The following is a 138,896-nucleotide window of genomic DNA, read 5'->3' on the forward strand; positions in this document are numbered from 1 at the left end:
CTTCAGTGAAGAGCTACTAGCTAGCACAAGAGGGCTGCATTGTAGTAACTGATTTGGACTGTACCACTGATGGTGTCTTGCTGGTCCTTGGTCTCTCATTTTTAACCAGCTGCGTTGAGCATCAAAACTAGCAGTCCTTTAGTGGTTTGTGAGCGTTTGGCCCAAAATCCTTCTCCTGGAAGTGCTATAATATGGGAGGGATCAGCCAAGATTTAAAAGCTATACTGAGCCTAATGAATGGGAAGAAAAGGGGCATAATTCATTAGTAGTGGTTTATATGCAGAAGGCCTGAGGATCAATGCCCAAATCACCAGTTAAAGCAATCAAGTAAGGAAGTGATGGGAAGGATCTTAGCCTGAGTCTTCAGAAGCTACTGCTGTTCAGCATAGATAATACAAGCCTAGGTGGACCACTGGTCTCACTCAGTATGGTTGTCTTCAAGACTTCCGCACTATATTATGAATAAAATTTTCTGATTAAAGTGTGTTTCTTCTAATAAATGGGTTAATGGATTCAGTCTGCTTGCACAGACTCTGCTCTTGTGCAAAGAGGTTGTTGTGGTTATTCATTTCTATACTGCTTTATATTTTTAAGCAGAAAAATCTCAAAGTGGTTTATGTCTACATTAACACATCAGATAAAACAATCCAGAATAAAACATTACCAAGTAAGTTCAAGAATACAGTCAAAGCAACACAATTAACAGGAAACTAAAATATTATCTTAAAGATTTCAAAAGAAAAATTACTAAAGAAAATTAAATATAAAATACACATTTTAATTAGCCGTTTTAAATTTGAAGAGCTAAAGCAAGCAAGCTGATGTTGAACAAGCATCAGAAAGAACTGAAATTGAGAAACTAATAGCTGAGTTTCAAAACAGTGATTCTTTTTCTTTTTATATAGGTCAGTGACCCGGTAGCAGCTGAATTCAGTCTAAACACCCAAATGTTCCTGTTGTCAAAGAAGGACCTCTGGCTGTCTGATGGCTCCATGGGATTTGGAGAAGGAACAGATGTTGCATTCACAGAAGGCAAAAAATAGCTTTACTCTTTACATATAGATGCTGGCATGCTACTTTTAGCATCGTGTTAGGATCAATTAATGTTCTTTCTTCTTAATATTATTCTCCACCTTTGACTAATGCTATGATTTCATAGCTGAGAATGTGAAAAGGGAATAGAAAAAGGTGCATTTTGAAGGAAGGAAGATGCTTTAATAAAAGTTACCAGGAAAAATAACTGGTTAGGCCTCAAGGGTGTTTTAAAGGGTGGTTGTATTTAAGAACAATTTCTTGAGATTGAAAGTTATTGAACAAAGTGTCCCTGAATGAAATTGCTATTAGAAAGTAGGATTCATAGTGTTCATAATGTGTTGCGTACTCAAACTGTTGCTAGGAAAATAAAACCATCTGTTTGATCAGTACTTAATTAACATCTATTATGCAGAACCCCATGGGCTTGTGTGGTTGGATATGGGCTGCCCCCTGGTGAGGAAAAGTGGGGTTGCACTCAACAAGTCTTGACAAGATGGTTGTATCTCTGAGAAATGCAGAGAACACTTAACTAGGATTGATGTGAAGTCATTTAGCAAGATAAGCTTGTGCAAATTCACTTTAAAATTAGTCAGCACAGTAAGTGAAAGCCTGATTCTACCACCCTGATTGCAAAGTTACTTTACTAACCAAGTAAGGTTAGCACCATTGTGTACATCATGCAAATTGAGCACAATTGCTTTACAGTGCTACTTCGGGTTGCATACCCTTCAGGTTACATACGCTTCAGGTTACATACGCTTCAGGTTACATACTCCACTAACCCAGAAATAGTGTTTCAGGTTAAGAACTTTGCTTCAGGTTGAGAACAGAAATCATGCTCCGGCGGCGCAGCAGCAGCAGGAGGCCCCATTAGCTAAAGTGGTGCTTCAGGTTAAGAACAGTTTCAGGTTAAGTACGGACCTCCGGAACAAATTAAGTACTTAACCCGAGGTACCACTGTACACATTTTATTTTATGTTTTTAATTACATTTATTGTAACACAAATAATGTTAATTATTTTCTATATTGTATATTATTACTTTTCTATTTGCTGTATGGGGTCTGATTGCGTTTGAAGGTAAGGGGTATCAATGGTATTCCTAAATAACTTTTTCTAAAAATATTTCTAGGCTCTGAAATCTATGGTCGTGTCATGGTGGATCCTGTCCAGAATTTAGGAGATTCTTTCATCTGTAACATCGAGAAGGTGTTTTTGTGCACTGGGGCTGACGGGTATGTCCCCAAGTACAGTCCAGATAACAAGGAATATGGTTGCCTAGCAGACTCCCCTTCCCTCTTATACAGATTCAAGATACTGGTATGTACCATGGTACACTACAGCACAGTCCTAATACAATAAGTTTGAAATCCTGAATGTAATAATGTACCAGTGTTGGTTTCTTTGTCTTCTAGGATAAAGCTCAGCCTGATACCCAGGCAAAAGTGTTTGGAAATATGGCCTTCAATGCAAAACTCGCTGTTGATCACATAGATGGTTATCCTTTGGTAAAGCAGCCAGGGTCTGATGGATTCAGCATGTTGTCGACTCCGCTATTCCAGGTAACCTCTGAGAGCAATACTGTTCCAGAACTTTTGTATGTTGGAAACTAACTAACTTCCTATCTAGCAAGCAAGGTATTTTTCGAAACACAGCCTTATGCATAACAGTGATTTTTTTTTTTTAAGTGTTCTGGGAATTTTGTCAAAAACGTTTTTTGCTTTCTTTGTTGTCATATAAATTTACATGAAAGACAATTTTTGACACCATCAATCCAAACCTATTTATGATGAAATCTTTTTTTTTCATGTCAGTGGAACTAAATAAATAAAACAGTTAAATGTTATTGATCAAGGGATACAAAATCCTCACCTTCAAATACTCCCTGGAATAGATTGTAAACATTCCATCTTAAATCAAGGGACTGTATACAAAACAGGTTTTAGGTTTGCATACTGTGTTGTTAAACTCTGCCCCCCTCCCATGCAAAATAGCATTGTCATGTTATTTTTATGTCAGGAGCAGTACTCTAGGAGACAGTCATATTTGAAATCTTGAGCCCCAGAGAGATTAGGAGGCATTTAGGAACTTAATTTTGCTTAAAGTTGTCATGTGTGTTTTTAATTTAACAGGTAGCAGCAGGTCGAGAATGGTACATCCACACTATCTACATGGTTCGGTCACGTGAGAATGCCCACAGAGGCCTTGGAAAGAGAAGTGTCGAGTACCATCACTTTTTATCTTCAGCCAGTGGAATCCCAGGTGCTACACATTCTGGGCGCGGTCGGAGAGCCATCTCAGATGCTCCGACGCTTGCGCAAGATATCAGTGCAGATAAGAATAGAGGCACCAACATCCAGCACATAGCTCTTGACCGGTCTAACAAAATTGTTATTGAGCAGAAAGATTGGTCCCCGCCAGGTAAACCATATGAGAAGCCGGTCCTGGAAATTACTGGAAGCGACATGGAAGACAGGATTGTACCTATTGTCGGAGGAGCAGCTGGGCTGCTGCTTCTGATCAGCACAGTTTTGATTATCATCTTCCTATTGAAGAGAAAGGGACGTTCTACTAATGGGAAAGCAAATTCCTGCACTGGCTATTCCAGCAGTAATGAAACTGTGACCACGCGGCACAGCAGCAGTGATAGCTCTGAAGTCTAAATTACATCACAAAGGTGAGGGTTGTCGTTTGAAGATATTTCATTTCATCATAAAAACTGGTAGTGGGGGGCTGTGTTTGCACAGACTTGGGAGCTGCCGTGTTGGTGCTAGGTTGTGTGAGATTCCAGCATACAAAAAGTGTAGCAAACAAGATGAAGTGTGTAGAAGTGTGAGTGCTTTATTTATAACTTAACTTCCTTCCCACCTACCCAGGAAAACAGGATGGATTCCTGGAATAAACTTAGCTTTTCCCCTTTCTTCAAATGGTGCTAAAAAAGATAAATCATCAGCTAGCAGCTATTAATGTGCCTTACCTACCATCATGAAAGCCTGGTGCTCCTCAAAGGGATATTGATTTCCTTTTTGTTTAACTTGTATGATGTCTAGTTATACCCGTCTTGTATATGGAAAGGGGTGGTGTGAGGGAGAATGAGAGAAGGGGTCAGATTTTAATGAGAAGAGGGTTGAAGAAAAGTATCTGTAATTAAATCTCAGAGCAGAATTGTGTTGCCCGAGTGGCAAAAATGGAAAGCTAATTTAAAGAGTATTCCAAATGGTTTTACCAACAGGTATTACAAATACACCTTAATACAAGACCCTAAAGCTGACGTGTCCTTAGTATTTTATCATGCCTTTTAGGATAACCCTAAATCATTACTAAATGGCCCTTCCTTTTGTCTGCCTGCAGTTAGTAAAATGTCAATTAGCTTGGCAAATTTTGTAAGATATTGTGAATAACTTAAGACATTTATATCCTATAATTAGTTGTCAGATTCATTGAGCAAAATAACTAATCCAGCTATGTAATCTCTAAACCATCAAATGCAGCCACTGCAGTAAAGGAGCTTGGAATCATTACCACCAAATGTTTTGGTAAAGGGTTGTGCGAAGCATGTTTTCTAATGCTGTAACAGTGGTATGAGGAAGCTATTTGTGTGAAGCAGCACCATGTGGTTCAGGCTGTTCTGTTCCATGTCCTTTACCTTTGCCCACATTTTTGAAACAATATTTGGCACTGGTCAGCATCTGACAGACTCAATGATGAAGACAGTCACAATCCATGACAACTAAATACAGCAACCATCTCAGTTTGCCAGTGAGTATATATAACACTAAAAAATGTAGTTAAAGATTCATTCATTCTACATGCAGCTTTTGTAAATTTCAAGTATGAATCTTCTGCTGAGCATTGCCTACAGCTAAGATAATGGGTTTAGACAAGGTCTGTTCACAGAAAATTCAAATATGCAGAATTTTATGCATGTTTACTCAAAAGCAAGTCATAATTTTTATGAGACATTTTCACTAAGTTTTATTTTGCTTAATTGGTCAGATTTTTTAACAGATAGGTGGTGCCTATTTTAGAAGTATTTGCTTTTTCATTCAGGAGGTACTTTGTGCCCTGATACTTGTTTGCAGCACAAAAGAAACAAACATATATGCAATTAATTAAAAATTCCTTAATGACTTTAAAACCCCCCAAAGCACATAACTGTAAATAGTGTTGTTAAGAAAAAAATCTAAGTGATAAAACTGAAATGGGAAAGCTGTCAATTGATAAATCTCCCTTCTGCAGCCTAGAGAGCATATACAATATGGCCCAGTAGACTGCAGCAACCTTTGACAAAGGAGAACAGTTACTATGTGCTTAAAAGCCCGCAATCCTATACCTGTTATGTAAGATGTAAACTCCATTGAACTCAGGACTTACAGTGCAATCCTCTAAGCTTGCTTGGAAGTAATTGATGCTATGCATTTTAAACTAAGGTAGAGGGGCTGCTCCTCCTGCCTACCTGGGACCTGTTTCTTCCAGAGTGCAAGGGAGGGCAAAGCAAATTAATCCAGCCAGTCCCACCAACCCAGTCTCTGTATTGTTGAAACATCTGCTTCAGCATCCCAAGTTACTGAAAGGGACTAAAATGCAAGTATTCCTTCATTACCTCACCTTCTGTGTGATCTAGCTGTTACTGACCAGCTCCTTTCTTGCTGTTTATGGAATCAGAGATATAAGCATTAAAACATGCATTTGACACTGTTGTATATTTCTGCAATATGCTTATGCTACTTGTTTTCCAGATATGAGCATAGCTGGTTCAGGCAAGCACTGAAACATTATCATTGAATTGTCCTGTCGCTTATACGTTCTTATAATTGTGACCTTATGCTTTTCATTGTGAAATTGCCAAAACGTTTTATAAAGGTTTTTTTCTTTCATACTATTTTGTGTGAATTACTTGTCTCCTTACTATTCTTATGCTGTATTACCCCTGAATATTAAGCTGGTCAGTTCAAACTAAGTTAAGAAAGCCTAGTTTGTACAACAATCATGAAGGAATCAGTACCAACCACTGCAAAAGATGTTTGCATGTAAGTGAATACAACAGACCTCTCATGAACTGGACTTACCTTTGAGATTTTCCTTTGCCTATTTCTTACATCCAGTATAGCTCAATTTGAATAACTTATCTCTGTCACTGTTAAAATAGACAACTGTAAAAGCCACTTTGTGTTGCTACTTCTGAACCCAATAAATCTTGAGCCATGAGTTTCAACACTATTCATGCAGAAAGAAAGGGACAACATATAAAAAAGTTAGTGACCAGTAAATGAAGCCTATTTTTTATTTCAAGTGTTAATGGTAAAAAAAAGTTCAGCACAGCTGTTTTATTTAAAAAAGTGAAACTACATTACTATTCTTCTAGTTCAGTAAGTAAACACATGAACCCAATGTCCTTTAATGACATAATAGTTGAGAATTGTACAGTACATCTTATGAAGACCCGTAAAATTAAAGAACTACTTTAAAGTTAGTGATAAGAACTTAGAATTCACAGCTTTAACTTCTTTTTCCTCCCTCTACCATCAGGAGTACCGTCCAGCTTACGTTTCTGCACCTGGATAGGGAGTGAGAGAAAGATTAGATTTTGGCCATGATCCAAAGGACCAGAGAACTACACTGAATAAACAGACAAATACTTTTGATCAGCGGAGTTTGAAAGCACCTTTTTAAATGGCATAGTCTGTTAAAAAGAAAGTTAAAATTCCAGTGGCACAAACCCCCAGAGAGAGCCTTTGGAAGCAGCTACAGAGGCCAGAGTACACATGTTCCTTCAGGGGATGATTTGGTCAAGGATTCAGATACAGAAAGCGACTGTTTTCAAATTATGTGCCAAATTCAACAGGTTCTCTTCACATAAATCACTTGTAACAAATTCATATTTTACACTCACCAAAGATGGCTTTGGGCCCCGTTTTTTCTTCTCTGCCTTCTCTTTTTCTTCTAATTCCATGTTTTCTCTTTCAATCAAAGTGATCAAGGTGTTGCATCGTCTTTGCAGCTCCTGAGTTATGAACAAGGAAACAGACCCAATTATAGTCACAACACACAAAAAGTTCACACAACTACATCCTATTCCCAGTAGTCTCTGAATCAATCTGTGCTGTAGAAAAGAGCAGCTTGAAAAAGCCAACATTACATAAGTAGAGGGAAGAATGAATATGATCAAAATACAGCCCACTAGTACAGTGCTGTGGGCATTAAGTGAACTCTTAACAAGGAGGGTGTATATATCATTTTTGAAAAATCAGTCATAGGTTTGATTTCTGCAAGTGGTGCATATCATATACAAAAGTGACTAAGAAGCTTCCCAGTTTGGGGGATGGGAAGAAAAGAGATAGGAAGGGGGCCATGTAAGTCCCTGAACCAACACCACCACTGGACTTTAATAAATAACCACATTGCTGAATACAGCATGTGAGTAGACATGTGACACCTTGACTTATAGCCATGTAAGGTTACTTCATCGGTGTGCATGTTTTTAGAGTGAGCCTACAAAAGACCCCCACGGTAAACTTGCCAAAAATAGGGGCAAACGCTGTAAGTACACAGGAGATAAGGCCCTAGTTGAAACAGTTTGTTCATTTTGGCCTGCTAACTCCAAAGCAGGTTCCAGTGTGGAAGATAACAGCTCTAGTTCTCTGAAACACAGTTTCTGAAGAGGTTCCCTTCAGAAGACATTGATACATTCAAACTAATACATACCATTGCAGTTCTAGACTTGAGGAACCAATCAAATCTGAATTGGGGAGAGTTGCGAATACATTGCCTCAACTCATCGTAAACATTTTCTTTGTCAAATCCTAGCTTGTGAAGCATGCAGATTAAAAAGCGATCTTCCTCTTCCGTATAATTTTTTCCTTTGTTAGTGCCATACGATATCCTCAGCTGGTGAAAAGGTGCTTTGTACCTGCCAATCTAAGCAGAAATAATTTCATGCACAGAACTAGACAAGCATCAGTGTACTGCAGGTTAGAGACATGACCCACAGCTCCGTATCACTTTGAAACATGATTTTAAGTTATATATAACTCTACTTTTCTAGCAACACTGAAAACATCATTTGTAGAAAATCAGCATGTATAACTCAACCCACTTTTTAATGGGCTATATTTTCTTTCCAATTGCAGATAATAGACTGTTTTCAAATTCAAAGAGGAGTAAACTATTCAGACAGTAATAGGGAATTACACCAAGAGCACTTCACGGTTTCATGACTTAAGGCATGTCAAGCTTAACTTCTGAAATACGGAAAAAGTACCGTATTTTTCGCCCTATAGGACGCACTGAAGCAGAGCGCCCCGCGCGCCGGGCAGACATCGGCCAGCCCCACAAGCTTGGGGGACAGCAGGGAGGCGCAGCGTCGCCATCCCGCTGTTCCTCAACCTGGTTCGGTTTCCCCGACCTGGTTTTGGGGGGGAAATAAAGGAAGAAAAAAATTTCCTTTATTTCCCCCCCCCAAAAAGCTAGGTGCGTCCTATGGGACAGAGCGTCCTATGGGACGAAAAATACGGTAACTTGAAGAGAATAGGAAAGACAACATTTAAATGAAATTAAGTAGTATAATATATCATTACTCTGAAATGTCAGTGTAATTAAAAAGAATATATAATTACCTTTGTGTCAAGTGCCTTTTTAATACTGATCCGCCTTTGAATTCGAGCTTCACCTCTTTCAATCTGTGCCATTATCTTTTCTATATCCTGGAGTTCATTACATCGTTCCCAGAAAACAGCTGGGGGGGGAATTATTTGCTAGTTACATCTTGTGAAAAGTTCATCTGTTTCATAATCTTAATTAGGTTAAATAAATATGGGCAATACCTGGTTTTCAAAAGCTAAATAGCGCAATGTGCGATATATCACAATGTCTGGGGTGGTTAATCCTTTTGGCCTGGCAGGCCAGCTCAAATGTCTTCCTCTGCTGACTGCCAGGTGTTTGGGAAGTGCTGCACACAGAAAAGAGCAAGCTTTGCAATCCTTGTGCTTGAGAGGCACAGAGCACAGAGATTGCAAAGCTCCTTGGCACAGTGCATCCAAAGCACCTGACAACCAGTGGGTTATCAGGCACTTATGAAGTACTTTGAAAGGGGCTTTGCAGGCACCGTCAACTGGCCTTTTTGAGAAAGCCCCACATTTACCTTCACCACAAACACTATAAATGATGTCAGGTGTAGGTAGGGCAGGACATTGGCTTGCCAGTAGCAGCTTTGCAGGCCAAATGGGGAAAGCCAACCAGCTATTATTTCCCATGCCCTTTATTTAGGCAAATATTCACTTTAAAATATCCTGTTGATAGAAAACTGGCATTTTAATCCATTTTACACTGAATAAATCTCAAAACAGATTTAAGGCTGACTCAGTTGTTTTTAAGATTTCATAGAAAAAAACTTCCCAAAAAACTCAAAAGTGTTATCAAAAGTACTCACTTGCCTAGGAGTAAGCTCCATTGAACTCAGTGGAGCTAGACATGTATACACATGCATGTCTATTCAGACATAAAATCATTCACAGAACTTCTCACAAGAAAACATAAGTTACCAGAATATTCAATGACTTCCTCTGGAGTTTTTCCTTCTACTTCCCGGGCTATATTTTCAATGTCATCACGACCCCATTTTTCATTAGCTTTGATGAACTGATTGAAGTCTCTCTTATTCCAATTTGTGAACCCCTTAAAAAAAGAGCAAGATAGGTATTTAGGATTTTCATGTTTCTTTCAAAGACATAGCTTAATTGGGTCATCAGCTGCCTTGAGAACTTTCTGGCTAACTTAAGGGAGTTAAAACTTTGAAAACAGTGTTCTCTCTAAGTGACCCAGATTAAGCTTTATTTATCATTTAAATTTGTATCCTACCACCTTTAGTGTAAAACAATTCCAGGGCAGTTTACTACAAGATAAGAACTAAGAACAGTATCAGGAGAACACATGAAAACAGTTTAACCGGAGATTAAAATCTGAAGGAGAAAACAAAAACTAAACCTGTCTAGCATCAAAAACAGAAGGCACCAAGAACCCTGCATGGGGACAATGGGTTTGATTATTATTTATTAAAATATATACACCACTTGATTGTAAAAAAAAAACCCTCAAAGTGGTTTACAAAAGAAAAAAACAGTACTTTGAGTGCTTCTCAAAAACAAGTTTTAAAGAAAACAAATCAGTTTTCTCTTTGCAGTATTAACAGAAATGAAATGAAATGTAGACTTAGCCAGAATATGTCATAGAAGGATGACCATACCTGGGTTAGTAACTTTTCTTTTTCTTCCAACTCTTCTTCATTAAGGGGCTCAGCTTCATCAATTTTAATTTGCTCTTCCTTTTGTGCCTGGGATGCATTGGGTAAGTCAGGATTACGAGGTACCTAAAATTTACCAGACATCACCAAATACTTAAACTAAGCTTTCTATATGAAAAATTATTTGACTTTGCTAAGATTAAAATAAGATAAACCAGTGGCAAATTATATATCATCAAAACAAAATATAAATTTATTGGAATTAAAATGAAAAACAAAACATTGGTTATAATTTACCTTGTACCCAATGGTTTTTCTGTAATAAAGAATCTCTTTTTCCAACAGTTCAAACAAACGTGGTGGAAAGAACTGGAAATCCTGAACATTAGGCTGTTTTGGAGGGCGTGGCGCCTTAAAAAAAGAGACACACAAATCAAAGAAAAGAAATCAAGGCTCTTACACCATCAGGCCCACTAATACAGTAGGCAAATATTAGCAACTACAACCTCCCCAGAACAAGAACTACACAAGATACAAACTACAAATCATGCCAAAGGAAACAGCAACAGAATAAATGTTTCTCATATAATAGGACCTTCTATGACAGTCTGTCAAGAGTAGTAGACTTGTGTAGTATGCTTAATTTTACACAAAATGGGTATTTTGGAAAATAAAGGCTTTAACAAACTGATTCCACCCCACCCTCCCCATAGCAAATAAGCTAGCTTTTTTCTATTTATGTTCTGGTTTATGAATTAGCTTACTTTTGGTGCTTTTGGTTCACTGACACGAAGAGCTTCCCTGAAATAAGCATCAACAGCATAGTTTGCTTTTCTCTCACGCTTAGGTGGTTCAATCCACTCTGTGAATGCCATCTGCAATAAGCAATATTGTTGGATAATGAAATATTAACCACTCTACAGATCCCAACAACACTGCGTGAAATTCTGGTCACTAAAAGCCCCTCATTACCTTTTGCTTCTCTCTATAATCTTCTCCTTCAAAGTTATAGACACTTGACTCTGTATCCACCGTAAAATTTCTGAGTGAGCTTTCACCCATGTTGGAGAGTTTCTCATTCATTTCTGCAGTCTAAAAATACAAGAACCATTTTTTTCAATAAAACTTAATGCTTCATAACAAAATGAGAATTGCATGCAGTCAAGACAAAGCATCATTAGTGGTATTCAAATTTCGACCTGGAAAAAACGAAGCTCACATCTTATTCTGGTATTTCATAACATGTTAACTTACTTTCTTTGCCCCTCTTTCCAAAATACCATCAATATCTTCATCGGTAATTTCACTCTCCTTGGAAGCAAAGACATGGGTAGCTCCATGCCTAATCATCTGCAACATCTCATCTTTCCCCAGTTTGTTCAGATTTTGATCCACTAGTCTTCCTGAATATGAAAAATGTTGTTAAGAAACAGAATGCAACACTAAAAGTCAAATACTTTGAAATATGCTGTCATAAGAATGATTTTAATTTTCTTTTTTGAAATCTGGTCAGCCATAGAAGCAGTGCTATTATTTGAAATGTCATTTCTATTGTATTCCCTACAATGCTAAGCAAACACTTTTGATTAAATTAGTATGAGTGTACTCAATCTTTAAACACTCTACTTTTGCCTGTACAGTGCAGTTTACATTATTTTTTCATACAAAAAAGATTTTCTGAAAAAATACACAATACTTGAGACAACAGGTGAACTTTACTATAACCTATAGAAAACAAGCAATATTTAAACACTTGGATTTCTTTTTTTCTGCCTGGCAACATGTAATGTCTGATAATGGCTTCATAATAATTACAGACCATACTTTCTGAAACCACTTTCAGTAAAGATATTTTTCTAGACTTCCTGGTTTTTGTGCAACTGAAATAATATTGGTCACTAAAACAATATATTCTATGTAAATAAAAGTTATTTAATAGTACTGATTTAGGCCATGGAAGTTATACATCTACTTAAACATTTTTCCTTTTTTTCTGGATTTAAAAAAGTCAAAAGTAATTCTTCACACAGTGCATAGTTTAAAACTGTAGTATTTATTGCTAAAATCTGGACAGCTTCAAAAGGGGATTAGATAAATTCATGGAAGAAATGGCTATCAATTTCTACTAGTAATGAAGGTTATATTTTAGCTTCAGTATGTGATGTAGTGTATCCTGAATACCAGTTGCCAGGAAACAGAGCAGGAGAGACATTGCACCAATGCCATGAGGCTCCAATAGGCATTTGATTGGCAACTTTGGAAAATAATGCTGAGCTAAATGGCCCTTTGGTCTGATCCAGTAGGGCTTTTCTTATGTTATGTCCACACACTACTACAAAATGTGCATCATAAAACAGCTTAACTTACTAAAAACACCCAATATCAACCAATATCACTGTGCACACTTGTTGAAAGAAAAGCCAAGTTCAATTTACCTTGTTGAATAACTATGGAATCCAAGCGAAGTTTCATTTCTGCTCTTTCAACTATTCTTTCTTCTACAGTGTTGTCTGTAATAAACCTGAATACTCTAACAGTCTTTGTTTGACCAATTCTATGTGCTCGATCCTACAAAGAAAAGAACTCAGTATTTAAGTTATCCACAATAAAGCACTAGGCATTATATTGAACTATATTCATGCAACTCTGCATAACTTAAAATTTATTCATATGAAAGTAGAACCCAACATCTTGAACAGAAATGATAACACTGAGAAAAACTTTCTTTTATTTATAAAAGTACTTGTATACTGCAATTCATAAAAAAACAATGAAACAATTTACAAAAATTGAACATAACCCATACAATTAAAACAATAAAAAATGTTAAGACATCAGTCAGCTACTGCCAACTTGGGGAATAATTAATGATACTCCTACAGATGACCTCAGTGTCTGAGCTGGGATGTAAGTGTTCAGGGAATCCCTGAGTTACCCTGGACCTAAGTTGTTCAAGGCTTTGTAAATTAATACAAGAACATTGAACCTGGATCAACAGTAGATAGTACAATTTTAAAATAGGCTCTTGCAGAGTCAACAAGTGTATAGCATGAAAATGTGTTCAAAAACAAAGCAGAAGTGAGATTCAAGTTCATGCTTTCTAAGGTACTCTTATGAACCTTACCATAGCTTGTAGATCTACTTGAGGATTCCAGTCTGAATCATAAATGATTACAACATCAGCTGTAGCCAGATTGATTCCCAAACCACCAGCTCGTGTGCTCAGCATGAACACAAACTTTGAGCTTCCAGGTTCATTGTACGCATTAATGGAGGCCTATATAAAAAAAATGAGTCAGTCAGTACATTAATATTGGTTCATAAATTTTCAAAGAGAAAAAATATTAAGCTTAATTCTTCTGAGCACCTACTTGTCTCTCATCATGAGGCGTCTGCCCATCAAGCCTACAATATTCATAGTTTCTCCACATGCAATAATCTTCTAAGATATCTAGGACTCTGGTCATCTGACTGAAGATTAGGACGCGTGAATCTGTTCAAGATTTTAGAAGATAGTTCAAAGTAAACCGCACTCTCAAACCAATTAGTGATCTCAAGAATTTTAAGAAACAACTGCAAAAATTATGGCAATCCAGAAGTATACATCAAATACATAACTAAAAACATTAATTGCACAATCACATACTGTCAGAGCTGCCCGAGGTCCCAGCTCACAAAGGACCAACACCAGTTCGTTGTTATATACAAAAGTCTTTATTGAAGTTCATTTTCGTTTTCACAGCCGTAGCGTGCAGCTCTACGTCTGAAACTCTAGACCGCTGAAGCTCCGTCTGAATCTCCTCCCCCCAGACACCAGTTTAAGACTCTAGCCTTGCTCCACCTCTTCCTTTGCTCTTCCCTCCTCTGGGTCCTCCTGTCAGCTGGGGTCTCGCCCTTCCTAGACTCTTCTGACGCTGAGTCCCCTGAGTCCTCCCCCTGCCTCCGGCGGGCTTTAGGACCTGGTTCCCAATCCGGGTTTTCTGCTGTCCCACGCGCCTGTACATTCGAACTTGGCGCGCGCGCCCAGCCGGCAACCTTCCTCCTGACCGTTACACTGCTCCTGTCACTGCTTTCCCCTTCGGGGAGGCTAGCTGGACCTGACCTCCCCTCCGTTCCCCCACTCTCCGATAGAGGCGTGGTCAGCCCTGACTCATCTTCTCCCCCTGCTGGAGAAGACGCTGGCCCTGACACATGGGACTCTTCCCCCCCACTACGCTCTGGTGGGGAAGCTGGTCCTGATCTCCCGCTGCTGCTTTGGGAGTCCCCCCTGGCCCCTTGTTTCTGGTGTGTCCCCCCTGGGACCCCCCTTGCCCTGACCATCTGCGCCTCCTTCTGGGAATCTTCTGATTCACTGGAGAAGCTCATGGAATCTCTCGGGTCACTGCCATACTCCCCTACGCTGCCCTCTGATTCTTCCCCTTCGCTCTCCATTTCCTCTCTCCCCTGTGCCTTTGTTCCTGAGCCCCTGACACATACTATTTTTATGCATAAAGCAACTATGAAAGCAATTAAGATCAGCTGTTCATCAGTGTTTGCAGAGGTGACATCATATGACTAACAGGTGAACCATCCATCAGGATTGAGGGAGGAAGACACATCCCTGGTCCACACCAACAGGCCAAATATTTGAACAGGTTCTATGATTTTAAAATATTGTACACAACTTCTCCAGGAAGAAGGGCTGCCAGAAAGGGTTAACTCCAGCACCTTGCACCTAAAGGAATATTTGCAACTAGTCAATTGTTTGAATAATGTTCAGGGTACAGAAAAGGCTTCTTCAGGAATAGTCTCACTGCTATAATAAAGCTTAAGATTCCAAGATTTCACTAACAGGCAGACCCTATACGTTGTGTATAGTACTGTCTAGGATCTCAATACACCAATCTTGTTCCATTTAGCAGTAAAGACTGAAGATCACTAATATATTCCTACAAGGCACTACAAAAAGCCCAAACTGGGCAAATGCTACCTTATCAAATAAGAAAAGAAGCAGTTTCCCACCTGCATTTACCAGTAAGATAAACATGTTACCTTGTTCTTTCAGTTTTGGCAACAGTTTGTCCAAGACAACCATTTTGCCACTGTTCGTAACCAAGTGCATATCTGTTGTGTAAGGTGGGCCAGGCTCTGCTCCATCAAACAGGTATGGATGATTACAGCATTTTCGCAACTGCATAAGAATGTTCAGTAATCTCATTTTGTCCAGTTTTCCAGCAGAATTCAATATATCAATGTCCTTCATTAAGATTCTTGTATACCTGTATTGAAAGAGTAAGGCAACTGAGAATCATGTCACACAAAGAGTTTTCATACACAACCATCAAGATTAAATATTTTGTTCATTAATTTCATATTAATTTCAATTACTTACCATTCTCTCTGCATTTTGCTGAGACCTACATATATTTTAACTTCCTTTTTTGGAGGCAAACTTTTCTCTACTTCAGCTTTAATACGACGCAAGAGAAATGGTCGTAGTACCTACCAAAAACACAAAAAGCAGCACATGACTTCAAATTGCAGCACTACACACGAACTTGTTCATATTACCGATACTTCAGAACTATATTGCTTTCCACCCCCCTTTCAATTTGATAGGCTGCACGTGCTGTAGGCATTCCATACATATGTACGATACAAAAAGATGCAAATAATTCCATCTGCATACAAGGGTATGCCTGATTTCTGGTTCCAAATACAGTGCCATACTTCCCAACGATATTAAGTGGCAATTGAACGCAATCTCTTATTAGCCCCAATATCTACAGTACATCAATTTTTGTAACATATCAACTGAAGCTTGCAAGCAGAAAATTATTCACCTCCCAAGTACAATGCATATAGAAAATTGATTGTGTTACATAGAATAGTAGAAACATTCCTGTGAAGTTCAATGGATTAAACTAACTGATAGTATAATTAAAATCTCACCATATGGAGCCGTTCCACTAGTTTTTGATCCCCAAGACAGTTGTTTGTATCAAACCATGAATCAAAATCCTGTATTGAAATATTAAAAAGTTTAATCAGTCACCTTTCAGAATAAGATTACCCATTATTTGTCTAAGAACAAAAATTGCAATTTATTGTTGTTATGTAGTTCTGCAAAGGCTAAATCAAAGTTTTCAGGAAGCATACATAACTCTTCTAGTTCAAGCTTTCCTTGCAAAATTGTAAGAATGTTATGGCTCTGTTCCAGATGAATTAAGAGACAGAATATGCTGCAGATTCCCTTCAGATAAATATCTGAAAATTAGGTGCTAGGCACTCATTAACCCAGATCTCCTACCTTTCTTGCACTAACCATGACTTCACATAACACATGCACTGACACAAGCAATGGATACTACAATCCAACTTCCTGCCCAGAAATGCTTTGCAAACCTACTTTATGCCAGTTTCACAGCTGACATTGGTTCACATATAATGCAAAAAACCAGAACCAAAGTAAAGACTGCATTGGGAGGAGGAAAAGTTACACTGGAAAGTAATGTTCACAAGGCTCCTATTTGCAAACCATAGTATTGTAAAAAGTCAAAATTACACCTGCCACTAGCCAGTCAATTTCGATGTTCAAATACAAGGTAGCCCAATCAGCATCAATAAGGGATTATTTCTGCCTTATGTGCATTTGAAGATTCTAGAGACCTGCATTGGTTTGCTCATTAGCATAAATACATAAGTTATTCTCTCAAATAGAAAGTCTTCCCACTTTTTCAAATTATTTACATAGCATAGAATGTATTTAAAAAAAATAAAATTCTGGCTAAATATGCTTTCACTAATTCTTCCTTTTGTTTTATCAACTATAATCTTCCTGGAAAAGTAATCTTATATTTCTGAATAGTCCCAAGGAATTCAGTGGGGTTTACATCAAGGCAAGATGATAAAGTTTACTTCGTGGAATACTAAGGATGCCTATTGCCATTACTCTGACAATTATAAGTACATTTGAGAAGTTTTGTGGCTAACAAAACTTCACCTACACCACCTTCCCCCAACCTGCTGCCCTCCAGACAGGTAAGAGATCTCATGAATGTGCACACCAAATATAAGTAATCAGTATTTGATAGGCAAGATTAAAGTGAATTTTAAAAGTTGCAAACCCTTACATCAGCTGAATTAAAGACGTCTGGCAGTAAAAAGTTAAGAAGTGCCCAAAGTTCATGCAAGTTGTTCTGTAATGGTGTTCCAGTTAACAGTAGTCTATTTGTAGTCTTGAACTCTCTCACAATTTCTGACAACTGAAAGAAAAATACATATATATATATATATTAAACTCAAAGAAATATTTTTTGCATGATTTAAATATTTACATCCACTGGGTGCTTCAAAATACCTTTGATTTTTCATTTTTGATCCTGTGAGCTTCATCAATAACAAGGTATCTCCAGTTAAATTTTTTGAACACCGATTTCTCTTTAATGAGCATTTCATATGATGTTACACAGACATCCCATTCACCAGGCAACAATACATCTCGCACAAATGCAGCCTATTAATAAGAGGGAGGAAAATGATTTGAAAAACTGTAAAAATACAACTATTATTTCACATATTTCACAAAGTACCTTGGTCACCTCAGGTTTGATGCTGGTTCTTAAAAGTATTTCTCTAGACCAGGGCAGTCCAACTTTCCATACCAAGTGGGCTGCAAGAGTACTTCAACATAGAACCTGCAGGCCACACACAGAATTAAATTTCCAAATCATAAATTAAAAGTGTTTGTAATATATTTATTATAATATACACAATAATGTATGCACTTTCATTAACAATGCATGACACAAAAACTTTTTTTTAAGGCTTTAAGATGATTTTTATTGAATGTTGCCAAAGTCCCCATGGGCGAAATGTAGCCTGTGGGCCGTACGTTGGACCACCCTACTCTAGATCATCTTAAAATGTTCTGCAAATTCAGGATGATATAGAATTAAAGCCTGTGGGATGCGGAGAATATGGGGTTCTGGGTGGTATCTTTCCTGATTCAGCACACCTATCCTTTCCCCCCATCCTACCACATCAGAACTTAAAAGAAAGCTGGTGCATTAGAATCCAAGAACCTGAGTCACGGTCTCTGGAAATCTGTTTGTTAATAACACATAGTTTGTTGCCTAGCTTAGCTGTTGTTTGTTTTAAACTAAGAGCCCTGGTTTGTATATTCTGCTAAACAAAGATGCTTTGAAAGGAAACTAAACTTAGCAAATGTCCTTTTCTTGGGAACACAAAATGAGAAATGGGAGGAGGAGCACAAAAGCATATTTCACTCAAGGTAATCCACATGGTACTAAATCTTGGTTTAGCATTATGTGCCAACTACACCAGAAAATTTGAGGGAAACACTGAGGTGGTTCATACTCACTCGCTGGTCTTTGTCACCTATCAGACATACTGCCCGAAGAGTTGGCACCCATCTCTTAAACTCACTCATCCAATTATGTAAAGTTGATTTGGGAACTAATACCATATGAGGACCAGGAATATTTCTGTAGTGTTTCATATACCCAAGGAGAGAAATTGTTTGCAGTGTCTTTCCCAGACCCTATTAACAGAACATGTATCAAGTTAACTTGAGAAGTTTCCAGTCACCAAGATAAAATAACTAATATATACATAGGTAGGGGGTTAGACTAGATTACCTTCAGGATCCCTTCCAATTCTATGAGTTATATGTCTATGAGTTAAATATTCTTATTAGCCAAAAAGACACAATGAACAACAAAAATGTGCTCTACTCAAGACAGAACATGTATAAAGAAGACATCCAAACACAGCTAATTCCCTAAAACAAACATTTTTGAAGCTATCTATGTTTGCAAAACTTTCAATCAGTGCACAGGCATATCTCATTTCTCCTTCAGCTCTGCTAGACAGGATTTGTCCATTATCCAAATTATCAGGTGCACATTTTTCTTAATCATCATCTCCAACTACATGCTGCATTTCTCAATATAACCTGTCACATGCCTTAGAAACTGTATCACTTAAACTGAATTTGGAAGCAACTTAGTCCAGAAGCAACTTTCAGCTGCTTGCCAGAAGCAGGAACAATAAGCGGTGAGTACATGTTGATGCCAGTTTCTCAAGCTTCTTGAATGCTAATTATCCAACAGATGGAAACATCTTCCTACAATCTCAGAATATTGGTCTTTCTAAATGTGAAACACTCTTAACCAGAAAAGCAGCAATTTGAGAGCCTACATTGTTCCACAGAACAAAAAAGATATTCTCTAGTTGGATTTTACTGAGGCAAATCAGCATATGAACGTCATTATGTACTGTAAAGTGAACTGTTGTTATTTGCATTTGCTGTTATGCATCTGGTTTAAACCAATGTCAGATTTAGCCACAATGTAGTACAAAGACTCTGACAAAAAGAATGTAGTAACTATTTTAGTTTAGTATGATTACACCCGCGGGACGCGGGTGGCGCTGTGGGTAAAACCTCAGCGCCTAGGACTTGACGATCGCATGGTCGGTGGTTCAAATCCCCGCGGCGGGGTGCGCTACGGTTGCCCGGTCCCAGCACCTGCCAACCTAGCAGTTCGAAAGCACCCTTGGGTGCAAGTAGATAAATAGGGACCGCTTACTAGCGGGAAGGTAAACGGCATTTCCGTGTGCGGCTCTGGCTCGCCAGAGCAGCTTCATCACGCTGGCCACGTGACCTGGAAGTGTCTGCGGACAGCGCTGGCTCCCGGCCTCTAGAGTGAGATGAGCACACAACCCTAGAGTCTGTCAAGACTGGCCCGTACGGGCAGGGGTACCTTTACCTTTTTATGATTACATCTAATTTAAATTTGATAATCTCAGACAAAATCAGTTGTTGCACATACCATTTCATCTGCTAAGATACCATTGATGCCATTTTCATACAAAGAAATGAGCCAATTCAACCCTCGGACTTGATAATCACGCAGTTTTCCCCATTTTACATCTGCAACAAAAACAGTATACAGTATGAAATAAAGTCTCCATTAATACTTCCAATGACCAAGAAGAAAACCTAAGAGGATATCAGAATACTTTAGTATATATCCTAACAGTGAGCATGGAAATCCTTGGGGACACCAGGACCAGAGATCCCTCAGCTGCAACAGCAACTAGGGTACCCAGAAGAGTTTCTCTCAGTTCTACCTGCAGATTTGCCGAACCTCAAGTTTTGGTCAAATGTCCTAACATCTTGTTAGGCATAGCACAATACTTCCACAGGTAAGCCAATCAACACAGATGAGGGAGAAAGCTATCCTGATTGTCTACTTTTAAAAAACAACAACACACAGTTTAGATGGTGCACTGTAATGACAGCAAATTCCTCTTGGCAACAAGCATGAAACACACCAGGGGAATAAACCAAGTACTATAAAGCAGTGTTTCCCAACCTTTTTTGGGCAAAGGCACACTTGTTTCATGAAAAAAATTTCGAGGCACACCACCATTACAGCCCCGTGACGTCAGCGCGCAGCGTCACGCCGGGAGGGACGCACGAAAGTGTAAGTTTCAATTTCCCCCCTCCCCCTTGCCTTCCTTCTGTGCCAACCGCCAAAAAGCCAAGAAAAAAGCCAAGACTTTAGGGCAGCAGGTCGACACGGAAGAAGCTCCTACCTAAGGACAGGTGCGACGGCCGTGTCCTCTTCTGCCACACTTGGCAGCCCTACCTCACGGTCGTGACTCCCACCCTGATTTCTCCCCGCAGGTCGAGCGGCACAGGCAGCCCAATGTGTCCAGCCCAGACACAAGCCCCGCTTCCCCACTCTAGATCCTGAATGCGACCAAGTGCTCTGGACTCCCGAGCAGGGTGGGAAAGAGGACTCGCATCTGGTAGCCTCCGGGCTCCTCGCCTGCTCGAGGGATGGCATTGCAGGCAAGCTGCCGGCCGTCGCCATCGCCGCCCCCTCATGCGAGTGGACCTGCCCGGAGTGGTGGGCCGGGGGAGGCTCGCTCTCTGTGGGGATGTGGCCCGCACGAGCGGCCCCGCTTCCTCCTGCCCAGGGCTGAGCTCCTTACCCGCGATCTCGGTCTCGCGCACGCGGATCCCACTTATTCCGAAGCTCGCGCCACTAGCCGGGGCTCTCACACCGTGCCAGGGCGAGGCGGCGCGGCCCACTGACATCATCGCGGCTCGCCGCCGCCCTCGACTTCCCTGTTCCCTCCCCTCCCTCGGGTCGCCGTGGTTACCGAGGACTGCAAGCTGCTCGGGCGAGCGTGGGGCATTAAGTGGGAGAAGGAAAATTAAAATTAAAACTCGCCTAAAGGCCGCCACTCCGGATATGAAGCTATCTTTCGAATTTTTTAATTTTTCCCGCGACACACCAGGCAACATCTCGCGGCACACTAGTGTGCCGCGGAACAGTGGTTGGGAAACACTGCTATAAAGGATCCAAACAGACTATGCACACACTGCCCAAACAAATCACTACATTTTTATTAACTGCAATTACTTTTTGTTGGTTGATATTTGGCAAATGTAAGGGTTTCTGTAAAATTTGGCAGAAAGCATTCTCTATTTTAGTTTTAAAATACCGTATTTTTCCATGTATAAGACTAGGTTTTTCCCCTAAAAAATAATGTCAAAAATTAGGGGGCATTTTATACTCTGGGCCATCTCCCCTCATTTTCTTAAATCTGAGTCCCCCAAAATAGGGAGCGTCTTATACATGGGGGCATCTTATAGATGCAAAAATATGGTAAGTAATTGATATTGTACCACAAAGAGCAAAAGCCACTACATACATGATGGAGAGTCTTCAAAGCGGGTGCAGACATTAGTGGTCTTTGAGCTTTCTGTTAACAGCTCCTCATCCTCTTCCTGTTCAGTTCTGCGATGGCGATAGCTAAAAACAATGCATCAGTCTAAGTATGGAGCAACTACCATGTATACCAAAACACTCAAAGAAGCATATTGCCCGAGAAGCATAACACCAGTACAAGGAAGACCCTTGCCACTCTTTCCATTTCCATGTCCCAACTGGAGAGGAAAATGGTAGTAAATGACAGGTTGCAGAAGTGAACTCTCATTCCCTTCTCCAATCCCAAAGTGAAAAGAGCAGCAAGAGACTGTCCCAGAATTCGTGGAGTCGCAAGCACAAGGTCGGGAACAACAGCCTGCTCCTCTCACAGGCAGTATCTGGTAGCCATCAATTTTGAGCTGGCTACAAGCCAGGCAATATCTGTGAACCCCTGCAATACCTAAATACCCTGATCTATGAATTCCTGTATTTAAAAGATTATTTCCCCAGTCATGTGATGCTAATAAATATTGACTTTGTTTTTAGGAAGTTGTCTATGCTATGGAATAAACTTAAAAGAAAAACAGTTTACAGACAAGTGGCTTTCTTTAGAATTGTGCTTATACATTGGAGTTAATTTTTTTAAAAAAACTACCTCACCACTTTTTATGCTCTAGATTGACACTTGTCTGTAAAAAGGATAATAATTTCAGTGATAATCAACAGATTGGGTAGCACTCACTCGCCAACTGATAGGAGATTTTGTTTTTCATCCTTCTTTAATCGTGGCCGTCCTGGTTTCATTTTCAAGGGTGAAGTTGGAGTCTTTTGAGCAGCAGGCTGAATGAAATGAGCAAACAATTCTGTTTGCTTCAACAGATACTCAAATCTGTTTGCTCTGTCTGTTTGCTGGAATAAGAATGGAAAATATAAGCAAAGATGCAAGCAGGATTCTAGGATTACATTAGCTTTCAGCATGTCAGAATCAACTACATATTGCCCCATCTAAAAACATCCTTCCTGTTTAGGCTAAGAACATCTAAAGATGTACACACACTGAACATTCAACCCTAGTTCTGAAGACAACTCTTTTGACATTGTCAATGTTTCTACTGGGGGGGGGGGGAGATGCAAATTTTATCTTTAATTAACCCTCTAAAGTTGAAGAGTAGCTGAGCAAAGTTCAGAGGTTTGTTTTTTAAAAAAACACTAATATCTACTGAGTACTCACATGCACCATTAACTGAAAAGATGTAAATGAACATTTAATCTAACTGCTGAAGGCTTGAGATGCTATGTGTGTTCCTTCCTGTAGTTAAAAATGTGCAACCACACTGCTAGTAGGAATGCTAGTCATTATCTGAAATATTTCACTTCATTTCATAAATAATTATTTTACTTCATTTCTGTGCCAGGTACATTATATGTATGCATTTTATAATTCTTGTTCCAAAGAAAGAATGCCTCCTCCAGTCAGGAGAAAGCAGGTAGCAGATATTTCCACACAGCAAATATTAACTGCTTAGACCATGAGATGTAACAGGTATGCAAATAGAAAACATAGCAACTGGTTCTTTAAGACTAGAAGACTACATACTTTCTTCTTTTCTGACTCTCTGCTGGCAGAATAATAGAGAAGGATAACATGAAAGCTGTCTGGATGTCCTACAATGTTTGCAAGTTTAGAAACATGGCAGGATACTCAAGTGTCTGGCTGTTACTTCTCTGTTTCTCAGGCAGATAAGCACAGAAGACAGCAAATATCGGAAATATCCCCTGTCATGCAAGTTGTCTTTCAACCCTTCTGACAAGACAGGGTGGGAGGACAGGAGAAAGCAGAGAGCAGCAGGAAAGGATGTCCAAGGCTGACATATAAGCAGCTATTTAGTCTCTAAGCATCAGTAGTGGTCCCACCTGGCTCTCTCCATTCTTTCAGAGCCTTTTATTCTTAAGGTAATAGGTATTGAGAAACCCAGGTGGAGACATCACTGCCCTTCAAAAACGATCACCTACCTAACTGCCAAGTCACATGTTTCACAACTGTCCTTTGCCCCTTATGAACTAATTCCTCGTTCATAAGAAGGGGGACCAGGATGTAATTGCACTCGACTTGTGGAAGCATCTCTTGTTATTACCACAACTGTCCCTACCACATTGAGTCTATGAATGGTGCAAGGTGGGGGAGGCCATGGAGAAGGAAGAGGTACAAATGAGAAACAGAAGAGGTCTGTAGCACACAAGGCAAGTGAGCAGAATAAAGAATATTTTCTGCACTCTTATTTGCATTGTGATGTGAAATCTCAGACAAGAAGAGATTAACATCTTTATCAATCTTCTAAACCATCTAAACAATACTTATTAGTATAAAACTACAAACCATTTTCTCTTCATATGTAGGATCTGGTTCTTGGTTCTCTTTTTGTATTCCTGGAGATTCGTCATCAACCACATCCTGGAACATAAAAATTAAAAAGAGATACTTTGTTTTCTTTCTGCACTTCAAAACTTCACAAATGTATCAAGTATTTAAGAAGCAGGTAACCCAAGGTGGTGTTTCTCATGACAAGCTGCATATATCCACTATTTTGTCTTTTTGGCATGGTTATACAGTTATGATATCACTTCTGATCTATTTTTTTAACAGCCTACCCAATCTAATAACAGAGACGACAAACTACCATATTTTTCCATCTATAAGACGCCCCCATGAATAAGACAACATTTTGGGAACAACAACCAATCGCCAGTCCACCCTCTGCACTATCCGTGTATAAGACGCCCACTGATTTTTGACATTATTTTTTGAGGGGGGGCTAGTCTTATACACAGAAAAATATGGTATATTAACATTTGTTGTCTTGATCTCATGTACCTTTTAATAATGTTGACTGTCCAATGTTTATTCCTTTCTCCCAATTATATAACCATCAAATTGCTGATCATACTGGGTCTTCTACTGAAAATTGTTAATCTTAATATTTTTTCCATTACAGTAATTTTATAATGTATTATTTATTCATTGCAGAAAGTTTCAGTAGACATTTTGTAACTTTTAAATTGATAGATGAAGAATATTGCAGATAGTACGTTTCAGCATTTAATTCTCCACTCAATACAGGTACTATAGTAACATGGTAACAAGTATGATGGGAAAGAAAGGCAGTAAGGGAGCTTTATAACACAATGTATTTCCAGTGCAATGTGAAATTTATTATATAGCTATCGGAAACTATATAAACATTTTCTTTCCCTATGGCCTATTTAGTGAATGCAAATTATAACTTGGGGGTGGGGGGGAGAAGGAAGGCAGAAAAGAAAACAATACATATCACTTTAAGAGGGAAATTTATCAGGTCACAAGGAAATTTTAGTCAAACAAAATAATGAGTTCATTTTATTCAAAAGCTAATTTACTGACTTCCAGTTCTCCAGTGTATTTGTTTTTAAATTGGCCGATGTAGTTTCAATGAAGTCTTCAAATACAGTCCTGCATGAAGCACTTTATGGTAATCCAATTGGACTATCATCACACATGAATTGCCAGGGCCAGAAAAGGACCCAGTGGGGAAATCCAAGTCTGTACAGTAATAAGAATGCTATTGGTCACTGCTGTTACACCAGCCATGAACCTGAGTTTTTAGGGGCAGTGTAAACCCATCCAACACAGATTGCACACTAACTATACTAAGTAGGTTTACTCCTGCTGGCAACAGCCCTCTGGGTGCTCTGTGCGTGTTTACGTGCACATGTGTGTGTCTTCACAGCTCTGCTACCTGCATTCCCCCGACTGATGCCAAAGATTGGATCTGGGACATCTAGCATGCAAGGCAATGCATTTTCCACTGAGCTGTGGCCCCAGTCAATTTTTTAAAAAAGTAATATTGAGGAGGTAAGATGTAGCAATGGATTTAGCTTGAATAATGCCTCCCTTTTAAAGCATTTAAGTTACAAAGAATCTTAAAATTCCTTATCTTGTAAACTGTCCCGTCTGTCATCTTCAGATGAAGGATAGCATTATAAACAAACAAACAAACTGTTCCAGATCCTGTCAGATTAAGTTTCAGTTTGTTCACCCAATCTTTAATTGCATTCCCAGGATTAAACAATGACAGCTAGAGTTGAGTACTAGCAGCATACTGATATCACTGTACCCAAGGTCTCCAAGCCATATCACCCAACAATTTCATGTTTTGTAGCACAGGAAATAAAAAGGAAAATTTGCACAAGCCAGCAACCATGGGGTAGAACCCAGCACTACCTCTTGCTCCAATCACTTTAAGACCTCCCCTGGCTCCAACCTGGAAAAGTTATCATGGTTGTATATTTGAAGAAGAAAAAAGACACTGAGGAGATCTGTTAAGAGTCAACAGGGATGACTTTTCCCATCCATTTCTCCTATAAAACCAGATCTAGTTCAGTATCGTGTAAGGAAACCCTGGCATTTGAGAGCAACTACACATTCCACTATCTAAAGGAAGAATTCTGAGATTATTAAAATCAGTTGGATCTACTGAGGATTACCTTTAGGAGCAGACAGGGTACAAGTGATAGACCACAGGGACTGTAGGGACCAGTCTCTCATCAAGGAGGCATATAGCAGCATCTCCATTATGCAGCATACTATCTTCCTATGACATATGTATTTTTCAATTTGTACAGCCCAATGATGTGGACAGGATTATTGGCAATGTGAGAGCTAATCCTTGGCCTTCCTGGCTCATTAAAAAGGCCAGTGGGGGAATGGCTGAGTGGGTACAGAGAAGGGGCAATGCCTCCTTACAACAAGGAAGGGTTTCAGCATGCCCAAAGGAGGCAGTTATAAAACCTCTATGGAAAAAGCCCTCCCTGAATCCCACCATACTGGATAATTAGCTGCCTGTTTTCAATATTCCCTTTTAGGGCAAGATACTGGAGTGTGTTGTGGTATCTGAACTCTAGCGGTTCTGGGATTCAACAGATTATCTTGGAGCATTTCAAACTGGTTTCAGGCCTGGTTATGGGACAGAAACAGCTTTGGTCGCCTTCATAGATGACATGCAAGAAACTGTACAGGAGTATGTCCCTGTTGGTTCTGCTGGACTTTTCAGTGGCTTTTACACCATCAATCATGGTATCCTTCTGAGTCACCTTTCTGAGATGGGACTTGGGGGCACTATTTTACAATGGCTCTGTTCCTTTCTGGAGGGGCAAACCTAGAAGGTGGTCTGAGGGATTCCTGTTTGAACCTTGGCCATTAGCTAGTGATGTTCCTTAGGGTTCTGTCCTATTCCCATGGCTATGGAACTTAAGACAAATTCCTGAGCCGCAGCAGGTGAAGGACCCTAAGCATTAACACTAACATCCCCACTTGGCCCCTCAACACGTTAACAAAGGTAAAATGATCAGCTTCACAACACAATGGTGTGTGAAACCATACAAGGCACCCACTACCTATTGTTATTATCCCCCCTTGTTTAAATCAGGTGGTTCAACAACTTGCAGCCTTTGTGTTTGTCTGTATGAGTAGAACTTTTAGTGTATTAGTTGTTGCTGTATATTAACCACCAATATAGTTATATAAGGCAAGATTACACAACAGAACAGAAAAACACCAAACTATAAGGCTGCAAGTACCAGGAAGTAAGTCCTTTTGAAAACAGTAGGATCAGGTTTTTAACAGCCCATTTCCCCATATTAGGAAAATGTATATAAACTAGAAACAGGTGCACAAATGATAATACAACATGGTACCAAACAAAAGAAAATGTATGCAACATCACCATCAGTGGTGGGGTAAATGCATACAATTGACTTTTCACAAATGACTTTTTATTCTTTTCGTGGGCACAAAATATCTATCTTTATCCATTCCACCTTAGAACATCTGACCGGGGCAGGATGGGCCACTTGTTATATCAAAGTATCCTAATGGAAGGCCAACCACTCTAGCCCTTGTACCAGACACACAAAGCACGAAAGACCTATAACAACCAAAAAAAATCAAGCAGGCCTTTTGTGTCGTAACCTCACCGCAGAACCAAAACAAGCCTTCAAACTGCGCGCACGCATTGGCAGGAACGAATTCACTAATCGACCCAGTTTGCGAGTAGGGTAACTTTCGTGCGTAGTCCATCCTGATTTCACTTGTTTGAGACTCGCTTCCGACAAAAAAAACCACCTTTAAGGATTGGGCCGTTTGAGGGGATCGCGGTGTGTGCGGAGAGGGAGGCTGCTTCCCTCGGAGGGATCTGTGCGCCCCCTTCCTCCTCCTCCTCCCCCCTCCAGTTAACGCTCAGTTGCTTGCTTCGTCGGGCCGCTTGCTACGGCAAAGAAGAAGCAGAGGATCCCGCCTCCGGGAGAAAGGAAGGAAGGAAGGAAGGAGTCTCGTCGCTGGAGGTGCCAGCCAACGCGCCCGCCTTCCTCAGAGGGGGAAAGCGAGGGCGGGACGCGCGCCCGGGGCTCCTGACGCGAACACCCAACGCACGTTGGCGGGGCTTCCCGAGGCGCTTCAGAGAGGAGCCGCTCCTCCTCCTCCGCCTCCTCGCTATTGTCTCAGCCCCACGCGGCTCGGCTGGGGCCCAACCCGGCCGCTCTGAGGCACCGCCGACGAGAGAGACGCCAAACCGACGCTTCCGTCGAAGGAGAAGCGCGCTGAGGGGGCGCCACTGGATCGGCGCAGCGACCTCTGCCCCCCCCCCCGCCGCCGCCGCCGGAGCGGGCGAGCGAGCGAAGAGCCTCCCCACCGACCGGGCAAGAGCCGGCGACGAGGAGCTTCACACCTTCGCCGCCGCTGCCCCCCTCCCCCCCCCTCATCCCTTTTTGTTTCCTCACCGCTCCTTCGGCGTCTCCTCCGGGCGGCCCCTCCGCGGCGCCCGCCCCCGCGTTCTCCGCCACGGGAACCGAAGCGCCGGCAGGCAGGGAGCCGGCGTTCTCGTTCTCCTGCCCCGCCGCAGACATAATGGATACCCCCGTCCACGCACGGGCGGCGGCGGCCTGGCTCGAAAACTCCGCCGCTTCGATATAGATCTGAGGACGGGTCTCGCCGCTCGTTTCGCTCCGCGCGACTCGGGCCGGTCCTTCTTCTTTTATTCTTCTAGTAGTTCTCCTCCTCCCACGGCCCCCTCTCGCCGCTGCCGCCCCGGCTTTCTCAGCGCGATCCCACCAACCAGGAACAGAGCCGGCTCTCGAGTCTCGCGAGACAGCCTCTCGAGGGCGGGCAGGCGGAGGAGGAGAGGAAGGGGAGCCGAGACGCCGGCGCTCGCAGCGCGCGGATTCTGATTGGCTAAGAGGAGAGAGAGGAGGCGGCACGGGACGCTGCCTCCGCGATTATTTTGGCGTGAGGGCGGAGGAGGAGGAGGGAGTTGGGGCCGCGCGCGCGTGTGTGTGAGCGCGATTCCGGAATCAACGAGGGAAGGGCGGGGACTGTGTTTGCGTCATTTGAGTAGCTGGGAGGGCCCGGGTTCGTTCTTTTCGCGCGTTGGGAGCGGGGCGGAAGGCGGGATCAGCCTTGGACACGCACATTGGGACGTTTTCACACATGATGTTGAAGGCACGTGCCAGGGTCTGTTTGGGTGCCTGCCATTTTTTTCCTTTTTCTTAGTAAAATGCTTGCACAGTATTGCTTTATTTTATTTGCGAACCTCCGGCCTGCTTCTGTAGCGCATCTCTCAGATAACTAAAATATAACAACTTGAGAATGAGAAACAACCATATAAAACAACGACCCGATGTGAAAGCGAAACGGGGACAGCAGATACATCAAGTGCGCCACATTAAAAATATTACCCGCAAAAGAAAGCGAAAGCCTGCCGGAGTCTGTTCGTTTTTAAAGACAGGAAGCGTGGGGAGGCAATGCATTTCTTATTTCGATAAAGGGGTTTGTCAGCTTTTGTGGGATTCCAGCTCCCATCAGCCTGGCCAATGGTCATGGGTAAGGGGAGCTGGAGTCCCAAAAAATCTGGGTAGCCTCCGCCTTAAAACAATATAATTCTGATCATACATTTAACTACAGTTTGCAACATGGGATGCGATTTGGGGTTTTTATAAAATTGCGTCCATTTTTTTGTTTTCTCTAGTCATGCAATGGTGGGGAAAGCAGGACAAGATGAAATTCCCTTTTGTAAATTATTAAAGTTACATATCACCTGTCCTTATTTGGGTCAAGTAGGCACCTTGCTAAACGAAACAAAAGTAACGCCACTTTCATGACCCACTTTAGAGAAAGATGTAACCGACAGTGAGCCCCACATCACCAGTTAAAGACCAGTGCTTTAAACAATTGAAGCTGATCATTTCATGTGTTTTCCAATGCATAGGAGCATAGAAAGCTGCCAAATTATCAAGAGGGCCATTTTTGCTAATTTTAACACCCCAGAGTCTCTGTATGGAAAGAGGTGGCCTTTCAAATATTTGGGGCCTGAGCCATTTGGGGCACCTTGAATTGGACCTGGAAATGAACTGGGAACTAGTGTAACTGTTTTAAAACAGCTTATATGAAATCTAAATAGGATCCCAGCCAGTAATATGGCCACTGCATTTTGGATCAGTTGGAAGTTTCCAAGTCGTCTTCAAAGGTAGCCTCCTATAGAGCACATTGCAACTATCCAGTCTCGAAGTTACCAAAGGATGGAGTATAGCTGTTGGGGTCCGCTAACCAGGCCCAAGCTGCCTTGGTCTCCCATAATCACTCGTTTATTCAGCTGAGTGTGATGGGGAAGCCGCCCCAAATAGCCTTTGTTCATACTTTTTATAAGCATCTCCCGTTCCTTTCCCTCTTTCGAGATTCCTTGCGCTGATCAAAACAGGACACATTGCCTGGAGACCTTGAAGGGGAGAGATGCCTGGCAGAGGGAGGTTTTCCTGAAAATCGCCTAGCAACATTATCTGGTCTTCACATATTTGTGGCTCACCCTCCTAAATTCTAAAGCAGGCAGTTTTTTACAGAAGCAAAATGACATCAGGGGAACAAAAAAACAGGACAAGAACAGGCCTCTGTGGCTTTTCCTGAGTTCCCACATAGCAGCCAAGTAATTTCTGTCCAAAATAGGCTGCAGCTGGCAGACCAGTTGGAGCTGGGAAAAGGCACTCCTAGCCGTTCAGGCCACCTGAGCCTCCAGGGACAGTGTTGAATCAAAGTAGTGGATTTGTACCCACCTCCCAGGCATGAGAACTTGGGATACATAGGATCTCATCTTTTCAGGATTCAGCTTCTGTTTACTGACCTTCATCCAACCCATCACTGCTTCCAAGCATTGGTCTAACACCTCTAAATACTGCTGTTTTCTCTATGGCAGCTGTAAAGCCTACATTGGCTAGAATGCACAGTCACAGAAATGCAGACACTTCAAGTCTCTCTTATTTTCCAGGGATGTCCTTGATTTAGAGAAGCCACCACGGTTTCTGATTTGATCCTGGAATGTCCCTATAGTCACTGGAGAAATGTTGGAGGGTATAGAGTTATCCAACACCCAAGCCATCTGAAGGCAATCCTGTACTGTATAAGGAAGGTTTTTTAAAAAAATGTTTAATGTTTTATTATGTTTTTACATTTGTTGGAAGCTGCCCAGAATGATGGGGCAACCCAATAAGATGTGCGGGATATAAATAGTAAAATTATCATTACGGAATGGGATGTCCCTATTTTCATTGGAGAAATGTTGGAGGGTATTGTTGGAGGGTTTGGTTTACCGCCAACAGATTTTAAATGTTTTCATTATGGTTTGTTTGTAATTGTACTTTGTATCCGTTGGAAAAGAAGATTTCTCTGATGAAAATAGGGACGTCCTAAGGTAAAGTGGGACATTCCAGGATCAAATCAGAAACCAGGACGACTTCTCTAAATCAGGACCTGACCCTGGAAAATCGGGACACTTGGAGGGTCTGCCCTACATGCGCAACCCCCATTTTCCCTTATCACCATTTGCATTGCTGGGTGTGAATGGAGATAAATTACAATGTTAACTGCAGTGTGGAACCGTTGCTTTAATTCCACTTAGAGCTTAAAACGGAAGAGAGAATATTTAGTAATGCTGAGAAAACCTAGACTGTGCACACACTCTCTGTTACTCTGCATCCTGTGTGCTGCCACTGCTGGTTTGGGAAGTGGTGTTCACATAACTTTAGCGACCCGCCAGATCTATCCTGTCGTTTCTAATGAAATACTGTATTTTAACACATTTTCCCCAAACCAGCTTTGATAAAAAGAAAGACTAGTTTCCTTTTAAGCTGGTAACATGTAGGCAGCCTTTGGCTTTGTATACACCATTCATTTAAATCACATTATTCCCTTCAAAAACCATTTCCTGGAAAGCATAGTTTACCTTTCACAGTACCACAACTCCCAGCACATTTAACAAACTACAGTTCCCAGGATTCTTTGGAGGAAGTCATGTGCTTTAAATGTATGGTGTGTTCACAGTCTTAGCGTAGAACCAACCTAAATTAGAATTGATGTCAGCAACTTTCAACAAAGTGTTGGTCACAGCAGGCCTCCAAGGATTCTTTCTTGGTTCAGATACGATAAGCTCCTAACCACTCAAAAAAGCTTTGCTGGCTGGTGCTGCGCTGACTCTGTGGTGGCAGAGAAGTAAGATTTATTTGCTGCCAACCTCGCAACAGAGTAGCCTCTAAAATTAGCTGCATCCTGTGAGGCAGATGTTCACTATGCTGGAAAATAAAATAAGTTTTAAAAGTAATTGCTTTTGCCAAACATATCAAACTGTACTTTCAAGTTAAATAATTTTAATTACATTCAGTAAGTCATGGGAAATCAAAGAATGACCTAGAGAGAAATTGAAGACTCTGAAGTAAAACTTAATAAGCAACTTGCAGACTGTGAATACCAGAGAAACAGAATCCAAGGTCAGCGAGCATCAGAAGGTAATTGAGAATGATGTCAAAACAACCCAGGTATCTCCAACTCCCTTGTTAGCCCTGCTGGGAATAATAGATGAATCAGATCAACATTTATCTCCTCAGGAGATGCTGACATTTTTGCTGGTAGTTGTTAGAAATAGCTAAATGTTGGCATTCTGCAATAGAATCATAGTATGCTCAGATGTGGTCCACTGCCTTGGCTGAGAAATTGATATGCCCGATCAGAGTGACCAGAGGCAAGATGCGTCCTTTATCCTTCTACATCACTGCCCAGACCCATCAAAACATCTGGAGAGACCTGTTGGATTCGAGTTTCTAATAGACATTATAAATGGGTTCTAACTGTTACTCCTTTTTTCCAATAAATGACAGATTAGCTGCTATTGTTTATTGTATTTTAAATTATGTTTGTTACATGTGAAAAAGCAACAGAATAGGTACAATTGCTGTTGTTTTTTGTTGTTGAAGTCTTGCAAAGAGTGGTTTATTTGGGGAATTTGAGTTTGATATAATAGGCAGGGTGGGCTTGGCTACTGGATGGTTCCTTGATTTTTATACTGCTGCAGTCAGGATGTGCTATTTTAACTTTTACTCTGGCTCAAAATAGTCTAATGGGCTGCTTAATTCTGATGACATTCCACCCCCTGCCAACCCACTTTACCCCTAAATTGTGCCTCCCACACTTCCCTCGGCCCTGCCAAATCATTACAGTTTGTAGAAATCATCCAGCCATAATTGAGGCCCCCAACCTGTTCTGTGCTACCACTGCTTGAATACCTATGCCTTCAAATTTAGTTAGGGAAGGGATATTTGCACACCTGTTAACATTCTTTCAGGTTCAGAAATTTGCAAGATGCTTGGTTAATCAAGGGCCTTGCAAGTTTTTGTACCTAAAAGCATTGTTGTTGTTGTTTAGTCGTGTCTGACTCTTCGTGACCCCATGGACCAGAGCACACCAGGCACTCCTGTCTTCCACTGCCTCCCAGAGTTTGGTCAAACTCATGCTGGTAGCTTCGAGAACACTGTCCAACCATCTCATCCTCTGTCATCCCCTTCTCCTTGTGCTCTCTTTTCCAGGGAGTCTTCTCATGAGATGGCCAAAGTATTGGAGCCTCAGCTTCACAATTTGTCCTTCCAGTGAGCACTCAGGGCTGATTTCTTTAAGAATGGATAGGTCATACCAGCCAGTTAACCCTCAAGGCAGCATGAAGCCTAACTTTTGTGATGGGCTGAACCCTCTTGGAAGATCTCATAACCTATACATTATGTTTCATTGGCTAAATTGCTGATATTATCCATTTCAAGAATGGATGATCCACAAAGGAGAGGAGATACTGGTTGACATGGGAGCCAACTCCTAGGGGCCATGGGATCTTTGGCTCACACAGAATATTTGAGGGGATTGGGCCCCCACAAAGTTGATGGGCATTCCCATTCAAAGGGAGTGTGTGTACTGTGTCATGTGTGTCACAAACATGAAAAGTGTGGAAAGCTCTGATCCAGTGTTTCCCAACCACTGTTGCCTGGTGTGCCGCGAGATGTTGCCTGGAGGGAGGCGGGCGAGTCGGGCGGCGAGAGGCGGGGCGGCGGCGGCGAGAAGAGGCCGCCCAGCGCGGGGCTCTCGCCATCTGCCTGCCTGGCTGCCTGCGAGCTCGGCGGGCAGCGCCTCCGTCCGCAGCGCCCGCTTCGCGGCTCTCATTCCCTGCCCCTGCCAAAGCTCACCCAGCCAAGCCGTGTTCTCCTTCCTGCCTCGCTTTGCTGCCTCCCCCCCCCCCAAAGCTTGGAGGTTCCCCGGCAAGGGGGAGGGGAAAAATTTGAAACTTACACTTTCGTGCGTCCCTCCCGGCGTGACGCTGCGCGCTGACGTCACGGGGCTGTAATGGTGGTGTGCCTCGAGATTTTTTTCATCAAACAAGTGTGCCTTTGCCCCAAAAAAGTTGGGAAACACTGCTCTGATCTACAGGGATGTTGGAGGAGGCCTCCTTCCACTGCCATACACAAGAGGGAGCTCACCACCAATCATGGCTTTGTGGATGTATTTGGAATATCTCTTCAGGGACCGACTGAAGTAAGAACTAAAGAGTAGGCTGTTAGGTCTTGCCAAGAGAAATTACTAGGATCTCATATTTCAACAACAATGTCGCAGATCCAAATGTGTAGTATTTGCAAATCTAATTCGTTTTGATCTATGTTCTTGGCTTTACATAATCTGCTACCCATTTTCTCCATTTTGAGAGCAGCCACCAGGCTAGCCATGTAACGTATTCAGTTTCATCGGTAAAGTTGTAAACAACTGGTTGGGCTCAATGAAGTATATAATCTGATAGAATTACTATTTCTGTTTTGCTACCTCCTTATAAGACAGCTTGATAAATGCTAACCAGAACACGCTACTGTAATACAATGGGCAGTAGTGGTATGGCTTAGCGAAAACAAGCAAGTGTGCAGGTCCCCAGGGAGAAAATCAGAGCCACTTTGCTGCTTCTCTCTGTCCTGCTGCTACCATGCTAACCCATTGCTTGGTTTAGTGTTACAGTGGTACCTCGGGTTACATACGCTTCAGGTTACATACACTTCGAGCTACAGACTCCGCTAACCCAGAAATAGTGCTTCAGGTTAAGAACTTTGCTTCAGGATGAGAACAGAAATCATGCTTCGGTGGTGCGGCGGCAGCGGGAGGCCCCATTAGCTAAAGTGGTGCTTCAGGTTAAGAACAGTTTCAGGTTAAGAATGGACCTCTTGAACGAATTAAGTACTTAACCTGAGGTACCACTGTACATGTATTATAGGTTCTGAATATGCAGAATATTAAAAAGAACTCTCATTGCATTTACCTAACTAAGGGCTTGTACATACCTTGATTCATAGCTGTCAACCTTCCCTTTTTTTGTGGGAAATTCCCTTATTCCAGCGCCGTTTCCCGCTGCTATCCCGGATTGTTAGATATCCCATAGATTGTCCCCAGGACAGGTGAGGCTGCTGATCCCTTATTTTCAAATCTGAAAGTTGACAGCTATGCCTTGATTTGATGTGGACTGTGAAGCCCTACACTTTGAAAATCTGAATAGGAGAGCTACATTAACTGCATATGGATTCCTCAGATTTTGGGAGGATAGAGTGTGGGATGGCAGTAGACAGAGAACACTGCATGGATTCAAGAAGAAATAATGGCTTCATAATCCACATTAAGCCAAGGTACGGGCAAGCCTTGTTTAAAAATGGGCTCTCCCTGGCAGCAAAACGGAAGTGCTGTTGTTGTTTCCTCAATTCAATCTTTCCTTCTCCACTTGGTTATCTCATACCCACCTAATCAGTAAGAAAAACGAGGTGGTGGCCTATCCAAGTGATGAATGGGCTTGTCTTTTTAAAGCTGTAAAGATTGCTGAGAAAATGGAGACAAAGTAGAAAATAACAGAAAATAATGCTAGCAGGACAAGAAGACTGGATAAAATGCTGCCATGGTTGCTATCATCTTTTTGAAATGGTTCACAACTTCTAGGCTGGGTTAATAATCTACATTCAAAGGCACCGGAAATTGGCAACTCAAGAGCTTTGTAAATACATTGCTGTTTTGTGAGTTTCAGACAACAACTGCACGCATATTAACCAGAACAACTTGAATTTATTTAAAATTCATCTCAGAATGAAACATGTTTAGTTTTTATTTTACAAAAAAAATAAAATTGAAAACATCAAAATATTTCTAATTTAAAAAGAAACCATGTTAGGAATAAAGACAATTTACATACTATTGAGGGGGTGACAACAGGAAATTAGGCACAGTATTAAGGCCAGCATTCATTAAAACAATACTAATGTATTTCTATGTTCATTTGTAACTCAAGAGGTATGGAGAAGAATTTTCTTTAATGCATCTGTGTGAGAATGAATTAGTAATTTACCATTATAACAAGATTAATGGATTGATTAAGGTGTACATTTTCTTCCTTGCAACTAAATCTGGTTTCTAATTTAGGGGAGGCTGCTATTTGAAGGAGGGGTAGAGAATTAATAGAACAAAGTACTCAATATGGACTCTGTACCTGGGGAAAGAACTTTATAAAAAAAGGAGAGAGGGAATGAGATCACTTCAACATGCCACCTTTCTTTAAAAACAACAACACAAAATGTTAAGAGATATCAATTGCATAGGAATTTAAATATAAGGCCAAGCAGGAAACTAGGCATAATAAGGATCATTAAAAGAGCACTATGGTGTCAAGACCTAGGATTACATTCTACCAAGTCAGAGTTGAACCACTGAGCTCACTGGACATTAAGTCCATTGATTTCAACAGGTCTACAGTGAATATGGTGAATAACGCTCATAGTATTTCCATCTGAATTCTACTTTAAAAAAAAAATCACAGTATTTTCTAGTACTACAAACTGAATGTCAAACTGTCTCTTTAATTTTCATACTGAAAACCAATATTAAGGCTTGGTAGAAGTAGAAAACTTAAAACTCATTTAAACCTGATAAGTGTGTTAGCACCACAGTGCTATGTACGTACCTGATCTCAAGAGATCCTACCTTCTGTAAATAATGTAAAAGTAATGGTTTGCAAATGAAGTGTAAGGTTACTCATTGCTGCACCCCATCAGTGATTTGCAGGACTATGCGAAGTTTAATTCTTCAGTACAAAAGATCCCTCCCTGCAGAATCTTTGCTCACTGAATATGAACACTGTCACAAATGAAACTACAATAGGAGCTCCAGTATTGGTGTGATATTGCATAAGACAGAAGGGTAGATCCTAAAACCAATAATGACTATTATTAAGTCACAGCCATGTCTGTTAGGAAGGTAACCTGTAGCCTTCCAAATATTCTTCGCATGTATTAAATATAAAACATAGGTATTTAACAAATCATCTCTTGACATTTCAAGTAGATTAAAATTGTGAAACTATTTCTTATTAATTCATTTTTGAGCTGTTAAAACGCACTTCAGACCTTGATTTCTATATCATAAGTAGCTTACTTTCTAGAATGCTATAAAATATAGTAGTGTTGGGAGAAAAAGGTGTTAGAAGTACATTAGCCGGGGAAAGCTGAACCAACATTTTAACGGGGGGGAAAAGTGCATAAGACATTGTAATACTACAAATGTGTTAACTTCAGGCCAAAACCTCTCTGGGAACTAAGCAATACTATTTTACACATTATTTTACATTGTATGATCTACCCAGATGCCACAGGTTACTGTTTTATCTCATGGTATCACCTTGATTTTCATATAACTGGGGGTGGGGGGTGGGGAGATCATTCAAGAATTGTCCAGTACTCTTCCATCAGTTAATGGCATAACTGCAGCTCTTTTTATAAATTTGAGGAGGATGACAAGAGGATTCTCTTTTTTTTTTCATTTTACAATTTTAGTTAGCGTTTCAGATTCTGTGGATTGCCTCCCGTCTGTCCAAGCTTCTCGCGTACTCTTCAGCGCTAGTGTTTTCTGCTGGTCAACTACAACATAATCCACTCTTTCATCCGCCACACTGCTGCCTGAACCGCTGCTCTTTTTCTGGAGACAAAATGAAGAAAAGGGTAAGAACAAGATAAGCTAATACAAGTCTACGGGTTGGCTTCAGAGCATCCTTTTCATGAAAAGATAAGACTTCTTTGCAGAAGGGACTAAGATTCAGCAGGGTCTCCCAGCAAGGGAAGGAGGGGGCAGTTTTGGTCAATCCACCCCCCTGCCCTGGCAAATCCTCAAACCATCAACTACACTGTTCCAGGAAGACCCACAGCTGTTGAGAACAGCTTTTCAGGGGGCTGCAGGGGTAAGGAAGAATCTGCACACATTTCCTTCCCCCACTTTTTCAAGTGAGAGTGTCCAATGGGCAACTCATTGAAACTCGGGTCCCCCCAAAATGTAAGACAAATGTATCAGTGAATAGAATTATTTGCACTGTACCATTTTTATTAAAACAACACCTATACATCTCACCTATCCTCAAAACATGGTACAGTATGTAGAAAACTGGCTGCAAGAAAAGCCTAAGTGTAGCAATATACAGTGGTGCCCCGCAAGACGAATGCCTCGCAAGATGGAAAACTCGCTAGACGAAAGAGTTTTCCGTTTTGGAGGTGCTTCGCAAAACGAATTTCCTATGGGCTTGCTTCGCAAGACGACAATGTCTTGCGAGTTCCTGCGGGGTTTTTTTCCTCCCCCCCCTTTTCTAAGCTGCTAAGCTGCTTATCAGCTGATCCAATCAGCAGATAAGCCGCTAAAAGCCGCTAATAGCGCTAATCCGCTAATCCTTCAATGGGGTTGCTTCGCAAGACGAAAAAACCGCTAGACGAAGAGAATCAAAGAACGGATTCTTTTCGTCTTGCGAGGCACCACTGTAATGGCAGGTGACATTAAAGATTCCATGGTTTTTCACAGGGTTTCCCAAAACTGAGTCTCCAGCTGTTTCTGGACTACAACTCCCATCATCCCTAGCTAGCAGGACCAGTGGTCAGGGATGATGGGAACGGTAGTCCAAAAACAGCTTGAGACCTAAATTTCGGAAATCCTGTGCTAGATTACTGGTGGCAAGTTTTAATAGATGTTTTGATAGATGAAGCTGGTTTAGTATTAATAGGCAGAAACCAATTTTAATTAGTGAGGCTGATGATAAAAGTCATTTAGTTTTTAAAGCTGTATTAATTGTGATGTGGTAATGAGGAATGAAAAAGCAAATATTAAATACAGCATTTTCTCCTAAAAATAAGTAGTTGTCCTGTACAATTTAATAAAGAAAAATTTACCTGTATCTTGATGGAGAAAGAAAATTCCCTGACACAATGACTGCCAGATTCATTGCCCAGCTGAGAAGAGGAGTTTTTCACTCCCACTAGCTATAATGGGAGGTAACGAACTATAGTAGCCCGTTTCACTGATTCGTTGTAGTCTGCCAGTTCTGAAGGCTGTGTTATGTGGTGTATGCACAACCATACTCCATGTGCCTCATTTTCCCCTGTTCTGACAGTCTGACAATGCTGGAACAAAATCTATACTGGTGAAACATTTCTGCCAGTATGCCAGTGAACCTCTAGCAACATGTCTTGTTAACCCCAGAAAGGCACCTATATTGTCACTAATAAACCACTCAATTTTGTTTACCTTGCGAGGTGGGGTAGATTTTCCAGAATCTAAATCCAGATCTAAATATTCCACTTGCTTATCTTTAGGTTTTACCATAGGACTGCTTCCCCCATCGAGACTGCTGCTCCCAAACAGAACCTGAAATTATATTTAAAATGTTTAAGTCAGCAATGGTGACAACTTTAATGGAATGTAGTGCTCACTCCACAGCATATGAGAAACTGACTAGACACACCACATTTTGCAACGTGCCGTGTAACATAGCCCTGAATATAAGCAAATCTGAAAATGAGGTAAGAAAAATGTCATTCTTGAACTGTTTAACTACCTGTGTCCCATACTAACAAAGCTCTATCTGTGCTATATATTTTACAGCAGTATCATACCTCAGAAGGTCATGGATTCATCTCGAAAAGTTATGGGAACTGTAGTTTGCCAAGGGTGTAGAGAGTTATTACTATAACTACAATTTATTACCCGTGCCCCTAAGGTCCCAGGGCAGGTTACAACAATTAAAATACAACACTAATATTAATGTAATATTACACAATATTTAAAACCGTTTAAAACAACTAATAATTACAGAACTAAGGTGGGTCCATATCTCTATCTATCTATCTATCTATCTATCTATCTATCTATCTATCTACAGTGGTACCTCGGGTTAAGTACTTAATTCATTCCGGAGATCTGTTCTTAACCTGAAACGGTTCTTAACCTGAAGCACCACTTTAGCTAATGGGGCTTCCTGCTGCTGCTGCGCCGCCGCTGCACGATTTCTGTTCTCATTCTGAAGCAAGGTAATATTTCTGGGTTAGTGGAGTCTGTAACCTGAAGCACCTGTAACCTGAAGCGTATGTAACCCGAGGTACCAATCTATCATCTATCTATCTATCTATCTATCTATCTATCTATCTATCTATCTCTTCTATCTAGTTAGCTAGCTCAGGCGTCAAATGTCAGGGTAAAGAAGTGCATCTTCAGCATTTGCCAAAAGCTATATAAGGAAGGTGCCAGACGCACTTCTGTGGAAAGGGAGTTCCACAACTTAGGGGCTGCCACAGAGAATGTCCTCTCCTGGGCCACCCCCTACTCTGCGCTTCTGAGGGCAGTGGAACAACCAAGAGGACACCCTCTGCCGATCTTACCTCCCAAGATGGCATGTAGGGGAGGAGAGGGTCTTTCAGGCATTTGGGCCCTGAATCATTTAGGACTTTAAACACTAACATGAGCACCTTGAATTGGACCCAGAAATGAACCAGCAAACAAAGCTGTTGTTTTAAAACATGGGATATATGAAATCTGAGAAGAACCCAAGCCAGTAATCTGGCCACTTCATTTTGGACCAATTGAAGTTTCTGAGTCATCTTCAAGGGCGGCCCAATGTAGAGTGCATTAGAATAATCCAATCTGGAAGTTATCAGAGCATGTAGTATAGTATGCCTCCTCCCCCCCCCCCCAAAAAAAAAGTTGTGATGAGTGGTATGATACCACTTCAAATGTATAGTGCAGATGAGGTCTGTGACATCCTTTTAGAAAGAGCTGCCCAGTAAAGAGAGTACTTAAAATGAAAACTACATACTGGATCATCACTGGACTGATTTGGATTCATGGGTACATAATTCTCTTCACTGTCATGTGAATCACTGCTGGAAGTTGTGCTATGGACTGAATCTGGTCGGGGAGACAAAGGAAACCTGGAGGAACTGAAATAAAGAGACATTGGTTTTAAAAAGTAAAACTGGAACCATCTTATGTATGCTTTGTAGCTGTATTATTATATTTGTTTAAATAATATTTATACTCCCCCACCACACCTTTTTAAAAAAGAAATAAAAGTTCAATGAAGCTTACATAAAATACAATAAAAACCTCAGTAATAACCAAACAGAGGAACAGATTGAGAGATGATAATCATTACAGCAGTATCGAAATGTAATTAAAAAATCCCACTGTTGACAATGTGACATATATTTGTGTGTCTTAGGTTGTGAGACAGGATGCCAAGACACCAAGAAAATGTGGACCTTGGTATGAAAACTGGTTCTCCATCGCTGCACTAGGGTATATGCTGCATTGAACATGTGAAGTAATTCTGAATGAACATGTGTAATCTTACGCTGCAAAAACACACCAACGCAAAACACACAATCTCAACACTGTGAGACTTGTTTATAAGTAATCATATATAGAACTGGGGTGAAATGTTTCTTTTCACACCAAAGGTTTACTTGTACAATACACACACATCCACAAAAGCAAATATTTAATTTCTTAAAAGGGTGAGAAGACTTACTCTCGTGTAAAACTTCTGGTGATCGGAGATCTAACTGGAGCTGGCAATTCTTCCCATTCAGGGAGAGGTTTTATTTCTAGTGGTGCTGGTTTTACTATATAAAGAAGCAAACAAGTTTTTAAAATAATGTACTAGGAAAGAACTACAGTTCCTCAAAAGGAATTCTTACAATATTATTGCAATTCCCATTATTTTAAGGTCAGTGAGGAAATAATTCGGAATAGGAATGTGTTAAAATTAGAGAGCTTCTTCAAATACTTGAGTTTTATATATATACTTTCAGTTTACTATCAAACACTAACTAATGGATACTGCTAATTGAATGATGTAACTGCTAACAATTACTACATTTAGAAACGTTAATGTACGAATCTACTCTATGAAGTGCCTCCAAATTTCACCTTTTTAGGCTCTTGTGACCACTGAGTCAAACTCTCACATAAACAGCATGGTTGCTGTACACACACTGCTTTGCTACAGAAACTAGGAAGAAAAGGGCTTTTCTTTGCACCAATGTAAGCTCTTCAGGTCCGTTTGTCTTCTCTTACACATGCAGAATTTAATAGGTTTCATTAATGCGCATTAATAGGAAGAAGTAGCTTTGAGACTTGAATGCTCCCCCTTCCACTCTTGTGTAGCAGAAGTTCAGTAGAATTTAGTTTTACTTTCCATGAATCCAGACTTACGATCCAGAGATCATGGTTTAAAATAAACTCTTATTTATTTAATGGTTTATTTTAAACCATTTAAAACTTTTGTCAATTTCAAAACAACCCAACTTCAAAACATCTTGTTTTGAAACACACTAGAAGTTGTTTCAAACCATGATCTCTGTTTCATAAGGTACAACAAGCCAGGATTCTAAATGCTGCCAAAGTCCTTCACCCAAGCATGCAGGAAGAGAAAGAGATGGGGAATGTACAAGCCTGAGATTTATAGCAGATCCTTCCTGCTCATGTATATAGGGCTAAGCCATGGTTTAAAATGAAATGTCAATGCAAACACTGCCTTTCTGCATATTTATTTACTTTACAAATTTACACACCATTTCATGGCCTGAGATCTTCAAGGGTGGGGTCACTGGAGTGTATAACCAAGCAGAGTTATATCTTGATGCAGCATGATTATGTAGTTATCTTAAGGCTCTGCTAGTTTGGGGAACGGGGCAATGCTTCTTAGCAATTGAAAACAGTCCATATTAAAATTGCATAACTGCTATTTTACAAAATGAATAGCTATGGGTAATATTCAATGTTTGTCAGTGTGTACTCTGAGCATGTTAGTTGCACATCACCCTATACCCCCAGCCTTATCCTGCAATAAGCCCCCCTCCCAGAAATTGATCCCACCTTTCTAGGACTCATTGCAGTGTGCCTGCAGGCTACTTTATTTAGGATTAAAGAACAGTTTTAAGCACTTAGGTCAGTCACATACAGTAAATTATCTGCATATGGTGTTTCTGACAGACCTAATAAGTATGTACTCATAAGTACACTGTCCTGTTTAGAGAAGTTTTAAAGGACTGATGTTTTTATTATATTTTTAGATATGTTGTATGCCACCCAGAGTGGCTGGGGTATAAATAATAAAATTATTATTATTACAGTCGTACCTTGGTTTTTGAACAGCTTAGTTTTTGAACGTTGGCTCACGAATGCTGCAAACCCGGAAGTGACTGTTCCAGTTTGCGAACTATTTTTGGAAGCCAAACATCCAATGGGGCTTCTGCGGCTTCTGATTAGCTGCAGGAACTTCCTGCAGTCAATAAGAAGCCACTCTTTGGTTTCTGAATGTCTTGGAAGTCAAACGGACTTCTGAAACGAATTCTGTTCAACTTCCAAGGTACAACTGTATTATAAGTAAGAACCACTGACTTCAATGGGACTTATTCGTAAGTACAGTCATACCTTATGTTACGTTTGCTTCATGTTACGTTCTTTCAGGTTACATCCTGTGGCGACCCAGAAGTACCAGAAAGGGTTACTTCTGGGTTTCACCGCTCGTGCATGCACAGAAGAGCAAAATGACATCACGTGAATGTGCAGAAGCGGCGAATTGCAACCCGGGTTGAGCTCTTTTCATGTTGCGAATGGGACTCCGGAACGGATCCCGTTTGCAACCAGAGGTACCACTGTATGTTTATGTAGCAGTACAGCCTTAAGCACTTTTCAGTATTTATGAGACTAGATAACAGGGGTCTGTTTTGCAAATGCCCAAACAGAGTAGGGGACTGCACCATTCACAAGCTTTCAAGGCACTTGGTTTTCAGAGCAGTCTGAAGTAGCAGATCATATTTAAAAGCGTTTTAAACCCTCAGACAGATTCTAAAGTGTTTGTGTGGTGATGGGGAACATCATTACTGTGAAGCACTTTTAACAAGTCCTCTGAATCATTTAAAAGTATAAACATGCAAATGTATACTTCATATTTTGACATCAATGAACTTCACAGGAATTTTAAATAATTGTGCCTACACAAACATACGTAGGAGTAAGTCCATGGAAATGTAAGTGCTATGACATATACATTGTAAGTAATGGTCTACATTCTGCATATACCTAAAGGGACTGTTCTTTGTCACATATTCCAGATTCTGGGGCTGTAGGAACATTGCCTATCTCAAATGGAGCTCCACACAGCTGCAAAGTCTCCAAAGGCACCAATATTTTTTGAAAGCAATATGAGCAGCAACTTGTCCGCTGATTGATGGCAGCGACAGTTGACAGCTGAAGACCTTTAGCAGTAGATACATACTAGGAGCAGAAAAACTGCTTCATTCAAATGACAGTGAGATCCACAGCTAAGGTATGTGCTAAATGGTGATTTGGCCATTATAAAACACTACTTTTCTAGCATTATTTAAAACCTCCCTCTCCAATGGGGCAATGCAGTAAACACTAGCCTATCTCAAATTTTCAGTGCGCATTGTATATAGTTCGGGGTTGTTGTTTTTTTAAAAAAGTATTGTAATACTAAAGTAGTCCTATAAAGATCCCAATAGCTGCATCCCAAGAGTCACATTATCTGCACCTTCAAGCATTTCACATTAGAAAACGTTAGTTAAAATAACCTGCAGGCTGGAAATATATTTGAAAACAAACAGTTATACAATCATTAAGCAGGCAGGGCTAATTGCTGACTGAAGGAAATATGCTTTTATGTACAGCATATTCCATTTTCTGTGTGCTAAGAATGCAATTTCTTAAGCAGGAAATATTGCGGCTAACAAATAAGCGGACCAATAAATTGAGATAAGAGTAGCGACGACCATGTTTTTATAAGAGTTTCCCTTTTAGAAAACATTTTCATACACAGCCCCAGATACCATGCAGTGCTGAAGTACATACCCTTTCTTCTTGTAGTAAATTCACCTATGGTTTGGGAATCTGTTCGCTCTAAACCATGTGGCTTAGGTCTTAAAATTTTAGGGCTCTGACCTAATTGGTAAAAAGAAGAGTCTCTCTTAATATAGTTTTTTATTAAAAAAAAATAACTGGAAAAAATGGAACCCTATAAACAAATTGCCAAGCCCCTTGCAGAAAGGTGATGCTTAGAAGCAAAAGCAAGCAGCTGGTGGAAAGAGTCCTGCAGTGTGGCAAAAGCACATGCTAGTGCATAAGCACGACATTCAGAATGCATGATGGAAACATGCATGAAAGAGACAATGTAAGAAGAGATGGTAGAATGCCATCAACTGATGGGTCTCCTTAATTACAGGAAGGAGGTTCACAGGTGGTGTTGGCATAACCCCTGAAAGGCCTGCACACAGTTTGAGAGTGCTCCTAGATTTGGAGCTGACTGAGGAAGTGCAGGGGGCATCGGTGACCAGGACCACTTTTCACCACCTTCTGCTGGTATGCCAAGTGCACCTCTATCTGGAGGAGCTGACCTTACAGCAGTAGTCCACGCTCTGGTCACATCCGGACTGCTGCAATGCACTCTACATGGCACCGCCTTCAAAGATGGTTCAGAAACTTCAGCTGGTCCAGAACTGGCCAAAAATGCACATCCAAAATGTATGTGAAGGGTTATTGTGGGTCACAATCTGTAATGGCCAAGTTCATGCTAATTCCTGTAGGAAAGTATCTTCTCTGTGTTGCCTTAAATACTGCTCTTTATGCCATAAAGCAGATTTTGGGGTAGTGGGGAAAGTTTTCAAAGAGCAATAATCACACGTCGGATTAACCCTATTGGCTACAATACTGTGCTGCACTGGATACTGATGCATTTCTGGGATCAGTTTAGTTTTTTGACCCTGAAAACCCGCAATGATTTGAGCCCATGTTGTTTGTTGGACTGCCTGTACCAATGTTATCCTGCTCACATTTTAAGAACTGCTTTTGAGGCTTACCCTGGCATGTCTGTCTCCTAGGTTGGTAAGATGGGTGGCCACAAGGGAGATGCCCTTCTCTGTGGTGGCCCCATGGACTTCCTTCCCCTTGGATTATGTCAGATTTCTATATTGTAGGCTTTTTGCAAGGCCTATAGATCTGGACTACCATCATGTGCTGGACTACCACCAAGTGGATGTCTCCACTGTCTTGTAGGAGAAAGATGATTAGATCATTATAAAGATCATTATATTGGAAAAGACTTTCCAGCAAAATCAGTCTTCAAATACAAATGAAGCTGTTCCCCAGCTGCAGCAGCCAATGGGACCTCATATGTTCATGTTCTTCACCACAGGCCATCTCCTTAGCATGCTAAGCTTAGAATCACTTTATGAAACAAAATTCCACGTAGAAAAATGCATGAAAACAGTATGTGATGATCAGACATGCATTACTACTAGATGTGCAGTGCACATGCTCAACCGATGGTGGTGGAAACCTCCTGGTGAATGCATATCACATGTTCTGTGCACAGGTACTGATTCTGCCTCCGTGGGATGACTGCCAGTGTCAGGGTGAAACAGAGCAACTGTGCAAAGAATTTAATTTTGCCCCAAATGAGTGGATGTCTGCCACTAAAGATTGGGGGTAGGGATGAACTCTGGGGAGAGTGAACTCCGCTATATACCAATGGTATGGAGCTAAACCTGCCTCCTGTTCCTACTCCTGACACCCCCCCCCCAATTTTTAACATTAATATGCTGTAAAAAAACCAGAACACCTGTTTCTGTTGCATTGGCCTGGCTCACTCATCACTAAGACAAACTATGGCCTTCTGGGACCATGCAAATGTATGGGCTCCTAGAGAGGAGAGGAGTTCACAGCCACTTTGCTCCCCTCTGGCCTTTTTTTACTCCTGTGCTGCCCTGCCATTAGCAAAGCCATTATTTGTCATCTGAACGTCAGTTTCTGGTTAAGTTTTCTCCTTGCTAATTACGAATAAAACTTGTTTTGGAGCAAGAAAGTAACTGTGCCAATCGTTTTTTCTTTAAATAGGTATCTGTAAAACTGTGGATTACTGCAATTTAAAACCAAACAAAACCAAATCCAGGCATAATTTCTAATCCCCAAGATGCAGCATTGGTTTACAGAGGACATCCCATTTTAGCTGTTAACAATAGACATGACTTCCTTTTGGTGAAGACACATTCACAAACTTGTGCTTGTCTTAGTGTACTTACTGTATCTTATTGTGCTGAACTGTATCAAACCATAGCTTTTAATGCATTCATTGTTGATTGATTATATGCATTGCCATTTTAATTTCCTTCTTAACAGCCTTGCAGATCATTATTATTTGAAATGCAACCATAAATAAAATAAAAGTTAAAAAAAATGTAGAAGACTTTGTTAGCTCTTCTTTATATCCCTTATATTGTCTTGAGGTCACAAGTCATTCAAGTGGGGAACAGTCCATTAGTCATACTGAACCATGTTAATATCCATGTATATCTGGCTTAAACAGTTTGTGGGTTACAATCTATTCTAGTCTACTCTACCACAGTAACCTAAAATTGTCAGTCATCTTGAGGGCTACAGAACTGAATATAAATTTTAAATAAATAAAACAAAACCTTATCAAAGAGACTTTCAACTTAGTTACCTACTATTAGATTATTTAATACACAGAAAAAGCAATGCTGTTTACCAGTCACAGGGAAAGGTTATTTATAAACAGGGTAAATTAAAATTTAGTCAGGAGTTAACCTATAGTATTGGACCCTAAGGTAAGTTGACATAAAGAAAGTCATGGAAGGAAAGTTCTGTTCTCTCTCTCTCTCCCTCTGTCTCTCACTCACACTCACACACACACAAAACATATTTCCCACTGCTGAGGATAACTCCCAGTCATCCACAGAGGCCTTTCAGGGGTGCAGGTTGATGCAAGAAGGAGAATGAGAAAGGAGCTTTCCTTCCACGAACTTCCTTAATTAAGCTTCTCTTGATATCCAAGCAAGAGGCACTTTAAAGATCCAACCTAGATATCTCTAGGGCAGAATACTAGACAGCTGTCATTAGTTAAGCAAGTTAAAAGTTTCCTAGCAGTGCTCACCATGTATCACTGCATATGAAATGCTATGTTACTATCTTGAAAGAGACAGGTATATAAACTAAAAAACAGCAATGTTACATCCTTGTTTTAACACAGCTTCAAAGACAGGAGCACAGGACAAACCCAAGAACCAAACTTGAATGTGAAATTTATTTTCTGTTTTGCCTTATATAAAGGCGGGGACATATATGCATGTATATTCATATATAAAGTTATAGAACTGCCGTTATCTTTTCCAAGCCGGCACGCAACAACTGTCTTTTCTCTATATGTTCAATTTATAAATGTAAAAGTATCAAATTCGGTGGGTGGGGGGAAGACCTCATTCTTCCACCTCCAGCATCAGAGGCCCTATACCTCTGAATACCAGCTGCTGAGGAACATGAATGGGGAAATGGTACTGTGCTCATGTCCTTCTTGTGGACTTCCCCAAAGGCATCTGACAGCCCCCTAAGAGAACAGAATGCCTGTCTAGATGAGCTTCCTTCATCCATATGTACTAACAAACGCATTCTCAGTTTTAGATTATATTCCAAGTTCAAAGCATGGTGTTTTTTAACCTGCATTTTGCCATCAAATAGTTTTCTGTACTATTGGCTTACAGCTTAACAGTGATCAATATTGCAGCATCTCAATATACCTCTACTGAAAGAAAAGGCCGATAGCAGGATAGACGGCAACAATGCTGAGCAAGAAAGGAAATGCACATTTCAAACAAGATCTTTCTGAGAACTTTGATCTCACCCATCCCTTTAACTGCAAGCACTGTTCTTTTTCATTCTTTATTACCAACCAATTCAATACGGTTTGTTTTTGGTTTTGTTCCATTTAACTAATAGATTTTAGATGAATGCCACCCAGTAGTGCTGAGAGGTAACAGGGATTTTTCCAAGCTGGAATCCATTTTGCTAGCAATGCTGCTTGCAACATACCATCACCAACACATGCAAGCTTTGAGAGGTTTAAGCGGCAGAAAGCATAATTACCCCAAATGCATAATTCAATAGACACAGTGCTGTCAAAAACATTCTTGAAATGACATTTATTTCTGACACATATATGCTTAAACATTTGGTGCCTTTTAGTTTTTTTAAATTAAAACTTGCTTGTCCCCGTATGACCATTTCCCCTGTGAATGAGCCACAGTGAGCCTTGGGTTCATATACTTCCCTTAATCATTTCCCTCAACATGCAGGTCAGGAGTTGGTGTTTAGAAGCTTCTGCTTAGGCTTTTACTTTAATCACAGTTTGCCATGTTAGCTGAATGTTGCTGTTACCAGTAAATATGATTAGTTATAAAAACCCAATTTCAATCAATTATGGCGTGAATAGAAACTAGCCATACAGTTAAGGTTCATCACAGTTTGTTGGTCTGGATGTGATTAAGCAAAAGTAGAAGCCTCTGCACTGCCGCTTCCAGCCACATGGAGAAAGGTGAGAGGGTGCAAGCCAGACGCTGCATACAACACATTCCTCCTGGTCCACATTATGCTAAAGTAGTGTGATGTGTGAATGCAGCCATTATTTCACAATACATTACACTGGCCAGTGCTGCTAGGTTAGGTAGCTTCTGGTACAGCCTTCCAGAGGGCTCTTCCCCATTTATGGAAATAGCTGTTAACTGGGAGAGGAAGATTCATGATGCCAAACGCAAACAGCTAAGTATTCGACCCTTCAGAAAGGCATATGCGCATAGAAACTCATACATTTAAATAGACAGTACAGAAAATCTGACGGTCAGCTGCCCCCAGGTTGTTTGTAATTGTGAATTTTATGTGAATGAAAAAGAATGCAAAACTGCTAATACTTAACATATGCCTACCTGCTAAGGCAGGCTTCCTCAACCTCGGCCCTCCAGATGTTTTTGGCCTACAACTCCCATGATCCCTAGCTAGCAGGACCAGTAGTCAGGGATGATGGGAATTATCTCAAAACACCTGGAGGGCCGAGTTACAGGAAGCCTGTACTAAGGTTTTTGTAAATGCTATTTTTAAAGCAGCAGCATCTGTATTATGTATGGAATGTAAGAACCGCAGCTATTATATATCCATATCATCTGAATGTGCACTTTTGCTAGCCTTACCAAAAAATAAAAATAAAAGTATAAGTCAGGCTTCCTCAACCTCGACCCTCCAGATGTTTTGAGACTACAATTCCCATCATCCCTGACTACCAGTCCTGCTAGCTAGGGATCATGGGAGTTGTAGGGCCGAGTTTGAAGAAGCCTGGTTTAAGTGGATTCTAAACACAAATGAAAATGCAGGTTCTGATCCAGTCACAGTTTTTTCCACGTATGATGAGAAGTAGCAGTACAATCTAGTGATGAATCAAAACAACCGTAAATATATTCAGTGTCGAGGTCTGTGTGTTTTAAAGGAAACTGTAAACTGTTAATATTGCTGCTTCAATTTCAAGCAGGATTTTATTCTGTGGAACAAGATGGGTGGGTGGAAGGACAAAACGAGGATCATGAAACACTCAAGAGTGGTTGGCAGTGCATGCCCCTTCCTTACCTTTCCTGTCTGGCTTGAGGTTCCTATCCACTGGTGGTGGTTCACATTCAGCAACAGGCACAGGCCGCCTGGGAGGGGTCTTGGGACTCGACCTAAACCCCATGTGTGCTGGCGGAGGGACTTGCATTCCAAACAGGGAAAAGTCAAAAGTGCCAGGAGTCATCGGCACATAGTTCGTCATTTCCTGGAAAGGTTCAGTAAAACTGCTAGAATGCTGCCGCGGGGGAGAGTTTGGGTTCATGGGGACATAGTTTTCATCCAATTCTTCACTTGAAACGCTTCCCACAGTCAATAGGCTTTTGTTTTTCTGGGAAATAAAAATGATTCCGACAGCAAGAAATTAAACAACATTCTGAACAGGTGAACATAAATTTAGCGTACATATATTGCACAACACCTGACAAGTCTCAAAACATTTGTGTGTCTTTTTTTCCCCTTTTGCAGGTTCTATGGAATCGCTTCGCCCCATTTGCATTGTACAAGCTCCAGCCAGGATCTACATTTTGTCTCTATCTTGTAACTGACTGCCACACTCTACATGTTTTTAGGCAGGTGTGGTGTGTGTGTGTGTGATGTGAGCTTTGCAGCTTCCCATGTTCTTAACCGCTATCCCCATCACTTACCTCCCCTCCCTCCCAAGACTCAATTGCCTCCCCTGTTGTCTCACACAACACTATGAGCTAGCCCACTTATCATATTAAGAACAAAGCATTCTGTGTAGAAGGATTTCACAGCCCTGCCTCCATCCGTATCAGAGTATACATAAGCAGATATGCCTTATGCTAATGTTGAAAATCAAAACATACTTACAAAGTGGTTATGAAAACCTTCCAATGAGCTTGATCTGTCATTCGGAAATGTCCGTGGAATAAAATAGCAATCTTGAGAACCCATATCTAAAGAAAGGGGAAGAAAGAAAGCATTGTTTTCCCCTCCTTTTTACACCTGGTGGCATAGCACACACCATTAGCTGCAAATAGCACAAGGGGGGAAATTTATTGGATGTTATTTTGCTGCTGTCTATGTCTGGTTATGCAGTCTGAATGCAAGCCACTACCAATCCTAAAATCTGGAAGTAACGAAAGCACCCAGACCACATGAAGGAGAAGAAAGTGAGGAGAAACTTTAAAAAGAGGGAGATCTTACAATAGAGTATGTATTAAAAAACCCCTAGAAAGCAAATAACTGTTGTAGTATTGCTACATTTCTTACCACCATTCACCGCAGATTACAGTAGGCTTTTTAAAATAAATAAATAAATAAATAAATATAGAAATACCAGGATAGGCAACATTTCACACACAACCATTCTGAAATGCACAGCCCAGCCCAGCCCAAAGTGATACAAAACTGAACATCTTCATTATGAAAAACCATGTTGACTAGTAATTGGTCAATACATGTGTGTCTTATTGGACAACATATGGAAACCTCCCCTTACTCTCTCCTGGCCCCATTTCTTCACAGGTGACTCTGCCTGCCTCCCACCCACCTCACTTTACATTGCTAACAATTGTTCTATGTGCCGCCTTCTGGATTTCCCCTTGTTCCCCTTCTTAATTCTTTAAATTCACTTTTCATCCCTGGCATTCTTAGCCCCATACCACTCCCCCAGTTTGGCCTTGTGCATTGTCTGAATATTTATCCAGAATTTGAATTTTACACAAAAACCACACCAAGTAAATTTTAATTAAAATCTTAATTGCTTCAGAAAGCCAGGCCATCGCCAAAGCTCTCAAGCGCCTTTATAGAGCCGGGAAATGGTTGAGGGCATCCATATGTGTTATTTATAAGGTGCGATCCTTGCACATGGTACTTTGCAGATCACACAGTAAACTCTTTGGAGTAGATTATTAAACTGGATAAAGAAAAGAAAAATGCAAGGCAAGCAGAAAAGAAGGGAAAATGTAAGAGCTATATATAATGAGTTCGGGTGTGCCATTAGACAACTTCAGTTTATATAAGGTTGGGAAAGTTTATTTTAAAATTGTGGAGGCCATCTTATTAGGTACCTGTGATTGATTCCAGACCTCCAAAAAGCATAATGTCAACATCCACTAACTTCTGCAAACTCAGTAAATATTGTTTTAAAAAATCTGTTCAGGTTAAGTACAAAGTAGGTCAAGAGTTTTTGAGGTCTATCACATCCACCATTTTTTTTTGAAACAGATCCTTAAAAAACAACAACAGAGAGCGATAACAATAATCACAGTCTATATATCTTGAAATTCTTATAGAGTGTATCTTAGCAGTTCATGTAGCACATCTTTTATTTTTTATTTGTTTGTTGCATTTACATACCACCGTTCCTTCCAAGGAGCTCAAGATGCTGTACATCAGTGTTCGCCAACCTTGGGCCTCCAGCTGTTTTTGGACTACAACTCCCATCATCCCTCGCTAGCAAGACCAGTGGTCAAGGATGATGGGAATTGTAGTCCAAAAACAGCTGGAGGCCCAAGGTTGGCGAACACTGCTGTACATGGTTCTCCTTCTTCCCATTTCACCCTCACAACAACCCTGTGGTGTAGGTTAGGCTGAGAGACTGTGACTGGCCCAAGGTCACTCTGTGAGCTTCATTGGCTGAGTGGGGATTCGAACCTTAGTCTCAGAGCTCAAAGTCCAAAACTCGAACCATTACACCACACAGGCACATCATACATCAGTATATTTGTAACATGAATTCAGAGTTGCACTGTCTTGATTCTTGCACAAAGAGATTTCTGCTCACAGGTTCCTGCTTCTCAGCTCCCAAACAATCCCCTATATTTAAGATCTTCACTGCTTTACAAGGAAGGTGAAGTAATTACCCATATGAAAAGTTTCCCCTGGCTGGAAATCATCTTTGTAAAAAAATAAAAATGAATTTCTGATGATTCAGATTAAGTAAGAAAGGGAAAGGGAAAGGACACCTGGAGGATTAAGTCCAGTAAAAGATGACCATGGGGTGTGGTGCTCATCTCATTTCAGGCCAAGGGAGTCAGCGCTTGTCCACAGACAGCTTTCCGGGTCACGTGACTAGCAAGACTAAACCGCTTCTGGTGCAACGGAACACCATGACAGAAACCAGAGAGCACAGAAACGCCATTTACCTTACCGCTGTAGCAGTACCTATTTATCTACTTGCACTGGTGTGCTTTCGAACTGCTAGGTTGGCAGAAGCTGGGACAAAGTTACGGGAGCTCACCCCATTGCGCGGATTTGAACGGCCAATCTTCTGATTGGCAAGCCCAAGAGGCTCAATGGTTTAGACCACAGTGCTGCCCGCTCCCTCCAGATTAAGTAAACCAGATTAAGTAAGTGTGGTGTTGTGGTTAGAAAGTTGGGCTAGGAACTGAGAAATTAGGGTTCAAATTCTCACTCAGCCATGAAACTCACGGAGTGACCTTGGGCTAGTCACTGCCTCTCAGCCTCACCTACCTCACAGGGTTGTTGTGGGGATTAAATGAGGAGGGAGAGAACAATGCACACCACCTTGAACTCCTTAGAAAAAAGGTGGGATCTGAATACAAGCAAGCAAAAACTTGGAAGCCAAAATGAGAAGTTGTGAGTCCACTTAACTATCTGCCAAAGGAAAACATAGCCTGAGTCAACAGGCCTCAACCACTGCAAAGCAATCTCAGAGGTAATTTGCAATGGAGAAAAGAAAGGACTGCTAAATCCTGCAAGTAGCTTTTCGCCTAGAATATCCCTGCTTCCAGCTGTTTTTATCCCTGCAGATTTCAAAGCCCGTATTTTCAAGATAAACCCAGGTTTGGAACACTGCAAAGTGTATAAGCAGCTTGGGAAGCGCCATTGAGAAAGCAACTAGGAATAGAAAAGTTAAATACACCTTTCCTGCCCCTCTCCTCAATGCAAATTTCCCTCTCTCAAGAGAATATTGAGAATCAGTCTGTGGGAACTGAGGCGTGATTTCTCACACCTGAAGTGTAATGTGTAGTTTCCCCCCAAGAACCAAGATTTCCAGGGCAGATCTTGCTCTTTTTTTAGAGAGGCTGAATTTTGGGAGCACCTCAAGGAACATTTGTGTTAAAGCATAGCCAGATGAAAGAACACTAACCTTTACGAAATATATTCAAATCCATGGTGGAAATTGTGTTGCTGCGCGATGGGGGCATTCCGCCAGTAGGGATGCAGTAGCTGCTATCAGTGTCTGAGGAAGTGCGGGAGATATTGCACACCTCCACAGGTGAGCGGTCCGAAGGATGGTGAGGTTTTGGTGGCCGAGGTGGAGGGACATCTGGAATAGTCTCTAGCTTCGAACTCTGAGCCAATGTTCCTTCTGGGAAAGTTCGTGGAATCTGGTACGTACTTCCAGGTGTTGGAGGAATGTCATAACTAATGGAGAAAGCCTTCAGTTGTGCATCGAGAGAAGATGCTGCAGATGGAACACTGAAAACATGTTGCTCTCCATCTGCATCAGTCCCAGAAGGAGATGGCTTCGGTAAAACATCATGCGAATAACTCCTTGGCAAATTATAAAGGCTGCCATCCACAGATACGGAGGCAGCTCTCGGCGGGGGAGAGTCATAGACACTTTGCTGTTGAAAAAACCCATTCACTGCATGCTTGTTTAGCGACTGTACAGATGTTTTATGGGAAGGCACATTATCATTGCAGTCTGTTTCTGAAGAGGCAGCTTTTGCTGTGTCAGACTGTGACCTAAATGCAAGATTTTTTAAAAAAAGAAAGTAATTTATTGGCATATCCCAAGTTTATTACAGGAACTTTTGCACATTTTGCAAAATAATCAGCTGAAAACAGTGAATCACAACTGTAAACTATAACTAATAGTTTGATTTTATGTGAATCACATTCATGCACCTATAACATATGGACTCTTTATACTAGAAGGGGAAGTTTCTTATTGTGTTAAAAAGGGTGAAATCACAAAGGCTGCATATGCATACATGTCACTCTCATTCTAATGCCTGGATCCAAAGAATAGCTACACAATGATCCTCTATATTTCTGCACTGTACACTGCTAAAGTCTCAGTTCCTATCTGTCTTGTAGATTTCGGGTGGGAAGGGTATTACAAGGGTAGTTGGGGTGGAGGGCCAAAAACCACATAAGTTGAAAATAAATCAGGTGACCATTTCCTAAATTAATATTTGCAAAGCTGGTTACAGTCAAAATGTGAGAATTTGGAACATGTTGGCTAAGTCTTAAATTCACCACCCTGGGCTCCTTTGGGATAAAGGGCGGGATATAAATTGAATAGATAAATAAATGTTAGGTACTATGTTTAGTCACAATATACACCCTAAATAACTAAACAAGATTATTATTTTGCAATTTTGAAGTATAGACATCAGTCATTTCAACTGTGAGATTTTCGATTTCAGATTGAGAGCTTTAGTTTCATCCTTTTTATTTAAATACTTTTTGTTTTTTAAAGCAAGCAAGCTTCATGCTATAATAAGGGGAAACCCTGTTAAGATGAGACAGGAACTGAGACGATTTGCAAATTGTAACCTGTTGCTATATGCAGTATTGATTGCATTTTGTGGCCATTCATAAAACCACTATATAACACACAGAGAGAAGATGTTTATGTTCTAAAATCAGCAAACCTATCTTGCTCACATAGCAGGGAATTAAAAGTGAAAAAGCCTGTATACTTAAAGGAGGCTGAGGCATGAAATGCTTGAATTTGTTAACACAGGGCTGCATTGGCACATCATAGGGATGCTAACTCTTGGCACTCCAAGTGTTGGTGGACTGCAACTTACACGATCCTTTAATGAGGCCATGCTGGATGGAGCTGATAAGAGCTAGGAGTCCAATGACATCAGGAGGGTCACAGGTTAGCCAGCCATGCAGTATACCATACTTAATGTTTCCCCTCAAACATGTGGCTGGGCTCCTGCTTCACTCCTCCCCTAGTATGATGAGCATCACCTCTTCCCTGGAGCTCAACAATGCCCCCTGGGTTAGTGTTACTTTCAAACTAGGAATTATGATTTGCTTCATTCCAAAGGAACCGGGATGTGGAGCCAAGGCTTTTTATCAGCTTAGCAATCATAATTGGTTTGGCACAGAAGAACCACAGTCCCCATGTGGAAGTCACATTAAGCCAGGGGTCTTGTTTCTCCGACATGCTAATGGGGAGGAGCAATATGCAAGCCACCTCAAAGCCCACAGTGGAGCATTAACTACGGCTTACTATGACATGCTAACTGGCACGGTATGAATAACACGGCTACCTGTCATTTGGGGCTGGGCTGGGAAGACAACTGTTGGATTTTTGTCGGGGGAAAGAAAAAAGAGCAGAATACAAAGAATGCAGGGCAGCCACAGCATTCTTCAGTTATGCGTAGTAATAAAATGATAATGATAATAATAATAATAATAATAATAATAATAATAATAATAATAATAATAATAATAATACCCTGCTCATCTGACTGGGTTGCCCCAGCCACTCTGAGCAGTTTCCAACATAATATACAAAAACACCTCCAAGGATTCTTCTCTGAATCATTTTAAAAAGCACCCCCCCCCCAAAAAAAAATGCCCACAAAAGCACAAACAGCTTCACACACCGAAACACAACCCTTTTTGTATGCTTGGATCCTCCAGGTGGTTATTATTTGCATTGCTTATTAAAATTTCACAGCACAACGTGCAACACACACACACTGAAATTGATTCAAGCAAGTTATAGCTTTGAGGTTAAAGTCTAAACACCAGATCCCAAACAATTCACATTACACTCACTGCAAGGGAATCTTTTTACTTTCAAAATCCTCCAGCAGTAAATACTCCTCCCCTTCTTCCGAGATTATGTATGAGCTGGTTTACAAGTGCATGATAAAAATTGAGAGAGGTCAGCAACACAAACTATTTTGAACAAAAAGCAGCCTAGTTCTTGGAAAAATCATGGATAAAATTTCTTGTTTTTTTCCCAAAAAGTGTACTGACGTTAAGATAGGCAAGTAATCTGAAGGTTTATAGCACCTTGACCATGGTGTGCCATAGGGAGTAGATTAAGTGTACAATAAACCCATGAAATAAAAGGGTATACATATGCACTTATCCATTTGTCAGACAGGAGCCATGTTTTGTGAGGGGTTTTTAAAGGACCAAATAATATAGTGAAATCAATACATTGTCACTGTCAGTGGTTAGATGGCAACACTAAGTCTGTCCAAGACTGATGAGCATCAAATGCCATTGCAAGTGGAGGAGATAGGCTTTTGCAAGACGTGTTCAAACTGCAACAGCAGCAGCCAATGTCGGATTTGTCACCATAAGCACTTTTATGAGGGAGGAAGTTAACATTTACCTTGTGGGTTCAGGCTTCTTGCTCTGACAGTTAATTAGTAACAGGTAGTCTTGTGGATCTTCTTGACTTGAGGCAGACTCTGATGGTGGGATGTTAATTAGCTGGTATGGAGGAGGTAGGGATGGTTCTGCTTGCACAGATGGCAGGGAAGTGTTGACAGCCGAGGGCAATTCGGCAGGCGCCTGTAGAGAACTGCCAGGGAGCTTCACAGCATCTACAAATGCAAAAAGCATGCAGCAGCGTTCAATCCTTGCTTAATTGCATTTAAGTCTCTTTAAATCAGAGCCAAGCCCAACTGAAGCCTTTGAAAAATCAATTAATCATGAGATGCTCAGCCAATTAATGTGATTTGCATTTGAATAAATGCTACATTACTAACGGGGGGCAAATGACATTACAAGCCTGTAATGTAGCCTGCTGTTAATATCCCCATATTGGGGTGGATGCAACAAGTGCCCTATGTTGGAAGGAGTGGTGGCCTGTTCCTTGAAACACCCCTTTTCCTGCCAGTGGGTTGATCATAGAATCATATAATCATAGAATCATAGAGTTGAAAGAGACCACAAGGGCCATCAAGTCCAACCCCCTGCCAAGCAGGAAACACCATCAGAGCACTCCTGACATATGGTTGTCAAGCCTCTGCTTAAAGACCTCCAAAGAAGGAGACTCCACCACACTCCTTGGCAGCAAATTCCACTGTCGAACAGCTCTTACTGTCAGGAAGTTCCAAATGGAACTCCAATGGAGTTCCAAAACTCCATTCAAAGCAAGAGCATGGCATGGCTAGCAAAGCCATGTAAGCACCCCACTTTCAATGGTCTCTCCCGTCAAATATTCAGCCCAGTTGGGGGAAATGTGTATGCCCTACTCATCATCTTGCCAGCTTCACTAGGCCGCTGCTTCTTTCTTCCACTCTTCTTCTTGCCAATTGGGAGAAGGGTCTAATCCTGTTTTAAAGCAGTGTAAGTTGGTGGCCATCAGCACATCTTGTGGTAATGAATTCCATAGTTTAACTACTTGCCTTGCACTGGGGGATACAGATTACCTGTCTTGAGGTGAGAACAGCTAGACCCAACCACTATCATGGGTCAAGAGTTGTGTCTGACTGCTTACTGTTTCAAATGTGTCCCTTGGTGAATCTGCATGCTATATTCTAACATCAGAAAGCCACAGCAAATGACCCCCAAAGACCTTTCAGAATAGCAAAATATTCATTTCTCTTCCTGTACTTGGTTGCCACAACCAGCAGCATAACATCTGCGTGTTTCTTAAACGCCGCCCCATGTTGGTGTAGCACACTGTACAATACACATAAACTGGATCTTTCCCAATATCCAGCTTTACATATGAGCAGAAAATTACCACCAACCTTTTGAGAAATAATAAATAATTTAAAGGCAGCGTGAACATGTTTTAGATATCGGCTCCACCCCTCCACAATGATAAGACCTTAAGCAATGTCAGATTCAGACACAGAGATGGAGGCACACTTCACAGAACATGGGAAGAGGCAACGGAAAGTGATGAATCAGCTACAAACAAAATTGTCTTGCAGTGATTGTCTTGCACTGCAACTCGTTTTCAGGAATGAGTCACTTAGGACATCTGTACAGAAGCAAAACAATCCGACTGCACTTCAAATTGATACCAAGTAGAAATGTGCAGACACAATGGCAATGGACGTTAAGTGATTAGCTTACAAAGGAGCATGGGACAAAAGGAGTTTTGTCTGCAAGCTGTAAACCATGCAAATTCAGAGCACATCATCCAAAGCAGGGAGTACATCTGAATCACATGCATCTATTTTGATTAAAAGCCCACACATTATTTTGTGAACATTTGTACAGACAACTTCCTACACCTCTTTTATCCTACATTCAATATCACTTTGTATCCTGTAAGTTAATAAAGAGGCAGAGTCTACACACGCAGTGAACTAGGGGTAGGAATGAGGTGGCAGAACGGACTCTACTGCCTCAAGACATGTGTGGATGATGCCAGTTTCAAATGCTCCTCCACAGTGAAAATGTGTGTTCATAGGATCTTTCAAAACAACCACATTAATGCTGTTTGAATCCTTCAGCAAAAGATAGATTGCATGTTCGCTTCTCAGATTTTTAAATGTGCAAATCTATCTCTTGCTGAAGGATTCAAACAGCATTTCTTGCCTTTCCTGCAGAAACCTTACAAAAATCAGGACACAATTTTGAAAAGCCTTCTTCACATTTCAGAATCATACTAGGAAGACTTGGGCTAAAATCTCACCTTAACCACAGTATAGTTGCAAGGTCTTGGGCAAGATGTTGACTTGGTGTGGATGCATGGGCTCCTGGAAATCAGCTGACAGGTGCTCTGCACCTCCCTTTTTGCTGCCTGTGGCCATTTGACCTAAGCCAAGGTTTGACTTAATGTGTTGTACAAAATGGAACTCATGGTTAAGCTCTGTCCTCACTAACCATGAGTTAGCCAAGGACTGTTCCAGGTCACACCTTGTGGTTAGTCTGGAGAGAGCATAACCATAAGTCCCACTTCAGAGACTTGGGGAGCATATGCATTTGTCCTAAGCCAAGGTTTAATGTGACAAGTGAACCAGGAGCCATATCTAACACTGTAGCTCCATACATGCACTGGAGCGTCTTCTTCCTCTCCTCTCCTCCCCCCTCCAGCTCCTCAGTCTTTAAAATTAGCTCCAGAGGACACACCAGAGCAGGTTTTAAGAGAACATAGGAGAAGAAGGGGAAACAGAAGTCCCAGTGCACCAGCAGAACTCTTCTATCTTAGCTTCCAAGCATTAATGGTGAAATGAGGGCAATGCGACATCTTGGAGACATTGATGGTGCGTTAATACAAGTCAGCTAGACGTTCCTCGTGTTAAAAGTGCCATTACATGGTTCAAGACATGCTGGGAAAGTCAGAATAGTCAGTGAATAAATTCATTTTCATGTCTATGAACTAATAGCAGGGAGTAGCTGTTAAGATCCTTGGGGAATTTTTGCAATGGTAGGTAATAAATACTAAGTCAGGTTCCATTAATTATTATTATTTTATTGCTGTGTACTAAAAGATCTGCTTTTCTGTGGCCACTGTTCCACATAACCATAGTCTGGCAAGTCAACCCCAATGCCCAAGCTGCAATCAAGCTTTAGCTGTTCAGCTAGCTTATTACAACCACAAATATATATGTTTAAATCTACAGCCAGACAAATTATAAAAACTCGTTACTAGCCACTATGCAAATACTGTCCTAAAAATATTCAAGCCTATAAAACCAAATACAGAGCCTTTCTCTTTTGCCTCCAAAAAGGCAATGCCTTCTAGAGAAACATACAAAAATGTGGCTCTATATAGTATAAAGAATTCAAAATAAAACTCTTCAGTTGTTGACTGCGTCTACATGATGACCCAATATTTGCAAACTTCCAAACACTGTGCAGTTTTTTAAAACAAGCAAACACAGCACAGCAGACATCTGCACTGCCTTGCAATTGTCTCATAGAGTGCTTTGGTGTTCCTAGGGGGAAAGAATACAAATTAAATGCTGGGGGAGGGGGGACCAAGGGGGGAATCCTACCTTCTTCAGTAGCGTTGAACCCACAGATTTCACAAATACATTGAACCCACTTATTCATCTCCTCTTCACTGTCGGCAACCAAATAGAAGACTCTGTCTATTGTGTTGATGTCAAAAATATAGCTGTTTTCAAATTCTTTTTTGTTAAATGTCAATCCAGCATCCACTTGTTGACACAAGTTCAAGTCAATGATACGAATTGGTTTCTTGGCATGGTCATTTTTGTAGTATTCCAACACATCTGGATCCCCTGTCAGTCGACCACTGCGGAGCACAAACCATCTCCTCTTCCATGCCTAGAGAAGGGAAGGCAGAAAAGATTCAGGCAATTCATATTTTATACCAGTGCATTACTCGGCCAGCGATGGACACAATAAACAGTTTTGTAAAATATTCAAAGCTGTAAAATTGTATCTTAGACCAAAGTTCTGGAAATCTTAAATATCATGAATTATTATTTAGTTCACTAAACCTCCACTAAAAGGGACAGCAGCGGCCTAAGAGGGAAAAGGAGGCACATGGTTGGTCCAGAGTGCAATCTGTTACTAAGAAACTCAGTTCAAATGGAACACTGCACATGCCCAGAGACATTGATCCAGTTCACATGTAATGCTAAGCGAAGCCACAGCTAACCATCAATGAGCAATCATAGGGGTAAGCCAAAAACAACCCATGTCTTGAGCATACAAACCATGGGGGTCAGGTGTGCAGCCAACTCTAAGCCAAATGATGACTTAGCTCTTGATAGCACGGTGTAGATCCAGGCAGGGGCCACAATTTTCCCTCTGTGTTCACTTGTCACGCCAAGCCATAGCTTGGTTGAGCAGTACATGAGTACTGTGAACAATCAGTGCAGTGCCATTGCAAGACAATAAGAGGAAACTGTGGCAGTTCAAGTTTAGTCCCATCATGGGGAGCTCTAGTGGCTTCTACCAAATATCTCTACAGTAGCTGCTGCATAGGAGAATTTCCCTGCAAGAACTGGTATGCACAATCAATCATGAAAGCCTAATTGCTGCCCCCCCCCAAATATCTCAGCAACATAAATTCAAATAACATTAATCACTTCTAGGACACCTTCCAGCAAGCACCTACGTCTGGTAATTGAATTAAGTTGAAATTTACAGTAAGTCTAACTTTGAATGGGAAATGCCTCCACCTCTCCCCACAAAAGTCATCTCAGTCACCAGGTTGGACAAAGACTCTTCGTTCCATCCCTGACACTATGCAGCAGGAAACTTGCATTGATAAGCTTGGTAATGACTCAGCAACTGAGTTAATTAGCTCCCAATGTTCCCCTCCATCTTGCTTTGTCCCTAATGTAACTGTCTTTTGTCTTAAGAGTGACTGCTTCCCTCAGGAAGTCCTGTCCCCTCAGTTCCCACTTTGTTCAGTCTTCTGGCCAGGAGCGTTGCTTCACAAGTTAAGTGTTTCTCCCATGAGACTGCCCATTCACTTCACTTTGCCTAGTCTACTTGCTGTCAAGGATCCCCATGGGAGCAGACCTCCTCCCTGCCTCTTCTCCTTGTCTGGTGGTTTGGGCAGGAACTTTAAGGGAACGCAAGTTTCACATGCTCTCTGGACAACATTTGTACAGTATTTTAAAATCTTATTTGGCTGAGCGTTCCAAGGACATCAGAGTGCATGCTTGGGACCTCAAGGAAGCCTCCCCTTCTTTCTCTGGGACAAATAGTGATTGGCATTTTATTCCTCTCACTTCTCTCCACCTGCTTCATTTCTTAAATCTTGCCATCTTTCTGCCCTCCCATGGTCCAAGCCCAGGTCATTTGCACTTGATAGTTCATCCTCCTGGCATGCCTTGGCCTGCAACATCCCTGACAATGCTTCTCACTTCTTACACGACAGCAGCCATTAGACTCCCTGCCTCTATCTTTTGCTGTCTCTAAGATAGTAGCAACCTAAGTGTCAGCTACTGGTTCAGGCCATGTGGGTTTGGATAGCCTGCATATAGTTTTTCAACAACCAACCCATCTTGCAATTCTGTAATAGTGCATTTGGTGCTTTGGTGCTTCAAACCACAAATCAAATTACTCACTCACCACAATTTTGGCACACAAATAAGTAAATATTATTGTGTTTAACTCCAAACTGGGACTGAGTTGTATTTGCCAATTCCCCCAAGTGATTAAAAGTGTAAGTACAGTGCAATAACCCCTGTGACATATAGCAAACTTTGGAACAAAGATTTCAAATATCATACCTTAATGGTTGCACTTTTAAACACATGTGTTCATGTAACATAAACCAGGACATGTGTAGGCTTGGTAACAATAATCCCAATAGGTAACTGGCAGATCTAAGTAGCATGCTATCTAAACTCACAATTGCAATACAAAGTGCAAAATTCTGAATTCTAAATGAAAACAATAATGAAAATTCTTCCTCTTCTATACTATAATTTACATGACCACATACTATCATTGGAGCTCTCATTGTGCTGCTGCTAGACTAGACTGAGACTCCTGTGTCGCCCCGGCAATTCTTCAGTTTGCTTGGACCAGAGATGGCAACTTGGCACAGCCTCTTTTAAACAGCTTTGAAGAAGAAGTTCCAGTACAACTCATATTTGCACAGTTTATAATCCAAACACTTGTTTAACTTCCAATTATGTGGCTTTTGGGGGGTGGAGAGGAGGGGGGAGATGCCTACAGGCAGAAAAAATATCTGATCTGGGTAGAGAGTACATCCAGGGAGTGGTTGCTGTCTACTGAGACCAAGAAACCAAAACTGCCACTAACAACAGCAAAGGAGGAGGGTCACTCCATCAAACAGCCTTCTGTGAGGATTCCAATGCTGTCCCACTGCAGAAGGAACAGTCCTGTCCCTCCTGCCCCAGAAGTTGTTACCTGTCCCACTCCCAGATCTGATTGGGGAGGTCATTTTTACGTGGAGGGGGCTGAGTTTGCTTTCCCCCTCCACACCCTTCAAATACATGAACAAAACTGTTAATAAGACAGGAGTGATCTAATAAAGAATGTTGTAAGTCCTATGTGGTTGGTATACCCTAAATAATGATCAAGTTCTTTGGGTTGTGTAAAAAATGCTAATGGGGAGGAAGGCGGGAGAAGATACAATACAGAATAAAATGCTGCACAAAACTGAGCTGCAATTTGTTTAATGATGTGGTTGCAACACACCGAATGAAGGTAATTTGGAAGTTTACTTCCTAATTCAGCACATTCATGAGTTGAAATCGCCTCTGTATTTCAGTGCTAACAGAGACCCAATTCAACATAGAGGGTAAAATACAACTCTCACTGGAGCCAGTTTCATAAACTGATAATCCAAACAGACCTTCTTTTTAGCCTGGCAAGCTACAAAGTACCAAGTATCTGAAACAGTGACCATTAACACCTGCTTCTGTGCCCCCTCCCCTTATCTCCCCAGAAGATTTCTTTTTCCACATAGTGAAAATGGGAATGTTTATTTCAGTTGCATAATGAGTCACTCACACTGAAACTGGCACAGACTATCCTCAGAAACAAAAGCAATTCCATAAACTACACACTAATAAGGCAGACACAAAGCTTCTCTGGATTATAGCACAAAAGCACAATTTAGCAGCAGAATAAAGCTTGAAGCTAGACAAGAGAACTGACATCAGCACGCGTGCTAATCATAGTACAAAGGCCCTTCTATGTTTTGTCAAACTGAAAAGGGAGCCCACATAAATCACTCTTTGTTATCTGAAAATATCTGGCATTCTTGAAGCATGTTCTATTTTTAACATTTTAGTGTTGGCTGCCTGGTGGAAGCTCTACATTGCCTTACTGAGAAGTGCTTCAGAAGCCCATGCTACACAACAGAAGTTAAGGAGCGCAGCTTTGGGAGGTACTTTCCAAACCCAAAACATTTGGGTTGTTCCTGAACAGAATTCTTACAAAGTTTATACGTTCATTCGCCCATGAAGAGATACTTCACAAAAATCCACTTACGTTTTGCAACTGGGACACCTGATGTTGGAACTGAAAGAGCATGCTCAGAAAGCCTAAACAGATCTTTGCTTGCAGAAGTGTTACTACAATAAGCAAATGTTAACTTTTCCTCCAAGACAGAGAAACGAAACAGCTTAATCCAGACCATAATTAGTGTTGGTATTGTAGGGATGTTACACCACCAGCCCTAAAACTGAGGATCAGAATGTTGATCAGTGAAGACAAAGGAACAAAAGCTATGAGGAGGAATGGGCTACAAACAAAACAATTTACAGCACAGTAGCATGTTTGACTACTTGAAAGTAAGGCCTCCCTGTACTCAATGCGGCTAACCCCCATGTAAAGGTGTATCGGAATGAGCCTCAATCTCTCGTTTCCTTGCCTTTTAAACAAGCAAACGGTGAGGTTTTCCCTATTTTCCCTTTAATTAAAATAGTTGCTTTGTATCATTTTAAATGTGAAAATTCAATGCAATTTGCTTTAAATATTCTCACATTTGTTTTATGGAGTGCTACTTGACAACAGTATCAAATGTCACAATAAACAGAAGCCTGATTCAGGAATTCAATCATGAGCTTTAACTCCCTACACAGCACAAGACTGGGGCTGCGACCACTGGCCCCACATAACCACCTGACCTCCCTGTGGTATGCATGCAGGATCCTCCCCACTGAAACAACAAGGGTTCCACATCATGTGCAAGAGTGGGAGGCAATGAACATTCAACAAGCTCCTCCTATAGACATCCCCTTGCCAATGTGGGGGCAGAGACAGCCCCATCTTCGACTCCACACAGAACTGTTATTCAAGCATTCAATAGAAAGCTGGTGCCAGGTTGATCTCAGAGAATGGTGAAAATATTATTTGAGATGAATGGAGGTCCATGTCTCTTAATGCCTTTTGCAAAATCTTTCACAAATATGAATGAACTGTGGAAAATATCCAGCACACCTTTACTAAGATATTGACCAAGACATAAAAACACTGTGCACTCACACCTCGTAAGGCTTGTTTTCCAGGAAGCCTCATCTTTTCTAGCAGGGGAAAATAAGGAAAAAACAGTCTCAGTGGAAGTTTCCACTCCACCAGCTATCATCCTTATAATCTGTTCAGAATACACACACACACACGGCCAAAATTTCCTGTTTTCAATCTATTGTCACCATTTGCTAGTTTTGTGTTGGTCAGTTCTAACTTTAGCTTGCTTATACAAACAAAGAAAACATTGAAAACAGAAAAGCAGCATTGAAAAGCTTTGTGCTTAGCAATCTGAAATGGAATTTGTTCAACTACACTGGAAAGAATAATAGGAAAAAAACAGTCAGAAAGGCAAGAAGAACAAAGAGAGAGAGAGAGAGAGAAAGTTTGCTATGCTTTGCAGTTGTTACACGCTTAGTAATTAGTAGTTTTTTATGCAACCCAAAGAACTTTATCACTATTAAGGGTTTACCAACCACATGGTACTTAGCGCTGTTATAGCATTCTTTATTAGAAACACTCCTAGAATGCTACTGTATAATTACAGTTTTGTTCATGTAATAAAAGACTATTCTAAAGGCCACCTCAACCTGTTGTAGCCATGTGGCCAGGGTTATCCAAAGATTGTGTGAGAAGCACAACACACTAAAGTAAGTACAGTGGTGCCTCGACTCTCAAAATTAATCCATTCCAAAACCAAATTGTTCCAAAACCAAGGTGCACTTTCCCATAGAAAGTAATGAAAAATGGATTAATCTGTTCCAGACTTTTAAAAATAACTCCTAAAACAGCAATTTAACATGAATGCTACTATCTAACGAGACCTTTGATCCATAAAATTAAAGCAATAAACAATGTACTGCAGTCACACAATCAACCAATCAGCAGCTGAACGGGGTTGCACACAGTCACAAAAGCAAAACAAAAAAGCCACAAAAACAACAACGCAAAATAAATAGCAAAAATAGACAGACCTCAGCGTAACACTCAAAACAGAGCAAGTTTGGCTTCCCAAAAAAGTTCGCAAACTGGAACACTTCCGGGTTTGCAGTGTTTGGGTTCCAAGTTGTTTGAGTACCAAGGCATTTGAGAACCAAGGCACCACTGTACTCCTTTGCACAGCTAAAAACTTAGGAATCCACTTCCACAATATGTAGTGGTGGCCATCAAATTCGTTTTAAAGAGGCATTAGACAAATTTATGGAGGATAAAGCGTTCAACAGTTACCAGTCATCATAGCTATGTACTACCACCAGAATGAATGTGTCTCTGAATACAAGTGCTTGGGACTGATGGTGGAAGAGCACCATCTCCCTCATGTCCTGCTCTTGGGATTCCCACAGCAATTGTGGAAGCAGGATGCTGGACTAGACGGGCCTTTTGGTGTGATGAGGTATGAAGGCCCTCTTACGTTCATGTATGTGCTAAAATTATTCCATGATTCTAAGGTACAAGTAAGAGTGTTCACAAGCTCAGTTTCCCATCACTGTTAGTATCCACATGGTATGATAAATTATAATGCAATAACTTTAAACTAATCTTCCTATGTACCTACAGTTACTCATTAACCCTATGTTCAAGTTATTAGCCTGAACAGTAGCAAAAATAAGGTTTAACTTTTGTGACACCAGTCAGGATGACTGAGAAAATGTCATCCTGGCCCCATCAGTGGTGCCCAATAGGCTGGAGAGCTGGTGTAGTTTAGTGGCTAAGAAATTGAGCTGTGAATCTTGAAGTCTGTGGTTCAAATCCCACCTCTTCCATAAACTCATTAGATGGTATTTGGCAGGTCACTCACTCTCAGCCTCAATTCCCACACCCCATGCACAATATGGGAGATAATACTAACCTTATAGAGTCGTTCTAAAAATTACAACTAGCTAACACATGTTAAGGACTTGAAAGCACTATATACATCTTAAATATTAATATTAATAAGCTTTGCCATCTTCACTGGTTCCCAATTCACCCCCAGACCTAAATCAAAAGTTTTTAACACCCAACACTAAAGGGAATAGTAAATATGGAAATGATTTGGTTGCATGTCTTCTTCTAAGAAGAAATACAGATATTCCAAGCTGGCCTGGGATTCTCAGTTATTATGGGTTACTCATAGAATCAGACCATTTTTTAATAATGGGAATGATTTCAGAACATTCCTTTGACTTAAAATCACAATATGAATATCACTCCCATGAAATCCCATCTCATTATTGCAAAAACAAGGGTAGGCAAACCTGTGCTTTTGGCCTGGTTCAGATGTAAAAGGAAATCATGGTTTCCTAATATGCCCAAATTGGTCTTACCTGTGACTTTTTTTTTTTAGTTGCATGCTATGCTTCCCTGTGCTCAACAATAGAATACATCTTCAAGTATATTTTCTGTTGTTCAAGAAACATTTTCTGTCTCTTCTACAACTGTTCTCCTAACTAGATGAACACAATGGAAAGATGTATTTTTTGAATTCCTTTCACTGTCTAGCTTTTGTAAAACTCATCTGATATCATGTTCCATTCCACCATATCCTCCAAGTGGTTCATTCTGGTGGCATTGCTGTAACAGCAGTTCAGAAGCCACCATATATCCCGCTGTTTTTGTCCAGTGGTTCCCATTTTTATATTAAGACAACTTGGGGGGGGGGGCTCTTTCAAGTGCCTCCCCTCATTACTCAACTCTTTATTAATGCCCCTGAATAGAATTGCTCCATATATATCCATTTTACCAACAGTGCCAAGTCTTTTTAAGACTCACAGCTATTTACCGTACTTTTCGCACCATAGCACGCACTTTTCCCGTCTTAAAAACTAAGGGGAAAAGTCTGTGCGTCCTATGGAGCGAATGCAGGGGGGAGGCAGGCAGGAAAAGCCCTCAAGAGCCCCACACAAGCGTCGCACGGCTCTTGCGGGCTTTTCCCCGAGAGGGAGAAGGGACTGACACCGCCAGTCAGTCCCTTCTCCCTCCTCTAGAAAAGCCTTGCACAACCTCTCCAGCCGCGGGGGGCTGTGCAAGGCTAAAGAGGAAGCCAGGGCAGCGAGCGCGATCCATCCCGTTCGCTGCCTTGGCTTCCTCTTTAGACTTGCGCGCCCCTGGGGGGGAGGCTTCGCAAGGCTAAAGAGGAAGCCAGGGCAGCGAGCGCGATCCATCCCGTTCGCTGCCTTGGCTTCCTCTTTAGACTTGCGCGCCTCTGGGGGGGGGGGAGGCTTCGCAAGGCTAAAGAGGAATACAAGGCCGCGAGCGCGATCTATCCCGTTCGCTGCGCTGGCTTCCTCTTTAGACTTGCGCGCCTGGGGGGGGGGGAGGCTTCGCAAGGCTAAAGAGGAAGCCAGGGCAGGGAACAAGATCCATCCCGTTCGCTGCCTTGGCTTCCTCTTTAGACTTGCGCGCCTCTGGGGGGGGGGGAGGGGAGAGGAGGCTTCACAAGGCTAAAGAAGAAGCCAGGGCAGGGAGCGAGATCCATCCCACTGCCCTGGCTTCCTCTTTAGCCTTGCGTGCCTCTACCAGAGGTAGATCTTAACCCTTGCCTCACCTGGGAGCTTCTCTGGGCAGGAATTCCCTTAGCTTAAGTGGGGTGGGGGAAGTGTGGCAGGTAGGGGGGTACCTGCCTAGACACTGAAGCCACATGTCTCTCAGATGAAAATTGGGAGTGGGCATTGTGTGAAGTGGTCTGATGGTGGGCATTGTGTGAAGTGCTCTGATGGTGTGGGCATTGTGTGAAGTGCTCTGATGGTGTTTCCTGCTTGGCAGGGGATTGGACTCGATGGCCCTTGTGGTCTATTCCAACTCTATGATTCTATGATTCTAAGTGGCTGTGGATCTCCTGCTGCAGAACTGTAGGACTGTATAGAGTTGGGAGGGCCACCCGAGGGTCATCTAGCCCAGCCCCCTCACAATGTAGGAATCACAGCTAAAGAACGCCAGACAGATGGTCCCCCAACCGCTGCTTAAAAGCCTCCAGTGGTGGAGACCCCAAACACCTTCCGAGGTCATAGAATTGCAGGGTTGGAAGGGAACCCCAGGAGTCATCTAGTCCAGCCCCGGTGGACAGCAGGCACAATCCATCCCGTTGCGCAAGACTAAAGATGCTGCGCAAGGCTAAAGAGGAAGCCAGGGCAGTGAGTGGGATGGATCGCGCTGACTGCCTTGTCTTCTTTAGCCGCGCTGGAGAGGTTTAGCTCCTGGCTGGAGAGGTTGCGCGGCTATGGATCCCGTGCGCTGTCTTGGCTTCTTTGCTCTTTGGGGCTGGTGGGGGAACCCGGGCTTCCCCCGCAGCCCCGAGAAGCTCTGGGAGAAGCAGACAGGCTGCATGCAGCCTGTCCGTTGCTCTTTGGGGCTGGGGGGGAGGGATAATATTTTATTCCTTGATTTTCCCCTGTAAAAACTAGGTGCGTCCTGTGGTCCGGTGCGTCCAATAGAGCGAAAAATACGGTACATTACATTCTTCTAAGTTTCAACCCCTTTCTCTGAATAAAATGTGCAAGCTTTGGTGTAATCTGCTCTCATCAGGACTCATTTTTAAAAAATAACATAAGGAGAAACCAAAATACCCCTCCACCTTAAATGCACAAACTTAGATATGAAGAACAAATGCACTAAAACCAGTCTGTGGTCAGGTTCCGCTTTGAAAACCAACAGCTATCACATAAGCTTCCAACCTCTCAAAGGGATAAAAACTACATTTTAAGAAGTTTAATCCAAGTTTACACCTTTCTGCTTTTCAAAGCTTTTTTTTTATGCACATGCATTAGCAAAATTTGTTATTTATACAGACCACTGCTGTATATTACTCAGAAGCCACACTGTTTTCAATGACACTTAATCCCAGGGTAACTGTATCAGATTGCAGCCTTAATCACTTCATTGGAGCCCCTTTTACTTTCCTGTCAATTTTTTAAATTGTAAACCTCCTGCTAGGATTTGTGTTCATTTGTACTTTCTGTACAGCTCCTAGCAACTTTAAGAACTTTATAAATAATAAGCAGCAGCAACAACAACAGAACAATACAGCAGAGATGGATTGATGAGAAAGACAGACCCTCATATGTTATCTTCTGCCGCTCATTTTTTCTTCCTTTCACATTCCCTTTCAGTACGATGAATGAACATTTACTTTAAAAAGTACAGTAATTTGTTATGAAGCCACACTCTTACATATGAATTCATGACTGGGCAGTTAGAGACCTTGAGAGTAGGCAATTCAACACAACCTCAAGTCACACAACAAAGAACAACTTTCTTGTGGATCAATGAGTATTACAATCTACCGGTTTCATTTTAACAAAGTTACAAGAATCCTCTACTCTGATTTCCACATGTAACATGTCTTAGGCAAGCAGCTGTTTCTCAATAAATGTCATCTAGATTAGCTCTTAAGAACACTGTTTTCAACAACAAACATTAAAAGGTGGACATTACTATACTTTTTGAAAGTGTTCTTTCAGGTTCCAAGGCAGTTGTATTACACACTATCAACAAAGGACTGTTCTTGAAGTCTGAACAGTGACTATTTAAAAAAAACTGAATATATATCATTAAACCAAACAGACTTGCTTAGGAGGAAAAGTTAACCGTAATTTTCTAAAAGTCATTTTTTCTATTAAATAAAGTAACTTTAGAGTTGCTTTTATTTGCCATTGAAACAAGTTTAAAAACAGGACTGTGCATTTGTACAAAAGGACCTTGAAACTGGATAATAAAAGTACCTCATTTTGTTTTCAGCACAGCCACAAAATCCCGACCATTTCAGTAGTTGTGTCTACCCCAAAATAAGCACAGTGTTAAGTCTTCCTGTCAGCTTTCCATCTCGTTATACACCACCCTATTCTACTAACCTTTGACCAACAGGAAGCAGACACAATAGAATGAAAATAACAGCAATTGTATGCATTCAGAATGATTTAATGTAAAGGAAAGAGGTACTTATTTCACTGGTGAACAAACTGCCTAAAGCTGATTTTATCCTTGCATACCAAATACTATTTTTGTGCTGTGAAGAGAGAAAAAAAGGACAGTGAACACGGGCAGTTGTCATGCACAGTAAACCTATAAAGCTTAATGCCAAAACTCTTAATCTGTTGATTTGTATCTTTCTATGGACTCTCTATTATAATTATTGCTTTTTTTAAAAAAACCCTACATTTCTACATGCAGCATATATTTTATATTTCATATGCAGTCCTTCAGGAAAGTTTTAATTGCTTGCAAATGTTGGCAATTATTTCCTGAAAAGAGGATGGTCTGAATGGATGTGGTTCAGTTCAGCTACTGGAGCTAAGTGGGGAAGAGAGTCCACAGAGAACCATATGTAAGCCACTTTGAACTCCCCAACCCGGGGGGGGGGCAGGGTACAATTGTAGTAAGTACATTTCTTGTTTTCCACTTTTCATTTATGTAATCTCACGAGAGAAGGCTGGCGGAATCATGCGTTGCCCTTCCTTTATGTAGCTCAGTTTTAAGATTTCCCAGTGTCAAATTCATTTATTTGACACCCGGCAAAAGAGAAGCTAAGAGCTGCTTCAGTTCTGTGAGCCAAAGTGTGCTTGGAGAAGTTCAGAACACACTTTTCACTTCCATCCTGAGACTGGAGCCTATGCTGCCATAACGCCAAGGAATAACTGAAAAAGGATATCCTGCTCTCCCCCACATGCCTTTAAGGAGACCAACAAAACCAGAGGATACTTAGCCAAGACAAGAGATACCAGGTGCTACTTTAACTGGCAAATAATGTTAACATGAAATAAGGTTCTAGTGTTGGATTAGCACTCACAAAACTGAGTTAAAAATTAATAGTGTACACTGAAAGTTAGGAAGGAAGGCCAGGAACTAATCATGTTGGGTAGAAAAGGGGAAAAAAAGACCACTTACTCACAGCCATTTGCATGTAGAGGGCTTCACAGAAAGAAGGGGCAGTGACTTTGTCACCCCATCGGCCTGACCCCTGATATTATGTAGTTCCCTGGCCTCACACTCCCAACATCTATGCATGAAAGATTGAAGGAAGTTCTATGTGTGTAATCTTCCCCTAAGAAGGCGTCCGTGCACAAAGCAGGGGGTGGGGGGTGGGCAGGGAACCATACACTGCCAGGGGCAAAGGCACAGACTCCCCTTACCTATGGGACCATCATCAAATAAATAATGCCCAAAGGGGGCTGAAGTTGTGCTAACTTCTGCTGGACTCCACAATCTACCAAGAAATTATATGCCTTATAAACTAAATTTACCGTTCCGGGAAGCTTGCAGGTGCCTTGTCATGGATGAAAACGGTTACACAAAAGGCATCTTTGATTAAAATGTGGACCTCCTGACCCAGACTCCAACTCCAGTCCTTGGCTTCTGTTCCAACTGCCTTTCAACATACAGAGCTTTCTGCCATTTGGCAAGAGTAAATCTAAGAGCAGGGAAGTGTACTGCACTTTCCTGTGATATAAAGGACACCTCTGTGCATTAATGCTACTAAAAATAGTAGTGCACATGAGTCCCTCACCAAATATACAAGTATTCCTGAACACTTCTTATTCATCTCCTTTCTCCCGTTCTGCATTAGAGGCCCACGTTTAATTTATGAGCCACAGAAGAACTATGCCTTCATGTTTCCTTTGTTGTTGTCAGTGCTCTGTCACATCATGTTTGGCTGCTTTAGCTTACCCCCATTTGCCTTTACATTTACCTCAGAAGCAACTCCCAATGGCATTTTTTTAAATCTAGCTTTTATTGCTTGGGGACTTCTTGAGGCTAAATGTTTTGGCCCAATGCCAGTTATACACATAGCTTGTCGACTGGGCTTCTTAGGACAAACGCACACATGTGCAAACACAAAAATACAGCAACAAAGTTTGGGTTTTCTTTCTTCACAGTCCTGAACACTGGTAGTTCCCCGGACTCATCTTCAAGATTATCTCGCCAATGTAGAGCTCACAGAACTAGCTGCATAGTTCCCTGGTTCCTGATCGTGATCTGTTTTACTGTCCAGATGTGCATGGAATCCAGTTAGTCAAGAAAACATATTGTGGAACAAGGAAAGACACCTGCAGAACCTTTAAGTGATATGAAGAAGCATGTTACATAAAACACAGCACGAGGAGATGCAACCCTCAAGCCATTTTCACAAGTAACTTTGAATTTATTTTTTTGTACTTCCTGATTCTGTAAGGACAGCAAACAGAAAGGACTCCTGTTCCCTTTCGATCTCATACTAACATCCACATGTTGCATATCGCAAGCAGCCTAAAAGGCCCTTAAAGATATACAAAATGGAATTTGTACCAACATACCTAACATGAGCCTTTTTACTCCACATTTTACATACCGAAACAGTTGCCAGGTGAGGTTAGGAACATCTTGTCCTCCCAACCCCCTGAAAAAGTCCCCATGGTAGTTTATAGAGATGAGTTATTTAAAAAACAAACCATTAGAAAAAAGATAAATGAAACTTTTAGTGGTACCTCGGATGCGAACGGGATCCGTTCCAGAGCCCCATTCGCATCCTGAAGCGAACGCAACCCGCGTCTATGCGTGCGCAGATCACGATTCGCCGCTTCTGTGCATGTGCATGACGTCATTTTGACCATCTGTACATGCGCAAGTGGAGAAACCCGGAAGTAACGCGTTCCATTACTTCCGGGTCGCCGCAGAGCGTAACCTGAAAACGCTCAACCTGAAGCAACTTCAACCCGAGGTATGACTGTATACAAATGTATTTCCCAACACTTAAAAGCCTTAGTATATTACCAGTCAAATGTGGATAACTGGAAGATATACAATAATACCAGGTTCAAATGAGGCAGCAGGGCAGAGTGCCCTCATTCAGCTTCCATGCAGACATGCTCTCTCCAGGATAGTCCAATCCAGTCTCCCCACACACACCTCATTCTCAAATTCCCCCACAACACTAAGTTAGCATTCTGTGATCACTGGGCCTATTTTTAGGTTCCCACCTACCAGTTTTTGCTTTTGTAAACCTTCTGCAAACCTTGGCATTCCCCAAGGCCAGCGTTGGGGGTAAGCACTGTTGGGCACCTGCTAAACTTCACAACACTGCAGGTGGTGACGCCTGACTCCCAGAACCTCCAGGCTCTATTCACCTTTCTTCTCCAGCATGAAATATGGTGGTACAGCAGCATACAATTGTTGCCATGCGCTATCTTTCTGGGTGGTTCTGTGGACTGGGAACAGAAGGAAAGGCCAAACAAAAGGGTTGCGGTTACCAGTGGCAAAGTAGGAGACGGAGCTGCTTAAGGTGGGGACCCACTGAGAGCATCTTGCCCAAGCTCCCCCTTCCCAGCATGCTAGTATTCTTGTGCATGATTTTGATTACAAAAGGATCCACACTGGGAGAATGAATTCTCTGTTAGTATACAGAATTGATACATGAACAAATACATAAACATACAAGCATTCACAACATTGAACGCTTTTGCCAAAGCGAGCATTACACAGCACAAATTTCAGCCCCAAACAAAACAAAGACATATTTTGCCTCAACACTTTTGACTCATTCTGATCATTTATTCTTAAACCGCTGCTCACAACATTTGGCAGATGGTCTCAATCCTGACGCTTGTGAATTTTGGCAAGAAAACCCAGCACTTTCTTCACACTTCTTTAGTTGCATGCTTCTCTGAAAGGAGAAACAGATGCTGCCAGCCTCAGTAAGCTTGCCTTTCCCAGCTAAGGCGCTGCATCTTCTCACAGCAGAACAAAGTTTCAGATCTGGCCAGGCCAAGAGGATCAGAGATATTCCAGATAGCAACACACACACATTTTTAAATTTAAATGCTGGATTCCAAGCTGCATTCCTGTGCTCCCTTTAGCCACAGAAAACCGCTTAGAGGTTAAAATAGATTCTTTGCAGTCCACCCTGGTGAGACAAGTCTTCACTTGCTGCCAACTGTGCTACCTTCTCATTCGCACAGCTCACTTATATGAATTTGACATTACTATTCCGAAGCAACCGATGCCGATCTGTTAAAAGTCATGTCCGCCACTCCTGCCTTTTGCTTCAAATTGCAAACAACCCATCAACAAGGTCTGCTCCTTCAATACAAGTACTATGGAACTATGGAGTGGCAGTGGCTGAACACTGCAACAGCTTCAGTGTCAATAATTTAATTATGCTGCGGGGTTTGGTACAGGCCACCTTCTTCATTTTAGCATAGATTTGACTTGTTTTGCTTATACCACCTTGCCTTAAGGCTGTTTCTGCCCTGTTTGGGAAGCCAACTCAACAATTGACTGCAGTGACAATAGGCGCCTTCAGATATCCTTTTTATTGTGTGTTCATTATTGGTGTTCAAGTTGGCATCAGGCGGTAATACCCCAGCCAGCATTCAATAGTGTTTGCCCACCCAAATGTTTTGGGGCAGACATAATGCTTCGTTTCCAATTAGTTCATGTCCCATAACTTCCTGCTGAAATCCTGAAACTCTTATACCACACATGTTCTGGTTTACGACTATCCCCCTCCATAGTGCAACGACACTGGCGAAGCATTGCAGAATAACTAATAAAACAGGATGAGTTGTGGATGGTCAAGGATAAATCCACCTCTAAAGCAGTAGCGTATCATCAATGGCATGTTGCAGAGTACAACTGCAAAGAAAACCCAGTCTGGAGAGGACCATTTTGATTAGGTATTGCTGAAGCAATTGGCCCATGCCTAGGAATGATTAGTTGAGGTCTGTTTGTCTAGCCAATCTATGAAATCATCTCTTTTTAAAATATGAACTATTATGTAGTACTGTCTCCACTCAAAACAAGATAATTGCAATGAACTAACTGCAAACATACACAACATGGATAAAAGCAATGGGAAGTAAGGTGGGGGGAGGAGAGAGAGAGAGAGAGAGAGAGAGAGAGAGGGAGAGAGAGAGAAGGCAGCATGAGACACCCCCCCCCAAAAAAAATTACTCTCTTACATCACCTTCCTGAAAGCGGGGTCTGAGAGTTCATGTGGCATTCCTGTCTATACGTTGTATCTTGGGGGCAAGTAATAACAGGGAAATACGCTTCTCAAAAGCATTACCATTTGAAGTGCTCTATCTGCAGGTGCTTATTTGCACCTACATGAATTCTGGATCTTTTACACAGGAGCTCAGATCCTTTCAAGTTTGCAAAAAGAGCAACCAGGAAAAAGGAAAAAAACATCACACACAAAACCACAAGTGTAAATCTAACCTCAATACTTAACATTTAATAAACCCCATAGCTGGCATGGTGAGTCTGTGGCCCTCCAGATTCTATTGGGTCACTGGGTCCCCAACCCTGCTTTCAATGAACATAGCATTTATTACTCTCAGAAGTTTGGCCTTTTAGGAATCATTAAGCTTGTACTGTATGTAGATCAAAACCTCACTCTTCAAACAAGCACCTCCACGAAACCGTCTCAACTTGTCACTAGACCTATGCTGTTGTCTTGTAAGAAAACATCTAACAAGCTCATTCCAAGTAAATGAAGCCATCACAATTTTAGTATCTCTTCCTTGCTATAGAGCTCGTGAAATGATCTTGAAACGCTCAAATCAAGGTTTCGATCATCTAATGAGATGAGGTAATTTGTGTGTGTGGTTTCACAGTGCACTCTGAATGGCAACCCATTACACCAGTCCCCTGGCACAGGGCTAATCAGCTTACCATCTAAACACAGCATTGAAACACTGCCCTGCAACATCTAGAAGCAAAGAGAAAGGGGTGGGGAGGGGGGGCGTAATTGATTACATGCCATTTCTAAGCCAGGTCTTCAAGGCAGTTTATGGATTTCACTAATTTTAGCAGAAAAACACACTTGCATGTTCTACTAAAGTTACATAATCAGCATTCCACTATTTACAGCTTATTCACCATTGTAATCATTATAACACTGCCGACTGACGAGTCCACCATATTTCATAGCAGATAATACACATTATTTATTGCACAAGTTAAATTACTGAAACAATCTCCAAATAAGATTCTTTATTTCACAGGACACTCTTGTACAGAATTCTTCCACTAAACATAAGGTCTAATTTGACAGCATTGTTTCATGTCCCCGTGTCCTAATTTGCTTTGCATTCTAATGCATATTTCTTCCTAAGTGCCTTAGAGCTACATAAATCGTCATGGGAAGTAAAGTTTCTGACATTGTTCAAGAAGACTAGTGGCAGCCCAGTAACATCCAGTGGGCCACAGGTCCCTCAACATGTGGCCTGCCAGATGTTGCTGGAATAAAACTCCTATCTGGTCTAACCACTGGACAGAGAGCACGTGAAGGGCCCCAGGCTCTCTACTTCTGCTGTAAATCTATGTTTTCCTTCCAAAGCAGATCCCAAGCCTGATTTTTGTCAGACAAAATTTCAAGTACCTGTACCCTGCAAACACATGTTTCATTTTCCTGACATTCTGAGGCGTCTCTCTGGAGAAAAACTTCAACAAATATTTTTAGACTTCCTGCTGAAACATCCTCCGCACATTGCTCAATATGGTCTACAAACAAACTGATTCAAACTACAAGAAAGAAGATTCCACCTAAAGATTAGGAAGAACTTCCTGATAGTAAGAGCTGTTCGACAGTGGAATTTGCTGCCAAGGAGTGTGGTGGAGTCTCCTTCTTTGGAGGTCTTTAAGCAGAGGCTTGACAACCATATGTCAGGAGTGCTCTGATGGTGTTTCCTGCTTGGCAGGGGGTTGGACTCGATGGCCCTTGAGGTCTCTTCCAACTCTATGATTCTATGATTCTATGATTTAGTTTTGCAGTCATATATCCCAGTTGCTTTGTTCATCATTATAGGTTTCTATAGTAAACTTAACCATGGGTATCATGGTCACTTCTCTGAGGGGAAAAACAACCCTGTTAATCAAGGGGGAAGGGAATCAAAAAAGCAAATGAATTTAAGATGGACTCCCCCTCTGCTCCAGCAACTTGTATCATTTGAAATTACTATAAAATTGCACTTGCCAGAGCATTACATAATGTTGTAATGCCTATTTCTGGCAATTGTTTCTTTTCACAGTCCCCGAGCAAAGATGGCCCAGACACAGATAGCAAACTACGTAATTCCAAGACTAGCAAAAATACAAAGGGCGACGTTGTCATCCAGAATAGCTGATGTAGGGCAAAGAGGTCAGGGATCCTCATGGTCTATTTCTGCATCCATCTTAGCACACAGCAACCAGATTTTGCAATTTTACACCATGGCGGTTTCCATAGAACCCTTGTAGCATCTGCCAGAACCCACAGATATCAAATGCCAGAACGTGAATTCTCCAGTCATTCTTACTTTATCAACATGTCACTAGAGAAGAAATTGATCTGAATTCCATAGGAAGGCCAAGTCACATTGCTTATTCATCAATAAGTTATGTTAAACTTTATTTTTCATATTACAGTTACCTAGATCAGTGTTTCCCAACCGGTGTTCCGCGGCACACTAGTGTGCCGCGAGACGTTGCCTGGTGTGCCGTGGGAGGGAGGCGGGCGAGTCGGGCGACGAGAGGCGGGGCGGCGGTGGCGAGGAGAGGCCACCCAGCGCGGGGCTCTCGCCGTCTGCCTGCCTGGCTGCCTGCGTGGCGCTGACGTCACGGGGCTGTAACGTGCCCCACATAGGCACACGCGGGGCGGCGAGCGAGCTCCCTCCCACATCCCATCGCCGCTCGCTTCGGCCGGCCTACTGGGCTGTCGCAGGCGGAAGGCCTGCGCATGCGCGAGGTTTTTGCGCCTTCGGGATTCCCTTCACGCCTTCCTCCTCCCGGGTCCTTGAGAGCGCGGGAAGCGGCAGCGCGAGACCGGCGTTGAGCCTGGTAGGTATTGCGCTTGCCAAGGCAGTCATTTGGGAAATGAAAACTTGCAAAGCAAGCAACCAGTTCAATCTGAAGTACGTGTATGCTTAATATCCTGTATCTGAAACCTGTTCTGCCCCTCCCCCACACTTGGTGCCATTTTCATCTACACATGCAGCAGAGTAAGTTGACCCAGAATAGTACCAATTCAGATGGCAGATGGGAGAATGACAGTGCTGAATGCTTTCCCATGTAGAACAGTCCCTGCAAATAAAAACCTAGCATATTTGGAAGAGGGATGCTAGCCTAACCATTACCTTCTATGCTGTTACTATTTTTTTTTTTTTTTTACATAAGTAAAAAGTGACCTTTCCCCATCTGGCAAGGTGGTGTGCCTCGAGATTTTTTTCATGAAACAAGTGTGCCTTTGCCCAAAAAAGGTTGGGAAACACTGACCTAGATATTAATTAGAGAGCCAGTCAACTTTAGCTTTTCTTGCAGCAAAATCTGCAGGTGGGAGGCTAGAAGGTTCAGCAAGGCCCGACAATAGGGCTCAGTTTGATACAAGATGACACATCATTTGCAAAGGGCAGAAAGCTACCAGCATCACCTCTTTTTAAATACTCAATTTCTTAAAATGGAGCAAATGGCTTCTCCTCTACTTTCCAACGCCACCACCAATCTGTAGAACAAATGGCAACAAAACTGCACAGAGGTTTGTCATTGGAGCACAGAAAGGAAGACAATCTACAGGAGACAAGACTTTCTTTAAAAATACTGAATGATCTGAACTCTTAACACGAATTAGCAGCCACAGATGAAAAATCATTACTTGTCTAGAACAAGGCGCAGTAGACGTAGGAAGTTGCAAACTTCCAACATAAACAAGTGCACAGTTCCAATGATTTTAAAAAGGCCCTTTTTCAAAGTTAGCTACACTTTGAGTCTCTGCTTTAATCATTGTTAAATCATTAGCTTTAATCATAATTATCCAAGGCAGATGGTTACCAGTTTTTTATCTGGAGCTTTAACAGCTGTCATAATAAACAAAGAATTGTGTAAATGGTGTTCCCTGTGTTTAGTATGAGGCAATCTACTGCAATGTGACTTTAATGCTTTAGAACAAGAATTTCAGATACATCAATCTCCCATGGTAGGCATCATCCAAAAATGCAAAGATATAGACAGAAAGCCCTCAGTATCTATTTGCTTACTTTACTTTAAAAAATAAAAGCCTTATGCCGTGCAAACTGATGGCATTATTTCATATTTTTTTATCTATCCCCATAGAATCACAGAATTGTAGAGTTGGAAAGGGTCCCAAGCGTCATCTAGTCCAAACCCCCTTAGTCCAGGAACCTCAACTAGACCATATATGGCAGATCCAACCTCTGCTTAAAAACTTCCAAGGAAGGAGAGTCCAGAACCTCTCATGGGATTCTGTTCCACAGCCGAACAGCTCTTACCAAGAAGCTCAGGACAGCACATGCTACTTCTGTTGTCATGATTACCTTGAATCAGAAGAATCTTTATTTGCATCAGCCACTAGCTGTGGCAATAAAACAAAATAAAATGTACTGAAGATAGAGGTAAAAACTTAACTATAGAAAATACGTTTTGGGGGTTTACATCAATAATGATTACCTTGAGACAAAATGGCTGGTCCAGGGTCCAACAAGAACCACAATTTATGCTCAGAAAGTGGTTTCCCCACTCTAAGTCCACCATCATCAATAACAACTCAACACCAAGATACATTAAAGCAATCACTGGGTGACTTTTTAGATTTTTGTCCAGTGTAACTGTAACCTCTATATGATCCTTCATGTTCCCTGTTAGGACAACACAGTCCACTTTACACTAGATGTAAAGACTAGTGAGACTGAAACAACACACAGCCAGTATTTACTATTACTTACTGTTAAGAAATAAAATGTGTAAACACTAAAACAGTTAACAAAGACAGGATAACAAGATTAATATATGTAGGAATAATTTTCAATGACATGAAAAGAAATGTTAAAAGTCTTCCAAAATGACAAAATTTCTCAAAGTACTATCTGACTAAGTCATAACTCCAAGTAGATCCACTGATATCTTTATGTAATGAACAATCCATGGTTTAAACATATACTTTTTTAAAAAAATTGCTCAGAAAATATCCATTTATCTATTTCAGTGGTGGCACACATGTTCAAAAGCTGGAAGTAAAGTTGCAACGTCCTATTTCTTTAAGGCTGCGATCCAAACACTCATGCGGGAGTAAACACCATTGGCTACAATGGGCCAACTGTGAACAAACCCAGCATAAGACTGCACTACAAGTTTGTGTTTCGCCACAAGCCACATAACATCCAGGGATTCATGAATCTGATGCTTCTTGTCTTAATAGAATCAGACACATCCATGTATAATAATTGTTATTTACAAACCTACTACATAAAAACTCAAAGCCATGTATAAATAGGAAAGTTATAAGCTCAGTTATAATGCAATACTTTATTTACATCTATATTTATTTCATACCAAGGGATCTTGGGGCTGCAAAATGGATTACATGGATTATTATACTATATATTACACAGTGATCGTCTACCAATCTTAACTTACAAGGCTGTTGAACAAGACATTTCTTCGAGCAATGGATGTTACTTAACAGAGGCAGACCTTTAGCTATCAAAGCAGCATCAGTTTGCCTAACAAGGAAGAAAGGAAAATGATTCCAGAGAGAGAGAAAGAGATGCAAAGGGGTGGAAAAAAAGTGGAAAAATAGATGATATCAAGTATTTAAGCAGGGTTTTGAAGCAGCGAAGAAAGCAAGATAGAAAGAGAATAACATACCGTTCATCCAAGCTGAATCTCTGCTTATCTCTGAATCACATCATCATACTGTTCATTAAAGTGGTCTTCACAGAAGCTATACACAGAGCACAAAGTGGCCTTCAGCCAAGTCAGTGACTTCAACTGCTCCATATTCATACAGTAACAGAAGCAATACACAGGGGACAGAGACAGAAAATGGAGTGGATCAGACAGTTTGGTCAAGCCACTGTCTGCATTCAAAAGAGAGAAAGAGGGAGGGAAGCTGTTGCTGCACAGCAATTACACAAAACAGACTCAGATATATTTTTTTTTAAAAAAAAGCTTTAGAGACACATTCATTTGTCTGAAAAGACTGCAAAGCTTTGGTTATCTCCCCCCCCCTTCCAAGTACTGTTTATATTGTGCATTTTTCAGTTCTGCAAGTGATGGTCAAAGTCACCAATATAACTGCATTAATAAGTACAACTGGGGGTGGGGACATGGTCTGGAAGACCACAATACCTAAAATTTGCACCGATGTATTTTCTTGAGATAACAAAGATGTATACTGCTTCAACGCAAATTGTATAATGTGTAGTATCTGTCAAACTCATCCTAATTAGATACCTCCCACCATATTTTGTGATGTTCTCTGACACTGCTACTAACATCCTTCATCAAAAGTACTTGTGTCACAAGGAACCTTCAAATTATTATTATTATTATTAAATGTAGAACTTGGTCCCAAACTGTTCAGGTCTTTAAAGGGTACATTTTAACTTGAGCCCAGAAACAAATGGCAACCAAAGCAACTGATGGTAGTTTGGTGGAATATGATCAATCCCCACAAGCATTCTGACGGCTGGATTTGTGAACCAGGTGAAGTTTGTAGGCAGACTTCAAAGGCAGCCCTATGCATAGAGCATTGCTGAAGTCCAGAATGTTGCTTTCAAGCCCTGCTTGTGTGCTTCTCTGGCAGGCACAAAATGTTGGACAACATGAACCCCTTGATCTGACCCAATAGGGCTGTTCTTATTATTTATCCAGAACATTCCATTAAGACGATCATTATGGAAAAACAGAAGTGTATCCAAATTTCTGCTCATCATAAGCCAAAGAGGACCTTCTCAACAGAAGTCTCTATTCAAGGAACTCAGCTGCCTATGGAGCTCACACCTGTTTGCAACTTTGTAGGCTTTCAGATAACCTAGCGAAGCATCCTTACACAGAAGGGCTTTTAATGGGTAAGGTGGAAGTTCAAACGGATTTACTTGCTTCTGTTGTTGCTCTTTAATGTCCATTATGCTTTATGAATATTGATTTTCATTTGTTTGCACGCTTCCGGGAATCTTAGGAATGAGGTGGGATATTAAATTCTTAAATAAAAATCAAATATATAAGCACCAGAAACCATGTTGCTGGCAATCAATTTCTAATACCAGGTTCTGGGAGTTGAACCTCTCTTGAAGACATGCTGTCTGATCAGAACATTTGTTACTGCATGAGAAGAATTGAATGTGGTTACATCATAGGCTAACATGCTTTGCATCTTAAGAATTCTTTGCATCATAACCCTCACTTGTTACACCACATTTGTGACCTGCTCTTACTCCAAAAGAACTTAAGAGGGACATATATAGGGCTGCTAGGTAATCAGGTCTGGTAACAGCCAAGAAGAAGTTTGCTTAACTTCAGAGGCAGAACCACAATTCGCCATTGGTGTAGTTCACATGCAACACCAAAGCATGATTTGTGTAGTTGAACTGTGGCACATTTGTGTAAATCCACCCCAACCAACTGAACAGAAGGAGATGAGTCTTGGCAGATACTGGCATACAAAATATTTGCAGAATCACTCAACAAAAATGCCTCATGCCTTGTACAGAAGCGAAATGCATTCCATAGCAAAGGAATGCATCACATCCACACCACACATGGCTTCCCTCAGAGAATCCCCGAGAACTGTAGCTTACTCCTCATGGAACTACAGTTTCTAGCACCCATAGCAAACTGCAGCTCCCATGATTCCTTGGGGTAAGCCACTTGCTTTAAATAGTGTAGATGTGACTTCTTCTGATTAGGACTTTTAGGGACCTTGTCCTCAGAATGAAAGTGATTTTGGTCCATCTGCTCACCCCAAGTTATTTCAGAAGGATTCATCAACCCTGATTTTGCTTGCACTGAACACTTCTTAGATGCAGATTTTTACAAACACAGAAATTTGTTGACTATTTTGCTCCTTCCAACACAGAATGCTACAGGGTGGAGGGCGGCACCACGGCCAGCCTGAGATAGGGATGTGGCATGCCAGGGCAAGCATGGAACACACCAGTGCACCCACCCACAAACAAATATGGAGGCGAGAGAAAGAAGAGCACAGAAACCTATCACTTAGGCCCTTTCATCTCTTTCTGATCATTCAGACACCCACTTACTTCCCACCCAACTGTTATTCCCATGCAGATTTTGCTACTTGCTTTAGGGTTACAGCAGGATTATTTTTTTTACCTGCAGATCAAATTGGCATAGCGAAGCAGGCTTATCCACCTACTATGCACAGTTAAAGCAGGTGGATTTGGCATCTAGTATTATGGAGGAGTTTGGTTAAATGACAAGGCATTGCATGAATTTGGTGCTGAGCATAAACATTGATGAGCATCCAGAGAAATGTTTATGGTTTATGGTCACTTTCAAGGGGCTGGAACCCATGGGAGGGCAAAACATCAGCTTCAGTACTTGCAGTATGCTTGTGAATACCAGTTGCTGGAAACCACTGGAGGAGAGTGCTACGTGTTCAGGTCCTGTTTCTGGGCTTCCTCTAGGCTTCTGGTTAGCCAGTGTGAGAACAGGATACTGGACTAGATAGACCAGCAGGCTCTTTTTATGTTCTTATGGATCACACACTCAGAATCATGGAAGTCATACTTAAGGAAAGGCCAAAAAGATAGGGGAGAAGGAAACAATGCTAGGCTCACCCTAGTCTTCTCCAACCTGGTGACCAGATGTCGTTAGACTACAACCAGTGGCGGACCTACATTTTGGGGGCCCTGAAGATAGAACTGTCATGGGGGCCCCTTTGCAACCAGCAATGAGGTCTGGGTAACCACTGTTTTCTTCAGTGCTGTTGCTCCATGGCAGATCACCACACCTTTACAACATCTGTGCTACTGACTCTCAAACTTCGGGATTGTTGAAATATTTATAACAAAAGATTAATCAATTTGAGTTGCACCATTCAAATCAGGTCTCCGAGACCCAAAAATTGTAAGCAATGTGGACTAAAGTTGCTTCAGGGGCCCCTAGGGGATTAGGGGCCCTGCAGCTTCAGATTCATTAGTTTCATAGTAGATCCACCCCTGCCTACAACTCCCACCATCCCTGTCCACTAGCCATGCTGGCTGGGGCAGATGGGAGTGGTAGTCCAAAACATCTGTTAGGTTATGGAGGGTTGAACTAGTCTCTGCACAGCCCATAGCATTTTCTGCTTGAATCTTACACCTGCCACTGTGGTATTTAAATACAAGCTGTGGCCTTAGTTAACTCCAAGTGCATGTCTCAACTCCTCATTAAAAGTACGGGTGCAATACATACTAGAATTATAATATAGCAGATGACACCCTACGTTGTAGGAGTCTTGGTGCAGTTCGTGGAAACTAGAATGGCAGACCGGAGAAGAACCTTTTTTAGGAGGGGGTTAGTTTCACTCAATACAATGTAAACTATAAACTTTCACCAACTGGGAAAGTTTGTTACAAACTTTGTTACAAACCATGTTACCACCTGGTAAATGGTCATCGTATCACCCTGACCCTTTCCAGCCATTACAGCATAAAATTAATGCTGGACAGTTGTGAAATGATATAAAAACCATGCTAACACCAAACCATCAAGTGGCAGGACACATGCTGCACTCAAACTGTACCAGCATTAAACTAATCAGCCAAATATTCTGGATGTGTTCTGAAATTTTAACAAATTCTGAAACATGAAGGACCTGTGCAATGAGAACAACGGGAGCAACCTCACTGGGCCAGAAACAAAATTTAGGTTGAAAAATTACATTTAATATGCTGTAGAAATTATTCATGATGAGCAAAACGCACACAGAGAATTTCTGCTTGCTTTCTTCTTCTTCTTTTGAGTGAAAATGTTTGATCCTAAAAAGCACAAAAGGTCAGATAGCCACAAGACAGGAGCATGACAGAAAAGAAGCATTTATTACAGAAGCACAAATGGTAGAAATGTCAACTTTTAGCTGAACTTCTAAAGGGGTGGAACAATTTTTGGACCATCTGTTCTTTGCATAATTCATTAGCTGCATAATTCCTATGTTGGGAAATTTATAAAAGGTTACACAATCAACTAAACACCACTGGATAGCTCAGTTGGTTAGAGAATAGTGCAGGTTCAATCCTCAACTGCATATTCCTGCTTTGCAGAGGGTTAGACTAGATGATCCTCAGGGTCCCTTCCAACTCTACGATTCTACGATTCTATAATTACCAACAATTGCAGCTATTATGTATTAGCTGTTCCAATATTTTTTAAAAACTGTTTATCTGTTCAAAAAGGCAGGAGCTTTGCCAATTCCCTCTCAAATACCAACCAGAGCTGATATGTAAACACTTATATAAATTTGCTTTAAAGACAGCCAGCCATCAACTGCAGAAGCAGTTTATTTATTAGTAATACTACACAAAGTTTTGTAATAAGAGATGCAAATTGCAGGCGCTGGGAAGAAAGAACATACCTGAAGTTTCAAACAAGTTAATCCAGTTTAAGTATTTGCTCTTTGAACTGATACAGCATATATAAGGTGTAATGAAAGGGAAAAATGCAAACATGACTATTATAATTGGATTGTGCTTTCTAATTTTAGCTTTATTTTTTTTTTTAAAAAAACAAACAAACAGCAGGGAAATCATACTGTCATGAATGCGAACCCCACCCCAAAATCAACAGGGCTCCTCCAACAATCAAGAGTCCTTTCAAGCTGCATTTTCATAACAAAATGAGATATTACTAAATCACGAGAGTTGCTTCACTTCCCCCTTTAGATTTCTGTTTATAAATACTGGTTCTAAACTTGAGCCCAACCTTTCTTAAAAGACTGCCTCTATACTGAAAGCAAAGACAAAGCAAAACAGAGATAGCAACTTGGAAAATTTAACGATGGAGGCCTGGAAAGAAACATTTCAGCACTAAAGCAAAAATTTTCCTTAATGGAAAATTCTTGCTTCCAGACAAAATGAGAACAAACCACCATCCCTTTCCATGAATAAATTCAAGGGAAACAAAGATCAAATACACTGTGGTTCCCAGCCCTTCATAGTCCAGTGTGGATATATTCCTAGTTCTCAAAACCATAGTTTGGAGGCTTGCTAAGTGACACACATTTGTGTACTTCCTGGTGACCTCAATGCTAGATTACTACAATGCATTATACGTAGGGCTGTCTCTGAAGACGGTTCAGAAACTTCAGCTGATGCAGAATTCAGCAGCCAGGTTGCTCATGATAATTAGAACATATTACACTGATCCTGGTCCAACTGCACTGGCTACCAATTAGTTTCTGGGCCCAATTCAAAGTGCTGGTTTTGACCTATAAAACCTTAAACAGCTTAGGACCACCTCTTTCCATATGAACCTACCTGGACCCTGAAATCATCTTCTGAGGCCCTTCTTCATGTGCCTCCTCCTTGAGAGGAGCATAGGGAGCAACACAAGAACTGGCCTTCTCTGCAGTGGCTCCCTGTCTGTGGAATGCTCTCCCCAGGGAAGTTTGCCTAGTACCTTCATTATACTGTACACCTTTAGGCACCAGACAAAAACGTTCCTTTTTAACCAGGCCTTCAGATGATCTGATTGGCATCCAAAGCCCTTTTAAAACATGGGTGTTTTGGGGGGGCGTTATTGGGTTGTTATTTTTATTTTGAATATATATTTATGGTTTTATGTTGATTCCCTCTCTCCTTGCCAGGCAAACTATGGTCAATGTTACATGACTTGTCTCCACAGTCAATATCTTTAAGCCATGCAATCTGGCCCTAAGTGCAGACCCTTCTGAATCATTATGGACTCATGCATTAAAGACCAATGGCCTCAGAAGGAAGGTAGGAATACTGGTTATTGTCTGATCAAGGCCACAGAGTTTTACAATCCTAATCTTATTTTCACTCCAGCATTTGTTTCTATTGTACCAATAGGAATCTGAAAGATAATGACTTGCTTACCTAATGAATCCACAGTTTGGTGATATTTTAATCCAGGTTTTCTGTGTCTACGATCAAGCTTATCTAAGCATGGAGCCTAGTAATATACTTATTTAGAATTTAGACTGTAAGTACACTGATCTCTCCTACTTTACCAAAAGCACACTAAAATAATCACAAAGGGGCAGCATTCCCAAAGCTGGCTTATTCTTTACGAAAGAGAGAGATAGAATAAGATTGCTATGATGCTATTTGCCTCAGAATTGCACATATGCAAACAAAATAAAAATATTCCTTCCAGTAGCACCTTAGAGGCCAACTAAGTTTGTTATCGGTATGAGCTTTCGTGTGCATGCCCACTTCTTCAGATACCACATGAAGTATCTGAAGAAGTGTGCATGCACACAAAAGCTCATACCAATAACAAACTTAGTTGGTCTCGAAGGTGCTACTGGAAGGATTTTTTTTATTTTGTTTCGACTACGGCAGACCCAACACGGCTACCTACCTGTAACAATAGCCATAGATGGCGCACTGTAAGAGTGTGCTTTGGTAATATTACTATCATTCGCTTTGCAGTTTTGGAATCTTAGCAGTACTTGCCCAACAAGATAGGCAAGTTTGAGTTGTACAATAGGGTAAACAAGCCTCAGAGAAAACATGTAGCAGGACAAGTTGAAACACTTAGTTGGACCTCAGTAACACGAAGGCACTTTCTTCATTTAAATGTATTGCCACTGCTTGTTAGGAAGTTATTAAGATCTGAGTTCAGATGTTCCTCTTCCATTAGAGTTTCCCCCCTCTTGCAGAACTCCTAATGAGGAAAATAAAGAATGCATAATGGAAACAGATAAAAATAAGTTCTAGAGAACTTGAAGTATTAACTCTTTGATAGGTGTTCCATTCCTGTGTGATAAACCTGTGGCTTATTGTCATTTTATCACCCAGTCATTGTTTTAGGCTTATGCATTTGGCAGATCACATTCACACTGGTGATGCAGCAATAAAACTGCTAGCACATTTGCTATGGCTTCAGTCTGGATAGTATTAGAGTAATTTCAGCAGTAAGAATTATTGGGATATAAAACTGAGAAAAAGAAAATATTGGGGGAAATCAGAATATGTAGTGGAAAAGAAAATTATAAAATGAACCATGGAAGGCGGGAAGGGAACTCAAAAATCAGATGTGTGTTTTACATCTGGATTATCGTTATTGTTACAATTGCAAAAAGAAAAATGATTAATTTTTTAAAAAATAAAATAAAATTGGATGGGTGTTGAAATTTTAGCATTGTAGGGGGTTGGACTAGATGGTTCATGGGGTCCCTTCCAACTCTACAATTCTATGGCACACAGAAAGCAGGCCTCTGACAATGCACATGAGCTGCAGAAGATTCGTGGCAACAAGAGGGTGACAACTGACAACATCTTAAATGCTAAAAGGGGACATGTTGTACTTTTGTATATTTCAAGAGGAGCTAAGTCTGCCATTTCAAGAGCAGCGAAGCAGACAGCACAGCCAAAAACAACGGATAGAGGAGAAAAGCTGAAACAATGGCAGTGAAACCAGCAAAGACTGCAGCAACAAAGGTTTTACCCTACAAAATATAAAGAGGAAGACTCTTAGGTTGAGTATGCATGTTCCAGATAGCACACGGAAGCTGCTTTAAACTAATGGATGTGGCAGTCATTGCATGGTAAACTGTTCTTCTAAAACAGCTCACCCCCAAGACTGGGCAATCTGTGTCTTCCCAAAGAAGTTGGTAGTAGTTATGGCGAATTACTGCACACATATGGCTCACCACATAGAAGAACAACTTAAAATGGCCTCCACACGGCAACAATCATAGACACACTGACCCAAGGTTCTTGAACTCATTCTTCCTTCCTCTCAGAGTCAATTGATCCATGTCCCACCAATAACATCTGGGCCTGTTTGAAGGTTGGCATGTTATCCTGTTCCAACCATCTGTGTCTTGTATGAAGCTCACTACATACAGACCTACTAGTCTTCAAGTACATTTTTGGGAGTGGGGCAAAAATTCAAGTATTGATTTAAACTAACCACTCAATTGCAAGACTATAGGCTTCTTATGGTTTATACTCAGTCAAAACAATTTACATCACTTTAAATGTGATGATCAGCTTGGGATTGTTTGATTACTCAGCATGACATAAAATGCTTGAAAGCACAATGTCACGGTAATCTCATTAAAAACAATGAGTGCATGTAGTTTTATTTGTGAATATGTGAAACTGTGTTGCAAGATCTTGAAGAACTGCAGACACTTGGGGGGCGGGGAGAGGGTACACTCCTCTGTCTTCCCTGTGCCTTCAAAGCATTGCCACCCGTCACCGATGACTAACCTACAATGTCTAAGGCAAGAAGCATTGTTCTTGAATCAGCTAGTGTCATCGCTTAGGCGAGAGTACCCAGAAAAGCCTCAATTGTTCTGTACTGGTGCAAAAAATGCTGTGTTGACATAACTTTGAAAAGCTGCCACACAGCGATCATCAACAGCAGATACATCTAGATCTGCAAGCGGCCACAACCCAACCCATAATCAGTTGTGCTCATGCCTACAGACCTCAGAGAGTTTAAGCATGCCTCTTTGTGTGCTGGATTCTGGCTATAACAAGTGATATTATCTCAGGCTGCTTCCAGATGGGTGGCTCCTTGTGCTACCCAAGCACTGCTCTTCTATTGTGAGCTGCAAGAGGAATTGCAATGGACTTCCGCACATTATTAGGAGCACTGCACTCTTCCCATTTGTGCATTCCGCTATGTTCCATTCAAACCATTGGGCATGGCACAGCAGCTGTGGTGGAACTGTACGAAGCTCGGCACACATTCACTATGGCCTTTGTGATGGTGCCATTTTATAACCCAGAGGAAGTGCCATAAGGCAGTGTTTCCCAACCTTTTTTGGGCAAAGGCACACTTGTTTCATGAAAAAAATCTCGAGGCACACCACCATTACAGCCTGTGACGTCAGCGCGCAGCGTCACGCTGGGAGGGACATGAATTGCTAGCAAATTACATAATCACCTCCTTGAGGGCTGGCTCATCTTCTCCGAAGGCAGAACCCCATTAATTAACAGCACAGACTCACACCATAGCCAAGACGAGGGGGGAAAACCTCAGTCATGCACAGTCATGCACATGCGGGGGCTAAATGAGGACGAAGACCGGGCAGAGAGCAGGGTTCAAATCACCCCACCTGGCCAGGACAATCCCTGGGTGCTCCCTTGGGCCACTCGCCTGACCCACCTCGCAGGGCTGTTGTTGCGAGGATAACACGGGGAGAACCACGCGCGCCCCCGGGAGCTCCTTGGAGGAGAAAGCGGGCGATGAATGCAATGCACGAAATATATGAGAGGCGACCAGGTTTTGCAGGTGAGGGGCCCCCGCCAGCCTCCGCTTCCAACACCCGGCGCAACCACGCCGAAGTTTCCCCCCGGGCTCGGCTCGGGAGCAGCGCTGCTCCCCCCCCCCGGCTCCCCTTCGCCCTCCCGGCTCTCTCTGCCGCCCACTGGGGACCCCCCTCACCTGCCAAGTCCGGAGCGCCGGTGGAAGTTGCATGGCGCCGCGTTGCCATTGCATTGCACTGCACTCCATGCAACGCCTGCACGCATGCATTGCCTTGCACGCCCGCCAAGGGGTCTCCCCGCGGTCCGATGCGTCCCCTCCGGCGCGGATGCAGCATTGCAAAAATAACACACACCCCCGACGCAGCCCTACCTGGGGGGCAGCCTCCGCCTCCGCCGCTCCGCCTCCGCGGGGATCCCCGGGCTCCATCCTGCCGCCCGATCTCCGCGGGGGCGCAGGCAGGCTGCGCGGGGTCTGCGCGGAAGAGCCCCTGCCCGCCCGGCCGCCGCCGCTGCGCTCATTCCATGGCCGGGAGAAGAGCGCTTCAAACAAAACGCCCGGCCCACCAGGCCACGCTGGGAAACGTAGTTCGTGCACCCCGCGCGGGCGCGGAGCCCAAGGGCGAGGGGACTACGGATCCCGGCAGCCCCCGCGCCGGGGACGGAGGGGGAGAGGCCGGGTGCAGGGATGGAGGGACGGGTGGGCGAGCGAGTGAGTGAGTGGCAGCCGCCAAGCCTTGGCCGAGAGCCAGGAAGGGCCTCCCCGGAGGAGGAGGAGGAGGAGGGAGGCGCAGAGCGGGAGGGAGGGAGGGAACCCCAGGGGTCATCTAGTGACGGCGCCCCAATCGAAAATTTGACTTTAAAAAAAAAAATCTTTCGAATTTTTTTATTTTTCCCGCGGCACACCAGGCAACATCTCGCGGCACACTAGTGTGCCGCGGAACAGTGGTTGGGAAACACTGCCATAAGGTTCAGTAGTAGAGCAAATGTTTTGCATGCCAAAAGGTCCCAAGTTCGACCCCAGCATCTCCAAAAACAGCTGGAAAAGGCTTCTGTATGAAACCTTGGAGAACCACTGCCAGTCAGTAGACAGTACTGAGTTCAATGGACCAATGGGTCTTTCTCAGTTTAAGTCACCTTATCATGCTCCAATATAACCCAATTCTTAAATCAATATTTTAATTATCACAGTAACACATTTTGAGGTGTCTTTTAAAAAGCAGGAAGAAGAGAGGTATAACACTATACAGTGGTACCTCAGGTTAAGAATTTAATTCGTTCTGGAGGTCCGTTCTTAACCTGAAACTGTTCTTAACCTGAGGTACCACTTTAGCCAATGGTGCCTCCCACCGCCGCCACACGATTTCTGTTCTCATCCTGAAGCAAAGTTCTTAACCTGAGGTACTATTTCTGGGTTAGTGGAGTCTGTAACCTGAAGCGTCTGTAACCTGAGGTACCACTGTAATATCAAAATGCTATGGTTTTAATTGTTTTTAAAGCCAATTTTAAAAACTCTTTTCTCCACTATTAACCACTTTGCTAAAATGGTGTTAACCAGAAATTTAGGTTTTTTTGGGTGGGTGTTGAAATCAGTCACCCCCTCTCAAGTAGAAGTTTCTTTGCTCATGCAAGAGCACAATCAGATCCAAGGACAATTTTTAGTTTGGGCTTTCAGAGTTACATTTTCCTTAGCTAAAGGAAACAATAGATGCTTTAAGCAGTGTTTCATGGCAATAAATTGTATTTCTAGTTAATCAGTATCCATTAGCCTGTAAATTTAATTTTCTGCTTCAAATCTGAGTTATCAAATTATAACAAGGTTCTATTGAATTCTACTAGTTACAGTGAGTAATTGACTAAATTAAAGGGCATTCCCGCCCTTCTCAAAAGGTTTTCTTTAATTAAGAATGGAATCACTGCCAAGATCTTTGAAAAACAACTCTCTGCATTGCCTCTCAGGTTGTTTTTAAAATTCTCACTGCAATCTTCAGTCACATTCAGACATTTGTTGGGTGCTTCATGAAACCACAGAGAAGCACAGTGGCCACGGGCCCCTCTCTTATCTTTCGCCCCCTCCTACTGCATGCTGGCTTCAGTGTAGAGATGCTGACATACATTAAGCCAGAGTTCATTACATTAAAATAAGGCAACTGTGGCTTAGGTCAGATAGCACAACTGGGTAATAAACAAGGCTCCAATCATGAGACAGTGTAAAAAGTCCTTGTCTACTCTGGTAACTCCATTGCTCTCAAGGTGTGTGAGGGAATAGCTAAAAAGACGTGAGTTGGGGGAAGTACAAGTTATTTAGTGACCACTCCAAGATCAGATTCAATATGTGCCTTGACTTGAGCCAGGATGAATCTTCTTTAAAGACCACACTCTTAAAGGCCATAGGATTAGCACAAGAGCAGAATGAACACCCCAGCAGCCACACTTGGGTTCATCAAACATCGTGAGGAGAACTGGTTTCATTCATGCAACATTATTGTTTACAGCAACCAGTGCCACTTCCCTGGCAAAAAAACTTAAGCATTTAAGCCATCCTGAAATGAGCAAAGCCAGACGGAACATTTCAATCCTGCTTCATCTAACCAGCACAAGGTGCTCCTGTATCCATGGCAGATCACCACAATACGTTAATAGGGTAATAAAGAGCAGAATGGCCTGGTTTGCACAAAATGCTAAGTTACTGCTTAATAAACCATAGCTTAATGTCTTGTGCAAACCAGGCCATTCTGTTCTTCTTAGCAGTACGTGCTAATTCTGCCCAATATGACTGCCAACAAACCATTATCTGAAGCCATGGTTTGTTGCTGGCTTACCAGGCTTGGTTTGTTTTAATTATGGTTTGGTATTATGCATGAACTCAGCACCCTTCTCAGTGTTTGAGCACTCCACCCCAAACATTCACCAAGCTACAAAGGCAATAGCAGCTAATAAACTAAACTAAACTTTGGAGAACAAGCCACTTTCTGGAAGCCTCATTCAGGAATTCTGGGAGGGCTTCAGGACATTTCCTGATAAATGTTGAGCATGTGTGTTCTCAGCAGTCCTGTAAGTGGCTATTTCTACCATTGGGCAGGGCCTGATCAATGGGGTTTCTGTCCCCTCTACATTTCTTGGATTGTTTTGCAATGGATTTACATTCTTCCTCATTTCCTTTCCAATGTTAACAATATGTGTATGTTGTATTTTACCATGTTATTTATCAATAACTATATGTCAACAAAGGCTTCCCTAATACAAAGATACCATCAGATAGATTTTTCATCCCATTCCTTAGGCAGGCTCTTTTTAGAGCAGCGACAACACAGACACTGCAACACAGATATGTCCACTTTAGGATTTAACATCACTGCCTCATCTTCGTGCACTCTACAATGCTAGGAGTTCCAAGAAGCTAGCATCCCAGTATCGAGAAATTGCTTCTCTACACTTTTGCCCTGCCTTTTAAAAATCTTCTTTGGAGACACAAATGTTGTAAAGCCATAAGAGATACATGCATTAATTTTTAATGACTTTCATCTAATACAGTAAATTATTCAGCAGGGCAATTTCTTTCAGCAGATTATAATAAGGACAAGATGGTAATCTATAACTCGATAACAGGGTGTTAGAAGTTTGCTCCTTACCAAACTTTACTGCAATAATCCAGAGCCAAAATGTTCACTCTCTCTAATAATAATAATAATAATAATAATAATAATAATAATAATAATAATAATAATTTATTTGTATCCCACCCTCCCTGGCTAAGGCAGGGCTCAGAGCTGCTAACATCATAAAAACAACACAATAAGCATAAAAACAGGTGGTTAGTACACCTGATCATCACATTCCTTAAATTTGATACAGACAGTATTTTAAAAAATAGCCCTCTCGGTTCCTTTTAGATAGTTCTAATTATCAGAAATTTAAGACCTTTATCCCATAAAATTAGTAAGGCACTATGCAGCTTCAACAGTGCTTACAGCAAATATATAGCTTCTTCTATCAGTTAAGCGAGCACTGAATTCCAGTCATTGCCCTCAAAATACCTCCTACCTCAGGGCAAGGCCCTAACACTTAATTCCTGCATCACCATCCTCAAAGGATTCATCATTATTAGTAAAAGAACAAACAAGCCTTCAAACAGATCAAAAGTTCCAACAGGCTGCACGCCACAGAAAAGTTTTATACAGCATGCCTGATCACCACTTCTTCAGTGCTTTCTGATCATTCTCCTAAACCTTAGTTTTCTTTCTCTCTCATGTGGAATGGTCAATGCCAGTAACACAAATGTTTCAGAAGAAATGGATAATCTCAAAACCAGTATCTTAGGCCTTGGATATTTTGTTCTTCAATGGAGGTTGATGGGAGGTAGCACAAAGGACATCGTTGCTAATGGCCGTTCAATTACAATTCAAAGTGAGCCATGCATCATAGTAGAAAAGTCTGCTTGAGATAGGCAGGACTAGACCTGCCCAAATTTGGCAACAACTCCAATGTGGTATATTACAAGTGCATCGTTACAAACCCTGGGCTCAGCTATGAACACAGCTCTCAAATGCTTGGTCACAAAACACACTTCACAACATATCCTTAGATGCTTCCCCCTCCAATCCATCACTGAAGTCTGGTTCAGATGCAAGAGAAAATTGTGGTTGCCTGCCTCAGGCTTGTGTGCTTCTATTCCCCTCTCTTCCTCCTCCCCCTCCTAAAAGAAAGAGAAGAAAATAAAAATATGCCACCTTCAAATGAACCAGAGCTCCACATGATGGCCACCCAGATTCAAGAAACTGTGGTTTGTGTGAACTATGGTTAATGGGACCTAAGATCTGAAACCAAGTTTAGGCTTGTTCTCAATAGCCAGATTTTAAAACCATGGTCTTTTGAGCTCAGATGTCACGAGAGACTGTGGTTAGTTTAAAAACAAAAGCACAATCCTTCCCTTTTCCTCTAGCATATGAAAGTAAGAGGAGAGTGAAATGGAAAGGCAGATAATGGGGAACAGCAGCCAAAGCAGATGGTGAACAGGGAACAAGCAGGGTACCTGCACCTAGCATAATGGACAAGATGTTGGTTATCGTACAGCATCCTTTTTTCTTTTCCAACCATTAGTGGGGCAGATACAGAGTGCAGCAAATCCTCTGTTGTGGCTCCAGCCACACCTGCCATCTTCAGTGGTTCAGAGACACGCTGGGGAAATGAAAATGGTGTCCATGGCTGCAGTCGCAGCCACAGCCACTGCACTTGCCCACCTGATAAATGTTAAATAAAAGAGCCCTACCAGCTTCCTGGTAGAGTATGAGAGTAAGACAGAGCATCGCAAGGTGTATGTGGGGGAGTGGGGAAGAGAGTGTGGTGGCAGCAGTGGAGCAGCCAGAATGGCAAGTAGGGGAGCCCAGAAGGCAGTTTATTCAGGGCTCTCTCAAACCTGGCAGCACTGCTGCCTTAAAGCATCGTTCAAGGATGAGTTCCAATGACAAAACTTTTCTCAAATAAAAAAGAGAGAGGCTGAATTCGGACCACATGGCAAAAAACCCCAAGGTTATACATCTTAAGGTCTCAGTTACATGTTGTAGATGGCGCTTTATCCCCCTATTCGGTTTTTGCAAAAATGAGCATTTACGTATTAGGGAACTATAAAATTATTTGCTCCGAGAGACAAATCTATCTTCATCTGAATTACAGCGCCACTTCTCAACATGTCTAACAAGGTGCCTCCCCCACTTCCAAAGAGGCCACAGAGGCCTACATTAGCATAGGTCACTGGCTTTTACTAGCCACTGGGGGCTGGACATCAGCGCTATGCTACATAAAAACTTAAGTTGCACCAATGTTTTATGAACATCTGTTTTTGTACGTGGGTTAGATTCCAGAATAAATTTGATGTGCACATAACCAGATTGCTAAGCACTCTAAATGCAAGAAGGCAGGAGCCAGGGTGTGTCTGAGAACAAAGTGGAAGAAGCCCTGCTCACTTAGTCACTACTACTGCTGTAGAGTGTGCAGTTCCTGGGCCCACGTCACATCAACAGCCCCTCACCTTGACTGCCCTGCCCTGCAGAAAGTATCCCACAATTCACTTTTGCCTCCATATCATTTCCTTACCTGCAGCCTCTTCACGTGCAACAGAGCATAGATCCTGTATGTGCATCCAAGCCATTGCTAAACACTGTATCAGCCCTAGCTTGCTTTCTGAGCCTTCTGGTGCAGCCTTCCTGCTCCTAAATAAGCCACTGGGACTAGCCTTGTTAAAATACTTATAACCTGCTTATATACCTATCAAGGATCCCCCCCCCAATGGTTAAGAAAATTGTTTGTGTGTGTGTGTGTTATAAACAAATCAGAAGAAACATCTGGGAAGCATCAAACACAGTCCAACTTCAGCAACAATAAAATAAAGGATATATTCAGTTGTCACCAAGCAAGTTCCCCACCCCACCCCCGAAAAAGCAGGGCACTGAAAAGGAAGCAGTGAGGAAGCCAAATGGACCACTTCTCATGGAAGAGAATTAGAGAGCCTAGGGGCCACAACCAACAAGCCCGTATCTTACAAGCCTAGCTGGCACATTGAAGATGGTGAAATGATGTGGCACAGGGCCTTGGATGAGAGTCTGACCAAGGAGTCAAGTCGTTTTCATTCTGATTTGCCTCCGCTTGGTAGGCTTTCATCATCAGGCACAGAAAGACTGGCTTGTTCACTGTTCACTGCGGTCTTGACTCTGCTACCACTCAGTGGATTTGTAACTGGCTGACTGACCGAACCCAAAGGGTGCTCATCAATGGTTCCTCTTCATCCTGGAGAAGAGTGACTAGTGGGGTGCCACAGGGTTCTGTCTTGGGCCCGGTCTTATTTAACATCTTTATCAACGACTTGGATGATGGACTCAAGGGCATCCTGATCAAATTTGCAGATGACACCAAACTGGGAGGGGTGGCTAACACCCCAGAGGACAGGATCACACTTCAAAACGACCTTGACAGATTAGAGAACTGGGCAAAAACAAACAAAATGAATTTTAACAGGGAGAAATGTAAAGTATTGCACTTGGGCAAAAAAAATGAGAGGCACAAATACAAGATGGGTGACACCTGGCTTGAGAGCAGTACATGTGAAAAGGATCTAGGAGTCTTGGTTGACCACAAACTTGACATGAGCCAACAGTGTGACGCGGCAGCTAAAAAAGCCAATGCAATTCTGGGCTGCATCAATAGGAGTATAGCATCTAGATCAAGGGAAGTAATAGTGCCACTGTATTCTGCTCTGGTCAGACCACACCTGGAGTACTGTGTCCAGTTCTGGGCACCACAATTCAAGAAGGACACTGACAAACTGGAACGTGTCCAGAGGAGGGCAACCAAAATGGTCAAAGGCCTGGAAACGATGCCTTATGAGGAACGGCTAAGGGAGCTGGGCATGTTTAGCCTGGAGAAGAGGAGGTTAAGGGGTGATATGATAGTCATGTTCAAATATATAAAAGGATGTCACATAGAGGAGGGAGAAAGGTTGTTTTCTGCTGCTCCAGAGAAGCGGACACGGAGCAATGGATCCAAACTACAAGAAAGAAGATTCCACCTAAACATTAGGAAGAACTTCCTGACAGTAAGAGCTGTTCGACAGTGGAATTTGCTGCCAAGGAGTGTGGTGGAGTCTCCTACTTTGGAGGTCTTTAAGCAGAGGCTTGACAACCATATGTCAGGAGTGCTCTGATGGTGTTTCCTGCTTGGCAGGGGGTTGGACTCGATGGCCCTTGTGGTCTCTTCCAACTCTATGATTCTATGATTCTATGATTCTAAGACCAATGAGCCCTTTGGGGAAACTTAAAAAGAAAAAATGGTCCCAATTTGGTATGTGACCCAGATATGAAACCTCTAATTCAACTTGGTGAGCCAAACCTTTGCCCCAGAACAACAACAAGCTTACACTAATGTTTAAAAAAATAAATTGTAAAACTGATACTGTATTAGTGGCGTGCTAACTCTTAGTAGAAGCAACATTATTGCAAGTTTGTTACAGCTACATTTGAAATCATCAAAGAGGGACAACAAAAGACTTGGAGGAAGCAGGTGTATGCCAAGAACTTCCATGCAACCCATAATACCCATCTCTTAAAAAAAAAAAAAGGCTTTCAGAATCTCAGTTTTCACCACCCAAAAAGAAAATGTCTGCAGCTGTCGTCCTGGTAGGGAAAAAAGGCTTTGAAAATGAAGCATGAGGTCAAGAAGGCTGGCAGACCCTCACATTTATCTCTCATACCACAAAGGAATAGTGAATGAAAAACTTTGTCACATACATGCCTGGGGAAGGCTCTGTAACAATGAAGAAATCTGCTTCATTGTAACTGCCAAAACTATAATTCGAAATGGACTTCTCTCAAAGAACTCATTTTGTACAATTCTAAATTAAGCATATATTGAGATCCCAGCTTACGAAGCCCATGCAAACCTCCAACATGCAGCATTCACCGGGGACAATCCAGAAAAGATAGTGCCATGTATACTCTTCAAATTCCTGCAAATTCTACACAATTGTGATACTTTTTTTATAGTGTAAGGAGGCAGGCTGGTCTCTGGCATCATGGTAATCCAAATCAAGACTTGGCACAAATATACAGGATCCATGTGAAATTTGCTCTCTGGTTATTCTGCTGCTTGCACTAGGGCACAGATTTGCCCTGTGGTTTATGGTTTGTCTAGGAGAGCTAAACCATCACTTAGCTTGGCAGAACACAGCAGCAGTAGCAGAATGGAAACTCTCCCCACCCCCACCCCAGTTAACCCTAACCTGCTAGCATATTTGCAAAGCTAAGCAGGGTCTGGTATGGTTTCAAATTGGATGGGAGACCTCATGTTGAGATTCCTACATTGCAGAGGGTTGGACCAGATGACCCCTTGGGATCCCTTCCAACCGTATAGTTCTATGATCTTCTATGATTAATTCTTGTTGACATAAGCCAGCTTCATAAATCATGGTGTAGAGGTAGCTTGTTTTAAGCAGACCACCATCAGTGATGTGGGGTAGAAAAAAATTATTTGATTTATGTATTTGTTTCCCAACTTCTTTAACAACAATTGCAAATACAGCAATAGGCAAACTTGCAAGTTTCATAGTTTTTAAGCTTTGTTTGCAAAATATAAGTGAAATAAAATGCTGAATTAGATCCTGTTCTGGGCCAACATAACATTTTCTGATGCAAACTGAAAATGTTCCTATGCAATTCACACTATGCAAATTAGGACTTTTGATATTTTTCCAAGTCAACATCTTCCAGAAATCCCACGTCACTGACCCTAATTAAGTTGAACCACAGCTTGTTTGGTTCAGCCAACACAGCACACTGTGTTGAAGCAAAAACTTGCAAAGTTCTCCTTGAGGTAACATGCTGTGAAGTAGGAGAAGGGGGTGCACGTGAACCTGGAGGGAGGCTTGACATATTTTTGTCACAATAAACCATGGTTCATCATGACTTCCAAAGGCAGCCAATGTATACACATACTAGAAAGCTGCACTCAGTCACATTTTCCTGGCATGCATATATGCAGAGAAACAGAAATATAAACTACTGTACACACATGCCACCTTTTTCTAGATATTGGTGCTTTCTGTACAGGAAATACATCATGTTTAAAGTAGCCTTTGGTGTTCAAAGGAACAAGACTGAACTCATCGCACTGAGAGGAAACTGTTGTTAAGTTGCAATTCAGTTAATAACTCCTGTTCTGAAGTAACATTTCTTCTACTGCTATTTTTAAAGCAACCCCTTTCTGGGAAAAAACTGGCACAGCAACTACCATTGCTGTCCCTTACAAAATATGCTGTGTCACCATATAATTATAATACTTTCATAATCCACATACACGAAAGGACAAGTCAAGTGTTTCCCAATTTTGGAGGGCTTAACTGTAAAGATTAGTTGTCTTTGAATACTTTTCACAGTGCAAGATGATTTCCTCTTTTCAAACCAGCTTAGGGGAAGCTAATACAGTGCTAATACAATGTTCCTGAACTACAATCCTCATCAACCATTGCTACTGGCCATGCCAGCTGGAGCTGATGCGAGTTCTAGTCCAAAAACTTATGGAGGGAGCCTTATTGGCAACCCGGGAGAGATGAGACGCTCTGAAAATACTTTTCACAGCTATTTGCTGACTGTCACAAGTCTAAGGTCACATCTACACTGCACATTTAAAGCACTCATACAGCTTTAACAGTCATGGCTTTCCCCAAATAATCCTGAGAACTGTAGTTTGCTAAGGTTGCCGGGAACTGTAGCTCTGTGAGGGATGGTTAACTACAAATTAATAGAAATTTACTCTATTAAGCCTCATACTGAATTTTCTTTTAGGCATTCCTACTGAAGGTCACTTCTAACAAGCTGAAGCATCCTTGTTAAGTAGCAAGCTTGATAGGTGTCTGTTCAGAACAAGTAATGGAAGTCCCCACAAGAATCTCAGATTTTTAATGTACAGTGGTACCTCGGGTTAAGTACTTAATTCGTTCTGGAGGTCCATTCTTAACCTGAAACTGTTCTAAACCTGAGATACCACTTTAGCTAATGGGGCCTCCCGCTGCCGCTGTGCCTCCGGAGAACAATTTCTGTTCTCATCCTGAAGCAAAGTTCTTAACCCAAGGTACTATTTCTGGGTTAGCGGAGTCTGTAATCTGAAGCGTATGTAACCTGAAGCATATGTAACCTGAAGAGTATGTACCACTGTACTGAATTTCCATCCACAAATAGGCATTTTCAAATATTTCAAATATTTTTTAAAAAATGTACGAATAAATGAACAAAGGAAGGAGTTACACCTGTGCATTTAAAAATAGAGTCACCTAGCATGTAGAGAAATGCAGACAGTCTATCATATTCTTTGCCAATCTGGGGCCCACCAGATGTTTTGGAACCAAACACTCTGCCTTGTTGGAAAGCACTTTTATTATCTCTCTCACCAGGACTGTGCATCCCAAATTCATGCAAATGAACAGACAAGCGCTGAAACAAAACTAAAAGGGGATTTTCAAATGTAGCCGTACCTGTGCTGAACACATGCAAGCCTGGATTAGTTAATGACCTAACCACAAGGTTGTTCTGAGTGCAAACACAATAAAAGACTGCAAAGCACTTCCCAAATTAAAAGTGTTACATATGCATAGATAAACAGTGCTATGATATATATGTGTCCCCTTGAGAGTTTTCCTGTTTACATGAATACAGGTTCTTGCAAGCAGCTTGTAATTTAAGAAACTGCCCCGGAGCAAAGTTGCTGAGCTACACTTTGCTTTTCCAAGCCAAGCTTTCGTTAGAATAAGTCACTTTCAGTTCTTTAGAGGAATGCCAACATGAAGGGTTTGGATAATTAGCAAATGATGCATTCTGTAAAAGCCAAGGTAAAAGGCTAGGTTCAGTTGTCGACGACCTCTTCCCAAATCCACTTCAGATGTCAGTGAGGAGGCTCAACTAAGCTAGTCTATGGGGAAGTAGGGAGACAGGACTGACTGACTGACTGTTTTTTAGCATAGAGGATCAAGCCATCCAGCCCCTACATGCAGTCTGAAGTGGTACAACCCAGACACAGATTTACTGCAGTTTGTTTGAGCCAGTGTAGTGGTCAGAAAGTCCGGCTAGGACCTAGCAGACCTGGGGTTCAAATCCACACTCTACCACAAAGCTCAATAGGTGATCTTGGGCCAGTCATTGCTGCTGACTCTAGCTTATAGCTCACGAAGTGGTGAGGATAAAAGGAGGACAGGGAGAACCACGTACACCACCTTAAGTTCCTTGTGGGAAAGATGGGACACAAATGTAATAGCGAATGAAAATAAATGTTGCGCAACTTGGTTCAGACTGGGTCATATCTCCTTTTTTGCTATATTTCCATATCTAATGCCCAATTCATTTTCCTCTGTGGCCACACACTGTTGGGGGGCATCAGGATAAGTGGGCTACCTCTTGGGACATACGGGCAGAGCCTATCACTGGAACCACTGACATTCTCTCGAATCCCTCCCATTACCAATAATGGCACTAACTGTACAAACACAACATGGAAAAAAGCCTAGATAATTATTCCTTACTTGATGGCTGAGATTACTCCAGCTAGAGGCCCACCTAAATAAAATGGCAGTCAGTAGCCTCCAGGAGAGGGACTAGGCACGTCTTGCAAGGGAGTTGTAGAGATAGGGTACAGCAACTATGGATATAGGGATGACCAATGGATATTTTCATTTAGTTGCTACACTTATGGCGTAGCTTTCCTTCCAAGGTGATGTTCATGGTTCTCAACCACGCCCATTTTTCTGCACAACAAGCTTATGAGGATTGGGACATTAGGCTGAGAGTGTGTGTCTAGTCCAAGGTCACTCAGGGAGCCTCATGCTTAAACAGGGATTAGAATTTGGGTCTCCCAGGCCTGGTCCAGCACACTAACCACTACATCACATAGCTGGCTCTTCACACAGGTAAGAGGAGCAAAACATCAGGCTCATAGAATTGCATCAAGGTTCATCTCAACACCAACAAGCCAACACTGCCTCCCAGATTGAGATGGGAGATATCCCAGCATACATAAACGTTACCTACTGGCACCTTAAAAACAAGCAGACAAATCCGCTAGTCCCAACAGGACAAAGTTGACCTGCTACTCACAAGAGATGCTGCTGGAGTTTCTCCCCAGCATTTTCGGCATCTGTTTAATGGATTTTAATGTCACCTATACACAGGATGCTTTGCTAGCAATTAATGTTGCTTCTTAATGAACAACACCACAGTTCAGCTTCAACACGAGAAAAAAAATGGGTAAAATTCTTTAACGCAAATCCAGGCAATTTTTCCAATTGTAAGGGAAATCTTCAGTATAGCGAAGCTTCCAGGGCTTAGAAGTTATGAGTGCTGTGTCAGATCATTTTGGGAAGAGAAAAAACCTGAAAAACACAACAGACCAGATGTCTGCCTAATAGCTTCAAAGTATTCTTCCTCCCACTTCTTAAAACAATGCACTGAAACCACATGTAACAAGTGCAACTTCATACTTACCATCTTCAGCCCAGATGGAATCCTGATTTTTTTCTAACACATACATGCATTCACTAACAGGGTGTAAAGGTGCAATTTTTCTAGATACATATGGAAGTGTGCTTTACAGAATTAAATAAAAAATATTTTCAATGGCAATCAGACTTCCCCTTCCCCCAAGAGAGACCTTTGAATAATCGCCAACACAGACTATGCTTTCAACAAGCTCCACACATACATTGTTACCATGATGCAATTACATTTACTGTAGCCAAGTCTATTGGCCACTGGCTTTAATCAGGTCTTTGTACAGCACGCACATGATCAACCTCATATTTGAAAAAAAGAATGTTGGCATCGAAGATACGCCTCCTCCGAAAAACAACTGAGCCTTAGAATATAAAACCTCCAGTAACTTTTCCTCTGAAAAACACCACCTTTTGTTCTAAAGTGGCCTTCAGACTAACAACACAGAGCTTACACAAAATATGTAGCTATGGAGTTCACAAATCAAAGAAGAGAGAGAGAGAAAAACTGAGCCATGCAAGAATCCACCAAGAGCTGGGTCTTGCTTCTTATCCCAGAACTGTACATCAGTTTAAAACAGGGATGGCTAACCTTCAATGGTTGGAGGAGCATCCTGGGCAACTCTCCAGGGGCTGCATGCCAGCATTGGATGTAGCCACCACAAGCACACCCACCCACACTCCCGTGGACACCAAATGCCAATATACAGGCTCATGGAGACACAAAGGCATACAGGGTTCCCACCCCCTTCCCGCCAATCAAATTGCTCACTGACAGTGTAAGAAACTCTGATATATAAGCCAATCACCAAATGGCACATTAAACCTAGGTTTTGGTCACAACAGACTGACTAGTCACCATCAACTCCCCCCCCCAAACAGGGATTATTGTTGTGGTGCTGTTGTTATTGTTATTTTCATTTATATACCGCTTTATATTTTAAAGGGGAGGTGGAGCTCAAAGTGGTTTACAACACATTAATACACTGAATAAAACAATCCAGAACAGCGACAAGACATCTCCACAGATCAGCCAGTTGACTGGTATGAGGACATGCACCACTGCAGAAAATGCTGCTGCACACCAGTAAGATGGTGGAGATGTTAGTCACCAAACTTGGAAGCAAAACATCTTCAGTTGTTCGCAACTAGATGCACGCCATTCGCAAAATGAGACTGGTGTCTGGGGGATTTTGAATATTGCTCACTGGATGAGACAGTAGGAAATTTTTGCATCTCCATTGTGACAGGGGGCAAAATTTTGACCTCTCCACCCACCACAGTACCATGATATTATAATTACCCCCTCTTCACTGATCAGGTGATGATCGCTGGCGGACCACATCTTTCTAAATAACGTTTGCAAATATTGGGAAGTCGCTTTAGTCCTACTTCAGCACATCACATTACATCCTTCTATAAATTTGAAAACACACACATTCTATATTCTCAGAAGTCTGGCATGTACATACAGGTCCCTATCAGGCTCTGACCATGTTCCGGTGAAGCACTAAACCACTAACCACGGCTAAGCAAATTAGCTGAGGCACACAGTTTGAGATCTCCTCCTTCAATCCTTTCTTTTGCGAGTGGGGAAACAAACCATTGAGCAACTGGTGCAGCACTGGGCCTGAACCAGTGTGCCCAGTGTTTCTCTCCATGACCTGGAGATAAGATTCATGTTTGTTATTGGCTTCCCATTTGTGGGTTGTTTTGCTCCTACAAGTTATAAGCATTGGTTCATATGCAACACTAGGCCAGGGTTTTTCCCCCTCTTCCCCTTGTGCATAGGCTCTTTTGCTTAACCATAGTTAATGCCTTAGCAGATACCCAAATGCAGCCTCTGCTTTAGTCAGGATGGAAGCTTAGCAAGCAAGCATCAGAAGGAACCAAACCTGTTTGCAGCACAGTCAAGAAGCTACAATTACATGTGATGTACAAATCTATAGGCAACGTCTTAAAGTCTGGGTAGACAAGTCTATTAAGCAGCTCCTCTGACCAAGGAAGAGTAGCAAAAAGGGCTATTTTATAGTGGCAGGAATTGTTGGCTAAGAGGAGCCACCTGGGTTATGTCTCATCGTACCTAGAAGCTGAAAAAAAGGATTTATGGCTGTAGATATTTAGCTAGAATGCCCATGGCCATGGCTGCTATCCCTGTAGTTCAAACTTAACAGCACCTCTTATATAGTCAGCAACACTAGTTTCTCACGAAAGGCTAGCAAATAACTTTAGTATGAACTATAACAATTATTATGCAAGTGTTCACTGCAAGATATGCACAGATATTGCAAACTGCTACATCAAGCTACATATTCAGAGGCAGAGTGTTAAGTCACACCATCCTGTGGGTGTAGAATTAAATTTTCCTTTAGCTACACAGCCAGAAAACACTCACTAGTGTAATAAAGAATTTTCTCAGAGATGCCAAATATCAAGATCTTGAAATAAGATAGATTTCACTTGTCAATAAAAAATAAAACTGCCCAATTTACTAGTGCAAGACTATATACTTCATTTATGAATCGTTCCCATGAAACATCCTGAAATGATTTGCAACACACTATATAATACAATATACAAAGCTTATAACACCTTTGCCAACAAAGGGGTGGGGAAGACTTCAGACGTAGCATGCTGTTATAAGTTTGGGGTGGGGAACCATCCTAAATGCAAGAAATAAATGAATGTTAGAATCTAGCTAATATTTGGGATAGGAGGGGGAAATGCAAGCTACAGAAGTACGCCAGAAACACAGGTGATCCTTGAACCCGCTTATGCAAACCAGCCTTGCCAGGCTGGTTGAATACAAGCGTTTATGAAACAAGGGCCAGGCACCTACACTTCAAAGAAGGTTCTCAGGTCTGTGCAAAACAGGGTTGCCAAGGTGATGGGGATGGGTGTGAGGTGACAGTAAAATGTGCTGTTTTGCAGAAGGCTTAGGTTTTTGGAGAGAGGCATGCTGGGAAGAAGACAGGCCAGACCTCCATGAGCTGCTGGGCAGGCCTAAAGAGGCTGCAACTCAGAGACCGGGAACCATGACTGCTTTGGACTCAAGCTTGCTGAAACTATGAGAGGAGCAATAAGAGACTCTCTTGGGGGTATAATGTTCTGCACCTGCTCAATTGCAGACTTCCAGGGGCAAATACGTGTTCATAAACCATATTTCACGAAGACACTGTGCCTTGATTTTCCCAATGGAAACATAACCCTGGGTAAGTGCCTGAAATCCCTGGAATCTCACACAGCTTGTGGGGATTGGAGTGGCATGAAACTATATACACACACACACACTTTTATTTTTTTAGAAAAAAGATGACTATACACACTGAATCATCACCACCATCGATTTATGGTCTACAAACCAGAAATGAGATCCAAAATAAAACCATACAAAACACCATCATATTAAGTACAGAGAAAATACAAAGCAGGTTAGAACATAAACGCTATCTGCTCAAGGTATGAATATATAAAAGGCAACAAATGCCCCAATAAAGACCAGATCAAAAAACTTACTTTGGAAGAGCAAGGCCAGAGCAAATAAAAACAACAGTTAACTCCAACTGAACCCACTCCTTATCACTTCATGATAAGGTGATGAGAGATGTTAATGTTTCTTTTTCTTCCTGTTCCAAGATTGCTTATATTTATTACTATCTGCACAACAATCCCAGCTTTCACAAATTATTTAATAACTGTTCCTTAGTTCAAAATCACTTTTTCCTCCACCCACCTTGCTTCCCGTAAACAAGGTCAACGCTCTTGACTGCAGTGCTAAACAAAGTCTTGCATGTGTGAATGGCCAGTACAGTACTCCAACACAACAGACTGAACTTGAATTTCACCTCCAACGGCACATCTTTCAGCAGGGTTAGTTGACACACTCAGCTGCCAATCAATATAAAGGGATCAAGCAGTATATATGGGTGTGAGAACCAGACCCTGTTTCTGCATGAGCAACAACTGCCTGCAACATCTGTTCATGAATACAGACATCACCTAGTCCACCTTGGAATAAACAGCATACAGATGGAACATTTCCTGCAAGATCCATTGCCCAAACATGACTAGACAGTTCCTCAAAAAGGTCTGAAAAGCTGCTAGCACACAACAGCATTGCTATTCCCATGTCAAGGAATCTGCCCTCTCAGCAAACAAGAAACAGTTTCATGCATCTTAAAATGTCAGATCTACTGTAGCCTATTAAAATATTTACACAGGAGAAACGGTAGGGTGCTATAAAAAGAAAAACATTTTCTTGTCTCTAGTCTCCCACCCCCACCCCCACCCCGTAATTTACAATCTAAACATTTCTATCCCAAGGGCAAAGCTTCTTTCCAATGAACTGCATGCAGCCAGCAGTAAGGGTGGGGGAAAGTGTGCCTCTCAAATATCAAATGTTAGGGAACAAGTAACCCTGTTGCAAAAACCTGGCCTCAAAAATTATGTTTAGAAAGGAGTGGAAATCAGATCATCACCATGAATGCGGGCAAACTTTATTTCCCTCCCTACCCCCAAAATAATCAGAACAAAAACTCAAAATGTACATTGCACCTATTTACACACATGGAGGTGTATAAAAGGACAGATAAACAACAAATGATCCATGGCTAGGAAGAGCCAAAGCCAACGACCTGCATATCCAAGGCTAAGATCATGCCAGCCCATAATTATTGCCATAAGAACTGAAAGGATGGCCTACTTCCATATGAAACCTGCACCAGCATTAAGAAAAATCACAGGAGCCTTTTCCCACATAAGGATAAGAGGTCCTTTTCAGTGTTTTGTGGTGCTGCATTTTTGGGATGACAACCCCATAAATCATCACCTGGTGCCTTCTTTGTTGAGACTCAGGTCCCTAATTAATGCCTTCTTGTTTGTCTGTCTGTATTTCAAGTGGTACATATGAGCACTATCGTTTAAACATCTGGAAATACAATGAGGGAAGGCAAATTTAGGTTGCTGAATAGGATGTTGAAATCCAGGTGACATTTTCAGAAATGTTACCTGTTCTGCATGCAAGGCCAACAAGGAATCAATGCACAAGTAGCAGTGGCACCAGGAGGAAGGATTTAAATTTTTGTTAGGCACTGGGGAACATGATGGCATAAGCCAGACCAGAACAAGACACAAACTTCAGACTATTGGTGCTTAATGTCTAAAAAGGTTGCAGCACAATTTTTAAACAATCTCTGGGTATGACCAGATCTAAGAACATGGATAACAATGACAGCAACTCCAAAAAGCTCAAAAATTTAAGAGGAACAAACTTCACAGAATCACTGTGAGTAGAAATACTAGACCCAACAAGTACTGGGGACATAGTGACCTGTTTTGCAAGCCATGCTAAGTCAAACCATGGCTTAGCGTGATTGTACAAGCTCCCCACAAGCTCAGCCACTTTCCTCCTCCCTGGTCATTCTGCTGCTGCAGAATGGCTCAGTGTCTTATCTGAACCTGGGCTCATGGTTTAGTTCTCCTGGCAAACCACAAGCTGTAAATCATAGGATAATTTTTGGTTACAGGTCATGGTTAGTCTGCAGAGAGCTAAGCAACAACCCCGGGTTCAGACAGAACGCTAAGCCAAACCGTGGCTTAGCTCAGCACAGCATTAGAACAACTAGTGAGATGAACAAAACAGTTGCAATCTCCTCTCCCAGAGCCAAGTATTCATGCTAAGCCATCACTCTTATGACCAAAACATTGAAGGTGATCTTGAGATAGAGAAAAATTAAGGGCAAAGCCAAAGGAAGAAACTATTCTAATGTGAGACCTTATCTATATTTACATTGACTGGGTACATACACATCAGGTTGCAACAAGGAGGTGAAATTTCTAGATACAACAAATAATTGTCCCTTATAACCATCAGCCGAGAAGCTGGCTCAAACGTGGACTTAATTCTGAACAAAGCCCATAATCTGGTGAGAGTTACTGAACCACTGGGGAGCAGTGACCACAATGCTATCCAATTCAACATGTATGTAAATGGAAAGTTGCCTAGAAAGTCCCAGTGCAGTCATATTCAATTTCAAAATAATTGAAGTATTAGCTAGAAAGAAGCTGGAAGCAAGTCTGTTAAATGGGTCAAATCTCCCCAAGATGCTTTGAGGTTATTTAAAAATGAGAATAGAAGCCTAGATAGGGCAGATAAGAAAAGTATGAAACAAGTCTCCAGTTAGCAAGCAGAGTCAAGGAAGACAGAAAGAGCAAGAAAATTTCCTCCAAAATGTTACATCCTTGCCCAGCTGAGGAAAATTTAAAGGAGCAGCAATTCTGGCAAAAGGAAATCTATGCTGGCAAGCAAAAGCAAAAACAGCAGGAGCTCCTTGCTACAAACATCAAAATGGCCAATAAACTTTTCTTTAAATATATCTGAAGCAGGAAACCAGCTAACTATGGAGGTGGCTGTCTATGAATTGCAGTCGTATTTAAGATGCCATCCAAGTGGTTAGCTGTGAAAGGGGCACTGAAGAAACTTGGGAAGAATGCAGAGAGGGAGAATGAATTCTTTAAACCAGTATTATGTGTGGAAGATGTTGGAGAGATACTCGTGGCTAAACCTCTTTCCTACCCCAAAGAGGGCAGCTGAAGTAGTAAAGGCAACAGGAACTAACAGCTATGGCTGCAATCCCATCTTCACTAGCCTGGGAGTAAGTCCCACTTAATTTAATTAAACTAACTTCTGAGTAGATATGTATAGAAGTACACTGGAAAAAACACAAAATATGACACAGAAACACTGAGGTTAGACCTATTACCAGATGGTTGGGAGGTAGGCAATGTAGCACCAATTTAACAGGGGACAGCTGTGCAAAAGTACAAGCCCATTGCCCCAAATTTGTTCCTCATAAACTAGTGAATATTTCCATTAAAGTTAGAATTACTGAACACGTGGAAGAATAAGTCTCACTGAAAGAGAATCGGTATGCAAAGGGAAATCCTATTTGAGTAACCATTTTTGCAAGGGAAAGGATTGAACAACAGTGCCAGCAGCCAGGCTGGCACAAGCGTGGGGAACCTGTGGCTCTTGGTGGTGTTGGGCTCCAACTCCTATCAGTCCCAGCCCCCAACTGGCCAGTGGTGACGGATGATGGAAGTTGTAGTACTTGGGGAAGACTAGCTTGCACACCTGCTCCCAACCTGGCTCAATACTGCTTCTGATCTTGACACCCTCTGTCAGCTGCACTTCGCTTCTGCCTCTGCCCCTTCTGATCTCCATACGCCTTCTCAATAAATCAATTAGAAATAGAATTGACATAGGCAATGCACAACACATAATTGAACTGATGGCATCTGCTGTCAAAATATGTGTTGATGGCAGCTTGCTTACATGGCTTTAAAACAAATGGCTTTAGACAAATACATGGCAGCTAAATCTGCCAATAGCTATTATCCTTAAAAGGAACCTCTCCATGTTAAAGAGACAGCAAGCCTCTGGTAAAAGTTGCTGGAGGAAAGACATCACTTCACATCCTACTTGTGGGCTTCCCAGAATCATCCCAGTTGTCCAGTGTCAGAAGCAAGATGCTGGTTGACCACTGTGAGAATAAGGATGCTGAACTAGTTGGGGTTCTCTTTTGCTGGGATAAAGTAACCATCTCAGGAAAGTCTAGTGGAGTTTCTGTACAATGTTGACTGTGTGCCTGGGAGTCCCTTTCGTTTTTTATGTTCTCCTCCCTCCCCAATATTTTTGGTACTCCATAATAGTTGCAAATTTGACAGATCTGCAAATACAAAACAAGAAAACCTGGCATCATAAAAGGAACACCCAGATCTCACATATCTAAGATCTTCTTCTGATAGAATGGGGCATGAAAGAAGGAGGAGGATACATGAGGAAAGAGCTTTCTGTTGCTCCAGTTTTCCAAAAGATATACTACTGCTCATCCACTTGAGTAAGTTTACATGAGAGATGGTACAGCAACACATCTTTTGAATCTGTTTTGAATCACTTCAGTCATTCCAGTAAATTTATTCTAAGTGGCAGCACATCATTTATATCCCCAAGAGCACTGTGGAACCCAGTGACATTTAGCCTGATCAAACTTATTCAAGAAAAGGTGTGGCAACTTGCTTTCTGAATTTTTCAAGCAACAGTTTCCTTTAATGTTGATTGGGCAGAGCAACAGTCTTAGGCTAAACACAACCACAACAATACTTATCCCAAATCCAGCTCGCAAAGCCCTCCAGGAGACCTTAAGCTAAGTCACAGGAGACAAACAATGCATCAGAACTTGTAAGCTAAGCAAAACAGGAGTCCATACAACCAGTTAAAGGACGGGTTTGAAGGGAAGATAAAAGCTTGCTTGCAGTCGTGAACGCCAAGTAGGGGATTTTACTGGATCACAAAACATGTGAGGCAACAAAGTTCCACACTAGTCAGGAAAGGAAATGTGAAGTGAAAGTCTGCCATACAGCATTTCTAGAAGCAACCCTGAAGCATAAATATGTCTGATGTAGGCACTAGGAATACTGCACAAGAAATTCATATTTATCGGCCTGGCCTCTCCTGCTTTTGCCTGAACATAGTTGCTTTAGCCCCCTCCCCAATATGAAGCAAATGAACAAATATCTGCCAGAAAAATGGAAGGAAATCCCACATATGTAGTCCCACTTATTAAGTTAAGCATGATCATCCACTTTATCTTTCAGTAAAAATGCCTCAGTAGGGTTGACAGAGGAGAAAAGTAATATACATTGAACCAAAGCACGTGTGACAGGACTATAAATAAAGTAGTTAATGATTACCTCAATTTATTGTACTAATTGCTCCTAGGAGCCTGCCTCAGAAGAAACAACAACTGGATCTCTTCTACCAAAAACAAACCATATACCCATTCACCACACCCAAATAGAATACTTCTCTGCCTATAGACACAGGTTTTATTAACTTCCTTACCACCCTCACATAATAAAGTGGTAGGCTCTTTCTTCTTGATATGATGCTTCACAATCTACTTCCCAGAGGCCAGAGATGGAGAACATTTAGAATATGGATGACAAATCACTAATGAGGAGATGGAAAGAAGACTTCAAAACTGAAGGGTAAAACCTTTACTAGTTCTAATTAGAGGCACTTGAGGAATTCAGTCTTTGCATATTCCAAAATGGACTGGGTTGATCTGCATCTTCCAAACCAATACGCAAATTGGAACATAGTTATCCACTAGCTTTCACACTTCCTGAATGTTCCAATGCAGTTCTTAGTTCAAAAAACAACATAACCTATATTGACAGCACAATCTTATCCATGTCTACTTATAATGATTCCAATTAAGTTCAATGGGGCTTACTCCCAAAGTATAGGATTCGAGCCTTAACAATTTTTTAAAGATATCTTACATTTCAAAATTCATTTTAGACAAAAAATATACTCAGAAATGTGTGTTTAAATACATATTTCTATTCAAATTGGTGGAGTTTCTTAAGCAGATTAACATGGAAACAGCATGGATTTATGGGGCAAACACAAAGCAAAAGTGATGCAAACTGGAAATAGACTTATTCACCCATCCTTGCTTATAGTATAATATGCGAATGACTGATATGTGTATTTTTATAATATATATTTCTGTTGAAACACCCTAAAAAGAGGCTTGCAATTGAAAGGAAAATAGGAAAGTATAGCAGCAAGACTAAATGGATGATATCCTACTGATCAGAGTAGACCTATTAATATTAATGGACAAATCAGTCATGCCCTTTGACCTCAATGGGTCTGCTGCAAGAATGTCTTAGTGGGCTATTGCCCTATAAATCTGATCCAAAGACTGCCTTCCTTCCTCCAAATGAAGAGGCCTTCTCCATTAGAAGAAGGTAACTTATGAAGCTAACCCAACGCTTCACCTAACAACAAGAAGTCTGACACTGTGATGGTATTCCCTCAATTTTTGCCTGATTGCTTAAATGTCAACCATAGAGAAGTGATTCACCAGCCTAGTTGCTTCATATACTGTTCCTCCAAAGATTTATTATTTTGAACTGCTATTCCACAGAGACAAGCTCATGTCCTTGGGCTTTTCCACATGTGCCACTAACCCTATCAGTCAATAGTTCAGGTCATGGCCAAAGCTTTCTCTATGCAGAAGCCCAATTTCATCTCATCCCAAGATTCTACTCAGGTACTGTTTTCTAAAATTGGACTTATCCCTTTACCACTTCAAACCCAGATTTGCTTAAGGGATCAAGGTGTTTAACAGAGCTTGAAGTGAGACTTAGGGGCTTCTCACTCCTGTCCCTTCCAAGGATAAATAACTATGTGATAACCTGAAAACCACCACTGCAAGACAACATTCTGCTTAACCAGAGGTGACAACATGCAAGGAAAGAGTTATAGGTTAATAATGATATTTAGGTATTTCTAATGTTAGGATGTCTACTCATATAAACTACTTGAATGCTTCCATTACTGAGACATTTCCTCTGTATCAGAAAATGATGAATTATCTACCTCAACAAGCCAAACTCTGCTAAGCATTTAGAGCCCACCTACAATGTATCATACCACTTTAAACAGTTGTGGCTTCCCCAAAAGAATCCTGGGAACTGCAGTTTTCTAAGGATGCTGCGAGTTTAGGAGACGCCTATTCCCCTCAGGGGATGCGGGTGGCGCTGTGGGTTAAACCACAGAGCCTAGGACTTGCCGATCAGAAGGTCGGCGGTTTGAATCCCCGTGACAGGCTGAGCTCCTGTTGCTCGGTCCCTGCTCCTGCCGACCTAGCAGTTCGAAAGCACGTCACAGTGCAAGTAGATAAATAGGTACCGCTCTGGCGGGAAGGTAAATGGCGTTTCCGTGCGCTGCTCTGGTTCACCAGAAGTGGCTTAGTCATTCTGGCCACATGACCTGGAAGCTGTACGCCGGCTCCCTTGGCCAATAAAGCGAGATGAGCGCCACAACCCCAAAGTCGGTCATGACTGGACCTAATGTTCAGGGGTCCCTTTACCGTTATTCCCCTCAGAGAGCTAGAATGGTGTAACAATCAAAATCTCTCTCTCTAGGGGAACTGCAGCTCTGTGGGGAGATAGGGGGCTGCTAACAACTCTCAGCACACTTAACAAACCACAGCGCCCATAAACTATGACTGTTTACAGTGGTTTCATAGCGCTTTAAATGTCTAGTGCAGATGGGAACTTAGTCAGGGCTAGACAACTCTTATATGGTGAAAATGGTTGCTTTTTGTTTTCTAAGGACAGTCTCTCTTTTTGTTGCACTAACTAGAGTACTTAGTGTTTTGTTTTTGTTTTGTTTAGAGACCAGAATCCAATGGTGTAGCTTGAGAAATGTTATGCCTGAAGGTATGAGAGAGAATGGGCAGTCTCATTAGCACCCCTAGGAGTGAAGGGATTAAAATAACATGTATTGAAATGTAGAAATTTAAGAGGCAAAGGTTTGGTAGTACAGTAAGACCAAATGCTTCCAGGAGTATTTGGTCTTCCTATCCTAATCTGAATGGCACTAGGGATAACACAGTTCTGCCAATTAGTTACATCTCACTGCAACTAAAATACATAATCTATAGAGTCACCACATATTAGAGACGGCTGCAAAATCATCAATGATATATGTAAGAATTGATGACACGGGCAGATTTTATTTACACATGACTGCACAGCTCAGATAAACTAGATTTGTGTGCATTTCAAATGGCCTAATACACCTGGGAAGGAAAATGAGGGAAGAATATGGTTTTTTTAAAAAATCACTTGGTTTCTAAGCATCTAAGCACCCCACCCCAAAATCACTGCATTACTCTGATACTCTGGCTTCCCCATTGGGTGTCCTTTGAGTGGCAATGTCTGCTGCACATACAAATCTTAAACAAACATACAAGCTCAGATAAGTTGTGTTATGTGCACACTACACTAGGAAGCCATATGGCTGCAGGTTCTCATGTAGCTCCAACAACACACCTACATGCACGATTATGCACATGCGACTATCTGTTCACAGCCTGCAGGTTATTTATTGCACGGGTGTCCTTTCAGTGGAGAGGAGGGGGGACCCAGCGCCTTATATTTGTATTTTATGCTGCAAATCGGATTGGACAGACATCATATACAAGGATAACCAGCGGAAGTTCGAAGAACAAAATTATCAGCCGGTTCCAAAAGGATCTCCCGTCTTCCACCCCCACCCCTTTTTTTCTTTTTAAGACAACCGTTCCAGGAAAAAAACAAAAACTTAGCGTCCTCTGGACTCAACTTCGCCCGCTCCCCCACCGCCATCCCCCGGCAAAGGGCACTGATAAAGAAGAAGGTGGTAAAAGTTGTGTCCGCTCAGGGCCTTTTGCAAAACGCTGAGAAACCAGAACTGCGCACTTGGCAGTTTTGAAAAGTACTTGGGAGGCTGACGGGCTCCGCGGCTGCCCCGAGCACCTTCGGGTGGGCAAGCCGAGCAGCCCCGCTCGCCAGGGGAGCCTTAACCGCAGCCCAGGTTGGGTGGTACGCTCCGGGGACCGAGAGAGGCTGAGGCGCAGGAGGAGGAGGAGGAAAGGGAGAGCTGAAGAAAGGACTGAGGGCGAAAACACACACACAGGAAGGAAGGAGGAACGGAGAGCGGCGGCGGCTGCAAGCCGAGGGACGCCCCTGCCAGCACAACCCGCAAGCCGCGGCAAAAAAAGAAAAAGAAAAAAGGCACTTACATAGCGTTTCAACTTCTTCTCCGGCGGCGACTTTCGGAGCCAGCCCGAGCAGACCACTTCGCCGCCGCTCATGGCTGCTGCGCACCGGGCGGAGGGAAGGGAGACTCTTCCTTGGGCAGCTGCGGTGCGCCTGGGCCGAGAGGAGGCAGCCCAGAGAGAGAGAGAAAAGGGAGAGAGGCGCGCACACAACAGGAGCACCGCGCCTGCCTGCCTGCCTGCCTGCTTGCTCCGGCCTCCTCCGGCAACTCTGGGGGAAGGGAAAGAGGAGGGGAAAGAGGAGGGAGGGAGGGAGGAGGAGACGGCCGGGAAAGAGCAGGAGAGGGAAGAGAGGGAGGGAAGGGCCGAGAGAGGTGGTGTATTTATGTGTGTATCCAAAGGCACACACAGGCAGAGAGCCCACGTCGGGCCGGAGGGACAGAGATGCTCCTTCTCCTCCTCCCAGCCGACGGGTAGGGAAAAGACACAGAGCGGCCACCGTAACTTTCGGCTGGCAGCTCCTGGGCAAGCCTGGACGCTGCTACAGCCTGCGCTTTGTCCCTTCCTGGTACAGCGGGGAGGAGGAACCCGGCCGGTTAGTCCCGTCCCCGCTTGAAGTGCTGCCTCGACGGGCCTCGCTGCAGCTGCAACGCTGAGCCAGTTCAGGGGACGCCCCTCTGGAATCCTGAGGGCGGCGGAATTCTGCGCTCAGAACGTCGGAACTGTTAAAAACCCGGGAAGGCGGGGACACAATTCCGCGTGTCCACCGCGGGCGAGAGGGGCGCTGCCCCAGAGGGGCTCACCCGCCCCTGTTCAGCAAGCGGAAAGTCCAGTTTGTAACAGCTAGATCCTAACCTATGGCTACCTGGAAGTAAGCCCTGTTGAATTCAGCGGGGCTTACTCCGTGGTAACGGGGGTTAGGATTGCAGCCCGAGTGCCCTGCCTTTGGAGCCCGCTCTGCTGTGACGCTTCCCACCCCTCCCTAAACCTTTCTCCCTTCTTCTTCCCCCAGCGTTGGCCTCTATAGCTCTTCTGCGTGCTTTCCGTCCAAAGCAGAGGAAGCGAGTGTTTTCCCCACTCTCTGAAAGTCGGCCAGAGGTTGCTCGCTCGCTCTCTCCTTTCGCTAACGAATAAGGGAGGGAGGGGACTCAACCCTACGGAAGGGATCCTGGGATCTGTAGTGCGCAAAAGTAGTCGATTGCATAGAAGGGTAGTTGCCGAAGCAGGCCTGGGAAACGGAGAGAAACTTCTTCTGGATAATGCTAGATTCTTGCCAGGATTGCTCTGGAAAGTTTCTCGGGAGCTCGAGAGGACGACTTTTGGATAAGGGGAGGCGGGATTGTGGCAGTTCAAGGAATTGAAGCGCCTTATACAGACGGTGGGGCTCCTCAGCCTACTTTTCATGACATGGCTGTAAAGCTGAAAAATATAATTGCACAAATTATATTTTGAAAGTAGGTCAGGTGAAACTCTTTGGAGTAAAATGCTAATGCAACAGATGGTTTTCATTACCCAGCCTCCTTTTTTAATATTCCTCCATTCCACACATTTTCAGAGGAGATGCTGGGCTGAGTAAGAAATTAGAATACGATAATCTGGTGCCCCTCAGATTATTGCTGTACTAAAACTCCCATCATCCCTGACTGGACCTGAAAGGAGCTGCAGTCCAACAACAACTGGATGACCACATTTTTCTCCTCCCTGCCATATGAATATTGTGATATCCAACTTAAACCAAGCAATGGGAATATCAATCGCATTTCCCATCAACCTAAGCCATTTTCATCTAGTCCCCAAAGCTTTCTGCATACATCAAGCCAGATACACGTAAGGAAGATCAGAGTTGGCAAAAATACAGTTTTAATAATTTAACCAAGGCATTATAAGCACCACTCCTTGTGTTTGCAAATTGCTATGCCTTTGTGAGTATATGGAGGGAAGGCAGGGTAGGAGAGTAGGAGTGATGCAAAATAGAGGTGGGTGAGTCAGAAATGTGGGCACAGGGTTCTCTAGCCCTTAGCAAGCTGGAACTGGGAGCCAAGGTGGCTGAAAAGTAACAGACAGTGTGCAACTTGCATCCTTTTTTATTGAGGGGTGGACTGAACTCACAAGACACACACCAATCTCCTGTTGCTCCTTTACTGCTGAAAAGAGCAGGGTTGGGGTGGTATCCTGAGGATGTGCTTCCTCCAAGCCCAATTTTTCTGCAAATGATTATTTAATTTCTAATCAATCATACCACTTAATATAAAATATCTCTAAGCGGCATACACAAAACTGAAGCAACAACAGACAACTTAAGCAAAATATTACAAAAATACAGATTTACATATAAAAATGTTACATTAATACAAAGTTACTAATACAGTGGTACCTCAGGTTAAGTACCGGTACTTAATTCATTCCGGAGATCCATTCTTAACCTGAAACTGTTTTTAACCTGAAGCACCACTTTAGGTATTGGGGCCTCTTGCTACTGCTGCACCAGAGCATGATTTCTGTTCTCATCCTGAAGCAAAGTTCTTAACCTGAAACACTATTTCTGGGTTAGTGGAGTCTGTAACCTGAAGTGTCTGTAACCTGAGGTATCACTGTACTGTGTGTGTGTGTGTGTGTGTGTGTGTGTGTGTGTGTGTGTAATTTTCATTCTGGCGCACCTCTCTCAGCCTATGGGTTCTCACCCCAGGTCCAAACAAACCCTCAGCTCACCCACAAAAGTTTTACAACACTAAGAGTGCCTAGAAACAGTGGGTATCATCCTAGTCTCTTACGTTAGAATTGCTTGTTATGGGTGGATGGTACTTTCTTGGGCTTCCCACAGCTGTGTCCCATTCAGCTGCACTCTTCATTGCAGCCTCACACAAATGTGTTTACACACCCGGCTTCTCTGCCATTATTATTCTCTCATTGAGGACACATGAAAAGCCTTGAAGGAACCTTAAAACAGTTTGAAAGTGTGTGTTAGGGGAGGGTTAAATATATTACTACATCAAATAGTTCATGCCTTCCTACTTCAGATACTGTAGCATTCACCCAAACTTGCTATAAGTCTGTATTATAAAGGAGTAATGAGACTTTGGTCCACCTAGGTGTTGTCATCTCTACCTTCCATCAACCTCAGCCAATATGACCAGTGGTCAGGGATGATGTGAGTTATAGTTCTGGAACAGCTAGAAGGCCACAGCTTCCACATGCCCACAATACAGGACTACTTGGTCCCTATTATACAGAATTTAATAAATCTTATGAAATTAAGCTGTATACACATTTGATGTGCACTATACAGGTCTTTTCCTGCACACAGTTTTTAATCATAATTAATCAATTAGTCACAGTTATAAAATACGAGTTTTCCTTTAGAGCTGCTGTGTCTGAAAGGTTTTTCCAGTACGGATGGCAGTATTGCATTAAATAAGCAAAGCACCAGCATGAATTTCCAAACAAGAACTTATTTGGGTAGCTGTCATCATCAGCGTCAAATATTCTTTAACATGAACGAGGCCATAAGACTCTTTATGACCACATAGAAAATAATTTCAACTTGTAACAGCTGCTATTAATAGCAATTCCCTCTCTTGAGGAGAAATAGCCCCCCTGCTGTGCTAGACTATTGTGGGGAATTGTTTTGATAGTCAATGTGCAGGTGAGTCACCCAAGTTCACAACATTTCATGGTTACCAAATGCTCTTGAATTTCAACCATGCTAATTATAAAAGAAAAGCAAAAACAGTGCTTTGGGACTCTGAAATAAGTATTTTGTGACTTTTTAATGAGAGTAATTAAGAGTTTTTGCTGTCTAGTTGGCCTTAGTTTTTACTTCACCTTAAATGCTAATAATACACAATTATCTATTTGCATGGATGCATTTAAAGCAGTGGGGAGAGCCTTAGATCTGCTAGCCAAATGTGGTGCTCCTGACCTGGACTTTGACCTGATCATGCCCACATGCCCTTCAGTGGTCTGTCATCCTTGAGTACTTTTGCCTGGCTGGAATGTGTCCTTCAACTAATGCTTCTTGCTTGCCTGGATGGCGTGTATTGTGTGTGTGGAATCCCCTGTCGCATGTGGCTGGAATGTAGCCTATTTTACAGAGATAAGAGTCACATCTGTTGCTCTGCCGGCTCTTGCTTCAGGCATGTGGGCCCTGGAAGGTTGGTCAGGAAGGAATGCAGCCCTGGAGCTGGAAAAGGTTCCTTACCCCAGGTTCACAGTAGCATATACAGTGGTACCTTGGTTTATGAGCTTAATCCGTTCCGGAAGTCCTTTCTTAAGCCGAAACCATTCTTAAACTGAGGCACGCTTTTCCTAATGAGGCCTCCCGCCACCAGTGCCCTTCCACCGTTCGGCTTCCAATCTTGGACCATGGTAAAGTTCGCAAACCGGGACACTACTTCCGGTTTTGTGGAGTTTGTAAACCGAATAGTTCGTAAACAGGGCTGTTCTTAAACTGAGGTACCACTGTACATATGGCCTGGGTAATTGAGCAGAAACCTGCTTGCTACTTTTAGGGGCAGGCTAGTAAAGCGGGCCTAGGACTTGCTGATCAGAAGGTCGGCAGTTCGAATCCCCACGGCGGGGTGAGCTCCCGTTGATCGGTCCCTGCTCCTGCCAACCTAGCAGTTCGAAAGCATGTCAAAGTGCAAGTAGATAAATAGGTACTGTTCCGGCGGGAAGGTAAACAGTGTTTCTGTGTGCTGCTCTGGTTCGCCAGAAGCAGCTTAGTCATGCTGGCCACATGACCTGGAAGCTGTACGCCGGCTCCCCTGGCCAATAAAGCAAGATGAGCGCCGCAACACCAGAATCGGCCACGACTGGACCTAATGGTCAGGGGTCCCTTTACCTTTACCTAGTAAAGCTCAGTGGGAGAGTACATGCTTTGCTTGCAAAAGGTCCCAGGTTCAGATCCCTGTCTTCTCCAGTTTGAGCTGGGAAAGAATCCTGATTGAAACTTCAGAAGCCGCTGCCAGTCCTTGTAGACTATACTGAGCTAGAATGACCAATGCACCATCATATATTCCTTCCTGTGATAGCATTATCAATGAGATAATGCCTACAAAAAACTAAGTGTGCCTACATCCTAGTGAAATCAATGGAATCAACAGCTTGCTCCTACACCTATCTACTTGTGAGTTCAGTGGGTTTATTCCCAAGTATGTGCTCACGGGTTTGCAGCAGTACAACAGGTTCTGCCATCAAGCTAGAACTAAAAGCTATTCAAAGAAATTAATTAGTAGGAGATTCGGGGGAGACAAAATATTTTCCCACACAATCATAGAATTGTAGAGTTGGGAGGGACAACGGGGGCCATCTAGTCCAACTCCCTGCAGTGCAGGAATCTTTTGCCCAACATGGGGCTTGAACCCACAACCCTGAGGTTAAGAATCTCATGCTCTACCATCTGAGCTTTGCATTGTGGATGGAATTTGCTGCCCCAAAATGTGGCCTTGGCAAATGGATTGCATGTGCGCCATTCCACTCATGCAATGGGATTTCCTTTGCCCTCCCTGCACAACCCCAAATCCTGCTCCGGAGGGGTCATCCCAACCTTGGGATCACATTTTGAGGGTTTGCAGGGCGCTGCAGTGGGAAATTCCATGCAGCAAGCAGAAGTCTGTTGCGCAAGCAGAACAGCAGAGTTGGATGCAACCCAGTAAGTCTACCAGTGACTGCCATTCTTGATATGGATGTTCCAGGTTCAGAGGCAGAATACCAATTGCTGGGGTGCAATAACATGGCAGGCTACTGCTTTTGGTGCCTTGTTTGTCAACTTCCCAAAGGAATCTGTTTGACTCTTGTGGGAAGTGGGATGCAGGACTGCGCAGACCTTTGGTATGATCCATCATGGTGCAATGACAAACCTATACAGCATCTTAAGAAGCAGAGACATCGCCTTGCCAACAAAGGTCCGTATAGTTAAAGCTATGGTTTTCCCAGCAGTGATGTATGGAAGTGAGAGCTGGACCATAAAGAAGGCTGATCGCCAAAGAATTGATGCTTTTGAATTATGGTGCTGGAGGAGACTCTTGAGAGTCCCATAGACTGCAAGAAGATCAAACCTATCCATTCTGAAGGAAATCAGCCCTGAGTGCTCACTGGAAGGACAGATCCTGAAGCTGAGGCTCCAATACTTTGGCCACCTCATGAGAAGAGAAGACTCCCTGGAAAAGACCCTGATGTTGGGAAAGATTGAGGGCACAAGGAGAAGGGGACGGCAGAGGACGAGATGGTTGGACAGTGTTCTCGAAGCTGTCCAAACTGAGTTTGACCAAAGGGAGGCAGTGGAAGACAGGAGTGCCTGGCGTGCTCTGGTCCATGGGGTCACGAAGAGTCGGACACGACTAAACGACTAAACAACAACAACATTGTGGTGCTCTTAGTGGAACTGACTGCAAAAGTAAGCAAGCATATGCTCATACTGTAAATGTGCTCAGGGATGCAGCCATTTAACAGCATTGGTTTATTTCAGGGGGATTGCATTCAATGAATTTGAAACGATTAAAGAAAATATGAAATAATATCACAAAAAGTTTATTCCACAAAAAACTAAAGCAAAAAGAAGTCTGTGGCTTGTATGAGACATGTCCTCTGAGAACACCTTTTAAAATACAAATTCACATGAAGCCTCAGCGGCAACTGTGGACTTATTTTAAAAAAACCAAGTAGAAAGTGTTGTTAGTTACATCTACTGTCTGTAGCTATGTTGCTGCTGGAAAGAAGGAAGAATGCCAACCCAAAAGTTCTAGTTTTACAGTTGGAATATAAACCAAGGTTCAAGGACCACCTGTAAATATACCACAAACCACAGTTCGGAACTTATGTACTGGGGCAAAGCACAAGACTGCTATGAGTTAAACATCTGCCAATTTCCACCATCAGCTAATAGTTGAGGCCTCAGCCAAAGTAATATTAGTATCTACTATTTTCCTTTTATGTGTAAATCATGTGCTTCCAAATGTGAACCCTCGGTACTTTTTGACTTCAACATGGGCAGGCCGTCTGCTAAATTTTTAGTGGCTATCATCTAGGAGTTCAGCCATACACAGGAATATTTGAACGTTTCCAGGTGTTCTGGATCCTGATGGGGCTATCGAGACATATAAAGGATTTTTCCAGTGTAACATTTTCCTCCAGTGAAGTGCTTTTAGAGTTGATTCAAATGTCAGAGCATTGCTGCTCAAGAGGATCTGTGGCTCAAGGTAAAAAAGTCAAAAGGCTATCTGCTGTTTCATTTATTTATGTGTTTTGAAAACTGGGTGCTTGTCATTGGCCACTTAGCATTTCGTACAGATGAGAAATTTGGATAATAGAGTTTTAAATGCAATTATACAAATGGGCTTTGCCCATTATGCTATTTAATTTTCCCTCTGATGCATGTTAGTTAAGTAATTTTAACTAATAGATTATATAAAAAGGGAAACATTCAAGCTCATTTCAGCTACTCAAATCCTATTCAAGTTAGGTATAAGCTAGCTGGATAGCTCAGTTGGTTGGGCGTGTGGTGCTGACAATGCCAAGGTTGCAGGTTCAATCCCTGACAGCTGCATATTCCTGCATTGCAGGAGGTTGGTCTAGATGATCCTCAGGGTCCCTTCCAGCTCGTATGATTCTGTGAGATGTCTATAAATCTAGCTGAATGCAGGGTTGCAATCTGAATGTCCAAGAAGGAGTCTGGAATGGGTAATGCACTGTACATAAAAAAAATTATATTCTTGGGGAATATGCAGAAGAGCATTGAATAATCAGTTTGTGATTACACTTGATTTGGGATCTAGAGTGGCTTGCATTTACATAGCTAAAGCAGCACTGGCCTTTGCAAGGAAAATGCACCAGTTCTGTTCTGCTTTCCTACCTGTCATCTGCAATCCCAATTTATAAGCCGTTATCACCAAGCACTCAGCTAACCCTGATGTCAATCAGATTCAAAATTTACTTGGGAGATTGCCTTAGCTCACATATGCCAACCTAACTGTTTTGATGTGTAGAACTGGCATTGTTAAAGGTGTCACATAATAATACTTATTCCACATTTATAAGGAATCAATATTTTAGTGTTGCAGCAGTCGTACTCTGGAACTGCCTATTGCACTCAGGCAGGCACCTTCCCAGCACTCTTTTCGACTTCTGCTAAACATGTTTGTTTGTTTTTTTAGATAAGTGTATCCAGACATGTAGACTATTAACATGTGTTTTAATATGGCTTTTAGTTTATTGTTGGTTTTAATTACTATTTTTAATGTTTTAAATAGTTCTTCTGTGTTTTTTTTTAAACCGATAATTATGTTGTTTTAATCTTCTTTAGAACGGGACGTGGGTGGCTCTGTGGGTTAAACCACAGAGCCTAGGACTTGCTGATCAGAAGGTCAGCAGTTCGAATCCCTGCGACAGGGTGAGCTCCCGTTGCTCGGTCCCTGCTCCTGCCAACCTAGCAGTTCAAAAGCACATCAAAGTACAAGTAGATAAATAGGTACCCCTCTGGCGGGAAGGTAAACGGCGTTTCCGTGCGCTGCTCTGGTTCGCCAGAAGTGGCTTAGTCATTCTGGCTGCATGACCCGGAAGCTGTACGCTGGCTCCCTCGGACAATAAAGCGAGATGAGCGCCACAACCCCAGAGTCGGCCACGACTGGACACGACTGGTCAGGGGTCCCTTTACCTTTAATCTTCTTTAAACTTCTTTGAGGATTTATTACAATCAAGTGGTATATAAATCTTTTGAAATAAATAAATGTTCTGAATCTCTGGGAGTTAATTCCCATCCTTCACAATCACACCGTCTACAGTCCTAATCACACTTATCTGGGAATAAGCCCAGTGAACACAATAGGACTTCCAAGAAAACGTGTACTGTATGGATTTTCCTGCATGTCAGTCATTATCACTTTCCCACTCGATCCCCCCTTTTCATGTGAACAGGATTGTGCTAGGTCAGACTACTTCTCCAACTGCTCCAGCATTGTCTAAACTCACTGGTAGAGACTCTCCCAGATTCCAAATACATGGACATGTCAAAGATTGAACCTAGCACCTTTTGTGTGCAAAGTACATAATTTACCACTGATTTTAGCCATTCTCCAAAGGAAATAATATAAGAGCTGCTTATACCTGGTCAGACTATTTTCCTATCCAGCTCAATATTGTCTGCTCTGACAGCAGCTTTTAAGGGGACAGGCATCTTTTAGAATAGCTGATGCCTTATCCTTATAACGGGAGATACCAGTGGCAGAACCATGGTCTCTGTGGATTAATTACCTGTACCTTCTTTTTTTAAAAAAGTAAAGCAACTTAATGAACATTTTGTGATGCATTTCTCTATATAAATTGTATTCTTATTATACGAACCCATTCTCGCCTGATTCACAAAGCTATACATTGTGATTGGAACAATAATGTTTGCTTTCTGTCCTTATTCTAATCCCTGACCACCAGAATTGCACAGTGACTCAAACTGTAGCCCTCCAATCCATCTTCTCTAGGTTAAGTCTAGATAAGCCACTGAGATACCTCTGAAATCATTTGAGAATTGAAGCATGTAGGATCAATCCAAAGACAGGTAGGAGAGGAAAAGTGGGGCATTGCCTGCAGCTTTTGGCCAGCAGTTCTCACTGCCTAAGAGGTTAGCTGCTTTCTAAACTGAACAGTGGCTTGTCTCTGGCAGCGGGAATTTCTGGAATGAAAACAAGAAGCTAAGCTCTAGCTGCACACATAATTCTTTCACACGTGTGTGTGTGTGTGTGTGTGTGTCTGTCCAGTTGTTCCTGTATTTTCTCTAGTGAACCTGGCCTTTATCTTTCAGGCCCACTATGGAGATTAATTGCTTATCTACCCTGTCTAATACTTTCCGAAGAAGTATGCTCCATGCATGTTGCATAGTATAAAGTTGACAACAGTGGAATAATCTATTTCACTTCTGGAACTGAATTCAATGTGCTTCTGGCAAGAGAGTTTAATTCGGATCATTGTGCAGATTCCCATGTGTAAGCCTCTACTGGGCTGACTTTCAAAGGAAGAGAGAAGTTATAGCAGCTAAAAAGCCAGCTCCTCCTCCTGCTGCTTCCCCTCCCCCATTTGCTTTGATATAACACAGACAAAGACAATTGAAAGATAATGTTTATAATGACTCATTTTGAAAATTATGAATTTGAACTTAATGCAGGGGAGTAAAAAGGTAAAGGACCCCTGACCATTAGGTCCAGTCGTGGCCGACAGCGGCGTAGCGTGGGTTATCAGCACCCGGGGCAAGGCAAGTAATTTGCGCCCCCTAACCCGGGGCAAGGCAATTAATTTGCGCCCCCTAACCCGGGGCAAGGCAAGTACAGTAATTTAATCTCCCAAGCAGCAGCAGCGAGGCTTCTCTTTCCCCCGCGCTCTCCTGGAGCTGCCTCTTTTCTTTCCTTTTTTCCCTTTCTCCAAGGCTTTTCGCTTTCTCTCCTTAATTGATTCCTCCATCCACACCGCAGCGTTTCCTGGCTGCTCCCCCCCCTTCCCCTCTCTCTCCTCCTCGCTCTGCTTGCCCTGCCCTGCCTGAGGGCGCCCTGAGGAGACTCCGCTCTCCTTTTTGACCAGGCGAGGTGGAAAAGTCTCTTCCCGCCCCCTCGCCAGACTCCCTGCTCAGCTCGGCTCACTGGCCAGGCGGCCAGTGGAGAGAGAGCCGCAATTACCATAAAGCTCCTCTCCCTCCACTTCGCCAAGCTGTCAAAGCCCGGCAGCAGCAGGCGCAGCCAAACCCCCGCCAGCCAGCCCGCCCGCCCGCCCGCCCGGCTTCCTCTCCTTTTTTTGCCCATGGCAGAAGGCTTCGCTCTCCCCCTTCTGCGACCTCCTCGCCAAGCCGAGCGAGCGCGGGCTCCCTAACCCGTGGATTTTAGTAGGGGCAGAGAGCTGCTAGTGCGAGCGCGCCCCCGCCCATGTTGCACCCGGTGCGGCCGGCACCCCTGGCACCCCCCACGCTACGCCACTGGTGGCCGACTCTGGGGTTGCGGCGCTCATCTCGCTTTATTGGCCAAGGGAGCCAGCGCACAGCTTCCGGGTCATGTGGTGGCCAGCATGACTAAGCCGCTTCTGGCGAACCAGAGCAGCGCACAGAAACATCGTTTACCTTCCCGCTGGAGTGGTACCCATTTCTCTATGTGCACTTTGATGTGCTTTTGAACTGCTAGGTTGGCAGGAGCTGGGACTGAACAACAGGAGCTCACCTCAGCGTGCGGATTTGAACCGCCGACCTTCCGACAAGCAAGCCCAAGGCTCAGTGGTTTAGACCACAGTGCCACCCACATCCCTTTGCAGGGGAGTAGGCTATGATAAAAGAAAATTGTTTTTAAATCCTGGAGGGAAAAGGTTGGGAGGATGTTGAGCCATGAAGCAGGTGACATATGAGTGTTGTTGTACTTAAACAAGCCAAACCACACCAGTCTTTTAAATAGCTCTAAATTACATACGATTGAGCATTAAGAATGTGAATCCTCCAATGAAACAAAAAAAAAAGCAAAAGGACTGACAATGGAATCAAAGTGAAAACAGAATACTTCTGTCTTTTAAGAACAGTTTATGTATCATTTTTAAGTGACAACCGTCAGGCTTCAAGCCATAAAACAGCATAAAATATATTTAAATCCTGGTTAAGAAATTGAGGAAGTAATAGTGGAAGGATATGAAAGGGAAAATCCCCAGGATTTCCTTATGTGTATTACCTCCAGTTTGAAACACTGCTTTAAATAAATTAGTAGGAAAAAAAGTTTATGGTATGTTGTAGCAGTTTAGCAGTTGACTATTGTATGCTGCAGAGCTTTCCAAACTGTGTGTCGCAACACGGAGTACGTCGGCTGCAGTGTGTAGGTGTGTCGTGCAAATGCTCCCCACACCCCTCCCGGGGCTGGAAAAGGGTTTGTTTAACTCCCAGTCTGCAAGTAAAACTGAATTACTATGGCGCGAAATGATGCATGTCTAAAAACTGTGTCACCAACATTAAAAGTTTGGAAAGCTCTGGTATATTGTATACTTCTTAATATAGATTCACTACATTTTTACTCAGCACTATAATTTGTGGTTTCTTATTTTTCTCAGTTCAGTGTTGAAATATCATATGCAGGAATGGAGTGAGAATTGCTATGTGTTATGTGTAAGCTGTCACAGCAGAGGCTTTTCTGACCTTGGATTCCTTTAAAATCTAACTGTGGCACAATACATGGCTTACTTCCCCCGCACAGGCCACCACTGAAATGAATGGAAATTGCGCAAGAACAGTTTTAACAGTCCTAAAGGTCAAGGTCAGAAAATATGGCAATAACCAAGATAATGTGCGTGTTTTGAAGCCTGCAACGCTTTTCTTTCATCAACATTACATCATTCGTTTTGTGGGGATCCAGAGACTCTGGTTTGCTATTGGAACCATAAAAAAACAAGGGGCTTCTGATCACGTTGTCTCAATGTAGTATGAGGATTCACTCTTGAAGGATTTATAGAGATGTGCAATGCATGTACTTGTTGTAAATTATGCAAGACGGTGCTTAGCTCATTTTGCCACCTGCTTCACCTTTGCAAGGTAGTTACAGAATTTGCAAATAAGTTTGTAATCTGTTACAGAGCATGATTTGCATCCAGGGCCGGCTCACCCATAAGACAAGGAGAGGCAACCAGCCCAGGCAGCAGGATTCACAGGGCCAGCAGATCTGGCCATGGAATGCATCACCCAGAGCTGCTGCTGCTGCCACCATGGTGGCAGAGAAAAACTGTATAAAACCTTCCCCACCTGTATGTAGATCCACTGAGGAAATAAGATGAGGGGAAGCAGAGTCAGGGAAAGGGTTCAGTATCTTCCACCCCCTACTGTGTGGCAGGCAACCTGTATCTAAAAGATGGCATTTCCCCCATTGTGTGTATTAAATCCTGATTGAAGGCAGGTGGAAAGCACCGGGGTCACTTCAGGAAACAAAAACTCATGAAGATTCAATTTGTCTATTTCCAGACAAATTGAAGACAAGACAAGTAGACAGGATAGCTGGCTCTGACGTGCATGTGTGTGTAACCTAGATAGCTGAATATCAGCCAGCTTCTTGATGAGAGTTGGGAGATTGTCTCCAATAAGTATCACAAAGGATAAGAAAGGACGGTTTCCCTGAGAAAACCTTGAATGTAACAAAAGAAGCAAAGCTTTAATGAAGGTAGCCCTTTGAAATAATCTTACAGAGCATAAGAACAGTTTGTTCAAACCATCTCCAGCAGAAGGAAATGCACTGGGTTGCTTATGGGAGGGAGAGAGATAACCCAGAAGAAAATGTATTAACTTTTCATTGTTTTTTTTTGTTTTGTTTTTTTGAAGGACACAATGTTAGGAGAGAGCTATTAGGAAGGAGAAACTGGGTTTAGGAACATGACATTCTTGCCTCCACCAGTGGAGTTACTGAGGTTTAGAAAAGCACAAGCTTTGTAACAAGACACTTTTCACTCATGCTAATACGTGCATAGATATCATGGATTGGCTGGACACAGAAGAATGGTGGGAGGCACCAGTTGGGGAACCCCCAGAAATGAAGGCTTGGAGCCTGGAGATTGGTGGCAGGATGACAATGAGTGGTCAGAGAGAGAAGAATGAGAAGCTTAGGAGGAGGCAGTAAGAGGTAACAGGGTTTAGTGAGCAGGGAGAGTCTGTGGTAGAGCAGTCCAGAAGCAGAAGCAGAGGTAGAAGCAGGTGAGGAGGGAGGCCAAGAGGCAGAGATTATTCAGGCTGGTGAAGAAGCCAGGGTGTCTCCCCATCCTCTGGTGACAAGATCTCCTCCCTGCTGCTCTGCCAAGACAAGAAGAGGTATGAAGAGGGAGGAGCGGAGACAGATGCATAAGCAGAGTCTCAGATTGCTTGGGAAGGACCTGAGGAAGGAGGAAATTTAGGCAGCTGTGGGAAGGTGGGGGCCTTCAGCCTCCATAGCTGCCTCATGGGGCAAGACCTATCAAGAAGAGTTGCTGTGCTCATTAGGCCTGGTGCTCTTGAGCTGACCTTGTTTCTTCTAATAAAGATTTTACCTGCCTCTCCCAGCTTTGTGTCATCTACAAATCTGATAAGCATCCCCTTTCTTCCTTCACCGAACATTCCAAAGAAGTTGAAGGAAACAGGGCCCAGAGCCTTCCTATGTTTAGAAAGAGAGTGGAAATTCACATAAGGCTATTTACCATGCTGCTGCTTTGCTGAAGTTCACTCCTCAGCCAAGAAAACATAAACATGGACAGAGGGGACTTCAAACCATCCTTCTACATATTCCCAGTAAATAATAGCAGTTTAGCCTGGGTGGCTAGCCAAAGTAAGAATTCTTTACATTATGAATTTTGGGAGCTGCCAACAGCTGTAACTCTGTAATGTTTGGAGCCATTCCACAACAGTTACCTCTGTAGCCCTTGTTCTCGGCCACTTGTCCCTTCCCTTCACTGCCTGCCAGCATTTAAATTCCAAGCCAGCAGGATTTATAAAATGGCCTCGATAAACAGGGAATCAACAATGGTCAGCTCCCCAATCAAAGTAAAGGCGCTGTTGCTCTAGAAAGCCTTATTAGGGTAAACCATGAAGTAACAGCTGCAAAACAGCACCACATTTCTTGGGTGTGAATTGCCTCTTCACATATTCCAGTTGCATAATTTCCAGTTTAAAGCTGGGATTGTTCACTCGTGCAACTTCAGTCAATTCATTCTTACTTGGAAATAAGTCTCATAAACCCTCCATTATAAAAGGCATCTCTTCAGCATCTGTGCAATGATATCAGCAATGGGTAGTTCAATCCTACTTGGTCTGGGAGTTTGAGACAGTTCCCCAAATCCCACCCACACACAAAAGAACTTCCCATGCATCAGCTGATAGGCAGGGGGGGTTTCAATCTTGCTTGGTCATTATTTGCCGCACCCCACAGGCCACCTTTGACAGGTGGGCAGGACCACCTACCTATCAGTCAGTCAGACACCTGATATCATTGTGAAAGATGATGGCCTATGGGGTGGAGTGGGGTTGATTGACATAAAAATCTGTCCCACTATGCCAAAAAGGTTCCTCACCCCTGATCTACAACATATATGAAGAGGTCGAAACATAAACAAGTAGTATCTACATTATATGGCACACATATACAAAATCCCTCAGGAATCTGGTCACTTTCCCTAAGAAAGTAGATGCCATCCTTCAGTTACATGAACTTGAGAAAGACTAATCACACAATGGCCTTATTACTGCAGGTTGGTGACTTGCAGTATTTTACTGTTGTTGGAATATTATTTATTTATATTCATTTATTTCATGGCATTTATATGCTGTTGTTGTTGTTTTAAAAAAATATTCAGATGTGCATCTTAACATTTTCATGATAATTCTGGGTCTCTTCATTTATTGTGTCGATCATTTAAATGAGCTGAAAACAAACATCTGGGATCTGGTCTTTGTCTTTACTTTTGTCTCACTTCAGGATAACTTGGCCATTACCTCATAAAAGCGGCCCTGGGTGGAGTTCCCAATTAGCAACCACCACACAGTGAGGCAAGAGTAACCCAGACCTATGTGACTAAGTGTCTTGTTCTAATCATGTTTCATCAGAAGAAATTCCCACCTATTTCAAGGGAATACACTTATGTTTACTTGTTAAATATTTATCTCAGTCATTGAACAGCCTACAGCTGGCCCTGGATCTGTGGTTTATGCTGCTCTGCCTCTGAAGGAGTGTTGAAGGCTTTTCCTCAGAATAGGCAGAAATGACTAAGGTTTTTCACAAACGGATTGTTGAGGTTGCCTCATCTGGGCAAACTTTTACACACCCTTAATACCAAACTCTTGTTTTCATCAATATCTGTTACTAATTGGTTCTGTATAAAATGAAGAATCAAAGTAGGGGGAGGGAATAGCTTTAAAACCAGCAGTGCTAGAATTTTAATGCCCTGAATAAGAATTAACCATTTCATTTCCTTCTGTATTAGGGAGACTGGCTCATTTTAAAAAACAACCATCTATATAATGCAGATGGGTGGGGTTAGCCTATGTTGCTGGTGTTAATGTTTAACAAGTCTTGGACCAAAGTACAGTAGTACCTCGGGTTAAGAACTTAATTCGTTCTGGAGGTCCGTTCTTAACCTGAAACTGTTCTTAACCTGAAGCACCACTTTAACTAATGGGGCCTCCTGCTGCCGCCACGTGATTTCTGTTCTCATCCTGAAGCAAAGTTCTTAACCCGAAGTACTCTTTCTGGGTTAGCAGAGTCTGTAACCTGAAGCGTCTGTAACCCGAGGTACGACTGTATTTGAAGGATTTCTTCCTCAAATATGACCCCTTACTTTGCCCTTCCCAATGTTCCCTGCCCTGTACATATGAGAGGGCGTTTTCAGTGGTTGACTCTAAATTCCCGAACTGTCTTCTCCAGGAGGTCCACCTGCCTTTCTCTTTCTCATCCCTCTGGCAGAGGCTAAAAGTCATGTTATTTTAGAGCACCTTAGGTGCTATGGCAATCTGCTATTGTTTTAGAATATTTGTTGACCACCCATTGGTGATTCACACATTTTATTGAATACTGTGTCAATCATCTAGTCCTGTGGTTCCCAATTAGCTAAGTACTATGGGCCTCCTGTTTTTCAAAAATCAAACCACAGACTCCCTACTTCTGGGGGGGGGGGGAATGACATCTGTATGGCAGTTTTTGTTATGTGAATGGTGTCACAGACCCCCTGGGTGGGTTACACATTAAAATATTAAACCACCAATAAAACTTTTAAAGACTAATGAATTAGCATTAATAAACCATTAAATAATAAACATCTCAAGCAAATCTTTCAGTGTCCTGCTTAAAAAACAGGCAGCATTACCACATTTTAAACCCAGGAGACATATTTGCTACTGCTATTTAATTTGCTGCTATTTGGTCATTTATCATTTAAAGCCACTTTGCTGCGACATTATGTTTTAATTATCATCCTATGTTTTGTTTTGTTTTTAATTATTTTGCTTTTCAAATTTAAAAAGTTAGTATTTTTAATATAGAAACACAGGATAGAAATGCTGTACTTTAGAATGAGCACAATAAATAAATGTTCACCAGGATAAGTTGACAATGCAATGTCTGAGAACTGTTGATCAGTTCAGGATTGGAACACACAGAACAACAATGAAAGATTGGTTGTCTTCAGTACTCATTCAAAAGGAGAACACTGAAGCCTCATATTCCTCTTGCAAAAACTTCAGACACTCGTGAGAAGACTAAATTGTGGCATCAGCAGTTTTGGTCCGTTTGTTTGTTTTACTTCCCTCAGCCCAGCAAGTCAGTCAGTAAACAACACTTTGACGTCTGCAAGTCACAGAGAGAAGGTGACGTTCTGTGAACAAAGCAGAGGGTCAGAACAATTGTCTTGCAACTAAATGTCATGCGTGACGACTCCTCCGTGGAGACACAGTACTCTTTTCAAATCACATGTTTCTTAGTAAGAGATGGGGAGAGACAGCGCAGATTGTGCTTTTATAAAGAATTCAAAACATTCTCACATGACTTACTGCAGTGGCTGGTGTGTGCTTGAAACACTAAGAGGAAAGAAATGACTCCAGCTTTGCAAGTCAAGGGTGTGTAGCTTGTTTATGGGTTGCTGTAAGGAAAAAACAGGGTTTGTTCTGCTGTAAGGCATTGGCTGAACTAGTAAATGCCTAATTTAAAAGAAAACTCAGTAGCTGCGTGCTGGCCACGGTGCTATAGAGCTAAACCCATTTAAGCACGCCATATTTTGTGCTGGATTGTAGTCTTTTGCTTCATTTTGTTTTCCTTTCAGATGCCCAAAGGTTCAAGTATAGACCATACTTTTAAAGCACATGACTTTCCCCAAAGAATCCTGGGAACTGTAGTTTATTAAGGGTGCTAGGAACTGTAGCTCTGTCAGAAGGTAAACTACATCCCCCAAGATTCTTTGGGGGAAGTCGTGTGCTTTAAGTATATGGTGTGGATGTGACCTAAATGTGCTGATCATGCTTGCGTGGACTTTGGATACAAGTCACACTCCCTGCAGAGTAGGAGGAGGAGGAGGTTGAAACTGGTTTGCCCAGCTTGCTGTATTGTATTGAAGAAGAGTTGGGAAACAGGAATTGGGTTTTTTTTAAAATAGCAGATGCATTTCAAACCACCAGTCCAGCTCCCAGCCAATAAATTAACTTTGGGTTAATGATTTCAGATGTGCACCAGTGTTGCTCTATGTCTGGTACTGCCTGTGAGCTGGTTCTGTACCCATATTACCTGCTTTACCTGTAAATTCATAGAACAATTAGGCTATTACAAAAGCACCACACATCTCCTATGCTCGCTCATCCAAATGGAAAGGTAGAAGCACAGAACAAGCTGTCTAAGTGCAGAATTAGATCTGATACATTTCACCGGTGCTGGAAAAATTAGTGTTCAGACTATAGTCTCCTTCTACCAAGAATTTGTTTTGTGAAAAAAAATCCAATTAACTTTGCAAAACAACTTTATTTATCCAATAAGCTTGGGGTAATTCAAAAATAATAATAATAATAAATATTGCTGCTACTTCCCCTGTATTTGGCATTGGGAGTGCTTTGTATAATAATAGAGACAAGCAGAAGTTTAGATCTTTGGGAAAGATATTTGCACAAACCGACAGTGACACTGGATGCTACTGGAGAGAAAAAAAGGCTTGCATACAATGGGATTGGCCAGATTTGGATAAATTGTATTTTATGTGTCTCCCCTCCCCACCCCCACCCCCGCATTCAAAAAAAGTTGGGTAAAGGGATTTCTGAAGTACCCACCCACACCAAGCTTTCATATAATATTTTCCTTTTTAAAAAACAACAACACTGTAATCCTTTATTTTTAAAAAATGCCAATAAGTTCAATATGATATGAAACTTCAGATGTGATGGGACAGAAAGATGGAGAAAAGTTCTAACAGCTGACACAGCCACAACCCAATATCCCGCCCTTCTGCATTCTTTTAAAAGTTATCCAGAGGTATTCTGTTCTTCATGAAATGCATTTAATGAAATAACAACAATCTGCACTTTTGCAGCCAGGAACAGCATCGGCTCTTTTTCTCTCCTTAGCCAAAGAGAAGAGGCATATTATGCTTTTCCAAACATGGCTTTGGACCACACACACGCAAAATACACAGCTGAAGGTAAATACTGTTGCTGCTCCTGTTCAGGCCCTTCTGCATCAGCAGGGCCAAAACCATTATTTATCTCTCTGCTCAGCTTCAAGTACAAGCCCTTTCCTTAAAGTGGAGGAGTCACTTCTTTACTCTCTGAGATAGATTTGCAAAGTCCGCTTTCCAATAAAGGGAAGCGACAAAGAACTTCTGACATGAAAAGAAAGGCAAACAGAAAGTACAGAAAGAATGGGAAACCTTTAAAGAGTATCTGGAAAAACATTACAATAACAAATATCTCCTGGCAGAAATAGAATGATCCTTATAAAACAACAAATATAATGTCTTTTGATATCTGACGAAAATAAAGAAAGCAATACAATAATTTGGAACCGTGTGTGAAAAAATAGTAGAAATAATAACACAATGAGTCTAATTGGAAGTCAAATGTGTTTATTTTCTTTTGTTTTCTTTTTTCTTTTTCTTTTCCTCCCCTCCCCTTCTTTCTCTTCTTTTTTTCTTTTTTGTGCCTCCTTTCTTGGTCTTTCTCTCTTTGATCTGTTAAGAAAGAGATAAAAGTGTAATATGAAAACTTCAGTAAGTTAAAAGTGATGTTGTATCATTTTTCAATTACTATTTACATATTGTTAAAATTGGTTAATTGTAATGAATTGATGTAGCAATTACTGTGGTTTTTTTCCTTTGTTGTTGTTGAATTCTAAATAAAGTGCTAGTCTTCAAAAAGAAAAAAAGGGGGGGGGGAGGCAAACATGGTCAAGTACAACATCTATGCTTCTTTTCTGCACCCCTTTGGTTGAGATTGCCTTGCCAAAGAGGAAGCGTGCAACCCCTCAGGAACTTTTCCCCTTGCCACATTCATTCCACAAATGAGATCTAAGGTCACCATGTTCTCCTGCTTCGAAAGTGTTTTGCTACATAAGAAGAGAGACTTCTTTCACTGAATATGAAATGTTTCCTATGCAAGGAATATGGCTGATAGCAAGGTCTTCCTGCCCAATGAAAAATGTTATGCAAGGTCTC

General features: G+C 42.0%; 3 protein-coding genes across 8 annotated transcripts in view; 1 reads left to right on the forward strand and 2 right to left on the reverse strand.

Annotated features, from left to right (window-relative positions):
* The window catches only part of FREM3 (FRAS1 related extracellular matrix 3), an 89,429-nt gene extending 85,714 nt beyond the window's left edge, over positions 1 to 3,715 (forward strand). Inside the window, exons 21-24 of the mRNA XM_081208300.1 lie at positions 906 to 1,032; positions 2,167 to 2,354; positions 2,450 to 2,596; positions 3,167 to 3,715. Coding sequence (XP_081064426.1) covers positions 906 to 1,032; positions 2,167 to 2,354; positions 2,450 to 2,596; positions 3,167 to 3,697 — 993 coding nt within the window. The 3' untranslated portion in view covers positions 3,698 to 3,715. The remainder of the gene's footprint in view (positions 1 to 905; positions 1,033 to 2,166; positions 2,355 to 2,449; positions 2,597 to 3,166) is intronic.
* A 2,574-nt stretch (positions 3,716 to 6,289) lies between these two features.
* On the reverse strand, positions 6,290 to 29,228 carry SMARCA5 (SNF2 related chromatin remodeling ATPase 5). Of its 4 annotated transcripts, none has more exons than XM_081208354.1 (24): positions 28,809 to 29,225; positions 24,376 to 24,450; positions 22,741 to 22,907; positions 22,003 to 22,103; positions 20,106 to 20,206; positions 18,635 to 18,814; positions 17,612 to 17,767; positions 17,385 to 17,516; positions 16,204 to 16,272; positions 15,644 to 15,753; positions 15,304 to 15,530; positions 13,644 to 13,765; positions 13,397 to 13,549; positions 12,708 to 12,840; positions 11,527 to 11,675; positions 11,245 to 11,364; positions 11,037 to 11,147; positions 10,570 to 10,683; positions 10,276 to 10,362; positions 9,575 to 9,707; positions 8,651 to 8,769; positions 7,740 to 7,952; positions 6,928 to 7,038; positions 6,290 to 6,591 (listed from the first exon to the last, which is right to left on the reverse strand). In XM_081208354.1, the coding sequence occupies exons 1-24, from the start codon at positions 28,932 to 28,934 to the stop codon at positions 6,526 to 6,528; spliced, it is 3,075 nt and encodes a 1,024-aa protein (XP_081064480.1). In that variant the 5' UTR covers positions 28,935 to 29,225; the 3' UTR covers positions 6,290 to 6,525. The 4 variants fall into 4 exon arrangements, with proteins under 4 accessions (XP_081064480.1, XP_081064479.1, XP_081064481.1 ...); XM_081208353.1 differs by having other exon boundaries at positions 10,276 to 10,398; positions 28,809 to 29,215; XM_081208355.1 differs by lacking the exon at positions 28,809 to 29,225 and adding an exon at positions 28,008 to 28,147 and having other exon boundaries at positions 10,276 to 10,398.
* A 7,226-nt stretch (positions 29,229 to 36,454) lies between these two features.
* Positions 36,455 to 119,377, reverse strand: GAB1 (GRB2 associated binding protein 1). Of its 3 annotated transcripts, none has more exons than XM_081208383.1 (11): positions 118,788 to 119,359; positions 62,058 to 62,352; positions 58,487 to 58,700; positions 55,256 to 55,857; positions 52,009 to 52,094; positions 51,199 to 51,505; positions 45,589 to 45,678; positions 42,242 to 42,335; positions 41,528 to 41,651; positions 39,964 to 40,083; positions 36,455 to 38,376 (listed from the first exon to the last, which is right to left on the reverse strand). In XM_081208383.1, exons 1-11 carry the CDS (start codon positions 118,857 to 118,859, stop codon positions 38,218 to 38,220), a joined length of 2,163 nt encoding a protein of 720 aa, XP_081064509.1. In that variant the 5' UTR covers positions 118,860 to 119,359; the 3' UTR covers positions 36,455 to 38,217. The 3 variants fall into 3 exon arrangements, with proteins under 3 accessions (XP_081064509.1, XP_081064511.1, XP_081064510.1); XM_081208385.1 differs by lacking the exon at positions 118,788 to 119,359 and adding an exon at positions 83,581 to 83,596; XM_081208384.1 differs by lacking the exon at positions 45,589 to 45,678 and having other exon boundaries at positions 118,788 to 119,377.
* Positions 119,378 to 138,896: the final 19,519 nt, after the last annotated feature.

This window comes from Podarcis bocagei, assembly GCF_964188305.1.
Source record: "Podarcis bocagei genome assembly, chromosome: 9".
Classification (NCBI taxonomy): domain Eukaryota; kingdom Metazoa; phylum Chordata; class Lepidosauria; order Squamata; family Lacertidae; genus Podarcis; species Podarcis bocagei.

Bases quoted from the DNA above. Each gene is read 5' to 3' on its own strand.
- SMARCA5 (XM_081208352.1), bottom strand. From the start codon at position 28,934: ATGTCTGCGGCGGGGCAGGAGAACGAGAACGCCGGCTCCCTGCCTGCC. The intron at 22,908-24,375 runs GTTTGTAGTTTT...TTCTTATTCCAG, and splicing joins CTACATATGAAGAGAAAATG to CAAACAGACAGAGCAAACAG. The intron at 9,708-10,275 runs GTATGGTCATCC...TCTTTTTTTAAG, and splicing joins AAGAAAAGTTACTAACCCAG to GGGTTCACAAATTGGAATAA.
- GAB1 (XM_081208383.1), bottom strand. From the start codon at position 118,859: ATGAGCGGCGGCGAAGTGGTCTGCTCGGGCTGGCTCCGAAAGTCGCCG. The intron at 62,353-118,787 runs GTAAGTGCCTTT...TCCCTTCTCTAG, and splicing joins AGAAGAAGTTGAAACGCTAT to GCATGGAAGAGGAGATGGTT. The intron at 51,506-52,008 runs GTAAGTATGTTT...TTTATTTCCCAG, and splicing joins AAGGTTTTCATAACCACTTT to AAAAACAAAAGCCTATTGAC.